This window comes from Perognathus longimembris, chromosome 1 (genome assembly GCF_023159225.1).
Source record: "Perognathus longimembris pacificus isolate PPM17 chromosome 1, ASM2315922v1, whole genome shotgun sequence".
In the NCBI taxonomy this organism is placed as follows: domain Eukaryota; kingdom Metazoa; phylum Chordata; class Mammalia; order Rodentia; family Heteromyidae; genus Perognathus; species Perognathus longimembris.
Window position 1 is genome coordinate 5,649,345 of NC_063161.1, and position 143,153 is coordinate 5,792,497.

The 143,153-nt window shown below is 45.3% G+C and overlaps 3 protein-coding genes across 4 annotated transcripts in view; all 3 read right to left on the reverse strand.

The window, feature by feature from the left end:
- Window positions 1-1,101: 1,101 nt before the first annotated feature.
- Window positions 1,102-76,239, reverse strand: Ep300 (E1A binding protein p300). 2 transcript variants are annotated; one of them, XM_048354821.1, is made up of 31 exons: window positions 75,664-76,238; window positions 62,687-63,321; window positions 56,135-56,311; window positions 54,183-54,444; window positions 51,296-51,409; window positions 49,674-49,919; window positions 44,519-44,612; window positions 43,662-43,799; window positions 42,275-42,392; window positions 41,374-41,545; window positions 38,487-38,564; window positions 37,842-37,951; window positions 35,688-35,825; window positions 34,555-34,992; window positions 33,603-33,782; window positions 33,347-33,488; window positions 30,434-30,552; window positions 28,033-28,272; window positions 26,671-26,759; window positions 22,792-22,872; window positions 19,389-19,445; window positions 16,205-16,282; window positions 15,016-15,083; window positions 13,685-13,835; window positions 13,419-13,565; window positions 13,092-13,205; window positions 11,218-11,383; window positions 9,111-9,275; window positions 7,488-7,649; window positions 4,635-4,916; window positions 1,102-4,455 (listed from the first exon to the last, which is right to left on the reverse strand). In XM_048354821.1, the coding sequence occupies exons 1-31, from the start codon at window positions 75,755-75,757 to the stop codon at window positions 2,254-2,256; spliced, it is 7,257 nt and encodes a 2,418-aa protein (XP_048210778.1). In that variant the 5' UTR covers window positions 75,758-76,238; the 3' UTR covers window positions 1,102-2,253. The 2 variants fall into 2 exon arrangements, with proteins under 2 accessions (XP_048210778.1, XP_048210782.1); XM_048354825.1 differs by lacking the exon at window positions 43,662-43,799 and having other exon boundaries at window positions 75,664-76,239.
- On the reverse strand, window positions 75,860-87,371 carry LOC125347170 (translation initiation factor IF-2-like). Its single transcript, XM_048340265.1, has 3 exons — window positions 87,242-87,371; window positions 76,403-77,001; window positions 75,860-76,174 (listed from the first exon to the last, which is right to left on the reverse strand). Exons 1-3 carry the CDS (start codon window positions 87,369-87,371, stop codon window positions 75,860-75,862), a joined length of 1,044 nt encoding a protein of 347 aa, XP_048196222.1.
- A 49,473-nt stretch (window positions 87,372-136,844) lies between these two features.
- Window positions 136,845-143,153, reverse strand: part of Rbx1 (ring-box 1) — a 13,951-nt gene continuing 7,642 nt past the window's right edge. Inside the window, exons 4-5 of the mRNA XM_048354880.1 lie at window positions 140,313-140,398; window positions 136,845-137,023 (exon numbers count right to left, since the gene is read on the reverse strand). Coding sequence (XP_048210837.1) covers window positions 137,011-137,023; window positions 140,313-140,398 — 99 coding nt within the window. The 3' untranslated portion in view covers window positions 136,845-137,010. The remainder of the gene's footprint in view (window positions 137,024-140,312; window positions 140,399-143,153) is intronic.

A 143,153-nucleotide genomic window follows, 5' to 3' on the forward strand; every position in this document is an offset into this window, starting at 1 on the left:
GCAAGTATAAACAATACATTTTATGGGGTTGGGATTGTATAAATTCACTTCACCTCAAAAACCACCCTTCTGCATTGAGACAAAGAAGTTGGAGCTGTTCAGTGGTAGTACAGAACCATAATCCCAGCAGACGGGGAGGTAAAGGAGGATCTCAGGCTCAAGGCTAGCCGGAGGTAAAAATTCTCAACAACTTTTAAATTAAGAAATCTGACCACCAGGTGCTGGTAGATTACACCTGTCATCCTCCTCAAAAAGCAGGGCCTGAGCACTGTCCCTGGCTTCTTTGCTCAAGGCTAGCACTCCGCCACTTGAGCCACAGTGCCACTTCCGGCTTTTCCTATATACATGGTGCTGAGGAATCGAACCCAGGGCTTCATGTATACGAGGTGAGCACGTTACCCACCAGGCCATATTCCCAGCCCCAGTATCACTTTTTTTTTTTTTTTTTGGCCAGTCCTGGGGCTTGGACTCAGGGCCTGAGCACTTTCCCTGGCTTCTTTTTGCTCAAGGCTAGCACTATGCCACTTGAGCCACAGCGCCACCTCTGGCCGTTTTCTGTATATGTGGTGCTGGGGAATTGAACCCAGGGCCTCCTGTATACGAGGCAAGCGCTCTTACCACTAGGCCATATCCCCAGCCCCCAATATCACTTTTGATAGTACTTGCAATATTATTTTGTTTCCACTTGAACTTTTTTTTTTTTAAATTTTTTTTGGCCAGTCCTGGGCCTTGGACTCAGGGCCTGAGCACTGTCCTTGGCTTCTTTTTGCTCAAGGCTAGCATTCTGCCACTTGAGCCGCAGCGCCACTTCTGGCCATTTTCTGTATATGTGGTGCTGGGGAATCGAACCGAGGGCCTCATGTATACGAGGCAAGCGCTCTTGCCACTAGGCCATATCCCGTCCCTCCACTTGAACTTTTGAACAATCTAAAAATTTGGACGTTCCTTACATATGAAGTTAAAAAGACTGTAGGCTGATATTTTCTATTTTCTTCTGAGTAATCAGGGGTTTTTGTTTCTTATGCTGGGAATTGAACTCAGGGCCTTGCACATAGTAGGCAATAAAGTGGTGGCCTGAAGAAATAACACAAAGTCAGGATGTCTGTCTCACACAGTTTATTTAACAATAGGTAATAAGAAATCAAATTTAACAGTCTATACAGTGATCCAAAGTTCATATTTATAAGTAATCAACTTTAATTCCATGATTTACAACAGTTGAGGGTTTTTGCTTTCTATTTTCAAGTTTTACAGAAAACGTGTGTTGTGTGTGTATGTGTGTGTGTGTGTATATGTGTGTGTGTGTGTGTATGTGTGGAAGGGGAGGGTAAAGAGGAAGAAAGCAAGCAAAGAAGAAACCCCAGGGGCATTTTCCATGTTAAAATCATCCCACCGGAATCGTTTCTTACCCTCTTTTTAATTATTTTTCCTGTTAGATGTAAAAATAACGAAAAAAAATTCTTTAAAGAAACAAAAACCACAATATATATAATACATCAATTTGGCAGCTGCCCCTGTATATTTTGAAAAAGTCATTTTTCTTTCTACATGTACAAATTATTTTAATACTTGAAGTTTTACGCTCAGACTGACGGAATAGAAAAATTTCTGGAGCACAAAAGTTGACTTGAAGGGAGGAAAGGGAGATTTTTTTTTCTTAAAACATTTTTAAAAGAATGAACATCTTTGCACCCAGAGAAAAAATTGGTATTTTAATATATATTTATATATATTTATTTATATATATATATAGATATATATAATGTAATTTTAAAGTAACATTAACCCCTTTTGTCCTCTGGTTTTAGAAATGCTTTTTTTTAAACTCTTCCATAAAGTGAGGAAAATAGGGAAAAATGTCAACCATCTGCACCAGTAAATAATAACTATTAATATTACATATTTTCATTAATTTAAAAAAAATAATAAAACCTATTGGAGGTGCAAGGCAGCAGGAGCATATGGTGGCTTCAGGCCTCAGCCTCCTCCCAGTGCACACTTGAACCACACACACAAGGGGAAAAAAAGACTGGGGGTAACCAGCCATAACAAAAATATATTCTTTGTATTCTAGTATCCCTCAGGTTCATCTTGCATGTTTGCTTCAAACCACAAACACTACTGCACAGTTCTTATGTGTTCCAAGGAAAATTGTCTTTTAGGCTAAGAAAGATTCAAAAAAATTGTTTTCAGTACAAAAAGTCTTGTTAAGAGAAAATAATTTTTTTGCTCCCAAAATACTACAAGGTGTCTCTAGTGTATGTCTAGTGTACTCTGTGAGAGGCTCGAATTCAAGTCTGAGTTATCGGTGCTGAGTCCCAGGTCCGTGGCGCTTGCACCATGGAGGTTTGCCATGCCTGGATTGTTAGCGAGCTGAGATAGCATTGAATTCTGGTCCGGACTGGCAAAATGCCCTTGTTCCATGGGGTTGGCGGCCTGGGCAGCTACCAGTCCTGGATGTGGGGAGCTGGTCTGTGGGGAAACATGGTGTGGAGAAGGCTGAGGCTGCATCCTTGGAGATGGGCTGGAGTGGGGGGGCTGGGATTGCGGCCGTGGGGAAGGGACGGGCTGGGGAGATCGAACTTGATTGGAGAGAGAATTAGGAAGCTGTTGGCCTTGAAGGTGTGGGGACTGGGCTTGACTGGGGAGCATATGCTGCTGGGGGCTCATGGGGTTGGGCTGAGCAGGTGACCCCATCTGTTGCTGAAGGAGTCGCTGCTGGTAGGCCTGCAGACTGGCTCCGGCCTCTGCTCCCAAGCCCTGAGGGAGCTGTCCCATCTGTCCCATATTCCCCTGCTGCATCTGTTGCATGTGATGCTGCATCCGTTGCTGCTGCTGCTGCTGTTGCTGCTGTGGGGCTGGATAGCCAACTCCTTGAGGCTGCTGGAACTGGTTGTGGCCGGCCATTCCCGGGCCGATGCCTGGCCCTGCGCCCTGCTGCTGCATCATTTGCTGCCGTCTCAAGATGTCCCGGAACTGCGGGGGCATGGTGCTGTGGTTCATGTTCATCTGCTGCGCTTGGGGGCTCATGCCTCCCATGGGTGGCTGCAGCTGCGGCTGCGGCTGCGGCGGAGGCAGGCCAGCCCTCTGGACGCCGGCCTGCATGGGGTTCAGATTCTGCAGGGCTGGGTTGGAGTGGACGCCCTGCTGCCCCGGCATGGCAGGTGGCTGCAGCCCCGGCTGGCCCTGGGGCATGCCAGGCTGCCCAGGAAGAGGCTGTGGGTTCGAGTTGGCATACTTGGCAGCCCGTTGTTTGATGAATGCAGCCAACAGCTGGGGGTTGGCGTGCAGGATACTGAGCACCTGTTGCTGCTGGAGGGGAGAGCTGGGAGACCTGAGAGTCCGCAGGAGGTTTTGTAAGGCTTGTTGAGACACAGTGCCGGGTTTCAGTGGGCTCACACCTACTTGGCCCAGTCCTGGTTGCGGAGCCATGTTTAAGGGCTGACCATGTTGGGCCACTGACATCATGGCGGGCCTTGGCATCCCAGACTGAAGTTGCTGGGGCTGAGGCAATCCTCCTTGAACCCAGGGGGGCTGCTGCTGCATGGCTGCAGGCCCCATCCCGGGTTCCATGTGGCCACCAGGACCTCTGGCCATGGGCGGCGGGTTCACGCCCATGGAGGCCATGGGCGTCATCTGGGGCATCTGATGCTGAATTGGCCGTTGAAAGATTTGCACGTGGGCCATCTGGCGCTGCGTCTCGGCTGCCCTCTGGATCTGCATGGCCATTTCGACTGCTGCAGGTGGGGGTCCGGGCAGGGGTGGCTGAGCGGTCTGAGGGGGGGTGGGAGGGGTCACCTGGCCTGCCGCCTTACCCTGGGACACAGGGCCCGCAGCTTGAGTCCTGGGCAAGTAGGGTGGCATGCTGCTGGGAGGGGTGGGCTGGGGCTGCGTGGGCGGCTGGGGCTGGGGCGTCTGTGGGGTAGCTGGCTGCTGGCCAGTGGGGGTGGTGGGAGTGGCAGGGGTTGGAGAGGGCAGGCCTTGCTGCTGCCCCGCCACGCCCGTCCTCTGCATACTGGCCATCCTCCTGCGCAGCATCTGCGCCTGCTGGAGCCGGTGCTGCAGTTGCTGCTGCCGAAGCTTCTGCTTGATGTTGAGGCAGAAGGGCACAGGACACTTGTTCTCCTGGCAGTGCTTGGCGTGGTAGCAGCAGAGGGCGATGAGCTGCTTGCAGATGGGGCAGCCGCCGTTGGTTTTGCGTTTGCAGCCTTTGGTGTGCTGGACCACCCGCTTCATCTTCTGGCAGGAAGGCAGGGAGCAGTTGGCGTTGCGGCACTGGCAGGCGTGCACCAGGGACTGGATGCAGCGCTGAATGCTCAGGCGGCGCGAGTCTCCTGGGCTCTGAGTGGCGGCGGCCTGCTGATTGTTGCTCTCGTCATCTAAGCCAAGGCCTAGTTTCTCCATTTTGTGGTCATGATTTTTAGTGTTATAACAGGTGATGCACAAATCATAATCCTGAGGGAACAAAGCGTAGGAGGTTCAGGTCAGCCAAGATTTAAGCCGTTAAAACCATGTTACTCTGCGCCTGAGCCATTATATAGAACAAAACCAGCTTCGCCAGCAAGCTTCTTTGTCACCCCTCAGGCAGGGAGAGCAGCCCCGTAACCAGCCCTTCCCAAGACCCAGGTGCCTACCTCACAGACAGTGCAGTGCCAGCGCGTCTCCACATGGTGCTTGCATTCATTGCAGGTGTAGACAAAGCGGTCCTGGCTCTGTGTGTGCAGCTCCACCAGCATGCACATGGTAGACCACTGGGCTCTTCTTAACGAAGAGAATTCCAGATGCTTGTCCCTGGCGAGGGTGAGGAATGCATCTCGACCATCCATCAGATCACAGGGAATTAGAGGGTCAGGATCAACAATGGGAGGCAGGGAGTTGGCAGCAGGACCAGCAATGAGGCGAATCACAAAGAAGACCTGTCAAACAGACAAGCTCACTCTGACTCTTGAATTGGGAGTGGCACAGCCTCAGAAAGGAGTCAGGCTATCTCTCTACATCTCAGCAATAAGTGTACCCACGGTTAATATGCAACCCTATTTCCTTCTTCTCCCTGCGTCACTTATCCCTGTTTCCTTTTAGGTTAAGTATAATAGACTTATTACCCTTTTTATTTTATCCAGTGTATTCTTCTAAATAAGAATTGTGTTAGCCAGGTATAGTGTGGTACACATCTGTAACCCCAGCCATGTAGAAGGCCTCTAAAGCTAGCCCTTGGCAATCATGAGACCCAATTGAAAAATAACCACAAGGGGGGAAAAAAAGGTGGTGTGTATAAGTGATAGAGCTCTTGCCCAGCAAGAATGAGGTGCAGAGGTCAAATCCTAGTTGTGACAACAAAAAAGAACATCTTAGTTCATGTCCAGCAAATGTACAGTAGACATTTTGCCGCTCAGGCGGTCTACCACTCAAGCCATAGCACCACTTTCGGGTTTTTCTGTTTACGGGGTACTGAGGTACTGAGGAATCAAACCCTGGGCTTCATGCATGCTAGGCAAGTACTCTACCACTAAGCCACCTTCCCAGCCTGAGAGATGGACTTATATCTACTTTCACAGTATGTATATTTAGTGCGTAACCCTGAAATAGCCCAGGACTATGCCCATAGTTTAAGTCAAACAGATCATAACATACTCTAAGTGACAATAAATATTGCTTGAACGAGCTAAATAAGCTAGATAACAATCATTACAAGTTTGAAATTCCATACCCACAAACAAGCCTTCACCTCCCCTCTCTCCTCCACACAACTGCCATTTCCTATAAGAACCTGATTATATGTGACAACAAGGTTGAACGGTAGGGGAAGAGGTGCTGTGGTTCAACTGAGTTCAAGCCCTACAACCCACAAAAAAACAAAACAAAATTGAGTGGTGTATAAATATAAAGTAATAGACTGGGTGCTGGTGGCTCAGGCCTGGAATCCTAGCTACTCAAGAGGCTGAGTTCTGCGAATCACAATTTGAAGCCAGCCTTGCAGTTTAAGTCCATGAAACTCTTACCTCCAATTACCCACAAGAAAAGTGGAAGTGAGGGTGGGGCTCAACGTGGTAGGGCTCTAACCTTGAGCAAAAGAACTCACAGAAGGCCCAGGCCCTAAGATCAAGCCTTATAATCCACAAAAAAACAAAACAAAACAAAACCAAAAACTTTTCACATATAACAAAGCAAAATCTTTTAAGAGCTATAAAGGATAAGGAACAAATGCCAAAAGCTTTTACATATGGATATATCACATATCAACTTCAATTAAAACTGAATTTTTTCTTGGTTGCTATAACCTTTTCACCATCATAGCTTTTTTTTTTTTTTTTTTTGCCAGTCCTGGGGCTTGGACTCAGGGCCTGAGCACTGTCCCTGGCTTCTTTTTGCTCAAGGCTAGCACTGTGCCACTTGAGCCACAGCGCCACTTCCCCCTTTTTCTATACATGTCGTGCTGAGGAATCGAACCCAGGGCTTCATGTGTGAGAGGCAAGCGCTTCACAACTAGGCCATATTCCCAGCTAGTAATGGGACTTACAGAAAGGGTTTGGGGCCTGTCTATATGAACTTTTGTTGCTCAAGGCTAGCATTCTACCACTTGAACCACAATTCCCCTTTCAGCCGCCCCCCCCCCCCCCCCCCCCCCCGTTGGTGGTTAATTGAAGATAAGAATTTCACAAACTTCTGCCAGGCTGGCCTCAAATTGTGATTCTCATATCTCAGCCTCCTGAGTAGCTAGGATTTCAGGAACCAGCCTCCAGCACTCAGATAACCTTCACCTTCTTAACTCACTGGTGTGTCCGCTTATAGGACTGATAGGCTAACTTTTGGTTGGTAGTCCAAGAGTCCACACATGCATAATTGGCTTATTTCCAACAAGATTACAGGTGTTGAGCCACTGGCTCTGGGATATGAGAAAGCTCTTCCTTTCCCTCTACTTTGTAACCTACTTTTTGGAAAACTGAGTTGTCATTTTTATGGATTTCTTTTTCAGACTTCTAATAAGGAGCTTTTGACCAAAGCCCTTTGCTAAGGATTATAAACAAAGTTAACCAACTATTCTTATACTTTTTAATGTGCTGGTTCTAGGGCTTGAACTTAGGGCTTGATACTCTCCCTGAGTTTCGGGGCTCAAGGCTAGCACTCACTCTACCACTCAAGCCATAGCTCCACTTCTGGCTTTTTGGTAGTTAACTAAAAAGTCTCAGACTTTACTGCCCAGGCTGGCTTTGAACTGTGATCCTTAGGTCAAATATGTGAGTAGGATTTATAGGTATGTATGAGCCACCAGTGTTCACGCTCCTATTTTTGGGTAAGAAACACCCTAACTATTGAGATTTAAATACAGAAACACAGTCCACCCTAAGTACCTTCTGTTCTCTTTCCCATTGCTGTAACTGATTTCCCGTGCCCCCACCCCCATGGCTAGTGTCCTGCCAAAAGGGGGCAAGGGGTGTAGTTGCATAGAGCCCAGCCCAGCTACTTCCATCTTGGCAGCTGCCTCTTACCTCTTTATGTTTCTCCATGGTGGCATACAGTTTCTGAGATAGATCATTAGACACATTGGGCATGCCAGGCTTCTTCTTGTTGCCCCTACTGAGGCTGCTTTTATTTTTGCTGGTTTTCTTATTGTTCTTCTTTTTAGCACTTTTGCTGTCTCCTTTTGTCACCTACAGGACAGGTTAGAGATTGGCATTGAATGAATGGTTGGACTAGAACAGTGGTTTCCTGTGATTTGTGTGGAAGAAGAGGAGGAAGAGAAATGATCAAAAACACTTTTTTGGGGGCTGTACTGGATTTTGAACTCAGGACTTTGTGCTTCCTAGCAGGTACTCTGACCACTCAGCTTTGCCTCCAGCTCTAACTTCTTGTTTTTGTTTTGGCCAGTCCTGGGGCTTGGACTCTGGGCCTGAGCACTATCCCTGGCTTCTTTTTGCTCAAGGCTAGCACTCTGCCACTTGAGCCACAGCGCCACTTCTGGCTGTTTTCTATATATGTGGTGTTGGGGAGTCCAATGCAGGGCATGTTCATGTATACAAGGCAAGCAAGCACCCTTGCCACCAGGCCATATTCCCAGCTCCCTTTACTAACTCTTAAACTGTCTGTTTCTCTGCCAGGCCCGGGGCTTGAAATCAGGGTCTGGGAACTGTCCCTGAGCTTTGTTTTTCCTCCTCAATGGTGGCATTCTACTACTTTAGCCACAGTTCCACTTGCGACTTTTTTTTTTGTACTTTATTGGTGTAAGAGTCTCATGGACTTTTTATAGTATTTAAGTATTTAAATAGTATTTATAGTATTTATAATATTTAACTGTGATTCCCCAGACCTCTCTCTGCCTTGTGAGAAACTAGGATTATAGGAGTGAGCTACCAGTGCCTGGGCTCTACTCTTTTTGAAGTTATTTATATACCCTATCTCCTAAACTCATTCGTAAGTTCAATAACTAACTTTTTTCTTAGAAAGACCAGAGTTTTGCAAACTTTGTTGATGGAATGTAACCAGGATCTGGGAAACAAAGGGTAACAGCACTGTGAACAGTACACGTGAGGGCTGGGAATGTTGTTCAGTGGTAGAGTGAGTGCTTGCCTAGCATGCAAGAAGCTCTGGGTCCGATTCCTCAGGACCACATAAAGAGTAAACAGAATTGGCGCTGTGCTAAAGTGGTAGAATGCCGGCCTTGAGCAAAAGGAGCTCAGGGACAGTGCCCAGGCCTGAGTACAAGCCCCAGGACTGGCAAAAAAAAAAAAAAAGAGTATGTGAGTGACATGCCAACAGACCTTGGTTTCAGCCCTTTTCAACCATATTCTAAAATTTCAGGAGCTTACAATAACAAAGCAAACACCATGAAGTGGTAAAGACTATTTTCAATTGCTGAGGGCCTGAAATGTCCCAGTGAGTGGAGCTACACCCCCAGAACCTAAAGTTTTGTTACTGGAATAGGGGGAACATTGTAAGTCAATGTAGATAATTGTAGACAAATAACTAGCAAACCTAGTACCAGTACTGTTTCACATAGCTAACAATAGTTTTAAACACCAGGCAGAGAGGTGGCTAACGCCTATAATCCTAGCTACTAAGGAGGCTGAGATTTGAGGATGTAAGAATCAAGGCAGAGGAAATAATGACTTTACATCAGTGCTTTCATTGCTGGTGTTCTCTTCCCTCTTTCTTTCTTCCTCTTCCTGTTCCAGTTCCTTAATGCTTTCTTCCAGGACATTGGGCCAGAAATCACCCTCAAAGTACGGCAATTCCTTAGCACTTGTTAATCGATCTTCAGTAGCTTGTTTTAAAATATCCTGTAAAAAGAATCCAAGAACAAAAAATTAACTGAATAAAAAATTGAAGGGATGGATGGGGCTCGGAGATAAGGAGATGTAACATTCATCTGAGCAAGATTCACTGTACTCACAAACGAGTATGTTCAATTGAAATCCCTTTGTATAACTACTAAAAGATAATACTGTAACACTAGATACTTAAAAGTGTCTTCTGAGGAAAGACACTAGAACTTATAGGCACAGGAAGGAACTTCCTGAATAGAGTCCCAGGCGCACAACAAATAGGGGAAAGACTCAACAAATGGGACTACTACAAATTAAAAAGTTTCTGCACAGCTAAGGTCATAGCCACCAAAATAGAAAGACAGCCAACGATATGGGAAAGGATATTTACCAGCACAGCAACAGACAAAGGCCTGATATCTGTCATCTACAGAGAACTCAAAAAACTAAGCCCCTCCAAGCCCAATAAACCTATTAGGAAATGGGCAAAAGAGCTAAAGAGAGACTTCACAAGAGAAGATATAAAAATGGCAAAGAAACACATGAGGAAATGCTCAACATCCCTGCTAGTAAAGGAAATGCAAATAAAAACAACCCTGAGATACCACCTCACCCCAGTTAGAATGGCCTATACTCTGAACTCAGGAAACAACAAATGCTGGAGGGGCTGTGGGGAAAGAGGAACCCTTCTCCATTGTTGGTGGGAGTGCAAATTAGTACAGCCACTTTGGAGAACAGTATGGAGGTTTCTCAAAAAGCTCAATATAGACCTACCCTATGACCCAGCCATACCACTCCTAGGCATCTATCCTAAACAGCAAAACCCAAGATATCAAAAGAACATTTGTACTTCCATGTTTATCGCAGCACAATTCACAATAGCCAAAATTTGGAAACAACCCAGATGCCCCTCCACAGATGAATGGATCCAAAAAATATGGTACTTATACACAATGGAATACTACATAGCGATTAGGAATGGTGAAATATTGTTATTTGCAGGGAAATGGTCAGAACTCGAACAAATAATGTTGAGTGAGACAAGCCTAGAACACAGAAAACAAAGGGGCATGATCTCCCTGATATATGACTGTTAACAAAGGGAGATGGAGAGACAGTAGAGACCAAGTCTGTGAACACTGTATATGTGCTTGATACATTGTATACTGCATATGGGTCTACCTGACCTAGACAAGGGATGGGAAAACAGGTTGTAAGATATCACAAGAAATGTACACAATGCCCTACTATGTAACTGCACCCTCTTTGCACAGCACCTTGTAAAAAAAAAAAATTTATGTTCAATTGATAATTAAAAAAAAAATAAATAAATAAAAAATAAAAAAAAAAAATAAAAAAAAAAAAAAAAAAAAAAGTGTCTTCTGCAAGCAGGCAGAGATTTTGTGTCTATGCCATATGCCAGGGAGGCATTCTTGTTTTTTTTTTCCTGTACTTTGGAGGAGAGGACTATTATCTGCTTCTGTATATCTGAGAGGCAAATTATTCTGCCACGGCAAATGTAGAGGTGAAAGCACAAGCGTTTACTTTTCAGCATTTCCCATTCCTTGTCAGGGTGTCTGGAAATAGGCAGGACCTCCTGTAAACCCCAATTGGCATATCAGAAGCTTTAATTGCTAACTACATGAACTGTAAACATGATCTTTTGTGCTGCTTGGGAAAACATCCAATATTTGCCTGAATACAGTATATCACCTTATGAGATAGTAAATTGGCTGCTTAGCATAAATTTTAGATTGGTGACGGTACACTTCATGACTGACACTAGCTCTCCTAACACCTAGTTTTTACTTTGAAATTCTTTACATATACAAAACTTAAAAATGTTAAATTAGCATAACATCAATTACATGAAAGAGGTTCAGCAAATAAAGACCTACTAAAAATGAAATAATAGGAAAGAGGACAGCAAAAATAGTACGTCCATGTTCTAACTGACCTTGTAGTCGTGGACAATACGCTCTGATACAGCCTTGTCAAGCATCTTTTTGTACCACTCCTGTAGGCGCTTAGGCTTGGGTATCTTCTGGTCAGGGGGATGACAATGGAAGATATAGTCATCGCCCTCACTTGGTGGACAGGCCCAAATATGCCCTGTTGTGTATCTTAACGACACAAGGAAAAGGAACATCAAGAAAAGAAACTGTCCATTCTACACAGTACGTTACATTTTTATCTTTCAAGGGACAAGGTCTCACTGTGCTGCCCAGCATGGTTTCATCTTTTCCTCTACAGGTACATTTCTCTCAAGATAATATATATAGATATGGGCATGGCTCAAGTAGTAAATAAAGTGTATGCCTAGAGGAGGCTGAGTTCAATAAAACAACCATGAAGTCTACAATTCGGTGTGAGATTAAAATTCTTAGAACAGGGCTGGGCACCCCTGGCTCATTCCTGTAATCCTAACAAATCAGGATATCTGAGGATTGAAGTTTGAAGCCACCGCAGGCTGGAAAGTCTGTTTTCAATAAACCACCAAGAAGCTAGAAGTGGGGCTGAGCACAAGCCCTAAATTTATGAAACAGCTCAGCAACAGTGCTCAGGGCACCTAAGTAGTAGTAGTAGTTAGTAAACAAACAAACAAATAAATAAAATAATAATAATAATAATCTTAGACCAGCACTACACATCATCTACAGCATTAATAATTTATCTTACACTGCCCACTTTTTTGTAGTCTAGGAGAACTGTTACAGATTTCATTTATAGATGTGATGACTCAGCTTTGCGTAAAAAATTTGCACTTCTTTTGGGGCTGTAGGGGTGGCTGGTGGCACACAGCAACAAATGGGGAGGGATGTTAGTCCTTGGGCTTAAACATGGGCATTGTCTCTGAGCTTCTTTCTATAATCATTTTTCATTTTGTCAGTCCTGGGGTTTGGACTCAGGGCCTGAGCACTGTCCCTGGCTTCTTTTTGTTCAAGGCTAGCTAGCACTCTACCTCTTGAGCCACAGCACCATTTTCTGTATATGTGGTGCTGAGGAATTGAACCCAGGCCTTTGTATATACGAGGCAAGCACTCTAGCCACTAGGCCATACTCCCAGCCCCCGGCTTCTTTTTGCTCAAGGCTAGTAACACTCTACCACTTGAGCTATATATAGCTCCACTTCTGGCTTTCTGCCTGGGCTGGATTAAAACTGTGACCATAAGATCTCAGGCACCTAAGTACCTAGGATTACAGACATAAGACACTGGTGCTTGGTTTTCAACCTTTATTTTTAATTACTAATTTTTATTAGTCTACATTTGACAAGCAACCTTTGTGTAACTAAATAAAATAAAACTAAACCAAAGGGGGATGGGAAGGTGGCTTAGCAATAAGAGTGCTCGCCTACCTAGCATGCATGAGGGCCTGGGTTTGATGACTCAGCACCACATACACAGAAAGATCTGCAAGTGGCACCTTGGTCCAGTGGCAGAGCAAAAGGAAGCCAGGGACAGTGCTCAGGCCCTGAGTTCAAGCCCGAGGACTGCAAGCAACAAAAAAAGCCCTAAACTAAAATTGGTGGAACCAGTATTTTCCTATAAAATTTAAGAAATTTGAGATTATAGTTTACCAGGGACCAAACATGAAGAAAAGTTATTAATACATAATTTAAGATCCTATCTCACCATAGTATCACTTTGCAAGAATGCAGTCATTATACTCAAAGTATACTATGTAAAAACTGAAGTACATAACTTGAGGGTAGGTATGATGGGGAGAAAATTGGGGAGAACAATGCAAGGTACAACACAAAGAAGTACTATACTCATAACCTGACTTATGGAATTGTAATCAACTACATAACAATAATAACATACTTACCCTAATTTCTTGACATACTCTAAATATCCAATTAAAATTTCATGGTATACCGCAGTCCTCAAGCACTTAGGACGGAAGAAATGAACACTATCGAGGTAAGATATATATACTCTCCTATATCAAACCAGGAGAAAAGAGATCATTACACAGTGATTGTGGGGCTATAGCCACATCTCTGCCTAAGTATGCTTTCACTATACTGTTACCATTTAGCAGTGTCTGCTACACCCCATACCCATCAACACTTTCTTGAGCCTCTATGCCTTCTCATCTGTTATGACTTAATTCCCAATCCTCTCCTGTATCAGAAGCTGTACATAGTTGTACCTCTGGTTGGGTGGAGGACAGTCAGAGCCGTACTCTTGAACATGCATGCCGAAGAAGCACAAGTCAACACCATCAATCTCTTCGAAGGCAAAAAGGGCTTTGGTTCGGTATGGAAAGGATTCGGCCATCTCTCCACTATCTACAAACCTGCACAATTTGGATTGGGGGGAAGACCACAAACACATGTCATTCTTTTGGAATCACCAGTAGGAATTGGAATATGAACAATTATGTACCCATAAGAAAGAAGGGGAATTGCTAGATACCTTGCTTTCATGCCTGGCTTGACTTCCACAGTTTTGTCAGAAGCATGAACAACCCTAACAGTGACCTCTCCTGATTCAGGATGGTTCTGTCGCCTCAGAAAATCATTCACACGATTCTCTAAAAAGGTGCCGAGCCTGGTAGACGGCAACCCTAGGAACATAAAAGCCAAAGTTACCAAGGTTCAAATGTTTACTGTTTTGAGAGGTGATCTCAGCTAAACAAAATGTAGTGTGTGCTTATTTTTTAAAAAAATTGTGAACACGTGTCATAAACGGAGGTATGGCTTCCTGTTCTTTTCTGCATCAGAAACTTGAGCCATATCCCCGACCTTCCATTATTTATTTAGAAAAGGTTTAAATTTCAGAAGTTAATTAACTGTAGAACGATGAACATCCATATACATATTACCTAGGTAATGAGTTAACATAGGAGTCTAGGTTGATAAAATATCACAAAAACATCCACAAACAAAAACTACAGTTAAGATTGTTTTTGGTTTTTTTTTTGTCATTTGTGAGGCTTGAACTCAGAGCTTAGGCATTGTCCCTGAGCCTCTTTTTGCTCAGCTACCACTTGAGCAACAGCGCTACTTGGGGTTTTGACATTGGCACTAAGAGTCTCACAGGGACTTTTCTGCTGCGGCTGGTTTCAAACTGCTGGCTTCAACCTGTAATCTTCAGATCTCAACCTCCTGAGTAGCTAAGCTAGCATTACAGCCACTGTCACCCGGCGCCCTGCCCGTTGTTAGTTAAGTATTTTCCAGGCCGGGATATAGCTCAGCAACAAAGCGACTGCCTATCAAGTGCAACGTCCTGGGCTTGATTCCCAATACAAAATAAAACAAAAGACATGTCCCATATCTGGTCCACATTAGGAAACTTTTCAAAGAAGGTGAGACATGGTTATGTTTTCTGTATTATAGAAAAATACTTTTCTTTAATAACTTGCCTTTTTTTTTGTTTTGGTCAGTCCTGAGGCTTGAAATCAGGGTCTAAGTACTACGCCTAGGCTCAAGGCTAGCACTCTACCACTTGGAGCCACAGCACTACTTCCAGTTTTTTAGTGATTAATTGGAGCTAAGATTCTCACGGACTTTCCTGCCCAAGCAGGCTTTGAACTGCCAGCCTCAGGTCTCAGCCTCCTAAGTAGCAAGGATTTACAAGTGTGAGTCGTGGTACTCAGCTACAACTCAACTGTTACTTAGTAGGCTATAGAATCAACTCTACTCTGGTTAAATAATATTAAATATGGATAACAGTGACTAGATGCCATCTACTAACTAGGATGCAGATGTTTTGTCAAGATTTATACCCATAAGAATTAAACTTACTTTTAGCAGAAAACTTATTCTCTTTTCTAGTTCGTGCAGTTTTCTTTAAACATCCATCACAGACCAGTCTAAAATGCAAATCAACATTTTGCTTGATAAACAATGTAGTCAAATGGATAAAGTAAAATATAACAAAATCTGTCACAAAACTGGTTATGATGCTATAGCAACTCACCCCCCTATAAAAATCTTAATTCCCTACAAAGCCATTTGGTCTATCATTAATACCATGATGTATGATCTCCCCGCCCCCACTGGTCACTGAGCTTTTCTTGCTGAATGAAGGCTAGTGTACTACCACTTAAGCCACAGTTTCATTTCTATCTTTTAGGGAATTAATTGGAGATAAGAGCCTCCTGGACTTTCCTGACTGGGTTAGTTTAACTTTGAACACTTCCTCAGAGCGCAACCTCTTCCGTGGCCTAGATTATAGGCATGAGCTGCTGGTGCCTGGCTTCACAATGTGGAACAGATATATAAGTATAACTTGAAATAGCCAGAATTAAATGTGTATGAATTAAAAGACTACATGCAAAACTGTTATTTGCTAATTGTTTCCCAGTCTAAAGCAAGCTTTGGTTTTGGAAGGACCTTACACGGAACATTACAGTAAATGCTCTTGCTCTTATAACTAAGTAACATTCCAGGGCCCAAAGAAAACATTTTAAAAAACTTTAAGGGCGGGGAATATGGCCTAGTGGTAAAGTGCTCGTCTCGTATACATGAAAACCTGGGTTCAATTCCTCAGCACTACATATATAGAAAAAGCCAGAAGTGGCGCTGTGGCTCAAGTGGTAGAGTGCTAGCCTTGAGCAAAAAGAAGTCAGGTACAGTGCTCATGCTTTGCGTCCAAGCCCTAGGACTGGCAAAACAAAACAAAATGTTTAGAAGAGCCAGGCAGGGGTGGGTTCACGCATATAATTCTAACTACTTAGGAGGTAGAGAACTGAGGATTACAGTTCAAAGTTAGCCTTGGGCATGAAAGTCAATGATACTCTTATCTCCAATAAACTACTCAGGAAAAAGCTGGAAGTGGACTTTGGCATAAGTGGTAGAATGCTTAGCTTTGAGCAAAGAGAGGCCCAGCGACAGAGCTAAGGCTCTGTGTTCAAGCCCTAGGTAGGACCTGCAACCCCTCCTCTTCCTTTCACATGATAACAAGAAGTTCCAGAGAAAATAGAAGACTTACCCAGTCGGCCAGATGATCTCATGATGAAGGACACAGATTTGGTGCATTTTCCTTCCACACTCTGTACATTCAACAAACCTGAAAATAAAGAGCCAATTCCGAGGTTAATGTCAAAATTAGAATCAGCATTAAATTCATAAGATTAGCTAGGTGCCATGGCTCATACGTGGTCTCTGGTACTCAGAAAGTAGACTGACAAGAGAATCTTGGTGGGAGTGGGGAATGCATCAGAGGAGATCCCCATCTCTAAGGTCATGCCTAACTGAAAAGACAGGATAGGGGCATGGCTCAAGTGATAAAGCAAGCCTAAAATACTGAATCTAGAAAGTAATGAAGATTTTTAGAGTGGGGGGTCACATGAATGAAGGAAAGTGAACAAATGTTGCCATTTTGAACTTTGTCACGTGAGGACAGGGATGGAATGAGGAAAGATGGGGAGAATGATGGCAGAAATGACACTGATCAAAATGCATTACACTTATCATACCTGACTTCTCAAATTAAAATTCCTTTCTATAACAAGATAAATATTACAACAGCTTGTAGTTGGGTAGTGATGGCTCATGACTATAATCCTAGCTATTCAGGAGGCTACCCTAAACCGTTCAAGGCCAATCCCAGGAGACCCTCTCTCTAAAAATGTGTGAGAGAGTTCAAACTCCAATATGGCCAAACAAGAATAAAATAAAAACCATGCTCAACATCTCTAACAATAAAAGAAATGCAGGGGCTGGGAATATGGCCTAGTGGCCAGAGTGCTCGCCTCATATATAGGAAGCCCTAGATTCGATTCCCCAGCATCACATATATAGAAAACGGCCAGAAGTGGTGCTGTCAATCAAGAAGTAGAGTGCTGGCCTTGAGCAAAAAGAAGCCAGGTACAGTGCTCAGGCCCTGAATCCAAGGCCCAGGACTGGCAAAAAAATAAAAAAATAAAAGAAATGCAAATCAAGCTACACTGAGATTCCTCACCCCATCCCAGTTAGAACAGCCATCATCAGGAACATAAACATCAATAGATTCAAGGCATGGACGTAGAGGAAAAAAAGATCAGTGCTGGCGGAATATAAACTTGTTCCACCACTCTTGATTTTGGAGAATACTAAAAACTACCCAGTGACCCAGTAATATATAAGAGCACAAATCAGAATATAGTAACGCCACTTGTACCAGCATAGTCACTGTTGCACTATTCACCATAGCCGAGAGGGACCTCAATGGATGAAGAAAATGTGGCATGTGGGCTGGGAATATGGCCTAGTGGCAAAAGTGCTTCCCTGTGTACATGAAGCCTTGGGTTTGAGTCCTCAGCTCCACATATATAGAAAAGGCCAGAATTGGCACTGTGGCTCAAGTGGCAGAGTACTAGCCTTGAGCAAAAAGAAGCAACCCAGTCTAATAATAAAATGTATACTAGGAACTGACGTTTGAATAGTTTGTATATGGGGAGGAAGATAAGTGAATTCTGAAGAGAGGAAGTGGGAGAGAGAATACAGTCATATTCAATGCATATTTTACGTAACTAGGAAATCTGAGGGAGGCGTGTGGAAAGGGAGAATGATCAAAGGTGCATGGTACACTGGTCAGAAGACTGAGATCTGAAAATCTCAGGTTCAAAGCCAGTCCACAAAAAAAATAAAAGTCTGAATTCTTATCTGTAATTAACTGCCCCAAGAAACAAACTTGTGCATCCAGTAGTTACTGCTGATCTTTAACAGGCTCTGGGACAGTGCCCAGGCCTTGACTAGCAACAAAGATGTATTGTTGACTGATCAGCCAAATTAAAAAAAAAATCAGAACTGAACCAAACACAAAACCAAACCACAAAAGCTTATTTTGGGGAAAGAGCAGGGCACTGGTAGCTCACACCTGTTAAAAAGCCAACCTGGGCTAGAGAACCATTCATAAGACTCTTATCACCAATGTACTACTCAGAAAAAGCTGGAAGTGATGCTGTGTCTCAAGTGGTAGAGTGCAAAGAGGTTCAGGGACAGCACCCAGGCCTTGAGTTCACACCCCAGGACTGGCAAAAAGAGTGCTGATAGCTCATGCCTGCCATCCTAGCTGCTCAGGAGGCCAAGATCTGAGAATTACAGTAGTTCACAGCCAGCCCAGGCAGGAAAGACTCTGAGACTCTTATCTCCAATTAACCACCAGAAAACCTGAAATGGTGCTGTGGCTCAAAGTGGCACAGCACTAGCTAATCTTGAACGAAGGAGCTCATGGATAGAGACGAGGCTCTGTGTTCAAGCACCACCACCACCACCACCAAAAAAGGCTCTGTCCAAGCACCACCATCACCATCACCACCACCACAAAAAAAGGCTCTGATCAAGCACCACCATCACCACCACCACCACCACCACCACCACCACCACCAACAACAACAACAACCAAAAAAAAAAAGAGGGAAGGATGGCTCAAGCCTGTAATCCCAACTACTTGGGAGGCAGAGATGGAGGGAAATCAGCTTAAGGCTAGCAGGGACCAAAAAAAACTTGGGGCTCTGTGTCACATGGGGAATAACAATAGCAGAATCAGAGGTAGCCCAGGCATGTCAGGGCATAAAGACAGACCCTACACAAAAGGGAGTTAGAGGTGTGGAAGAATGATTACTTAGCAAGAACAAGACCCCATGTTCAATTGCCAGTGTCTCCAAAAGAGGGAAAAGCAAGGACAAAAACATTTTTAATGCTATATTAAACATACATTAAATGTATATACTGAATGCCATTAAAAATACAAATAAAAAATTTTAATTTGCCTCTACAAGGGGGCAGTAAGCACTGGTGTTAGGACGTCCAGATGCATCCCAAAAACACATTAAGGAATAGCTAGAAGGCTGGTTCAGTGCTCAAGGTACTAAAAAAGCCCTCATTTTGTAATTTTTATGAAAGGATTATACATTGAACAGGCAGTGAAATGGACCTCACAGCCTTAAAGGAGGGAGCTTGACATGTCACAGGAGCCAACACACATACCAACGATAGTTTTAGCCCTTGACTATTAGACATAAATCACAAGCACGTGTGTACGTGTGTGTGGGTGCGCGCGCGTGTGTGCGTGTGTGTGTGTGTGGTGTTAATAGATATGCTGATGGTCACTGAACAGGCCATCTAAACCAAGAGGATGAAAAGACGAAGTCAAGTGTAATGGACTTGACAATTCCTGAGTATCAACTTACAGTTCAGGATCCAGTGTGTCGTTTTTTCTCTTGGAAAATTGTTCCTTATTTATTGTACTGAGGAAAGAAAACGAACACAGTGAGAAAAGCAGTAGAGAAAGGCAGGCATCATACCAACCCTCTAACTAGAACAAAATCTACAATAGAAATGGATAATTTAGATGCTCTAAAAAATACATTCATAGGTTTATGTAAGCAATATTCTGTAGGATTTTTTTACAGTAAGTAGATTTACCCTTATAGGAAACTGAAGACCAAAGACAAACTAGAAAGATGATTACTATGTTTCCTTTTTAGATGCAGTCTACTACTGTACACTCTTATTAAAAAAATTGTCAAGGTGCTGTATAGAGGGATTAATTACATAGGTAAGTTAGTGAGTACATTTCTTGTCATACTTGTTACCCCCTCCCTGTTTTTCTCCCACCTTTCCCCCTATGTGCCCCATTTTATAGTTTAATACCTCTAGACTGAGTTGCAAGATTGTATACATAGTATGAAGTAAATGACTAAGAATGTTCTTTTTTTTTTTAAAGACATGTACTCTTTACCATACTTGCATAATTAATTGTAACTTCTTTGTACATCACCCCCGCCCCCCTTTCTTTAAAGGTATTCTTTGTCAGGTACCAATGGCTCACAACCTTTAATTCTAGCTACTCAGGAGGCCTGAGCTCTGAGGATTCCAGTTCGAAGCCAGCCTGGACAAGAAAGTCTGCTAGACTCGTATCTCCAATTAATGACCAAAAAGTTGGAAATTGATTTGTAGCTCAAGTGGTAGAGTATTAGGCCTTGAGTGCTAACCTCATGGACAGTGCCCAGGTCCCAAGACCAGCAAGCATAAAAAAACAACAAACAAATGACAAAAAAAAAAAAAAAGTTTTTCAAATGGTTTTAAGCATTTCAAGAATACAGTTGAATCCAGGCACTGGTGGCTCATGCCTGTAATCCTAGCTACTCAAGAGGTTGAGATCTGAGAACCGTGGTTCAAAGCCAGCCTGGGCAGGAAAGTCCATGAGAGTCTTATTTCCCACTAACCACTAGAAAACTAGAAGTAGAGTTGTGGCTCAAAGTGGTAGAACCTTGAGCAAAAGAGCTCAGGGACAGTGCTCAGGCTCTGAGTTAAAGCCTCATGACCAACAAAAACGATAAAAACAAAGAAAAGAAAAAAAGTATCTTTGAAAGCCTGGTAATAGTGGCCCATTCTTGTTATTCTTAGCACTCAGCGTGTGGCAGAAGTTTGAGTCTCTTAAGAAATAAAGAAGAAGGGGCTGGGAATATGGCCTAGTGGCAAAAGTGCTTGCCTCGTATACATGAAGCCCTGGGTTCAATTCCCCAGCGCCACATATATGGAAAATGGCCAGAAGTGGCGCTGTGGCTCAAGTGGTAGAGTGCTAGCCTTGAGCAAAAAAAAGGAAGCCAAGGACAGTGCTCAGGCCCTGAGTCCAAGGCCCAGGACTGGCAAAAAAAAACACAAAACAAAACAAGAAATAAAGAAGAGGGCTGGGATGTAGCTCAGTGTCAGCAAGGCGCTGGGCTAGCCAGATCAATGGCTTGGATTCAATCCCCCAAAAAGACAGTTGAAGAAAAAGAAAAGAAAATACAGTTGTTTTTTAGTGTATAAGGGGAACTGGTTCCCAGACCCATGGTGGAAATGCAGTGTAACTACGTATTTCAGCTTTTTATAGTTGCCTAAGGATAATTTTGAAGGAAAAAGCTCTCCATCTTGATGTTTTTATATACCACACTGCTAAGTTTTCCCTTCCTATGGAAGGTAGTAGTTTCATAGTTTTGACCTAATACCTAAAACCAACTTAGTGCACCCAAGTTGGAAACTGGGGATTTTTCTTTCCTATACAAAAACAATACATTTTTAATTTCAAGTGTTCCCTACATAAATTATAGTCTGAAGTTCGTGACGCCCTCTCTGGCTTAGCAGAGAGCTAGAGTATTTCCTCTAGGGCTCGAATGTTCCTAATTGCTCTTAATGACAGAAGGACAAAGTACACATGCACAATCCAAACTGAAAAGATAAACCAACCAGGTTGTCTTAGAGTCCTGGCTTCTCCCCACCCCCATATTTTGTTGGTTCATTTTTTGGTGCAGGTACTGGGGGCTTGAACGCAAGGACTGGGCTCTGTTCCTAAGCCTTTTGTGCTTAAGGCTAACACTTCACAACTTGAGCCACAACATCAATTCTGGTCTTTCTGATTCTCAGATCTGGCCTCCTCAGTAACTAGGATTACAGGTATAAGTACTTGGAAAATCCCATTTTAATGAGTAACCCTACAATTCTTTATTTTTTTCCCCAATCCTGGGACTTGAACTCAGTGTCTGGGCACTGTTCCTGAGCTCAAGGCTAGTACTCTACCACTTGAGCCACAGTGTCAGTTCTGGTACTGTTTTTTTTCCTGTTTATGTGGTACTGAGGAATCAAGCCCAGGACTTCACGCATGCTAGGCAAGCACTCTACCACCGGGCCACATTCCCAACCGAAAACTCTTTATCTTTAAGGGGTGATCTTAATGATTTATTATAGGTGAATAAAACTTAGAAGAATTATGTAATTAACACTAATTCTTAAACTAAAATGAAATATGATGTCTCAGTCCTAACAGATTAAAATTACTACTGTAAGAGTAACTACTTGGGAGGCTTAAGATCTCAGGCTTGGGGTTGAAAGCTAGGAGAGACAGAAAGGTCTAGAAAACTATCTCTAACCACCAAAAAGCTACTAGTGGAAGTGTGGCCTAAGTGGTAAAGCACTAACCTTATATAAAATAAATTAAATAATTAAGACAAAAACCTCAAAGACAGCACTCAGGCTCTGTCAGGCCCACTCACACACAGACACACACACAACTAGTATAGTTGTGTGTATGTATTTGAAAATTTCCTAGGCATTTACCAAACCATAAAAGCTTATAGGACTGCAAAACAGGAAGGGGTTTAACATACTGTTAAATTCTATTCACAGTACAGTGATGTGGATATCAAGAGATAGACACATGGCCATTACTGAATCTGTGCAAATTCAGTTCTGGAAGCAATATTCTTATACCTACCTTTCTATTCTTAGAAGAGAAGCTGTTTCCTCATAGAAAAATAATTTTACTAGCAAGATGACGTTTGCTGACCAATTTCCTAGGCTAGCATTGTCTAGAATGCTAGGATGAGCTGGTGTCAACCATTATGGTAGCCATTAGCCACAGATGGCCATTATGCAAATGAAATATGAGAGTTCAGATGAGAAGCAACTTCAAATTTTATTTGCTTTTAAATTAATTGGTACTTAGGTACCTGTGGCTAAGCTAATGTTGGACAGCACAATTTAAGACCAAATCCCTAGAACTGAAAACAAAAATTTTAAAAAAGTTATTTCTCAAAATAATATGTTACTTACGTCTGAGGCTGGGAAGGGTCATCCCCCAAAGAAACGCTCTCCCCTTGGATTTCATTGAAACACTTCTCACAGAAATGATACCTGTCGGCAAGAAGGCCATACTGGGGTGAACTGTTCCGTTCACACAACACAGCCCAAGCCAAGCAACGAAGCCACCAATCACAGCAGGCCAAGGAGGGGAACGGGAGCAGAGAGCAGGTCATCAACGGCGACAAGGACATTCAATGATGCAGATTTATGGGCCCCACAGTTTGGGTTTTTTTGTTTTGTTTTTTGCAATCAAAGCCAAGTGCAGACAACGACAAGCATGAGGGAGGAAAAAAAAAAACACAACAAACGAAGAAATGAGGGATTGCAGGACAACAAAAAACAAAAGCAAGACAGGACAACACAAAGCAGAAAGCCAAGGCAAAGCACAGATTAGCATTAAATATCTCAATGGAATAACAAGTAGCAAATGACTACAGCAAATAAAAACAAAAGTTTCACTTACATAAACCCACACACTTTTATTTCACTAATACTACTTGGTATAAATAGTCTTGAAGGAAAAATAATATGCCAACAGGAAAGGTCCTATTCTGACCATGACCAAAACATGGCAATCATAATCATACTAATCCTATTTCTAAAGAAAAGACAAAAATGAAAAAAAAAATCCACTATGGGTACCAGAAAACAATTGGGAGATTATGAAGATGGCTGTTTGCCCCATCTCAACTACTAAGCCAAACATAGTAGAGTGTGCCTGATATCCCAGCCATGTATGAGGCTCTTGTATGAGGTTAGTAGACTGAAATCAGAGAAGGGAAAAACACTAGAACATATTGGAAAAACAAACTGAAAGGGCTAGTATGCCACTCCAGTACTACTGATTAATCAATCAAAACTTAGAAATGAAAAACAAAATTTGGTACTAAGTGTAATTTAAAAAGTTTTTTCATGGAGTTTGCATTAAGCAGATAAGTGCTGACTACATCTATGGAATGACTGGATTCAAAAGATAAAATGCACTAGGAGTGGCCAAGTACATGATAAAAATACTATTTAGGCTGCTGTTTAAAATGTGAAAAATGAGCCTTGTGCTGGTAGCTGATGCCTGTAATCTTACTAGCCAGGAGGCTAAAATCTGAGGATTGGAGTTTGAAGCCAGCATAAGTTCCTGTGAGATTCTTATCTCCAATAAACTACTCAAAAATGCCAGAAGTGGTGCTCTGGCTCAAGTGGTAGTGCACTAGCTTTGAGCACAGAGGCTCAGGGATAGTGCCCAGGCCCGGAGTTCAAGCCCTAGGAGCGGCAAAAGAATGAATAAACAAATAATGGAAAAATGCAGTCAGGTGCCTTAAGCACTAGTTAATAGGCAGTCTAGAATCCAAAGGATCCAAGCTTAAAGCCAGGCCAGAGTGAAAGTCCATGAGACTCCAGCTCCAAATAACCAGCAATAAACAAGTCTGGAGGCATGTTTCAAGTGACAGAAACACCAACCAAACAGGCAAGCTGAGTGTAAGACCCAGTGTTCAAACCCTAGTACCTAAAAAAAAAAAAAAAAAAGTATGAGTGAAAAACTCATTTCCATGCCAATTATTACTTGCATTATATATGTATATATACATACACATACATACACACACTATATATATACATATATGAAGGACATTTTAAAGAGCAAAAAAACTATATTCTCATGCCAATAAACCACCAAAAGTGCACTGTTTTTGGTAAATAAAACAAAAAGAAAAGTTTAGATGAAATTTTTCAAGCTAGAAATGCATCTGTAGCACACAAGTTCACAAACATCACCATGGGCTTGGTTTTATTTAACAAGGGCAATTAAATACCCAGCCTTTTTACCATGCCAGTGCCTGCATGGTATAAGCTGACTACTAAAAACAGGAAAGATTCCTGGTTAAGTGATTGGTAAACGCAAGTTATGTTTTTGTAACCCACTGAGAAAGTAAAGCAGAAGTGCCTCATTCCCTAGAACCCTGTCATTCTCTGTACCACTATAGATGGGCATGTTGGAAATTTCCCTTTTAATTTGCTTATGGAAGACAAAACAAATACTAGGGAATCTGTTTTCATTTGTTTAATCAGACGAAATTAGTGATGGGCCATACGCAAAAATCTAGGCATGGGGATGGAATCAAAGCTGATCTCGGGATCTTGTGCTTGCTTACATTTAAAACATAGCATTTAGTACTTTTGCTTTCTGTTATTTTCAGATAGGGTAGGAAGTGTGGAAAATGATCCTCCTACCAATGCATCCCTGCCCAGTAGTTGGGATCACAGGCATATGTTATTGCTGACTGTCTTACTGGTTAAGATAGGGGCTAACTTTAATGCCTAAGCTGGGCTTGAACCTCAAGACTAATAATAAGTTCTACTTAAAAGGGGCTGGGAATATGGCCTAGTGGCAAGAGTGCTTGCCTCGTATACATGAGGCCCTGGGTTCGATTCCTCAGCACCACATATACAGAAAATGGCCAGAAGTGGCGCTGTGGCTCAAGTGGCAGAGTGCTAGCCTTGAGCAAAAAAGAAGCCAGGGACAGTGCTCAGGCCCTGAGTTCATGGCCTAGGACTGGCCAAAAAAACAAACAAACAAACAAACAAACAACAACAACAACAAAAAAACAAAGTTCTACTTAATAGTCAGCGTTTGCAAAGCTCTTATTGTTTTGTTCTGTGCTGCTATTAATAATTTGAATGTAGAGGGCCACTGGCTTGCTCACTTGGCTGGGGCTAAGCCATGCATCTAGGATGCTTTTCACAGATTATTGACATTTTACCACTGGGCTGGCTTTGCAGAATCTCAAGTAGCTAGGATTACAGATAGGACCCGCAATTAGCTGGCAAGAATCTTCAGTTGTGATTTTAATGAAGTCCTGCTGAGAGCCAGTGCTCACACACCTGTAATCACATCTATTCAGGAGGCTGGCATCTGAGGATTATAGTTCAAAGCCAGTATGGGCAGGGAAATCTCTTACTGCCAATAAACTACTCTAAAAAGCCAGAAGTGGAGTGTTGGCTTAAGCGGCAGAATGCTATCCTTGAGAAAAAGAAGTTCAGGGATAGCACCAAGGTTCTGAGGTCAAGCCTCCAAGAGTCCTTGGATTCCTCCTTTATAAAATAAAGATCCAGGGGCTGGGGATATGGCCTAGTGGCAAAGAGCACTTGCCTCATATACTTGAAGCCCTGGGTTCGATTCCCCAGCACCACATATACAGAAAATGGCCAGAAGTGGCGCTGTGACTCAAGTGGCTGAGTGCTAGCCTTGAGCTAAAAAAAAAGAAGCCAGGGACAGTGCTCAGGCCCTGAGTTCACGGCCTAGGACTGGCCAATAAATAAATAAATAAATAAAATAACGATCCAGGGGTGGGAATGTTATTCAGCAGAATGCTTGCCTAGCATGCCATGAAGCCCTGGGTTTGATTTCTCAGCACAACATAAACAGAAAAGGCTGGAAGTAGTACTGTGGCTCAAGTGGTAGAGCACTACAGCCTTGAGCTGAAGAGCTCAAGGGCAGCACCGAAGGCAGAGTTCAAACCCCATGACCAATAATAAAATAAATAAATAAAGATCCAGGGTTGTAACTCAGTGTTAAAGAGCACTTCATAGAATGCTTTGAAGGCCCTAGGTTTGAACTCTAGTACTTAAAAACATAAAAACAAAAATAAGTGCCCACACAACTAAAACAAGGCTACTTTTTATTCGAAAATGTAATGTATTCCTGAAATGTAAAAACAAGAATAGAACTTGTGTGGTACAGGTGTTTTTCAAGCAAGTTACACATGAAGCATGAAACTGTGCTGGTCCAATCCACATGCATTCCTCTAGACACGAGGACACACAGACCAGCATCTTACACATGATCCAACTTACCTGTTCTGGTAACTGTAGTAAGTGGCATCACGAGGGATTGTGCATAACTGTTTGCCATAGCAACATAGTGTCTGTGGAGAGAACTCCAACTGCAAAAGAAAACATTTGTTGAAAGTGTAAAAGGGCCAGGTGAAGTGGCTCATGCCACTAATCCTAGCTACTCAAGAGGCTAAGATCTGAGGATCCAGGTTCAAAACAAGCCCACGCAGAAAAGCCCATGAGACTCTTTATTTCCAATAAACTACTCAGAAAAAGCCAGAAGTGGCAGTGTGGCTCAAGTGACAGAGAGCAAGCCTTGAGCCAAAAGAGCTTCAGGGACAGTGTCCAGGCCCTGAGTTCAAGCCCTAGAACTGGAAAAACAAAAACAAAAAAGAAAGGATCTGAAGAAGAGTCATATATGAAAATGATGAAATACCTCGGTTACTGAAAACCAATCTGAGCCATAATACCAGCCTGGAGCTCAAGCCCTAATAAAGGCACAAAGTAACCTTAAACTGTTTATGTAACAATTTACAAAAACACAAATGAGAGCTAAATCCAAATTATATTTATGGTAAAATGAATTAGATTAAGATAATTACTTTGGGGGACTGGGAATGTGGCTTAGCGGTAGGTACATTGTTTGCCTAGCATGCATGAAGCCCTGGGTTCAATTCCTCAGCACCACATACAGAGAAAAACCTGGAAGTGGCGATGTGGCTCAAGAGGTAGAGTGCTAGCCTTGAGCAAAAAGAAGCCAGGGACAGTGCTCAGGCCAAGTCCAAGCCCCAGGACTGGCAAAAATAAATAAATAAAATAATTATTTTGCTTAAATAACAAAGTTCAATTTCAGGACTTTATTGTCCTACCTTAAGAAACAAGAGAGGAGGTGTAGCTCAAGTGGTAAAGTGCCAGCCCTGAGTGAAAAAGGTGAGAGCTTGAAATCTGGAGTTTATGTCCCAGTACTGCATAAAGAAAGAAATTTTTATAGTTGGGCGCCAGTGGCTCAAGATTTGAGGACTGGAGTTAGAAAGAGCCCTGAAAGAAACTTGATATTTCCAATTAATCACTAGAAAACTAGAAGTGGTGCAATGGCTCAAAGTGGTATAGTGCTAGCCTTGAGCAAAAGAGCCCAGGAACAGCTGAGTTCAAAAGCCCTATAAACAAAAAAATTTTTAAAAATCAAGTATTCTACTAGGTGTGTGCAACTAAGAATAAACTCCATCTGAGGCCCTTGGTTTTATCCCTAGCACTTTAAGACAACAGGGGGAAAAGGGTAAGGGTGAGAAGTGGTGAAAACAGGATCTAAGAAAAGAAGTTGTTGAGAAAGAAGGGGAGAATCTGTCAAATCCAGAAGCAGGACAATCATTGCCATATTTTTACCTTTTTGCCACAACAATATCCAAGGCTTTGCATGACAGGGTCAATTTCTTGATCAAAGACCTCAGATAGCTTGGAGCAGTATTTGTATACTCTTGAAGTTTTCCGGTTATATAACCAGGCATTGTTGAACATGAGCCAAATGTCATCCACATATTGCCAGGGCTCTTGGTACTGGCCAGTATCTAACTTCCTCTTGATAGTAGAAAGATCCATGGGGCTCTTCACAATATCAAAGTAATCCTAGTAAGATAAGCAACACCAAGCAATATTACTCATTTTGTACAGTATATTTAGGGCACAGGGAGTTATCTTCCTTTGACCACCATTAATACTTAATACAGCGTGTCTTTGACTATATTCCCCAAGAATCAATTGACACCCGTCACATTTGTGTGTTTATGTTTGGTGCTGTTACAGGAGCTTGAATTCAGAGTCTTGGTGCTGTTACTAGTGCTTACTTGTACAAGGCCTCAACTAGTACTAACAATTTAGGCCAGCCTTCCAACCATGATCCTCTGGGTCTCACCTAAGTAGCTAAGACTATTGCCCATGACTTTTAAAAATTAAGACTACAAATATACAAAGTGGCTCAGATGGCAAAGAATAAAGCTACGAGAGAACCTGAACAGGTCAACAGACAACTGAACCAAACACGGATGCTCTGTGCCATAGTACACATGAGATCAACTCAAGGCGCAGAGGTCTTCAAGTTGGACCCCTAATTCTGTCATGTATTAAAATCAAATAGTATTTTTAAAAAAAGCCGGTCTGTGAATGTGGCTTAGTAGTAGAGTGCTTGCCCTGGGTAGTAGAGTGAAGCCCTGGGTTTGATTCTCAGTACCACATGAAACAGATAAGGCTGGAAATAGCGTTGTGGCACAAGTGGTAAAACACTAGCAGGACCAGGACTGGCAAAATAAAAAATAAAAATTAAGCTACATATGAGCCAAGTGTTAGAGGCTCATGCCTAAACAACAGTGATCTGAGGATCACTGTTCAAAGCCAGACTGGGAGAGAAAGGCCATGAGACTATTTCTCCACAACAGAACAAACAAAATTAAGGAGGCTGGGAATATGGCCTATTGGCAGAGGGCTTGTCTCATACACATGAAACGCTGGGTTCGATTCTTCAGCACCACATATATAGAAAAAGCCAGAAGTGAAGCTGTTGCTCAGTGGCAGAGTGCTAGCTTTGAGCAAAAAGAAGCCAGGGACAGTGCTCAGGCCCTGAGTTCAAGCCCCAGGACTGGCAAAAAAAAAAAAAAAAAAGCCCACAAGATAATACTTGTATCACTGAGTACACAGCATAGAGGAATATCTACATCCACAAAAAAAAAAAAAAAAAAAAAAAAAAAACCTGGACGTAATCCTGTAATCCTATCTACTCAGGAAGCTGAGATTTGAACGATGAGATTCAGAGCCAGACCAGGCAGAGTATGTGGGACTCAAACTCCAAAATAACCAGAAAACAGCAGGCATGGCTCAATAGGCAGATTGCCAGCTGAATGAGCAAGTCACCCGAGTAAGTTTAAAGCCCAGAAGTGAAATCCTAACATATGCTATCCTCCATAGTCAAAATGTAGACACAACCCAAATAAGAAAGCAACTAATTAATGTATAAATGGACTGTTATTAGATGGAAGGAAAAAAAAAAAGTAAAACACTATACTTGATAGGGGATCCTATCACCCCAGAAGCTGAAGCAGGCTGTTAAATAGTGAAACCTTGTCTCAAAACTAAATAAAAATAAACCATAGATGATGGGCTGGAAATATGGCTTAGCGGGAGGTAGAGAGAGTATTTGAGTACTTGCCTCGAATCCCTGGGATCCATTCTTCAGCACCCATATATATTATTAAAAAAAAAAAAAAAAAAAAAGGCCAGAAGTGGCGCTGTGGCTCAAGTGGTAGAGTGCTAGCCGTGAGCAAAAAGAAGCCAGGGACAGTGCTCAGGCCCTGAGTTCAAGTTCCAGGACTGCCAAAACAAACCAAAAAACCCCAACACAACAACAAAAAAACATAGATGAACTGCAAAAAAAATTAATCCTAGTGTAGAGTCCCTATAATTCCTTAGGACCTAGGTCAGATCCCTCATGCTGCCAAATAAACACAATTTTTTTACTAATGTATTTTATATTCCCATTTTCACATGATTCCAAAGGCAGACTAGTGACATTATACATGGCTGAGGGAAGAGGAAGTTTGAATAGAATGTTTGGGAAGGAAATAGGCAGTGGTTTTAATAGATGTGGCGTTTCTTCTGGGGGCGTATAAAACTGAAAAGTGGTGATTATACAACTGTGTGAATATATAAAATCCCACTGAACTGCATACTTTGGTAGCTGTATAATGTGTGAATTATAGCTCAAATAAAGACATCAACAATACTACCAAGTACTTACAGGAATTCCTAGAAGCTGAGGGTCCACAGGCTGACGAAAGGGAAGAGATTCTGGGTCCTGACGGTAAAGTGCCTCTAATGTTGGCATTAGAGCCTGTCGTAATTCCTCTGGTTTGAAAACTTTCAAGAAAAATATATTTGAAATTAATTTTCATAAGTAAAACAACTTTGGAAATGCCTATGGTAAAGCACTAAATGTATATGAAACAATACATATGAAAAATTAGAAAACCCAAAGTGACTGTATAGTCTTCAGACAAGTAAACCTGGTCTCACTTTCCAACTTCTGTTCTGCTTCACTGAGTACCTCCAAAACTAAATACCTTGTCATCACTGACTAGTACAATTAATTTTCAGTTCACAACTTGAACTAAGACATATTCAGCTGGATTCCAGGGGCTCATGTCTGTAATTATAGTTACTCAGGAGGCTGAGATCTGAGGGTTGTGGTTCAAAGCCAGCCAGGCTAGCAATGACAATGAGATGTTTATCTCCAAATAACTAACAAAATCTAAGAGGAGCTATAGCTCAATCAAGTGGTAGAGGTCCAACCATGAGTGAAAAAGGGGACAGTACTCAGGCTACGAGTTCAAGTACACACACACACACACACACACACACACACACACACACACACACACACACACACACACCCTCTACATGCATGCAGGCACACAAAGTGACTTCCCAAAATAATAGTCCAAAACATAGCACTGGTAAGAGGATGGATGCTGTGAAGCATAACAGTAAACTTCCTCCTTCCTATCAGTATTTAGCAAGTCAAAACTGAGACATAGGGCTGGGGATATGGCCTAGTGGCAAGAGTGCCTGCCTCATATACATGAGGCCCTGGGTTCGATTCCCCAGCACCACATATACAGAAAATGGCCAGAAGTGGTGCTGTAGCTCAAGTGGCAGAGTGCTAGCCTTGAGCAAAAAGAAGCCAGGGATAGTGCTCAGGCCCAGAGTCCAAGCCCCAGGACTGGCAAAAAAAAAAACAAAAAAACTGAGACATAGTGCTGTCTTATCCCTAAAAGAACTAAAAAGATTAGAGTTCCTCAACAAATGTTTTGTTGTTGCTGATGGTAGTGGTCACAGGGCTTGAAGTCAGGGCTGGGTCACTGTCTGAGCTCTTTTGCTCAAGGCTAGTATTCTATCACTATAAGCCACAGCATTTAATGGTTGTCTCATGGACTTTCCAGCCTGGATTGACTTTTGAATGGCAATACTTGGATCTCAGCCTCCTAAACAACTAGGATTACAGGCGCGAGCCAACTGTGCTCAGCTGAGATTTGATGTTTTAGAAGTGAAAAGACGGGCTGGGAATATGGTCTAGTAGTAGAGTGCTTGCCTTGTATACATGAAGCCCTGGGTTGATTCCTCAGAACTACATATATAGAAAGAACCAGAAATGGCACTGTGGCTCGTGGCAGAGTGCTAGCCTTGAGCAAAAAGCAGCCAGGGACAGTGCTCAGGCCCAGAATGGGCAGTAAATACATAAAAAATTTAGAAAAACAGTGAAAATACATATTATTTTAATGGCAAAGGTTAGGCTTTGAACTCTCCAAAAAAAAAAAAACATATATACAGGTTTGCACTCTTAACACCACGAAAGCCTTGGTAGCTCACATTTGTAGTTATTCTGGCTATTTAGAGACTGAGATTGGTGATCATGGTTCAAGACTAGCCCAGGCAAAGTTTTTAAGACTACTTTTAAACCAAGTGCGGGGCTTGGTGGTGACTGGTGCCTAACATATGCTTGAACAGCAGAAGTGCGACTACCTCAAAAATAAATAAAAACAAAAGCAAATTGAAAGAGGAAGGGAACCAAACAAATATGAATATACACATGTGAAAGTGGAACTTATATAAAAAGAAGGACAGAGAGAGGGAGGAAAGAAGGAAAAAAAAAGTTCCTTTATCTTACCTAGAAGCATTACCATCAGGGCATTAAAAATTGGACCAAAAAGAAAAAACTATGGCTCTTAGGCGTGGTTATGTTCAACATAAGCAAAATTTAAACTACAGTAAGATTAGATGTTTAATTCATTCAGATTGTTTTTCAGACAGTGTCTTACTGTATAGCCTGGGCTCACACAAAAATCAAAATCCTGCAAATTGTACCTCCAAAATGCTGGGATTAAATGTGTACACCACCATGCCTCAACAGATAGGATGCTTTATATTTTGTTTTATGGCAGAATTGGGGGTCAAATCCAGGGCCTTGGATATGCTAGGGACCCACTGCACCACTTTAGGCTAGGCTCCTACCCTAAACCACAAGTGTACATGTTTTATGTTTTAGAGACATGCCCTAGTAGTAACAGTTATAGTGTACATTGTGTGTGTGTGTGCGTGTGTGTGTGTGCCAGATCTGGGGCTTGAACTCAGGGCTTTGTTTCTGTCCTGATCTTTATGTGATCAATGTTAGCACTAAATCACCTGAGGTATAGCTTTGATTTTGGGCTTTTATTAGGTAGTTAATTGGAGATTAAAATTTGATTGCACTTTCCTCCAATGGCTGGTTGTGAAACTGCAATTCTCAGATCTGGGGCTCCTGAGGAGCTGGGACTCTAGCTATGCTCGAGCTACTGATGCCCAGTTAAAACAAGGTAAGTGTCTATGGGAGTGAACTACCAAAATGCTCTGCCCCGCCCCCCCCCAAAAAAAACCCACAAGAGGGGGGACATGATAACCAGTGGTTGCTCTTTTCCAACTATATACATACATACATACATGTATCTATGTATGTATGTATGTATGTATGTATGTAATAAAGAGACCAGTCCTAAGGCTCCTAACAACATAATCACATCACATTAATGCCCATTTCTGAGGCCCAAGGGGCTGCTAACCTATTCCATAAGTCTTTATTTTAATATTTCTCAAAGAACAGAATACTCAAAAGACTTACTCTTTTTCTTTGACTGTCCTGGAACTGGAGAGGACTGAGTAGCTGAAGTATTTGGCTGGTCTTCTTCTTTTATTTCACTTTTCATCTCTGTACCTCTCTCTTCTGTTTCTGAAGGTTCCACTTTACAGTCTTCTGGTTTAGTCTAAAACACAAGTAAGGAATTTTCAATATTGTGAGATGCTTTCATTGTATTTACTACAGATACACCTTACACTGAGTACCAAAACAAAATCATAGCAACTAACTTCTGTCTCACCTCTGGGATATCTTCAGACTGAGCATCTGCTGATTGTGGTTGATCTACTTCCATTTTAACCTCTGTTTTTACTTCCTGTGAAGGCTGTTTCTCAGGAATATTCTGAGAATTTACTTCAGCACTACTAGTCGATGGAGGGTTTGAAACCTGTCCTTCGATGCTTACAGCAGGCTGGGAAAGCTGGGCAGAAAAGGGCAAAGCACGTGAGAAGCTTGTCAAATTCCACAACCAGACTTTAAACCACACTGGATTTACCACTTATTTTTGGATAGTCCTATGGTGTTACGCTTACACTGTTTGTGTTAAGAACACTGAGATTAAGGATTTGACTACTCTGTCTGGCAAGTTATATATAAAATAGCCAGCAAGTATCTCTGGTAAGTATCATTCTCTGGCAAGTATGTGAGTGGTGAAAATTCCAAACCAGAGTGCTTCAGGCGAGTACACTTATTAAGACAAGGAAAGGATTATCTTTTGGTTTACACTTCTCAATAAAGAAGTTTTTGATGTTTTATGGGCATGGTACTAGGGATTGAACCAAGGGTCTTTCTACCACTTGAGGCATGCATCCACCTTGGACAAAGTTTAAAAACCAGCCCTGGCAAGAAAGCCTATGAGACTCATCTCCAAATGAATACTGAAAAAGTGGGGCTGTGGTTCAAGTGAAAGAAGACAAAAGGAGCTCACGAATGGTGCCCAGGCCCTAAGTTCAAGCCCCAGCACTGGTATACAACTCTTTCCCTTATGGACCTTTATTGCCTTCAGGCCTCAGAATTCAACATAAAAAAACTCAAAGGCAAGACCTAAACAAAATCTGTGGAAAATCAGGAAAAGAATTAAGATTCATTCTACATATGGAGACAAGAAATAGATTTAAGAAAGAAACGATGTATAAGTCTACCAGACTGGAGTCATTCTTCCTAATGCTCAATCTCTCCCAATCTCTGCTCACCGGGGTTGTGGGCTGTGGCGGCAGCAGAGGCGCTGTTGGGGTAGGAACAGAGGCTGCTACACTCTGCTGTGACCGAGGCTGCTGCTGGGGCTGCTCAGCTGAAGGAGCAGCAGGAAGTGAAGGCTGCACTTGAGGAGGAAGCTGTGTTGTTGGTGGTGTAGGTGTCTGCCTGGAGGGGGGATGTAGAGCTTGGGACTGTGGCCCAGGTGGCAAAGTAGGAGGTGTAGGAACAGGTGCTGGAATTGCCGTTGCTGGTGGCTGTGGAGCCCCTATGCTTGGAGGAGTGTGATGAGGAGTAGGGGTACGACTAGGGACAGGAGAGGGTGAATTCTGATGCAAAGCTTGTTGAGGGAGAGGGGGACAGTGAATGTGGCTTCCTTGAGACCCTGGAGGCATTATAGGAGAGTTCACTGGGCAGGAAGAACTGGACATTTGTGCCTGTTAAAATGAAAAACACAAGTTATTTCGAGAGGCAGGTTATAAGCATTTACAACAAACTGAAGAAACAGAGTAGCAATGCCTCTTTTAAAAGGTGCCCCCCAAATCCTATTATTGGGGGGAGAAGGGAGGGAGTGAGTCCTTATTTTTGGACAACACAACTGATACTGTACTTAACTAAGAGATTGCAAAATATTCAGCAGAATGGCCTCAGCATTGCAGGGTATGGGAGACAGAGCACTCAGTGCCCTGGGACCCTCCTATGCTCTCTTCAGCCAGAGTTCCTCCTCCTACATTGCAGTTTTCACTAAGATTCTATTTTTAAAAGTGTTCACTCCTAAAAAAAAATGTGGAAACCACCAATTTAAATTATTTCCTAGCTTGTAACAACACTACTGCTATGTAACAGAATAATTGCTTCATTTTCAGGAGACATATTCTAAAGTTAAAAACAAAGCAATATATACACAAGCATACATGCACATGCACACACAAGTCATCCCCCCCCTTTTTTTGGTAAGTTTGAGGCCAGCCTAGGATAGGCAAATCCTTTCTCAAAACAAAAGCCAAAAATAAAATGAACAAAGAGAAACTTCTTTCTACCCACTGTTGGTTGCCACCCTTCCCTGTAAAAACTTAGACTGAGAAAATTTCAAGAATAGAAAGTGAGTAAAAAGTCTGTTTATGAGACATACTTGAGAAACCGGTGCTTGACCATTGGAAGGAGCCAAAGGTATATTTGTTACATTCATGCCCTGTGGTGGGAACTGAGTCTGGGAGAGGAACTGGCTCTGGCTGGAAGGCTGCTGCATTCGAGGTCCATAGCCCATCGGCTGTAAAAGAAACAGAGCACCAAACTATTTCATGAGTTATTCTACTACATCTGGAATTGTCAACTGCTCTGGCTCTGCTGTAGAGTTTTTGCAACAGAAAGGGAGACAAGTAAATAGGTAAACAAGAGAGAGAACAGGGGAGAAAAGATGGAAGAATCATTTACTTATGCCAAGACAGCAGAGAATAGCCCCATGGCTTATCAAAGCCTTCTTTCGGGCTGGGAATATGGCCTAGTGGCAAGAGTGCTTGCCTCGTATACAGGAGGCCCTGGGTTCGATTCCTCAGCACCACATATACAGAAAATGGCCAGAAGTGGCGCTGTGGCTCAAGTGGCAGAGTGCTAGCCTTGAACAAAAAAGAAGCCAGGGACAGTGCTCAGGCCCTGAGTTCACGGCCTAGGACTGGCCCAAAAAAAAAAAAGCCTTTCAAGAATGTACATTTAGGGCTGGGGATATGGCCTAGTGGCAAGAGCGCTTGCCTCGTATACATGAAGCCCTGGGTTCGATTCCCCAGCACCACATATACAGAAAATGGCCAGAAGTGGCACTGTGGCTCAAGTGGCAGAGTGCTAGCCTTGAGCAAAAAGAAGCCAGGGACAGTGCTCAGGCCCTGAGTTCAAGCCCCAGGACTGGCAAAAAAAAGAATGTACATTTACTCAAATCTACCTGAAATTCTAACAAGAAAAAGCAATGTATCAACTCTTTACTCTTGTTGGTGCCGCCTACACAATCCTAAGAATCCTTAGGGGATAAAACAAATCCTACAATTGTGGCTGAATATCATATAACATTCATGACTGCAAATGCTGTTGCAATTACAATTATTGTATTACAATTGTGGCTGAATATCATATAACATTCATGACTGCAAATGCTGTTGCACTTACAATTATTGTATTATAATTTTTTGGCTTCTTTTTCAGTTCCAGTTATATGGTTCTGTCCCTAAGCTTTTTTGCTGAACGCTAGCACTCTACCACTTGTGGCTTTTTGGTGGTAAACTGGCAATAAGAACCATAAACCTTCCTACCTCAGCTCCTCAGATCTCAGCCTTCTAAATATCTATTACAGGACCGAGTCACTGACTCAGCTTTTCTCTTTTTCTAATTACTGGTTGTGATAGGGTCTTGCAAAATTGTTGTCAATCTGGCCTTGAACTGTGATACCCTTAATCTCTTACTCCTTAGTGGATAGGATTACAGACCTCAGCCACTGGACCCATGGTGTTAAAAAAAATTTCTAAAAATCCATTACTGGGTAAGAGATGAACACAAAAATTAGTATGTTTCCCATTTGCGTTATAATACTTCTCATTTGGAGATAGTACTGATATTTGAACTCAGGGCCTCATAATTACTAGATAAGTATTCTACTAGTGAGTCAAACATTTTTTTCTGTATTGGTTATATTGACAAAGGGTCTTAGTTTTTGTCTAGGTATGCATTTGATAAGCATCTTCTCATTTTATACTTCTTGCCACAACATTTCCTGATCTCAGTATCCCAAGTAGCCAGGATTATAGAAGTAGGTCACTGTGAATATTTTGTAATTTAGATTTTGGTACTTCACTTCTTTTTAATACTGTATCTCTTCCCACCTCTGAAACTTATACCATTTAACTGTATCTACATTAAAGGGCTACATCATAGGTGCAATGTAAGAACAAGGTCTCCCCAGGCAAAGATGGACGACCACGCTGTAATCCTATCTACTCATGCAGGAGGCTGAGATCTGAGGATTGCAATTTGAAGCAGCAATTCCACTGAACTATGAAAAAAGCAAGAAGTGGAGTTTTGGATCAAATGACAGAGCACTCACCTTGAGCAAAAAGCTCAGGGACAGGGCCCAGGCCTTGAGTTCAGGCCCCAGGACACCCCCGCCCCCGCAACACACACCAAGGTGCCATGTGTAAGCCAAGGTGCTTACACAAGAAAACATATTTATAAATGAGAAAGAGATTTTTTAAAAATACCATGTAAAGTTAAAAAGGAGAATATCCAAATATGCCAAACTAACCGGGTTCAGAGCTCCAGGCTGAGCCATCTGTCCATGGTGCTGAAGAGGAGAGGTTTGTCGGGGTCCAATAGGGGGCTGGGGAATATTCATCTGGCTGAACTGATTCAACCCTGTGAGCACATATGAAATACTGCATTTGCACACATCCATGGAACTGGAGAACTAGTACAAGGTTTCTGAACTAAATGCTACATCCTGACCAACTGTTTTTTTGTTTTTGTTTTAAATGTAAGGATAGACTATTTTTTTAAATCTTTTGAGGACTACAAATTACAAAGTAAAAAAGCAGACAAATCTAGTACATACAAATCTAGTAACTACATTTTGCCTGTGCATGAAAACTTTATCAAAGTTATTCACTTAACAAATTCACCCCAGTCACAATGTTAACAATTAAAATGCTCTTTTAAGATACTGTATCTTTATTCTGACCAACTATTTTTAAACTGGATGCCTGAATATTAATTGTCAGCTAGTCCCTGGACCAGTCAACATGCTTTTAACCCATCCTCCATTTCTCAGTGAGTTTCAAGGCAAAGAACAGATATCTGCTGCTGGCCTACAGATGCATATTGAGAGGCAAGTAAAATTCTAACATACACTAGGGATTCTACAAATTGCCTATGGCTCTCTTTCACCACTTACCAGGTTGTGGCGTTATCCGAGGCATCATCTGATTTGGCACACTACCACGGATCATATTTGGGTCGGGTAGAGGACCATCTGGAGGAAACAAAGTGTTTATCAAAGATCTTTCATCAGCTGCCCATTACCAAAACAACAGAAAGCCAAAAAATATTAATAGTTTCAAGAATCCAGCCTAACCCATAGTTCTCTCACTGCTGAGGCAAGAGCCAAACTGGCAGAGGTACCATTTTCTCTTCCTGTGGCCCCATCTTGGCCTTGCCTTGCTGCTATGATAAGTTCAGAGCACTGGCCTTAGAGATAGGGACACCTACTGTATTTAGGAACAAGCAGGTACCATTGCCTGCTGCAATATGCTTCTCAGATGTTTTTCAGGACTAGGAAAAAGATCATCAGTTATGGATGGGACTTAGAGGTGGCTCCATCCCCCTGCCAGTGGACCACTTGAGGTACTCTAGTGTTTCGAATGACAGTACCTTGGAAAGGTGCGCCACACCATCTCTGTGCCAGGATTCCCACAATACCCTAAATAGTAGCAAACTCCTGCTCTCTGTAATTCCCTTGAGAACAGGAAGACAGCCTATAGGCTTGCAGATAGAAAGGTGGCCCCAGAGGTAACACCATATGATGGATGAAGCCATATGAGGGGCCCATTGGCCCCAGGCTGAGTATGTGGCAATGAAATCCTGGCACTGGAAGAAGTGGTAAGTATACAGATACTGGGTTTGGGTCCTTCCAGCAGTCACTTGGTCAGACATGTCTGATGCTTCTCATCAGGCACCCTTACTCTAATCCACCCTGACTGAGTATGCTCCCAGGGTTGCAACTAGCACAGAAGTTCTGGTGTGTCATCTTAGCACCTCTATGCAGCCAAGAAGGGATGATAACTGTCAGTACCAAAACCCAAGGACCAGCCTTTTGCCACTAAGAAGCTGCAGCTAGCACCTTCTTTTGAACCAATGGTGCTTCTGGAGCACAGCTGCCCAGCCACTGTCCCCTTGAAACTGGAGAATAGATCTAGTGTTTTCACTTCAATGAAGGTTTCAAACTGAAGACATGTATGTTTTTAAAACAGACTGATTGGGCTGGGAATATGGCCTAGTGGTAGAGTCCTTGCTTCATATACATGAAGCCCTGGGTTTGACTCCTCAGCACCACACATATAGAAAAAAGCCGAAGTGGCGCTTTTTTTGCTCCAGACTGACACTCTATCATACTTGAGTAATACCACTACTGGTACTTTGGTGGTTAAAGAGTCTCACAAAATTTCTTGTACACACTGGTCTTGAACCACAACCCTCAGATCAGACTCTTGAGTAACTAGGGATAAACCACTGGCACCAAGCGCCAACACTCATCTTGCCTTTCCCAAGTCTGAAAATCTGCTTTACTTCCGAGGCAAAAAAGACATGTATTTTCTTTACCTTGTGCGGTGTAGATACGGGATTTGAACTTGGTGATCTCACGCTTAGTACTAGTGAGATTTTCCTCCCATTGATGTTTCACCTTCAGCTCCCCCACCCTTTGCTGGTTTTGATAAAACAGGACTCCCTTTTGGGCCCCAGATGTGTGCCTGGAACAATATGTGCCTATTAAGACTTAACAGCCTAGCTGGTATAAAAGGGCACCCAGCTATCAATAGAACAGGAATCTCAAACTTTTCTGCCAGGTTGGCCTTGAACCATGATCTTCCCATTTGCAGGCTTCTAAGTAGCTAGAATTAGAGATGTGAACTGGACTGTACATATATCCACTGTAAAGCTGCTAAGAGCCAGTAGCATAACAACCCACTTATGGTATAGTGTCACTGCTGGCTCAGTTGGCACTCCCTTTAGTCACTTTCCCCTAAACAGTGTTATCCCCTATCTTTTCTTCACCATTTAAGCAGCCTGTACTCTCTGCACAACTGTGCATGACTCCATTATTTCATTGCTTAGAAGCTAGTAGTAATCAAGGAATGAGGGCAAAACATAGTAGTCTTTTTTTGCCAGTCCTGGGGCTTGAAATCAGTGCCTGAGCTTCGTTTCAAGGTTAGCACTCTACAATTTTAGCCCCAGCACCACCACTTCTAGCTTTTTTTGTGTATGTGGTACTGAGGAATCAAATCAAGAGCTTCATGCACACTAGGCAAGCACACTATCATTAAGCCACATTCCCAGCCCTCATAGTGGTCTTAGCGAGTTAAATTTACAAGTTCTGTCATATTAGAAATCCACGAGAAATCACCATCCTTGTATACTACTACTTAGGAAACTGAGAACTGGAAATGAAAGGGTTAAAGCCAGCCCTGGCAGGACACTGTGACTCTTATCTCCAATTAACCAGAAAAAAAAGCCAGAAGTAAAGGTGCTAGAATGCCAACCTTGAGCAAAAAAAGCTCAGGGACAATGCCCAGGGCCCAAGTGCAAGCCCCATGACCAAAAAGAAGGAGAAGACAACGACGACGAAGAAGAGTAGTAGTAGTAGTAGTAGTAAAGTGGTACCCAGCACCAGTGGCTCACCCCTGTAATCCTAAGTACTGAAGAGAATGAGATCTGAGGGCCACAGGTTCAAAGCCAACCAGTACAGGAAAAGTCCATGACACTCTCATCTCCAATTAACCACCAGAAAACTGGAAGTGGCATTGTGGTTCAAAGTGGTAGAGTATAAAAAGCTCAGGGCCAGCACCTAGGCCGTGAGTTCAAGACCCAGAATCAAATGATACACAAATACAAACACACACACAAGCCAGTGAAAACATATGACCTGTAATTTTCTAGTGTCACTAATTGTGAAGGATATCATGGGCGCTAAAGATGATGTCAAATTATCAAGTCACACTAAAATATGCAGAAATCTTTTAATATACTTTTCTATTACTGGTTTTACTAGGACAAAAAGCACTTACTGGAAGTCATTCCTGGTTGTGGCTGTCCCATGTTAGGGCCTGGATTCATAGAAACTGGTACCATACTTGCATTTGGTAGCATATTTTGTTTCTGTAGTCTAGTCCTTCGTTTTTCTTCTAATTCTTTCTGGATTTTATAGATCTTCTCAGCTAGAAGGTGGTAGTATTCAGCCTGTTTTTGGATTTTTGAAGTAAAAGTTGTTTTAAAAACAAACATAACTAAATAACATGAAAAATGCACCAAAGCAAATATTAGCGTCACTTAAAAGAGAAGGAAGAATCTACTTTATCCTTTTGTGATAGTTCAAGCATGTGCTCATGTTACAGTATGTGACCAGAAGTCTTATAGTGTTGCTGTGGATCAAGTGCTAGCCTTGAGCAAAGAAGCCAAGGACAGTGCTCAGGCCCCGAGTTCAAGTTCCAGGACTGGCAAAAAACAAACAAACAAAAAACCAAGCTTATACAATAAAGCACAGCCTCTACAAGTACTTTTGCAGAATGCATACTTGCAAGTTACAATATCCTACATTAAGAAGTAGGACAAATACAGAAAATGAAGTTCAACTGCTGTTTAAAAAATAAACTGCAGATGAAAATATCAAGTAGCTGACTCACCATATTCTAGACAAAAGAGCACAGAGCAGTAATAGCTCACTTTTAAGTTGATGGAAAGACAACCCAGATAAAGTGTCATATGCGAGGAATGTATTAATATATTAAGAGGTAAAATATATGATTCATGATAACATTTCACTTAGGAAATTGCTTTATCTTGCTTGTACTCAGTTAACAGTAAATTGAGGTGACAGCAAAAGTGACTCCCCCTCAGTACACAGTGTTGCGGGGAAGATAAACCAGGAAGGACACCATTCTATAATACAAAGAAAAGCCACATGCTTACTCTATTATTTGCAGATTCATACATGTCCCCTTCTACTTTCCGAGCATATGCAACCAGGTTTTCCATTCTTCTATCTTTTAAAGCAGCAGGATCCGGAGTGGGAAATATGGCTTGAACACTAGGAACAGAAAATTCCAGCACTATAGTAACTTGTCAGATTTCCATTCAAGTCACAGAAATGCACAATACTTTAAATGTTTTCCTAATTTTTCCCATTCCAACATATTGAACATAATGAGTTAAAAAAAAAAATGAAAGGAAGGTAAAGGGAAAAAAAAGGCTGAGTGTGACTAAAGAAGTACAATGCCTGAGTTCAATTCCCAATACCTACAACCACAAAACACAACAAAAACCGAGAATCTTTTCCTTGTTAAAATCTATTTAGAGGACTACCATTTTAGAATTCCTAAATGAATCTCAGAATAATAGGTGAAATGGAAGGGTACTTCCTCATGTTGTTTGAAGGATAAGCCCGTAAGCATCAAGGTCTAAATGAGGTGTTTATTACATTGCGGCACATTTTACCATTCCCCATGGCTGCACATGACAACATTTCCAGATTAATTGGAGTTTGTGAGATCTGGCATATTATCAGCTATATAACCAAGAGTACAGATGATTTTCATTAACTGAAGACCAGAAAGATCTTCTAACCAGATTCAACTTGTCAATACAATATTACAACAAAAACAGACAAACAGAAAAGATGTTCCTGTTATCATATATTAAAGAAGTAACCATTTTTCTTTGGAACTAGGATTTGAACTCAAGGTCTTGTACTTGTGGCTCACGAGGTAGAGTGCTAGCCTTGAACAAAAAGAAGCCAGGGACAGGGACAGTGCTCACTCACGCCCTGAGTCCAACCCCCAGCATTAATTATTGACATTAATTAATTATTGACATTAATCAGAATAATTCAGCGTTACAACTGGACACCTATAAATGTAAGCAAGGGGAAACAGGGAATAAGAAAATAAAAGCAGATGTACTGGTATTAGAACTAGGAAACTGTAAGGGAATACCAAAATCGAGAGACACAGGGTAAAAAAGACAAACTATTACAAAAGCAACACTTGCAAAACTGGTTAGTGTAAATCTACTGAACAACTCATGGGGGGAGAAGGAAAGAGGAAGCGGGGAATGAGGGAGGAGGTAACGAACAGTACAAGAACTGGTATCCAATGCCTAAAGTATGAAACTGTAACTGCTCTGTATATTAGTTTGACAATAAAAAAATAAAATAAAATAAAAAGCTAAAAAAAAGAAAAAAAAACTATCAACATTACCAGGCTATAGAAAAGTCAGTAATGTTCATTTGAGTAAATGCATGGCAGACTGGCACCATGATACAGCAACTCTTATGAATGAGAAAAGCCCATAATCTTACAGTTTATGAACCAGATGGTTCCGAAGATCCTGAGTAATATCTTCATGCCACTGTTTCCGAATTCCAGTACTGGATGGTTGAGCTGCTGTTGGCATAGGACCCAGGGAGGTCACACTAGCATTTTCATTCATCATTGGGCTTTAAAAAGTAGTTATAAGATAAGTTTTAGTGAAGAAGGGTAGAAGAAAGAGAATATCCATTAATTAGAGGTAATAGTAATTACTGCCATGAATCTCTGTGTGAAAGTAGTACTGACTGGATTTTGTGTTTGTACCTGTGTAAAAAAAAAAAAGTGTACAGAGAGGAAGATGTAGTTTTCTGAATGACAAACTTAAGTCCTGGGGCTGGGAATATGGCCTAGTGGCAAGAGTGCTTGCCTCGTATACATGAAGCCTTGGGTTCAATTCCCCAGTACCACATATACAGAAAATGGCCAGAAGTGGCGCTGTGGCTCAAGTGGCAGAGTGCTAGCCTTGAGCAAAAGGAAGCCAGGGATAGTGCTCAGGCACTGAGTTCAAGGCCCAGGACTGGCAAAAACAAAACAAAACAAAACAAAAACCAAAACTTAAGTCCTGCTATCAGAGTTAAGTGGATTAGACCTATCTTAATTTTCAGGGAGCAACTTTTTTAATAGGGCTCTTAAAAGAGAGAGAGAAAACAAATTCCCCTTTCATGGAGCTGAACCATTACAATTTCAAATAAGTATAGGTGACTGCAGAAATAAGTGATATAATTTCAAATAAGATTGTAGAATGTTGATACCCTAATTCTCTTCACGCATGAAAGAGATTTTCGAAGCTGACAAATTCTTCCACATTGGACATCTGAATCAGGACATAAACCACATTAAAACTTACTTTTGAGAATTTATGGCTGAATGCAGCATGGAGTCAGAAAGAAGATTCGGGGTTTGAACTCCTACACCTCCATTTACTCCCATAGGACTAGCACCTAAGTCACAGGAAAATAAAAAACAAATTAATAAAAGCCACAAAAAAAACAGACTTCAAAGACAAATTGAGGAAAAAATAGCACATACAATAAATTATTAGCAATACAAACACTATATATAGTATCCTTTCAAGTCAGTTAGAAAATGGGGAACAATTACAAAGAAAGCAATTCATTATCATCATCATCCCTCCTTTGAAAACAATCCGGGGTTGGGAATGTGGCTTAGTGGTACAGTGCTTGCCTAGCATGCATAAAATTCTGGGTTCGATTCCTCACTACCACATAAACAGAAAGGCCATACGTGGTGCTGTGACTCAAGTGGTAGGGTGCTCAACTTGAGAAGCTAAGGGATGGTGTCCAGGCCCTGAATTCAAGCCCCAAGACTGGCAAAATTAATAAGTAAAAACTCAAGTATGCTCTAATGCACTTGAGTAAAACTTAATCCCGGTGGTAGTGTCTCACACCTAATCCTAGCTGCTTGAGGCTGATATCCAAGGATAGCAGTTTGGAGCCAACCCAGGCAGGAAAGCCAATGAAACCTTTATCTCCAATTAACTACCAGAAAACTGGAGGTTTTAAGCAAAAGAGATCAGCAATAGTGCTCAAGGGAGTTCAAGCCACACGAGCAACTAAAAATTTAAAATTTGAAGAATTATTCTAAACTTGCCCCCCGCCCTTTATTCAGAAGAATGAAATGAACAACAGTTTGGTTAACAACTTGCATACAACTTTAGGGTGGAATGGGCTGAACAGCAAGTAACATATTCTGGTTTCTTTTTTTCCGATATATGGGGGCTTTTGAACTTAAGAGTCTGGGAATTGTCTCCAAGCTTTTTGGCTTAAATCTAGCACCCTACCACTTCTAGTTTTCTGACAGTTAATACGAGATGAGTCTTATGGACTTTCCTCCCTGGGCTAGGTTTGAACTGGGATTCTCAGATCTCAGCCTCTTGAGTAGCTAGGATTACAGGCATGAGCCATGGGCACTAGGCTAAATAACAGGTTCTTATGGTACAATAAATACTTTGTTAAAATCCTTTTCAAGGGTTGAAAAATTAATATATCCTAGATCTGGTCATTCCACATTAACATTCCTTTCTTTTATTAACCATGTTGGCTTTAGGGAACTCCTAAGAAGAAAATGAAGACACAAGGCATGCCCTTTAAACAGCATAAGTATGTTTTTAAAAAGGGTATCTAGAGCCACATGCTAGTAGAGGCCAATTCTGAGAATCAGGGATCAAAGTAAGCTGGGGCAAAGAAATCCGTAAGATGCTGATCTCCAATTAATCACCAAAAAGCCAACCTGTAGCTCAAGTGGTAGAGTATTACCCATGAGCAAAAAAAGCTCAGTACCCAGTCCCTGGGTTAAATCTCAAGGACCAGTACAACAACAACAAAAGCCCCTGCACTGGGACCTGAGGATTACAATGTAAAGCCAGTCTAAGCAAGATAGTGCAGAAAACTCTTGATCCAAATGACTAGCAAAAATTAGGAAGTAGGGTTTTGTGGCTCACATGGGCATCAGCCTTAAGCAAAAGAGCTAATGAAGAGCAGTAGACCATAAAGTTCAAGCTCCAGAATGAGGACAAAAAGGAGACAGGACTTAAAATTAGAAAAAAAAAAAAGGAAATCCCAAGAAACTACTATTCCAACAGTTTTGTGGATACACACACACACACACACACACACACACACACGTAAATAAAGCAACACTGTCTTTAAAAACAACAACAACAACCTTCCAGCTTTAGGAAGAAGCATCTTGAGTTCTCTTCCAATGTGGCCTACATAGCAAGATTTTCAATTGGGGGGGGGGGGGGGGAATGCCCAGAGCCTGTGCTACACACCTGTAATCCTAGTTACTCAGGAGGCCGAGATCTGAGGATCATGGTTCAAAGCCAGCCAAGGTAGGTAGGTCCTGAGACTCTTACCTCCAAAAACCTAGTCAGAAAAAGAAGTGGGGCCGTGCCTCAAGTGGTAGAGTCGTTGAGCACAGAGTATCAGGGACAGTGCCTTAGGCCCTGAGTTCAAGCCTCAGGACCAGAAGGTGAGCTAGGTGCCAGTAATCCTTAGGAGGGAGGCTGAGATCTGAAGGCCACCAAAAAGGTGGAAGAGGAGGTGTGGCTGGTAGAGCACCAGCCTTGAGCAGAAAGCTCAGAGATAGCTCTCTGATCCTAAGTTAAAGCTCCACAACCGGGAGCTGGGGGTTGGGGTGGGGTTAAGAAGGGAACAGAAAACAAAACTTTTCAGCATGTGGCTCAATATGTTCTTGATTTTTAAATCCTGTATTTACAAGTTCCACATCCAAAGATTTAAAATATTCATGTTGCTAGATATGTAATTGAGTGGCAGAGTGCATGAGAAAAGCATGATTTCCTGGGATCAATCCGCACCACTGCATAAACAATGGCATCAATAAGGGGAGATGTATTTGTCTATGCGTGTGTATGTGTGTGTGTTTATTTAACAGGAAGAATATCTCCATATTCAGTTCCTAAACGATTATTTTACATAGCTACTGTATTAAGTATTGTACTGTATTAAGAGAGCAACTTATGGGCTGGGGATAAAGCCTAGTGGCAAGAGTGCCTGCCTCGGACACACGAGGCCCTAGGTTCGATTCCCCAGCACCACATATACAGAAAAAAAAAAAAAAAAAAAACGGCCAGAAGCGGCGCTGTGGCTCAAGTGGCAGAGTGCTAGCCTTGAGCGGGAAGAAGCCAGGGACAGTGCTCAGGCCCTGAGTCCAAGGCCCAGGACTGGCCAAAAAAAAAAAAAGAGAGCAATTTATTATATTATTTTTTGTTTATATGGTACCAAGGAATTAAACCCAGGACATCATGCATGATGGTGAAGCACTCTAGCAGAAAGCCACATTCACAGCCCCTAGAGAGAAATTTATATAGGAGGTATGTGTAGATTACCTTCAAACACAATACCATCTTATAAATGGGATCTGAACATCCTCTAGTTTTGGTATCTATGGATAGCCTTAGCACCAGTCTCCCTTAAATGCAGATGATTATTTTTTAATAGGAAATAAAAAAGGAAAAAAATGCCATGATAGTTAAAAATAAATGAACTAGACGCAACATATAATCAATCAATAAATAGGTAGTTAAAAAGAAATCTTGAAAGGGACACAATTCCTCCTGCCATTTACATGGAAATCCATAGTGACAGTGAGCACACAGTCACTGCTACACAGCTAAGACAAATAACAAATGTGTTGAGCAGTTTAAAACTAAAAAATATTGTCAACCTCAATATCCATTTGTAGAAAATAGTTGCAGACAATACTATATAGCCACTAAAAATGTTTACTGAGGTGGGGAGAACAAAAGTACTTGCTGGATATATAACCAAAACTATACGATGTAAAGGTAGTTATGGACTAATATATGTGATCTCATTTCAGCAACTTACATTAACATAGGATCAAAATGAGGTTTAAAAAGGAAATACAGCTGGTCTGGTGGCTCACACCTATAATCCTAGCTACTCTGGAGGCTGAGATCTGAGGATTGTGGTTCAAAGCCAGCCAGGGTTTCAAGAAAGTCCATGAGACTCTTATCACCAATTAACATCCAGAAAACCGAAGCAGCACTGTGGCTCAAGTGGTAGAGTGCTAGCCTTGAGGAGCTCAGAGACATAGTGCCCAGGCCTAGAGTTCAAGCCCCATGACTGGAGGGGATGGGGAAAATATATATCTGTGTGCTGGTGGCTCAACGCTATACTCCTAGCTACCCAAGAGGCTGCTATCTCTGAAGATTGCAGTTTGAAGTCAATCCCCCCTGGAAATTCAATGACAACTTTACCTTCAAGTAATTACCATAAATGCTAGAAGTGGAGAAGTTGTGGTTCAAATGTCAGAGCAAACCTTTAGGACAAAATCAGTGCCTCAGGCCTGAGTTCAAGCGGAAGGAAGGATGGATGGAAGGAAGGAAGGAACGAAGGAACGAAGGAAGGAAGGAATGAAGGAACGAAGGAAGGAAAGAAGGAAGGGGGAGGGAGGAAAGGAAGGAGGGAAAGAAGGAAAGAAAGGGAGGGAGGCAGGGAAGAAGGAAGGGGAGGGAAGGAAGGGAAAGAAGGAAAGAAGGAAGAAAAGAAAGGAAGGAAGGACGGATGGACAGATAGACAGAGGTCTGGGAATATGACCTAGTGGTAGAGTGCTTGCCTCGTATACATGAAACCCTGAGTTCAATTCCTCAGCACCACATATATAGAAAAGGCCAGGGGGCTGGGAGTATGGCCTAGTGGCAAGAGTGCTTGCCATGTATTCATGAAGCTCTGGGTTCGATTCCCCAGCACCACATATATAGAAAAATGGCCAGAAGTGGCACTGTGGCTCAAGTGGCAGAGTGCTAGCCTTGAGCAAAATGAAGGGACAGTGTTCAGGCCCAGGGCTAGCAAAAAAAGAGAAGAGGGCTGGGGATATAGCCTAGTGGCAAGAGTGCCTGCCTCGGATACACGAGGCCCTAGGTTCGATTCCCCAGCACCACATATACAGAAAACGGCCAGAAGCGGCGCTGTGGCTCAAGTGGCAGAGTGCTAGCCTTGAGCAAAAAGAAGCCAGGGACAGTGCTCAGGCCCTGAGTCCAAGGCCCAGGACTGGCCAAAAAAAAAAAAAAAAAGAGAAGAGAAGAGAAGAGAAGAGAAGAGAAGAGAAGAGAAGAGAAGAGAAGAGAAGAGAAGAGAAGAGAAGAGAAGAGAAGAGAAGAGAGAAGAGAAAAGAGAAGAGAAGAGAAGGAGAAATGGCCTGGGATGTAGCTCCAGCGGCAAAGCGCTTGCCTAGCAAGTGCAATGTCCTGGGTTCAATCCCCAGTACTTTAAAAAAAAAAAAAAAAAAAAAACAGTAGAAGCAATTTCTATGTATATGCACATTACAAAAGGACCTTTAGAATATATATATAAAGCTACCAATTAAATACTTAAAATAGTAATCATTTAGAAAGGAAAAAGCACAAAATCCATCAAGGAGTTAAACCTGAATTTATAGCCAGCATTTATCATTCAACCAATATCACCTCTGTGACGAGGACGATACAAACTTACTCATGTTGCTCATGGCCCGCATGCCTTGGGGAGACTGTCCAGACTGGGGATTCTGCTGGTTCTTCGTTTGCACCTGGGGTTGTGGTGGCATCTGGTTTACTTGGTAAGGTAAGCCGAGAGCTGCATAGGCTCGCTCTATAGAGCTGGGATCAATCTGACTAACAGTGCTTAAACTAGGTGTGGACTGCTGACCCACTCCGAGAGAACTCGGGTTTCCAAGCCCAACAGGTGCTCCAGTCAGAATTGCTAGACAAGACAAAAGAATGGTATTACAATATTAAACTTGGGAATGCTCTAAAATTTGAGCACAACTTGTACATTTGAAAAAAACTGCTTGAATATGTTAAATGGTGAATTTAATTATAGGCAAGAAACATGTCACAATTTTTGTTTGTGGTGCTGTACTGGGGCTTAAACAAAGGCAAATGCACTGTCCATGAGCTTTTTTTCACTCAACATAGGCATTCTACTACTTGAGCCAGAGATCTGGTTTTCTGGTGGTTAACTGGAGATGACTCTTATGGACTTTCCTGCGTGGGCTAGCTTTGAATTGTCCATCTCAGATCTGAGCCTCATGAGTAAATAGGACTGCAGGTACGAGCCACCAGAGCCTGACTTGTATTTGTTTTTAGATAACAATACTTTCTATACTTTAAATTATGCTAATAATGCAATCTTTTTCATTAATATTGTGAAACAACCAAAGCAACTATTATAACCATCTGTTCAATCTATATAAATTCAACAATATATGTTCAACAGAAAGGAAGGGGCTGGGGATATGGCCTAGTGGCAAGAGTGCTTGCCTGGTATACACGAAGCCCTGGGTTCAATTCCCCAGCACTACATATATAGAAAACAGACAGAAGTGGCGCTGTGGCTCAAGTGGCAGAGCGCTAGCCTTGAGCAAAATGAAGCCAGGGACAGGACTCAGGCCCTGAGTTCAAGCCTGACGGACGGACGGATGGACGGATGGACGGACGGATGGATGGATGGATGGATGGATGGATGGATGGATGGAAGGAACTTTCACAACTCACATTTAGCAAAGTATTAGCAATTTTGTTTACAGGATCAAATTCTCTTTAGATCTCAAGACACTAACTTGCTCAATGCTAAAGTAATGATCTTTAAATTTTCTTGCATTTAAAATAGAGTATAGGCTCGATTCCTCAGTACCACCTAAGCAGAAAAGGCTGCAAGTGGCGCTTTGGCTCAAGTGGTAGAGTTCTAGCCTTGAGCAAAGAGGATCAGGGACAGTACTCTGGCCCTCAGTTCAAGCTGCAGGACTGGCAAAAAAAACAAGAGCAAACAGAGTACAAATTCACCTGCTATTTTGGATAATGACAAAAAGCTAAGGAATAACTACGATGAACCAGGGCCACCCCAATACTCTAAAATAAGTCTTTAACCCAAAACTCCAGAGTTCCCAGACTTTAAAGTAAGCAATTTCATTCTATGTATTAATATGTGGATAATGAGAAAGAAGTAAAAAAAAAAAATGTTTTTCAGCGAAGTGTGTGACAGTACCAGCTAGTTAAAAGAGAATTCACAAAAATAAGGACTATGACTCCTATCAAATCACTAGTGAGAGCCTCAGAATAGTTATGGTATGTACTTACACTGCTGATTTCTCTTATCCCCAGCATTTTTTAGTGGAAGACACACAGGACAATCGTGTCTTGTACAATTCTTCCAGTGTGAAATGATTTGTCGAGAAGATGCACAGTGTGCCACTAAAAGAAATAAAAATTTTGACTTCAGATTTCTTACATGAAAAATAGCAAAGTTATTAATCATTTAACCAAGTGACATAAATATATCCAAGTTGTTTCTTCATAACAATATTACTGGACAAATCCTATTAATAATGAAATCTTAAGAGTTGAGAAAACTGGAGGGGAAAAAAAAAAAATCAATTTTCACAAAGCCAGTACAAACTTACTTATACAATCTGGTTATAGAACCCCCACCTTCTCGTACCATACAGTATTTAAGTTAGGTAAAGACATTATAAGCCAATATTATGACACACATAACTATAAAAACTTTTAATGACAGCAGGATGCCAGTGGCTCATGCCAGTAATCCTAGCTACTCAGGAACCTAGACTTGGAGGATCACAATTCATAGCCAGTTTGGAAAGTAAAATCTTTGAGGCTCCATCTTCAATTAACCAGCGAAAATCAAGAGGGATTAGAAGAATGGCTCAAGTGGTAGAGTGGGGAACACTGAATGGAGCCTTCAGTTTATACACTCATACTAGGTGTACATACACATTTCTGTTTTGTGTTATGGGTTAGTCCTAGGACTTGAACTCAGGGCCAGAAGACTGTTCTTGAACTTTTGTGCCCAAAGCTAGCCTCAGCTCTACACTTCTGGCTGCTTGATGGGTAATTTTTTATTTAAAGAGTTTTGGGGGGGCTGGGAATATGGCCTAGTGGCAAGAGCGCTTGCGTCGTATACTTGAAGCCCTGGGTTTGATTCCTCAGCACCACATATATGGGAAACGGCCAGAAGTGGCGCTGTGGCTCAAGTGGCAGAGTGCTCACCTTGAGCAAGAAGCAGCCAGGGACAGTGCTCAGGCCCTGAGTCCAAGCACCAGGACTGGCAAAAAAAAAAGAGTTTTGGGGACTTTTCTGCCCCAATTAGCTTCAAACCTTGATCCTCAGATTTCAGCCTCCTGAGTAACAACAAACAGTGCTTGGTTACAAGTTTTTGTTTTGTTCCTGTTCTACGACTTCTGGGCTGGAAATGTGGCTTAGTGGTAGAGTGCTTGCCTGTTCTAGGACTTCAACTCAGAGCCTGAGCACAGTCCTTGAGCTTGTTCTGCTAAAGGCTAACACTCGATTTCCAGCTTTTGAGTGGTTGATTTCTCTCAAGGGCTTTTCTGCCGAGGCTAGGTTTTCGAAGCTTGGTCCGAAGATCTCAGCAGCCTGAGTAACGAGGATGAGTCATGACCCACTAGTGCCTGGCTACAAAAATTTCAATTTCTCACAGGCTAGAAATATGGCCTAGTGGCAAGAGTGCTTGCCTCATATACATGAAGCCCTGGGTTCAACTCCCCAGCATCACATATGCAGAAAATGGCCAGAAGTGGCGCTGTGGCTGAAGTGGCAGAGTGCTAGCATTGAGCAAAAACAAGCCAGGGACAGTGCTCAGGCCCTGAGTTCAAGCCCCAGGACTGGCAAAAAAAATAATAATAATTCTATTTCTCCATAAATAAGCTATTAAACTGGGTAAAACTGATTAAGTAAAAAAGTATTAAAGTGAGCATTTGTACAACACAAAAGCAAAACCTCAAAAATAATGCCTAAGCACAGGGAATTATTTGCTGAATAAGACTCCACTGCACAGGGAGAGAAGGCATAGACTAGTGGAATTACATAAAAATTAAAAGGTTTCTGAACACTAAGGAAAACAAGCACCAACAAGAGATAATTCACAGAATGGGAGAAAATCTTTGTCACTTAATAATGGACAAATAACTAAGATCCAGAATATACAAAGTTCAAAAAACCAAACAGCATGATAATACAATTAATAAGTGACATTTATTCTGCTAATGAATTAAGCAGAGTTCTCTGGAGTACAAATGGCTAGTAAGTGAACGAAAAAATGTTCAGCTGGCCTCCAGTAGCTTCACAACTGTAATAACCCCACTGAGATCACTGTTGGAAGCCAGCCTGTTCAGGTAAGTGTATGAGAAAACTAACTCCAATTAGCCAACAAAAAGCTAGAAGTGGAGCTGAGAATGTGGCTTAGTGGTAGAGTGCTTGCCTAGCATGCATGAAGCCCTGGGTTCAATTCCTCAGCACCACAAACAGAAAAAGCTGGAAGTGGTACTGTGGCTCAAGTGGTAGAGTGCTAGCATTGAGCAAAAAAGCCCAGGCCCTGAGTTCAAGCCCCATGTTGGGGGGGGGGGGGGAGAGAAGGAGAAGGAGAGGGAGAAAGAGAAGAAAAGAGAGAGGGGGAGAGAGAAGGGAGGGGGGGAGAGGAAGAGAAAGTTCAGGAAAACCATCCAGGCCCTGAGTTCAAGTCCCACCAGGATCAGTTCAGAGAAAAACAATACACACACAAATACACATATATAGAATATATGTAAATATATTTATTTCCCTCTTTATAGAAGATTTCTGTGTGTGCAAGGTGCCAGTTCACTCCCAAGGTGATTGATCCTCAGATTTCTGTGTCCTGAGTTTCTAGGATTACAGGTGAGAGCTATGAATGCTCATCCAGTACATTACTTAACTGCCTAAAACTAAAGGCATCAAAGATGTCCTCTACCAAGTAGATAAACCATAGTATATTCAGACTACGGAATTTTTTTTTAACACTTTAAAAGAATTGAGGGTCCAGCTCCATGGCTGATCACTTTCCTTGGATGCTCAAGACTCAGGGTGTAATTTTTAGTATCAAAATAGCAAAAATAAAATACAAATTAAATATGTTTTGATTAGTTTGAAAATATACATCATAATCAAGGTACTAAATCATCTTCTCACTCACCTTGGCAGGACTTGCCTGACTGGCAGTGTGTCATGTGGTTCAGAACATTCTTCATTGTGCGACAGTGGGGAAGGTTGCACTGCCTCACTTCGCCGTTAGCCTGCTCCCGGCGCTGGCACTTGTGGGCATGTAAAAGGAGTACAAGCTGCTGCTGGATGAGCTTGCGCTTCTCTGGATCAGCCGTATGTGCTCCAGAACCCATCCCCTGGGAAACTGGAGTCACCAGGCCTGGCTGCTGGCCCTGGGGGGCAGGTTGCTGGCCCTAAGAGATATAGTAACAATACATTTTAATTGTGTCAATGTTATCTTTAAGTAAATGACAATCTATTTTCAAGTAAGCCTTGTAATAGCTTTAGGAAGAAATTTAGTTTACTGAAAAAAATGTCCTCTTCGGAGGATAGAGATATGTTTACTTACTAAAATATACGTGACACACAACAAAATTAAGCCAGATGCAGTGGCTCACACCTCAATCCTAGCTACTCGGGAGGCTGAGTCTGAGGATCACAATTCAAAGCCAGCCTGGGCAGGAAAGACTGTAAAAATGTGTTTTTGTTTATTAAAAGGGGGGGGGGGGTCTTGAACTTAGGAACTTGACACTGAGATTTTTTTTAATTTTTTTTTTTTGGCCAGTCCTGGGGCTTTGACTCAGGGCCTGAGCACTGTCCTGGCTTCATTTTGCTCAAGGCTAGCGCTACCTCTAGAGCCACAGCACCACTTCTGGCCTTTTCTGTTTATGTGGTGCTGGGGAATCCAGGGCTTCTGGTATAAGCAAGCACTCTACCACTAAGCCACATTCCCAGCACTCTGAGACTCTTTGTGCTCAAGGCTAGGGCTCTATCACTTGAGTCAAAGCACCACCTCTGCCTTTCTCTGTGACTAAGAGTCTCACAACCTTTCTGCCCAGGCTGGTTTCCAACTGTAATCCTCAGATCTCAGCTTCCTAAGTAGCTTAGGGCCACAGGCGTGGGCCTCCAATGCCCAGCTGAGAGACTCATCTTCACTAAACTACCCAAAAGATAACACTAGACTTTAAGGAAAAAGAAGGCCAGGGACAGAGCCCAGGCACTAAGTTCAAGACCCAGGACCAGCACACACACAGACACAATGACACCACCTAATCATATGGTTGTAGTAATAGATCCAGACAACAGAATTTTAAAAAAAGTTTTACTGAGTAAATGACATTGAGGGTGCAGCTTAACAATTTAAATTACTTCTATTTCTTCCTACAACCATTTAAAAAATAAGTTGCAACTATGTTACAACTTTTCAAAGATGAATTCAGAGTAGAGGACAAATTTGTAACTAGAAATACTATTACTGTATAAAAATGCCAACTTAAATTTTTTTCTGGGCTGGGAAAAATAGCTTAGTGGTAGAGCGCTTGCTAGCATACATGACACCCTAAGTTCAATTCCTCAGTACCACATTAACAGAAATAGCTGGAAGTGGTATTGTGGCTCAAAAAAAAAGCTCAAGGACAGTGCCCCGGCCCTGAGTTCAAGCCCTAGGATTGTCAAAACAACCAAACAACCAACCATAATTTTTTAGAGCAGTTCCATGGGTATAGCTGACAAATTGAAATATGTGGTGGGGAACTAGGATCAAGGCTTATTAAAGTCTTGTTGATCTCCCCTATCCCCAAGAGCAAAAAACTTCAAACTTTTCTGTCAGAAATGCTCACTAACCAAAAAGAGCTAAAGGCAGACCCTAGAATTTCATTGATCCCATCTGTGGCAGTCTTCTTATTGACCAATAGCCATAGGAAATAAAAGACCATGTGAAATACAAAGTAAGCAAAAGCCTCCTCTCTCACAAGTTTCAATCACTGTACATCTTCAAGCTTCTAACATGTACAAGTCCTAGCACATATAGAAGAGAGCATCAAAGTTTTAACACAATTCTTTTGTAAAATGCCAATTGTAAGAAAACTTGTGATGAATACACACCATGCTGGGCATCCCTCCACCAGGAACTGCCTTTTTGTCCATTGCAAATGGAGATAAGCTATTTGGTAGTACAGTCTTTGTCTGAATCTGGAGACCCAGGCCACTGGCTCCAAGCTGCTGTCCAGAATTTTGAGAATATGGCAAACTGTAAGGATTGGTATTGCTCATCATTCCCATCTAGGAGTAAGAAATAGAAGAAATTAAATTTTATCCCCCCTATTATTAGGCCATCATGATTCCTGTCTCACTTTCTTCTTTACATAAACAGAAAAGGCTGGAAGTGACACTGTGGCTCAAGTGGTAGAGTGCTAGCCTTTAGCAAAAGCAGCTCAGGTACAGCCCAGGCCCTGAGTCTAAGCCCCAGGGACTGACAAAAAAATGAATAAAAGTCACACAAGTCATTATGTTTATTTGCTCTCCTTTAATGTACAGATGTGGCTAATCAAGTTTAACTCAACAGGCTAAAGTGATATAAAGGTAAAAAGGGGCTGTGAATGTGGCTTAGCGGTAGAGTACTTGCCTAGCATGCATGAAGCCCTGGGTTCGATGCCTCGGCACCATATAAACAGAAAAAGTTGGAAGTGGTGCTGTGGCTCAAGTGGTAGAGTGCTAGCCTTGAGCAAAAAAGAAGCCAGGGAGTTCAAGCCACAGGACTGGCAAAAAAAAAAAAAAGTTAAAGTGAAGACATGGGGACTTGGAATGTGGCTTAGTGGTAGAGTGCTTGCTTGTCTAGCATGTACAAAGCCCTGGGTTGGATTCCTCAGTACCACATATACAGAAAAGGCCAGAAGTGGTAGAGTGCTAGCCTTGAGCAATGCTCAGGCCCTGCTTTCAGGTATCAGGACTGGCAAAAAGAAAAAGAAAAAAAAAAAAAAGAGTCTTCTTCTGGGTTGGGAATGTGGCCTAGTGGTAGAGTGCTTGCCTAGCATGCATGAAGTTTGATTCCTCAGCACCACTTAAACAGAAAAGGCCAAAAGTGGTGCTGTGGCTCAAGAGGTAGCGTGCTAGCCTTGAGCAAAAAGAAGCCAGGGACAGTGCTCAGGCCCTGAGTACAAGTCCCAGGACTGACAACAAAAACAAAAAACAAAAACCTCAGTCCAAACAAGGACATGCCCTTGTTTTACTTAAGGCCATTAATAGTGTGTGCGCCATGCACAAGGGGGGACATACAGAGAGAGAGAGGGAGAGAAGAGACACTGCCAGAGCTGGGGCTTGCTTGAACTTTTCACAAGTAATTTGGTTCAATTCCTCAGTGCCACATAATGCAGAAAAGGCTGGAAGTGACGCTCTGGCTGAAATGGTCCTAGTGTGAGCCTTGAGCAAGAGGGACAGTGCCCAGGCCCTAAGTTCAAGCCGCAGGACTGACAATAAGTAAATTAAGTAAGTTGGTATTCTATAATTTTGTTTTGTTTTGTTTTGGCCAGTCCTGGGCCTTGGACTCAGGGCCTGAGCACCATCCCTGGCTTCATCCCCCTCAAGGCTAGCACTCTGCCACCTGAGCCACAGCGCCCCTTCTGGCCATTTTCCATATATGTGGTGCTGGGGAATGGAACCGAGAGCTTCATGTGTAGGAGGCAAGCACTCTTGCCACTAGGCCATATTCCCAGCCCGGTATTCTATAATTTGAGCTACATCTGTTGGGGTCAGCTGTACCTTTAAGGGGCCACAGCTGACCTCAGCCTGTCCCTCCCCTTCCTGTTATTAACAGGAAGAGAAGGAAGTCTGACATCACTTGAGGGACAGCCCCTTGGGACCAATCAGGGGCCCCTCTCTTGTGCCTGCCTTTGGGGTATATCTGGGAGGCTCCTCATTTGAATAAACAGAAGCCCTAGAGGTTTTCTCCAGGGGCCCACGGGTCCGTGTCGTTCTTGGCGGTTTTGGGGCACCCTGCGACCACACGCCACCGAGGCTACCCGTGGCCATCGCTCCAGTATGAGCGATAATGGACCACCCAGGAAGGAGCGGACAAGCCCCTTCCCCCCACCAAGCGAGGGGAAGTTGAGAGAGAGAGAGAGAGAGAGAGAGAGAGAGAGAGAGAGAGAGAGAGAGCGAGCGCCCACAACACCTCCAGCTGTGTTTTTGAATTTCGATTCATCTAGAGCACTATATAATGGCTACGTGAATAGTACTAATGATTCACAAACCAAACATTTTATAATGAGACTCAAGTGCAAATAAGTGCATTTTCATTCAACAAATTAATTACCTCAAACCAAGATCAACTCTATCCCTAGATGTAAGGCTGGAATTCAATCTCTGGCCAGGAGCTGGTGGCTCATGTAAGTAATCCTAGCTACTCAGGAGGCTGAGATTTGAAGACTCCAGTTCAAAGCCAAGCCCAGGCAAGAAAGCCTTTAATCTCTCTTCTATAAACTACTATAAGCTCTGGAGCTGCAGCTCATGTAGCAGAGCACCATCCTTTACCAAAAAGCTAAAGCACCCAGGCCTTGAATATAGAAAAGAGAGGAGAGAAGGAGAGATAAGGATGGGAGGTGGAGAAAATAGAAAAAAAGTATATCAGCTCCAATTAGAAAAAGACAGCATGGGGGCTGGGAATATGGCCTAGTGGCAAGAGTGCCTGCCTCATATACATGAAGCCCTGGGTTCGATTCCCCAGCACCACATATATAGAAAATGGCCAGAAGTGGCACTGTGGCTCAAGTGCTAGCCTTGAGCAAAAAGAAGCCAGGGACAGTGCTCAGACCCTGAGTTCAAGGCCCAGGACTGGGGGGAAAAAGAAACAGCATGCAAGATAGCAAGTATACTCAGGATGAAATAGCTACTACTAACCAATTAAAAGGGATATAGCTCAAGTGGTAGCACCAGCCTTGAGCAAAAAACTTCAGGTATGGCACCAAGGCCCTGAGTTCAAGCCCCAAGACTGGCACAAAAAAAAATGGAAGTCACAGCCAAGAGTGGTGCTGCATTGAGTATAATCTCGTGAGGTAAGTATGATACTCAAAAGACTGAGATATGAAGATTGCAGTTCAAAGCTAGCCCAGCCCAGGAAGCTAAGTCTATGAGACTCTTATCTTTGAGCTGTGGCTCAAAGTGGACTGCTAGGCTTGAGCAGAAAAGCTCAGGGATAGTTCAAGCTACACATCCAACAAAAAAGGAAGGAAAAAAAGGCTGGACTGAGAGCACCTGCCTAGCAAGGGTGAGGGCCAGAGTTCAAACTCCTATACCACCACCACCCAAAACAAATCTACTGCTAAACAATAACCAAGTTCTTCACACATACTCAAGTCAATTGTCAATGCCTTCATTTTTCCCAGTCCTAGCTAGGGCTAGGACTGCACTCGAGGCTAGTGCTCTACTTGAGCATTGTTTCACTTCCAGCTTTTTGTAGTTAATTATATAATTAAGAGTCTTCCTGCCTAGGATAGCTTCCAGCCAGGATCCTCAGATCTCAACCACCTGAGTAGCTAGGATTACAGATAATTCACCAGCACCCAGCCTGTCACAATCTTAATTCAAGTGTATCATTACTTGTATAGACTGTATATGAAAGGTCATGCCTCTGCCTTCATTTTTCCCTTTTAATAAGGAAAAAAGAAATACGCTTAGGGTATAAACTAAGGCTTTCCTACTTTCTTACTATTTTCCAATACTCTGAAAACTAGAAGCTTCTTGAACCTCTGGTATTTGGTTTAAGCTTTCCTTTGCAACAGCACATTTATTCAATTTCCTACTTGCAGCAGAAATATTAAGTGAGATCATAAAGCTACAATTTTCACTTCCTTTCACAGTTTAAGCAGTACAACTGCAGTGTAATGATACATATACCTTCTTTACTACATACTTCCTCCTCTTGTACTACAGGCTGGCCTTCAAGATTTGTTGCTTCAAACTTCCAAATGCTGGAATGTACCACCATACCCCTTTCTTTATACTAATGCTTTTTACATGCTACTCTGTAATGCATCTGTCTATTAATTACAGAGCCCATTTTTCTACACATTCACAAGTTACATACTGTTACACAAGTAACTATGTTAAAACATTCGCCTTGGGAGAAAATGAGGGAAGGAGTGACACTGTTCCAAAGAAGTATACTCAATACCTAACTTATGTAACTGTAACCCCTCTGTACATCACCTCTAAGAAACACAACTATGAGCCTCATCACCAGGTGGACATTCACAAAAGGAAAATAACTTCAATTCTTTTGGTTTTGTAGTCCCATCATCTACACATCCTAAAACTATCCATATCATAGCTATTGACTCAGGAATATTTAAGCAATAAAAAACATAAAAATTACACAAACTTCTGTAAGGTTCACTTCTTTAAATCATGTGATATCCAGGGCTGGGGATATGGCCTAGTGGCAAGAGTGCTTGCCTCGTATACATGAGGCCCTGGGTTCAATTCCCCAGCACCACATATATAAAAATGGCCAGAAGTGGCGCTGTGGCTCAAGTGGCAGAGTGCTAGCCTTGAGCAAAAAGGAAGCCAGGGACAGTGCTCAGGCCCTGAGTGCAAAGCCCAGGACTGGCAAAAAAAAAAAAAAAAAAATCATGTGATATCCAGGAATTTTTTGCTGCCAAGGGCTATTCAGTAACATTATCAATACAGGTAGACAGACCATGGCCATTTGATGAGAAGCAAACATGTCTGTGCCGAGACATATCAGATGATTTAATTGGTCTTATATGATCTAACAGGAGTTAAGGAATGAAACTCTTCACCACCTGACCTACACTCTGCAAATCTATATAAGTAAGTCATATTGCCAGGCACTAGTGGCTCACACCAGTAATCCCAATCACACAAGAGGCTGAAATCTGATGAGTACAGTTCACATCCAGCCTGAGCACATAAATCCAAAAAATTCTTTTTTTTGCCAGTCCTGGGCCTTGGACTCAGGGCCTGAGCACTGTCCCTGGCTTCTTTTTGCTCAAGGCTAGCACTCTACCACTTGAGAGTCACTCCTGGCCGTTTTCTGTATATGTGGTGCTGGGGAATTGAACCCAGGGTTTCATGTATATGAGGCAAGCACTCTTGCCACTAGGCCATATTCCCAGCCCCAAATTCAAACAATTCTTACTTGCTCTTCTTTTTGTCATCCGGGCTTGAATTCAATCGGGGCCTGTCCCTGACCTTTTGTACTCAAGGCTAGCTAGCACTACCACTTTGAGCAACGACTCAAAGCTGACTCGAGATAGGAGACTCACTGACTTGACTGTCTGGGCTGGCTTCAAACTGTGTTCCTCAGATCTCAGCTGCCTAAGTAGCTAGGATTATAGGTGTGAGCCACTCGTATCCAGCTCAAAAAAAACAACAAAACAACATTTTTTTTTTAAGTCCTTGGGCTTTAACTCAGGGCCCAGGCACTGTCCTTGGCTTCTTTTTGCTCAAGGCTAGCATTCTACCACTTGAGCCACAGCGCCACTTCTGGCTTTTTCTATATATGTAGTGCTGAGGAATCTAACCCAGGGCTTCATGTATACGAGGCAAGCAGTCTACCACTAGGTCATATTCCCAGCCCCCCCCCCCCCCCAATTCTTATCTCCAATTATACTGCAAAAATCCAAACGCAAAGGTCTGGCTCAAGTGGTAGAGCACCAGCCTTGAGCAAAGAAACCAGGGACGAGTACAAGGCCCCCAGTTCAAGACCAGTACTGCCCCCCCAAAAGGATATCTCTATCAGTACCATAATTTCCCCATGATAGAAAGGCAAATGTAGGGGTGAAAAAAATTAAAGAAAAACTACTGGTAACCCTACCTACTCAGGAGGCTGAGATCTGAGGATCCTAGTTCAAAAGCCAGCCCAGCCCAGCCCACCCCCAAGGCAAGTGTGAGACTTATATCCAATTAATCACCAGAAAACTGGAAGAGGGGCTGGGAATGTGGCTTAGTAGTAAGAGTGCTTGCCTAGCATGCATGAAGCCCAGGGTCCAATTCCTCAGCACTATATAAACAGAAAAAGCCAGAAGTGGCACTGTGGCTCAAGTGGTAGTGCTAGCCTTGAGCAAAAAAAGCACACAGACACTGAGTCCAAGCCCCATAACCAACCAAAAAAGAAAATAAAAAGCTTCAAAACTTGAAATTAACACTCCTCTTGAGGAAGGAAGCTCCTTTGGACAAACAAAGCTGTGAAGATATACAGAATACTAGTCAGTTGTAAAGTAAAAAAAAAAATATATGAGGGCCAGGTGCCAGTGGACGCCAATGGCTCACGCCCATAATCCTAGCTACTCAGGAGGCTGAGATCGGAGGATCTTGGTTCAAACCCAGCCCAGGCAGGAAAGTTGAAAGACTCTTATTTTCAATTAACCACCATAACACCAGAAGTGGTTACGTAGCTCAAGTCATAGAGCCCTAGCTTTGAGCTGAAGAGCACAAGGACAGCACCCAGAGTTGGAGACCCACAACCAACCAAAACAAATAAGCAAAAAAAAAAACAAAAAAATTTTAAGAGGTTCTCAAAACTTGTAGAAGCCCAGCAAAACCTTGTACTATGCGGGAGATGGTATACAATATACAACACTGAAAATCCTCACCAGAACACTCAAGATGGGTACTGAATGTGCACAAACCAACACTTACCTTAAGAGGCTGGGGGCCTCTCAATCCTGCTTGTCCTCCCATCTGGGGAGAGCCTTGCTGCAGTGGCTCAGTCAATAAGCTGCCAGTATTTCCCATGCCTGGGTTTGGGTACTGCATATTCGTTCGTCCCCGGCCTGCTCCAATTGAACCATTCATGACTTGATTAGGCATTATCCCCTGTCCGTTGCCCGCCAACATTCCAGGATTCATGCCAGCATTCATCCCTGTGTTCATTCCCATGGCAGGCTGATTTACTGGACTGTTCATCATACCTGTTGTGGACTGAGTAGGACCCTGATTTGGTCCACTAGTACCCATCCCCATGTTGGGAGAAGTCAAGCCAGGCTGTGCCATTGGGCTTTTGACCATGCTATTTATCAAACCTAATCCAGGACTGTTCTGTTGGGCCTGACTTGCCATGACCTGGCCTGGACCACCAACCCCCATATTGAGGTTAGGGGAACTACCAGATCGTAGTAATTCTGACAACTGTTTATGTTTGGAAGCTGCATCTTGTACTATGCCAAGACTTGTCTGAAGCTGACTAATATCACCACCATTGGTTAGTCCCAATTCTGTAGAGTTGATTAATTCATCCGGTAAGTCGTGCTCCAGGTCAAATAGAGAGCCAAAATCTAAACAAAAATACAAAAGATAAAAGGTTAAAGTTTAACACAAGAATCAAACTGTTATTAAAAAATTTTTATAAGAAACTTTTACATTTTGGTTCTTACAAGTAACATTTCCAAACATGACCCCCCGCCTCGGGAATAACATTTATTATTATGCTGTTATATTTGCTGAACTATGTTGTATTTAAAAATTGCTATGTAATCAAAATGAGGGAATTTTTGGTTATAAAACCACCTTTAAATACTTGAGAACTACGCCTACAATTAATTAAATGTGTGACACCCATTACATGAGTAATTGTAAGTTATACTGATAACCATCAAAAAGAATATTCAGGTGGGTGCGGGTGGCTCACACCTGTAATCCTAGCTACTCAGGAGGCTGAGATCAGAAGATCTGAGTGCAGTCCAAAGCCAGCACTGAGCAAGAAAGACCTTAAGACTATCTCCAATTAACCAGCAAAACGCTTGAAGTTGAGGTGAGGGTCATCAGGAGGCTGAGATCAGAAGATCTGAGTGCAGTCCAAAGCCAGCACTGAGCAAGAAAGACCTTAAGACTATCTCCAATTAACCAGCAAAACGCTTGAAGTGGAGGTGAGGGTCATGTAGTAGAGTGCTAGCCTTGAGCTCATGTGTCCTGAGTTAAAATCCCAGGGCCAGCACAAAAAAATAAAAAAGAAAGGATATTCAAACTGGGTGCTAGTGGCTAGTATAATCCTAAACTACACTGCTCAGGAGGCAGAGTTCTGAGATCTGTAGTTTAAAGCCACCCCAAGCAGAAGCAGAAAATGCCGAGATTCCTATCCTACTAGCCAGCAAAAAGAAGCTGGACTAGAGATGTGGCAGAATTGGTAGAGTGCCAGCCTTGAGCAGAAAAAGCCAAATGAGAGCTCAAGCTTGAGTTCAAACCCCAGGATATAAACAGATATGCAATTAAACTGGACTAATTTCAGAACTACTCACAAAACACAAACTAATTAAAAATAAAAATGAAATATTTAAAATATAACCCACAAAGACATGCAATACAAAAGACTTTCTTTGTATAACAAAACCTGTAAATTCAGGGGCTGGGAATATGGCCTAGTGGCAAGGCTGCTTGCCTTGTACACACAAAGCCCTGAGTTCAATTCCCCAGCACCACACATATAGAAAATGGCCAGAAGTGGCACTGTGGCTCAAGAGGTAGAGTGTTAGCCTTGAGCAAAAAGAAGCCAGGGACAGTGCTAAGGCCCTGAGTCCAAGGCCCAGGACTGGCAAAAAAGAAAAAAGAAAAAAAAAGGAACCTGTAAATTCAGTGTGAGCTCTAGAAAGACTCTTTACAAAAGGTCTGAGTAAATAAATTAGTTTTAACATGATTTGTAAAACCAGACACTGGTGACTCATGCCTGTAATCATGGCTATTCACAAGGCTGAGGATGCAGGTTCAAAGCCAGCCCAAGGCAGAAAGTCCATGAGATTTTTGCTAGTCCTGGGGCCTAAATTCAGGGCCTGAGCACTGTGGTGCTGAGGAATCAAACCCAGGGCTCCATGTATAAACTAGGCAAGCACTCCACCACTACTAGGCCATATTCCCAGCCCTAATCTTATCTTCTATTACCATCAAAAAGCAGAAAGTGGCTCAAGTGATAAGAATGCTAGTCGAGGGGCTGGGAATATGGTTTAGTGGTAGAGTGCTTGCCTAGCATGCATGAAGAAGCCCTAGGTTCCTTTCAGTACCACATAACTAGAAAAAGCCAGAGGTGGTGCTGTGGCTCAAGTGGTAGAGTACTAGCCTTGAGCACAGGGAGGCTTAGGGACAGAGCCCTAGGATTGGCATTAAAAAAAAAAAAAAAAAAGTGAAAGAGTGGGGTGCTGGTGACTCACGCCTGTAATCCTATCTACTCAGGAGCCTGAGATCTGAGGATCCCAGTTTGAAGCCAGCCCAGGCAGAAAACTCCGTAAGACTGTTACCTCTAAGAAACTACTCAAAACCACCAGAAGTGGTGCTGTGGCTCAAGGGGTAGAGTGTTCACCTTGAGCAAACCAAGCTTAAGGACAGTGCCCTGGCCCAGAGTTCAAGCCCCAGGGCAAGCAAAACAACAAACAAAAAAACAAACTAAAAGGATTCTCAGATCTCAGTCTTCTGGGTAGCTAGGATTACAGGCATGAACTATCATCACCCAGTCTAGCTTCAATTTTTAAAGCAAGTAATTTTTTAGTGGTGATAAAGGGAGGGGGGACCTCAGGGCCTTGTGCTTGGTAGGAAGTGCTGTTAGCACTAAGCCTTGAACAATTCTTGATTCTGAGTAAGCCTCAGGATGTGCTCCTGGTGGATGGAGACTATTATGCCATGTTTTTAAACACCTGATCTACAGAAAACAAAGGTGAAAGTGAATGGTTTCTGAATTGACATCTGCTATGGTTTCCACATTTGTAACTAACAGTGTTTGTTACAACTTGGAGTTTTTTGTTTGTTTTGAGATGGCTGGCCCCAAACTCTTTGACTTTCGTACTTCAGCCTACTGAGATTATAGTCAGGCAGCTGTGCCTAGAAAAATATACATCTTAAACAATTCACTTCGGTAATTACAACTTGAAAAACTTCCATGACAAATGATGAGCTCATTTCAAAAGAGCTGGGTGCTAGTGGTTCATGCTGTGAATCCTAGCTACTAAGGAGGCAGAGAGCTGAAGATCATGATTAGAAGCCAGCCAGAGCACAGAAGTCCCCACGAGATTCTTATCTCAATTAACCACTCAAAACGCGAAGTTGAGCTGTGATTCAAAGTGGTAGAGTGCTAGCCTTGAGCAAAAGAGCTCAGAGACAGTGCCCAGGCCCTGAGTTCAAGCCCCCCAAAAAGGAAAGGGAGGTAAATAATAAACTTCTGGTCTTCTAGCCATTAGGTCCTCTCCCCCTGCTGATTCTGGGCAATGCCATGAGAACTAGCATTTTACCGTGTTGCTCTATTCCTACAATTTTTATCCTGATGACAAAATAAATGCCAAATTCCTTAGTATATTTGTCTTTCCACAATATGACTCCAATATTCTCTTCCATCTGTCTGTCACACAACACTATCATACCCTATGTACATCCTAGCAATAATACAACCATTTGTATTTGAAATACTGTTTGACTTTTCCTATTTCTAGGAAAAGGTAAGTACTTTCTTACTTTCTGCTCTAGCCATCCTGTTCGAATACAAATTTTTCTTCATTATCAAGCTTTCTTTCCAAAAACATCCAAAATCTACCCTGTATGCTTCCTTGGAGACTTAACTTCTCTGCCAGGTACCAGTGGTTCATGCCAGTAATCCTAGCTACACCGGAGACTGAGAACTGAGGACTGCAGTTCCAAGTCAGCCCTAGAAGGAAAGTTTGTGTTAACCACCCAAACACCAGAAGTGGAGCTGTGGCTCAAGTGGTAGTGTACCATACGTGAACAGAAAAAAAACCAAGGACAGCATCCAGGCCCAAGTTCAAGCCCCAGGACACATGGACACACACAGGTGCACGTACGCGGGCACACACACAGTGTGTGCATGTATAACTTACAGGCAAACTGTATGTTCAAATGTACTAATCCTCACCAAATCCCTACAGGCTTTGATAAAACAAACTACTTATTCTTTGTATCCCAAATGCTTAACATTTGGTAGGTACTCAACATCTGCTAGCTGAGAAAGAGGTGTATCAAATGAAAACAGACACGACTTTAAAATAATCTATATTTTAACTCATCACCTCACCCCCACACATACATACATTCTTCCTATATTAGTAAATTATCATCTAGCAATCCAAACTTGAAATCTGGAAACTATCCCAGATTCTTCCATGTGACTAAATGGTCAATCAACACCAAGTAATGTTGACCACTCATCTTCCCTAAAATTTTTTTTTTTGGGGGGGGGTTAGTTGTGGGACTTGAACTCTGGGCCTGGGCGCTGTTCCTGAGCTCTTCAGCTCAAGGCTAGCGCTCTACCACTTGAGCCAGTGTCACTCCCTAAAATCTTTCTACTTCCCATCTTCTGTAGGAAAAAAAAAAAAAGCCTATGTTTAACAACTAAATCCTAAAACAACCATCTCTACTCTCCCTACTTGCTCTAGCTCCTTCCCAAACCTATACTCATTTTAATTACCTAAGGTGTGCTTCTGCTCCATCCATTTAAAAGAGCTAAAATGGGAGGTATAAATAGATCCCTTGATCATAGCTAGTCATAATTCTTTTTCCTCAGTTTGGTAGGATTTACAGACTCACACAATAAGCCATGCTCTCTAGTCTCATATATACAGTCCTGTTCCAGCCCAGTCTATCTATCCCAAATCCAATATCAATGCCTCAAAGAAAGCTACAGAGTTTTAACTACTGGGTTAAGTCTCCCTATGCCTCCCATTGTATACTATACTTTCCAAATACAATACCAGTGACATCAGACATTTTGTTTTCTTCTTTCTCCCCTCAGCTATAAACTCTAGGAAGGAAAGAAGGCACTATGTGTATGAATTACCAGCATATTCTCTCTACCCAGCAGGGAATAAATGCCTGGCATATAGAAAATGTTAAGTCTAATATAGGGCAACTATATCTCATCAACTCTTCTAAACCAGTATTCCTCAAATTGTGATTCACAAATAATGCGTCATAAAACCAATCTAACAGATTGTAACTCCTGCTTTAAAGAAAAAATTATAATCAGTGCATTGCAAGCAGTAAGGATGAATATTGTTTGTTCACTGTTGAGACAAGGGCTATGGTTCTACACATAAAATGTATTTCTTACTAAGGTATGGTCAATTTATTTTGAAAAGCACTGGATACCTTTATAAGAAAGTCAATAAGGGGACTGGGAATATGGCCTAGTGGTAAAGTGATCACCTAGTATACATGAAGCCCTGGGTTCAATTCCTCAGCACCACGTATATAGAAAAAAAAAAAAGCCAGAAGTGGTGCTGTGGCTCAAGTGGTAGAGTGGTACTAGCCTTGAGCAAAAAGAAGCCAGGGACAGTGCTCAGGCTCTGAGTTCAAGCCCCAGGACTGGCAAAAAAAAAAAAAAAGTGATTAAGACTCAGATAAGCAAATGAAAAATAGACTAGCACTCAGTCACACTTTTTTTCTTTTTTTTGCCAGTCCTGGAGATTCAACTCAGCGCCTGGGCACTGTTTATGTGGTACTGAGGAATTGAACCCAAGGCATAATTCTTTAGCAAAAAAACCATTCTTATTCCCAAGCATGATAAACAATAATTTGCACTTAAGTTTTTCAAGGTCATTTAAATGCTTGTTCATTTTCATTTAGAAAACAGACATCAGTGATATAATTTAATACTCTTATTTTAATCTCTGCTATTACATTTTTTGTTTTTGGTACTTGGGAGTAGAACTCTGGGCCTCTCCTTTGCTAGGCAAATGCTCTATGGTTTTGAAGTATATCTTAACTTTTTTGTTCTGTTTTTGATCTAGGGACATTCTTGCTTTTTCAGCAGATTTATACTGTGATTCTCCTTACATTCCCCACCTATATATGTACCACCACATCCAACTGATTCTGTTGAGATGAGGGCAGAGGGTCAGAGTTTTTTGCCTGTGTTGGCCTAGAGCTTCAATGACAGGTATGAACCACTATGTCCAGCTATTGCCTGAAATGGGGAAGGGGAGTCCTAACTTCTTTTCTGACCTAGTTGGGAACCATAATCTTCCTAATTCTGACCCCTAAGTCAGTAGCTGACCATGTTTCCATATCCTTGTACTCAAAAAACAAAATTAAACAACAAAAAAAACACTTCAATCTTTAGGCAGATTATATTAAAACTAAACCAGTGGCTCGCACCTGCAATCCTAGGCAGGAAAGTCAGTGAAACTCTATCTCCCACTAATCAGCTAGAAATGGAGGAATGGCTCAAGTAGAAGAGCATCAGATTTAAACTTCATGCAAGTAGTAGAGCATCAGATTTGAACTTCATGTACTTGCCTTTCTCTTTATCCAATACAGAGATTTTTAAAAACAGCCTACCATTACTTGCTTTGTGGTAAATTCAGCACCAAAATTTCAGTCAATATTTTATTTATTTATTTATTTATTTTGGCCAGTCCTAGGCCGTGAACTCAGGGCCTGAGCACTGTCCCTGGCTTCTTTTTTGCTCAAGGCTAGCACTCTGCCACTTGAGCCACAGCGCCACTTCTGGCCATTTTCTGTATATGTGGTGCTGAGGAATCAAACCCAGGGCCTCATGTATACGAGGCAAGCACTCTTGCCACTAAGCCATATTCCCAGCCCCTCAGTCAACATTTTAAATAAGTGCATAGTATGCAGAATATTTATTTGATCATGAAGCTTGAATTCAAGGCCTAGACATTGTCCCTGAGCTCTTTTGCTCAAAGCTAGTGCTCTATCAGTTTGAGCCACTGTACCACTTCTGGTTTACCAGTGGTTATTTGGAGATAACAATCTCAGATTTTCCTGCAGGCTGGCTTTTAATGGTGATCCTCAAATCTCAGCATCCTGAGTTTAGTTAGAATTACAGGCTTGAGCCACAAGTACCCAGATATGTGTTTTGTTTTTGTTTTTTTTTGGGGGGGGGGCCAGTCCTGGGGCTTGAACTCAGGGCCTGAGCACTGTCCCTGACTTCTTTTTGCTCAAGGCTAGCATTCTACCACTTAAGCCACAGTGCCACTTCTGGCCTTTTCTATATACGATGCTGAGGAATTGAATGTATACAAGGCAAGCACTCTTGCCACTAGGCCATATTCCCAGCCAGCAACTGTATTTTTTTTTTCCCTTTGGCCAGTCTTGGGCCTTGGACTCAGGGCCTGAGCACTGTCCCTGGCTTCCTTTTTGCTCAAGGCTAGCACTCTGCCACTTGAGCCACAGCGCCACTTCTGGCCGTTTCCTGTATATGCGGTGCTGGGGAATCGAACCCAGGGCCGGATGTATACGAGGCAAGCTCTCTTGCCACTAGGCCATATCCCCAGCCCCAGCAACTGTATTTTTTAAAGAGAATTTTCATTTATGTCTCAACTCTGTAAGGTGGATACTACATATAAGAAAGATGAGACATGGGTTAGCTAATTGGCCCAACATCCATATATGCCTGTACATAAATGTAAGTATGGGATCTGACTTTGAAAATCTCTTCTCTTGGGGCTGGTTAATCAGAGCTGGGGGATCATGAGATACTAGCTTGGGCTGAGATTATGGCCTAGTGGCAAGAGTGCTTGCCTCGTATACATGAAGCCCTGGGTTCGATTCCCCAGCACCACAAATATGGAAAACAGCCAGAAGTGGCGCTGTGGCTCAAGTGGCAGAGTGCTAGCCTTGAGCAAAAAGAAGCCAGGGGCAGTGCTCCGGCCCTGAGTCCAAGCCCCAGGACTGGCAAAATAAAATTAAATAGAAGTAAAGAAAAAAAAAATCTCTTCTCTTAGTCACTATTTTTTCCAATAGTCTTGATCTTACTATCTATATCTCCTAACAAAATTACTCCTAATTGCCCTTTTGAGCATTTATTAAAAGGGTTTACATCTAAAAACAAATTATATCCAAATTGCTTAGAAGCTTAGTACATCAATTAAATTTCATTTTCCTAACCTTTCCGTGATAATTGAATGATAAAATATTCTTTATTAAAATTTTTCAAATAAGCTGGCCTCTGGTGGCTCATGCCTGTAATCCTAGCCACTGGGGAAGCTGAGATCTGAGGATGGTGGTTCAAAGCCAGACTGGAACAGGAAAGTATGTAAGGCTTTATCTCCAATAAACTACACCCAAAAAAGTCTAAAGTAGAGTTCTGGCTCAAATGACAGAGCAATAGCCTGGAGCAAAAAAGCTCAGGGAACTGCACCCAGCCTCTGGGTTTTGGCCCCAGGACCAGCACAAAACCAAAATAAAATTTTAGAAGGAAACTACCATCCATTATGCCGGGGGGGGGGGGGGGGGGGGGCGGGGGGCGGGAAGCAGGGAGAAGGCATCTAAGACAGGCACCAGTGACCACAATCTGTAACCTTCCCTACTACTAAGATGGCTGAGATCTGAGAATCATGGTTTGGAGGCTGCCCACCTAAGACACAGGGCTATTTACCTTCAAATAAACATCAAAAGACAGGAAGTGTGGGGCTGGAAATGTGGTTTAGTGGAAGAGTAAGTACATGAAGCCCTGGCATCACATAAACAGAAAAAGCCAGAAGTGGCGCTGTGGCTCAAATGGTAGAGTGCTAGCCTTGAGCAAAAAGAAGCCTGGGACAGTGCTCAGGCCTTGAGTTCAAGCCCTAGGCCAGGGAAGGAAAGAACGGGAAGGGGAAGGGCAAAGGAGGCAGGCAGGCAGTCAATTTATACCTAGTATAATGTGTTTCACTTGCTCGTTAACCTCAGGCCAGGTATGGCATTGTCCTAGCTATTGGGAAGGCTAAACTGGAGAGGATCAATAGAATCCTAGAATCTGAGAGACTGTTGTGGGCAACATGGATAGAACCTCTCTTAATAAAATAACAATTCAACCTCCAAAAGGAGGAAACTCAATTGGGCTTGGTGGCACATGTTTATGATTCCAGTATTCAGGAGGCTGGGACACCATGAGTTTGAGGACAGCCTGAACTATACAGGAGAGACCCTGTCTCAAACAAAAATAAAAAGGATTAACTAAAACCTGAACATGCAAAAGAAACATGTCTTATTTTCCATTATTTGTTAGGTGTCTGCATTGACAGAATAAAACCTAAATTGTTTTTGTAAATATACCAGGAAGTATTTTTACACTCCCACTTGTGTTTGCAACATTCTTCCTACACTTTCCCCCACTCCTATTTAACCATTTCATGTCTCTACAAACACCACTGTGCATTTTCAGCTGTCTGAATTCTTTCTTCCAAGGTGGAGAAGGTAGAAAAATTTAACAAAAATGTACCAAACTCTTTTCTCCTTCCCTTTCTTTCATTCATTGGACTAATCAATACATTCCCTACCACTGCAACAGAACAAAACTCTTGCCTGAAACGGCACACATACTGTAACACACACAACTTACAACTTAACAAAAGGTCACTTTATGTTATTGTCAGCTATACAACCTTCTTGAATTGAAGTCCTATCAATGAACACAAGACCTTAAGAGTAAATAATTGCCAGAGAAAGTTTAAGGTACTTGATAGTAAAAATGTTCTGCTATAATGTGCCTTAATAGTTCAAGGGATTGTGTCAGAAAGACTCGGCGGAAGCAGAACACTTAACGTAATTAACATTCATGCCTACAAAACAAAAAATTAAAAATAACGTAGGTCTAAGAGACAAAAAAAAAAAAAAGGAATGGCCTCTATTAAAGTGGCAGGTCACTAGTATACAATGTTATTTTGAGAAAAGAAAACCAACATATTACCAGTCAGACTCTGGGAGCTAACCCCTATAATTCTAACTACTCACAAGGCTGAGATCTGATGTTCTAGGTTCTAAGCCAGCCCAGGCAGGAAAAGTCAGGGAGATTCTTACCTCCAATTAACCACCAAAAAAAGGGAAGTGGAGCTGTACTTCAAAGTGGTAGAGCACTAACTAGCCTTGAGCAGAAAAGTTCAGGCCCTAAGTTCAAGCCCCCAATACCACTATCACAACAACAAAAAGTTCTTACCACTTGTTTAATGTAAATTAATCCTGTGGACAAAATAACTGGCATTATTTTATACACTATCTGTTCTGTTGCTTTGAAATAGGGAAGGGTTTGGCTTGGGAGAAAAAACCCAAGTCAATCTGGATACATCCAGTAGGGCCACAGAAATACCATTACCTACTTAATTATGTTAGATCCTAAAGCTGGGTCTTTACCAAGTGTGTGCTTTCAGTGCATACAACAATGCTTACAAATGTTCACTGAGCAATGGAAAGCAATATATCATCCTCACCAATTTCACTCAGACTTTAAGAAAAGAGATTCAAGCCACCTCACACTTATAATCCTATTAGGAGACAAAATATGAGGATCACAGTTCAAAGGCAGTCTGTGCAGTAAAGTCTGTGAGATTCTTATCTCCAACTAACCACCAAAAAGCCAAAAGTAGAGCTGTGGCTGAAATAATGAAAAACCTAAAAGACAATGCACAGGCCATAAGTTAGAGCCCCATGACTGGCACAAAAAGAAGAAAAAAAGGATGAGGCTCAAGAACACACACAAGTAAGTAGTATGTAATGGCATACAGTGTGAATTGAGTTCAATGAGGTGGTTATTTTCTTTATATACTCACTTCTTCCCCTAAAAATCTCAGTTCCAACAACAAAAAAATTGTACACCAAAGAATTCCTAAAGTAGAAACATGTAAAGGGAAAAAAATAACCCTATCCACAAATTTTAGAGAAAAATAATACTAAGACTCTTAGTATGAAGAGTGAATTAATCTCAATGTTAAAGACTGTTTTTACATTTAGGGCTTTAGTAATTATTCAAAGGTATTTCTAGGAGCAAAACAGTTTTTGTTTTTATTTGTCATGTGAGACTCTACAAAAGTAAGTTAGCCTAAGTTTTACAAGTTAGCCAAGTACATATCAAGTTGTTATGTAGAATGCAGTAGTGCAACTGAACGTATAGTTGAACAGAACTTCAAAACAAACCTGCTCTGATCAATCAGAACTAATCAAAATGCAGTATATAAAGTTTCCTCACAATATTCAAAGTCTACTGGCTAGTTCAAATGTAAAATCCATTACACAGAAACACAAAAATATACAGGAATGCGTATCCAATAATGATCTTAGTGCTGGAGGTGTAGCTCACTAGGTCCTAGTCAAGAGGCTTTGAGTTCAAAACCATAATAATGCAAATAAAGACATGAGTGTGAATGCAGTAAAGTGCAAATGAACACAATAAGGTATGTAGGGATATATGAACTTTGAATAAAGACAACTAAAAACAAAAACCCCTGAAGACTACAGAAGCTTCAGAGCATTGTCACAGATCAAAGTTCATATGAAGCCAATGCTAGATCCTTAGGTAAAGAAGTACTGAGGAGTCCTACTTCTCAACTTGTGTGTAAACTCCTGACTTAGGATACATTTATTTTACCAAGAAAACAATTCAATGCATCCTATTTTCATCCTTTAAAATGAAGCTCACTTGGAAACATGCTCTGTAAGTTCTTTACAAACTTAAAGGGTACATTAAACTACACTGCATTCTCACTGGCAGATGGAGGGATGACGTTGAGCCTGTTCTCAGGGAGTTAAAGATGTTTGTAGTAAGGAGGAACATCTTGTAAGACTGTCAGATGGCCAGCCATTCTTCCTCTTCATTATCCTGGCATCTCAAACAACTCAACAGCAAAAAAGGAGGTTCATAGCCATCAAATTTATAACCTGATGCTAACAGTAAGAAGGAAAAGAAGGGGATATGAGTTATCCCTGTTTTTCCCCTAACAAAGAGACTGTCTACATACAACTGAGTAAACAACCCTTTTTTAAAGAATCCATAAGCCTTTTAAACTCAAATTTCAATCTGGAAATATGTTTTAAGAGCAAAACAAAAACCACATGCAAACACCAAAACCTAACTTAGCACATTTTAAACTTTTGTATCATCAGTTCATGTTGGAAGTTCATGACTGGAACTCTTTGAACTTCTCATCTTGGATTCCTAGGTCCGCAATTCCAGAAAATCGTCTTTCCCCTACATCAGAAAATGCCTCTGCTTGCTCCATCTGAAAACCCAGAGTTTCAGACATTTTGGTCTCTCACCAAAAAACGGGGAGATATAAACTGAACTGCGCTCTGTATTGATCCTTAAAGCAAACAAGGTGGGGGGGGGGGAATAGTACGTAAAATAATTTTAACTTCACGTCAAACTTGATTATCAGGCACTACACATACACACATTTTTAACACCCCATTCCTCAACAGAAAATGTTGTTACTACACGGGGCAAAAACCTTGAAAGGGGGGGAAAAGGTAGTAAAGTAGACAAAATAGAATTTAATTTGAAGGAGGTAAAAGGATTTGAAACCTTCCTTTACCACCACCAGCAGAAAAAAGCTAACACTAAAATCGCACAAAAAATCCCTTACACACAAATGCACTGGCATTTCCTAAATTAAACTGCACGGAGCCAACAATAAAGGGCATTTCCATGCAGCCTTCACGAGCTCCAATTCCAGAACACACATCGATATGACATGACATAGCGCTGCAACGAAATGTTATCAGGAGGCAAAGAAAATGGTTGTGCTACCGGACCTTTTCGGCCAACCCATTCAAACACCTTTCAAATTAATGACGGGGCAGGGAACTAAGAGGAGACTCGGGGGTGGGGGTGGGGGGGCGAGATACTGAAGAATAAAGGTGCACGCAGCAGAAACGATTAAAGGGAACGTGGAAGGCCCTGGACTCCCGAGACTAACCTGTGCCGTCGCTGGCGGACGCCGAGAGGGCCGGAGAGGAGAGTTTAGGCCGCTTGGCTGAAGGCGGCCCCGGTTCCACCACATTCTCGGCCATTTTTAATTCTTTCGCAGATCGAGGCAGGGAAAACGCGAATCCTCAGGAAATCTCTTCTTCGGCCCGGGATCCCCGCCCCGCTCCGGAGGGGGGGAGTGGGCTTTAAGGGGTCTCCGTCGACACAGACAGGGGTGGGGGAAGTTCCTTTTTCTCTTCGCCGGGCGGCGGTGGCCGAGAGAGGGATGCGATCTCGGTAGAAAAGGTAGGGGCAAAAGGCGAGGGGACGGGCCCTGGCCAGGCCCGGAGCAGAGGGCTCGGCAGCACCGACCGCGAGCGCGTCCGCTGCGGAGAATCCCCGGGAACTCGCGGCTCTAGAGGCGCAGTCCCCAGCCCGCCGCGGCCGGCCCCTGCCCAGCCGAGGTCTGCCGGAGCTCCGCCGCCGCCATCAGCTTCTTCCTCCTCGGCGCTGTCCTCCTCCTTCTCATCGCCACAAGGAGGCGGGGGCGAAACGGGGGGAGAAGAGGAGGCGACGAGAGACACTCACCTCCTCCCGGTGCCCCCTCCCGGGCCTGCGCCCCCACCCTCGCCGCACTCCTCCTGCCGCCGCCGCCGCCGCCGCCGCGCTCCGCGCCGCCGCACCGGCCCCTAATGGCCGCACCGAGCTCACCCGAGCCGAGAGCCAGGCTGGCGCCGCCGCCGTCTCACATCGCGCGGCGGCCGGCCGGCGGGGACGCGGAGCTGGGGCACACCGGGGCGCGGAGCTCGCCGCCTCCGAGGGCCGAGGGGGGCCGGGCCGGGCCGGGCCGCCCGCCCCGCGCTGACGCCGAGCCCACCGAGGAGGCCCCGCTCGGGCGGCCGTGCAAGGCGGGCCTCCCCGCGCGCCGCGCTCGCCGCCGCCGCCGCCGCCGCCCTCTTCACCCGGGGAGGAGAAACCACTGCGGCCGCCGCTGCGGACCCCCACCCCGACGGCCGGGTGCCCGGAGCGCCCGCCCCCCCGGGGCTCGGCTCGGGGCCGCCCTCAGCGGCGGGCGACGGCGCCGCGGGGCGCGGGCTTATGTAATGGTCCCCCCTAGGCGTCGACGCCGGCCGGGCTCCGGGCCGCGGTGGGGGTGTGTGCGGGCGGGAGGGGGCTGGGGGGTCGCCGGGCCCGTGCGCCCCGGGCCCCCTGGCACTGTGTCGGCCCCGGCCGCCGCTCTCCGGCTGGGCTTCCTCCCGCGCTCCCGGCTCCCGCAGTTCGCACTCAAGCCCGGCGTCCCGCTTGCCCACTCTCGCCCGCTCCCTATCGCCCTCTCTCCCCCCCAGCCCTAGCACACAAACAAGATGGCGGCTGTTGTTTCTTCCCTCTGCCGAATCCTCCTTACAGGCTAGCGGTAGCGGCGGCGGCCGGAAATGAGCCAAGGGGGGTGCGGAGGGGGCGGGGCCGGGCTCCGGAGGGCGGGGCGGGGGCGGGGCCTCCGCCGCGCCGCGCACACAATGGGGGAAGCGGCGCCGGGGGCGGGGCCGCCTCCCGTCACGGGATCCGCCCCAGGCCCCAACGCGGTAGGCGCTTCCGCAAACTCCCCCGGCGACACCCGGTGGCTCCCTTTAAAGGGGAGGATTTATTTTAAGGGGGGGGGGGCCGAGGGGCGGACTCGGGACCTATTTTCGGTCGGTGGATAGTTACGGGAGGAAGGTGTCAGGGCCGGGTCCCGGCGCCGAGGACCGGGCTGGAACCCCGGGTCGGACGGAGCCCAGGGAGCTTGCTCGGGCCGGGCGCGACCCGGGCCGCAGGTGGCGGCGGTGGGGCGCCGGTTGCCCTGCGGCCCGCGATCCCCCCCCCACCCCGTGCGGGGCGTGCGAGCCCCGCCGAGGCCGCCGGGCTGAGGCCACTCGCTCTGCGCTCGCCTTTTCAGAAATGGGACCCAGTGTCTCCTCGCTCCCCGGCCTCCGTCCCCTTCCCGAAGGGGGCCGTTCGTACCCCCAGAGCCACTCCGGTTACCTATAAAGAAATGAGAACGAGGATACGTGCTGCTCCAGTGAGAAAAATTGTGTGCTGGGGGGGGGGGGGGCAGGAATCTCAGCCATCGCAGCAGGAGAAGGGCGGGACCCTGAGAGACTTTTTTTTTTTTTACCTACCACGTGTGGGCTTTTTGCCCATCCCTAACCAGGTAACATTCTCACCAGAGGAGCTTTAAAACACTTTTGGAGTCCACCCAAGACCTGAAGACATTTTAGGCTATCTCTTTATGAGGCTAGTCTCCTCTGGGCCCCAGTTTAGTTAGGACCAAGTTAAGAGACCAGGTTCGTTCCTGCCTTAAATGTAAAATAACTACAAGGGGAAAGAAAAGTGCAAAAGATCATGTAACGAGCCTGGGAAGTACTCAAATAGGAAGTCAGGTGAGTGGAACAGCAGCAGTTCGGCTGTGCAGGGCAGAGACGTAAAACTTTCCTATTCCTGGAATGAAGAGAATAACTTCAGAAAGCTGAGGTTGCAACTGCCCACGTGGATGAAGGAGTTCTGTCCTGTTCAAGCTCAGTTCCCCCACCCCCAAGGGTAGGGTAAAAGCAGGCAAATGGACAGGACAGTTGGCCACTCAGCCCCACTGAAGAAAGGGTCAGCAGTGCCATTAACATTTTTTACACCACCATCGAAAACCCTACTTGTAATTTTTTTTTTTTTGCGGGGGGGTGGGGTGGTCGTGGGGCTTGAACTCTTAGTCCTGGGCGCTGTCCCTGAGTTCTTCAGCTCAAGGCTAGCGCTCTACCACTTGAGCTACAGCTCCACTTCTAGTTTTCTGGTGGTTCATTGAAGATAAGGGTGTCTGGGACTTTCCTACCTGGACTGGCTTTGAACCATGATCCTCAAATCTCAGCCTTCTGAGTAGCTAGGATTACAAGTGTGAGCCACCACCTGGCTTTGTTAAAAAAAAAAAAATGAGATGGGGGGTTCTCACTAAATTGCTTGTGCTGGCCACATCAACTTGAGTTCCTTCTCTCTTGACCTCCTAAATTCTGCGATCATAGGCATTTGTCACTCTGTCAAGCTCAGGACAGTGCCTCTTTATCTTAAAGCTGTTACAAAATGAATACATGTGTAGGGGGTAAGAACAAGATGGGCTTTCAGGGATGATTTAGTTGTTTTTAATAATAGGCCCACATTTATCATAAAGACAAAGGAAAGAAATGTGGACAACACCTGGAAACTTGGTCTCCTTATGGGAGGTTGCTTGCACAGTTTTTTGAAGACTTTAGTTTTGCAGAAGATTCAGCTTGTATCTTTAGCAGGATTCAGACATACTTGCCCGTGTAGGGGGGAAAAAAAATACCTTGACACATGCTGGGCCCCAGTGGCTCACATCTATAATCCTAGCTACTCAGAGGCTGAGATGTAAAGATGGCCAATTAAAGTCAGCCCAGGCAGAAAAGCCCTTGAGACTCTTATCTCCAAGTAACCAGCAAAAAGCTGTAAGTGGAGAATGCTAGGTTTGAGAAAAAAAAGCTGAGTTCAAACTCCAGTACTGGTCACACATGCACACACAGACTCACATACAGTGTTTGCACTTACTATTACTCTATAAACCAAACAAAATACCCTTTAAAAGCCCCACGAGTTAAAAGGACTGAGCTCATGAGATTAGATTTAAGCAGTGGATAGAAAGTAACCTGGGGACTATCCTATGAGCAGAGAGAGTCACAGGCAGACGGGCCTGCTCTGGAAGGAAAGCTCTGCTGCAATGGGAGCCCACTTACTTGGCCCTTCTTCCCAGATTTGAACCTCTGCCTTTTTTGGGGAGGAGGAGGAGCAGAGGTAGGGGGACTCCAGGTCTGCCTGGGGCTTCAACTCAGGGCCTGGGCATTGTCCCTGACCTTTTTATGATCCAGGTTAGCATTCTACCACTTGAGCCACAGCTCCACTTCTGGCCTTTTTGGTGGTTAATTGGAGACAAGAGTCTCAAGGACTTTTCTTCCTGGGCTGGCTTTGAACGGAGGTACTCAGATCTCAGCCTCCCGAGTAGCTAGGATTACAAGCATAAACTGCTGATACCCTGCTGAATATGATTTCTTTCACATTGAGAGCCTGGTATAGGTAGCGTGGGTGGGCAATCCCAGCACTTAAAAGGTGAAGTTCAAGGCTGGGGACCTAGGAAACAGCAGAGCCTGGCAGGTAAGAGTAAGGACTCGGCAGAAGATTTAAATTCTGACTCTCTCACTTGGTAGCCATGTGGCTTGGCCAGGGTCATCATCTATTATGTAGGTGTTATGATTAGATCTACTTTGTTATACAGCTGTTGTGTTTGTAGCACATCTAGCTTGTGTGAGCATACACAAGGCCCTTGGGCTTGATCCCCAGCACCACAAGGAGAAAAATGATTAAAGATGAGCCAGGTGCCATAATGCCTGTAATCCCACCTACTCAAGAGAGAGAGACAGGAGAGAAAGAAGATCACACATTTAAGGGCAGCCTAGGCAAAATTAGGGTGACCCTATCTCAAGCCGAAATAAAAAGGCTAGGGATATACCTCTACTAGTAGAGTGCTTGCTGCAAGGTACTGAGCTCAATCCTCAATGCTGCAAAATAAATAAATAAATTAGGGCTGGGATATGGCCTAGTGGCAAGAGTGCTTGCCCTCATATACATGAGGCCCTGGGTTCGATTCCCCAGCACCACATATACATAAAATGGCCAGAAGTGGCGGTGTGGCTCAAGTGGCAGAGTGCTAGCCTTGAGCAAGAAGAAGCCAGGGACAGTGCTCAGGCCCTGAGTCCAAGCCCCAGGTCTGGCCAAAAAAATAAAAAATAAAAATAAATAAATAAATTAGTGATAATAACAATGTGGGGGCTGGGAATGTGGCTTAGTGGTAGAGTGCTTGCCTAGCACGCATGAAGCCCTGGGTTTCCTTCCTTGGTACCACAGAAACAGAAAAGGCTAGAAATGGTGCTGTGGCTCAAGTGGTAGAGTGCTAACCTTGAGGGAAAGAAGCTCAGGGACAGTGCCCAGGCCCTGAGTTCAAGCCCCAGGACTGGCCAAGAAAGAAAAAAAAAAAGAAGTTGAGGTAACCTTCAAGTGGCAGAGTTCCAGCCTTGAGCCCAAAAGGCTAGCAAGAGCTAGAGGCCCAGAGTTCAAGCCCTAGTACTAGCACAAAAGAAAGGGAGGGAGGGAGGGGACAGGCAAGAAAAATGGCCTAAAATTGCTCCGTTGTATTCAAGCAAGAAGGCTGCTCAAAGGAATAGTAAAAGATTGATATGCAAATAAGTAATTTAATCTTAGCCTTATGATCCTGGGCCGAGGCTACAATTGGTAACTACTGTCTTGCTGTCTGGACCATAGAACTGGGAATTTACCTAACATATCTCAAAATAGCTGCTCTGCTCCCTGCTGCCAGCAAGCATGTCTCTATAAGGCACTAATGCAGGCTACTATTGTTGCTATGTGACAAGCTACAGTTTTTATCCTGGACTACCTGGAGAGGAAGGCTGGGCAGGAGGGCTGTGGGAGTTTCTTTTTGTTGGTGGTGGTGGTTATGGAGTTTGAACTCAGGGCCTGGGTGCTTTCTGTGACCTCTTTTGCTCAAGGCTAACACTCTACCACTTAGAGCCACAGTTCCACTTCCAGTTTTTGATTGGTTAATTGGAGATAAGCGTCTCGTGGGGATTTTTCTGCTGCTTTCAAACTGTGATCCTCAGATCTCAGCCTCCTGAGCAACTAGGATTACTGTACAAGGGCGAGCCACTGGTTCCCAGCATGGAGAGTTGCTTTCCTACAACCTATGTAAAAAGTCAGCTGCAGTATGTTTTCCATACCCCCACAGTTCTTGGCCTTGAAGATAAAAATATCCAGTGCAGCTGGGTGCCGGTGGCTCATGACTGTAATCCTAGCTACTCCAGTGGCTGAGATTTGAGGATCAAGGTTTCAATCCAAGCTGTACAGGAAAGTCCGTGAGACTCAACTCCAGTTAACCGGAGAAAAATCACAAATGGTACTATCCCTCAAGTTGGAGAGTTGTCAGCCTTGATTGAAAAAGCCAAGCGAGAGCAATAGGCCCTACAGTACCACCTCCCATTCCCCCAAAAGAAATAGCAAGCTCAAATGTCAGGTAGGGGAAGCCATAAGAAGTTTGGAGCTGGGGCTGGGGATATGGCATAGTGGCAAGAGTGCCTGCCTCATATACATGAGGCCCTGGGTTCGATTCCCCAGCACCACATATACAAAAAATGGCCAGAAGTGGCGCTGTGGCTCAAGTGGCAGAGTGCTAGCCTTGAGCAAAAGGAAGCCAGGGACAGTGCTCAGGCCCTGAGTCCAAGGCCCGGGACTGGCCAAGAAAAAAAAAAAAAAGTTTGGAGCTGGGGGCTGGGAATGTGGCTTAGAGGTAGAGTGCTTGCCTAACATACGTGAAGCCCTGGGTTGGATTCCTCGGCACCACATAGATAGAAAAAGCCGGAAGTGACAAAAACAAAACAATAATGTTTGAGTACCCTTGGCATGGCTGCTTCCGGTGGGTTCAGCTTTGAGTGTGGCATGGTGATTCTCCACTGAAGGCTGATTTCCCAGGCAGAGATACATGGGGAAAACCCATGAAGTTTGTATTGCCATATGGGTGCACACGCAACAAATCAACCACAACATTCTGGGTGGTAATGGAGCAACTCTCCTGAAAGAGATGTAGGGGCTACCCTGGAGTTAGTTTGGTGCCGGTCCCGGGGCTTGAGCTCAGGGCCTGGATGCTGTCCCTGACCTTTTTTGCTCAAGGCTAGCTCTCAACCACTTGAGACACAGTCCCCCTTCTGGCTTTTTGGTACTTCATTGGCTCTAGTCTCACGGACTTTTCTATTCAGGCTGGCTTCAAACTATGATCCTCAGATCTCAGCCTTTTGAATAACTAGGATTACAGGCATGAGCCACCCTGCCAGGCTTGAAGGGCAGTTTTTTTGTGGGTTTGGGGGGGGGGGTTGTTTTGTTTTGTTTTTGGCCAGTCCTGGGGCTTGAGCTCAGGGCCTGAGCACTGTCCCTGGCTTCTTTTTGCTCAAGGCTAGCACTCTGCCACTTGAGCCACAGCACCACTTCTGGCTTTTTCTGTATATATGGTGCTGAGGAATGGAACCCAGGGCTTCATGCATGCTAGGCAAGTGCTCTACCACTAAGCCACATTCCCAGCACCCTGAAGAGCAGTTTTTATAATACATATTTTCTTCTTTGGGTTTTGCACTGAGTGCTTGATGGCTCGTGCATGAACTGCCCTGGATCTTTTCATTGATTGAGTGGACACTTAGGGCATTATGGGAAGAAATGTTTGATCAAGAGCCTGTGGGGACTATGAAACAAGAAGCACCAAGATGGACCATGTGTTATCTGCCACTTTATGTGACGTTTGCCACTATGTGTGTGCACAGGCACGCGTGCGCGTTCACACACAGGCATCCTGAGGCTTGAACACAGAGCTAGGCACCTCCTGTTCTAGAGCTTTTTTTTAAATTTTTTTTATTCCAGGCTAGCACTCTATCACTTGACCCACAGCTCTACCTTTGGCTTTCTGGTGGTCATGGAAATAAGAATCTCAAGAGTTTCCTGCCCAGGCTGGCTTTGAACCACTATCTTTAGATCTCAATCTCCTGAATAGTTAGGATTGCAGGCGTGAGCAACCAGCCCCGGCTGTCTACCTACCTAACAGTCCCCTTTCTTCCCTCATTCCCACTCACGGACCAGGGATGGTGGTCACTCAACCTGGCCTGGAGACTCTGGCATTTCTCAAGATGCCAGCAAAGGAGTTGAGTCTGGAATAATTTAGACTGATTTTCTTGACAGAAAAGGAGAAGTCTGCCAGGCACTAATGGCAGGTACCATTTAACCACCAGAAAAACAGAAGTTGAGCTGCAACTCAAAGTGCTAGTGTTAGGCTTGAGCAACAAAGCTCAGGGACAGCACCCAGGCCCTGAGTTCAAGCCCCATGACTGAGAAAAAAAAAACATTTTTTTAAAAGAGAAATTGTAAGGATTATATTTGAAAGCCAGCTCAGGCAGGAAAGTCTGTAAAATTCTAATGTCCAATGAACTGCCAAAATCCCCCCAAAGAGAGGTGTGTCTCAAGTGGCAGAGCACCAGCCTTGAGCTAAAAAGTCAAGCAAGCACAGGAGGCCTTGAGATCAAGACCCAGTGCAGGCACACACCTGACAAGAGGGAGAAATCTTCATGAAATAATCAGACAACTCCTTGTCTCTACGGTCCAGACACAGGTAAAGGACGCAGGTCCAATGCTGCCACGGTGAATCACACAAAGCCCAGAGCACTGACAGTAGGCACCAGCAACATGGTTTACTGGCAAACTGAACGTATGGCATAATGGTGGCATAAGAGGACGGGGGTATCCGGGTGCTGGCGGCTCATACCTGTCATCCTAGCTGATCAGGGGGCTGAGGATCTCCTTTTACGCCAGCCTGGGCAGGAAAGTCCATGAAACTCCTATCTCCAATTCATCAACAAAATGGGGCTGGGAATATGGCCTAGTGGCAAGAGTGCTTGCCTCATATATATGAAGCCCTGGGTTCGATTCCTCAGCACCATACATATAGAAAAAAGCCGGAAGTGGCGCTGTGGCTCAAGAGGTAGAGTGCTAGCCTTGAGCAAAAAGAAGCCAGGGACAGTGCTCAGGCCCTGAGTCCATACCCCAGGACTGGCAACAAAAACAAAACAAACAAAATCCAATTAATCAACAAAAAGCCAGAAGTAGAGCTGTGGGCCTGTGAATGTGGCTTAGTAGTAGAGTGCTTGCCTAGCATGAATGAAGCCACTCGATTCTTTAGTCCCACATAAAAAGAAAATGCCAGAAGTGTGCTGTGCTCAAGTAGTAGAGTGCTAGCATTGAGCAAAAGAAGCCAGGGACAGTGCTCAGGCCCTGAGTTCAAGCCCCAGCACTGGCAAAAAAAAAGAAGAAGAAGAAGTAAAGCTGGGGCTCAAGTAGTACAGTGAAAAAGCTAAGGGTGGGCTGGGGATATGGCCTAGTGTCAAGAGTGCTTGCCTCGTATACATGAAGTCCTGGGTTCAATTCCCTGGCACCACATATTAAAAAAAAAAAGTGATCTGGGTGCTGGATGCTCACCCTTAAAACCCTAGCTACTCAGGAATCTGAGAGCTGAGGATCTCGGTAAAAAGTGTAGATGTCAAGTGATAGGAACTGGCAAAAAAGAAAAGAAAAAGCTAAGGGATAGTACTTAGCTCCTGAGTTTAAGTCCATTGCTGTGTGTGTGTGTGTGTGTGTGTGTGTGTATTGGTACTTGGGCTTGAACTCAGGGCCTAAGTACTGTCCCTTAGCATTGTCACGCAAGACTAGCATTCTACTTGAACTACTGCTCCATTTCTGGCTTTTTGGTGAATAATTGGAGATAAGAGTCTCAGGGACTTTCCTGTCATGGCAGGCTTTGAACCTCAGAGCTCAGCCCCCTTGAGTGGCTAGTATTACATAGTATTACAGGCATTACAGGCATCAATAGAATCTTTTTGTTGTTGTTGTTTTTTAGCCAGTCCTGGGGCTTGGACTCAGGGCCTGAGCACTGCCCCTGGCTTCTTTTTATTTTTATTTTTTTGGCCAGTCCTGGGCCTTGGACTCAGGGCCTGAGCACTGTCCCTGGCTTCTTTTTGCTCAAGGCTAGCACTCTGCCACTTGAGCCACAGCGCCACTTCTGGCCGTTTTCTGTATATGTGGTGCTGGGGAATTGAACCTAGGGCCTCGTGTATCCGAGGCAGGCACTCTTGCCACTAGGCTATATCCCCAGCCCTCAATTTCTTTTGGTCTGGGGCCTGCATCAGACCACAATACTCCTAGTTATTCCTCCTAGTAGCTGAGATTCAAAGCATGAACCATGCTGTCTAGCTTGTTTGTTGAAATCCTGAACCTCAATCTTCCTAATCTCTGCCTCTCCAGTAACTGGGATACAGCAGGGGCCCATTAGTCCTAGTTTGATTTTCCTTTCATTTTTGTTTGTTGTATTAGAAACAACTTCAGGGCTGGGAATATGGCCTAGTGGCAAGAGTGCTTGCCTCGTATACATGAAGCCCTGGGTTCGATTCCCCAACACCACAAACATAGAAAACGACCAGAAGTGGCGCTGTGGCTCAGGAGGTAGAGTGCTAGCCTTGAGCAAAAAGAAGCCAGGGACAGTGCTCAGGCCCTGAGTCCAAGGCCCAGGACTGGCAAAAAAAAAAAAAAAAAAGAAAGAAAGAAAAAAGAAAAAGGAAACAACTTCAAACACGAAATTATATAGTTGCTAGGGTACATGGACAAGAGTTCCTCAGAATATGGAAAGTATACAAGTCCACTTGATTCTTATCTCCAATTAACCAGCAAAAAGCCAAAAGTGGAGAAGTGGTTCCAGTGGTAGAGCGCACATCTTGAGTAAATAAGCCAAGGGACAGCACCTAGGCCCTGAGTTCAGCCAGCACCAAAAATAAAAAATTATCCTATGGATATACGTGTGTGTGTGTGTGTGTGTGTGTGTGTGTGTGTGTGTGTAACATAGCTATTTGTTGCTATATTAAAGTACCTTGGGAAAAACACTAAAGGAAGAAAGATCCATTTGGGTTCATTTTCAGTGTGTGGCTCCCGGTTCCATGTCTCCGGGTCTGTCCTAAGGAAAGCATCCTGATGGGAAAAGTGCAGTGGAGCAGAGTAGTTAGTTACCTCATAGTGGCCCGGAAGCAGGGGGAGGGACAATTCTCATCCCTTGTTTAAGTATGATTGGTTTTCAGGAACTTAGCCACATGTCCAGACTTGTTTATTTTGTGCTTCTCCCCACAAGTACTCATTGCTGGGTGCCGAACCCTTTCTACTCTCACTGAATGTTGTTTTCACCTTTCTTTATACCAAACTCTCAGTAATCCCTTAATGTTCTGTGCTTAACTCATCAGATCTTCCCACTTGTTCTCTGTCTACTAAGGAATCAGCACCGCACGTCAGGTGAGATCTGATGTCTGTGCTTACACTGCACTCAGTGTCGCTCGTGCCTTTTTTCTTTTTTTTAAAATACTTATCCTGAGGCTTGAACTCAGGGTCCTGTGTTCTTGGTTTCTTTCCACTCTTATATGGTGCTTTGCCACTTTGAGACATAGTTCCACTTCTCTTTTTTTTTTTTTTTCAATTGGTCAAGGGACTTGAACTCAGGGCCTGGACACTATCCCTGAGCTCTTTTGCTCAAGGCTAGTGCTCTACCGCTTTGAGCCACAAAGCTACTTCCAGGTTTTGGTGGTTAATCGGAGGGAAATAAGAGTCTCATGGACTTTCCTGCCTGGGCATGCTTCCAACTTTGATCCTCAGAACCTCAGCCTCCTGAGTGGCTACGATCACAGGTGTGAGCCACCAGTGCCTAGCTGCATCTCACAGTCTTGGAGGCGGAGAGGCAGCCTGAGGCGTATTTGGGGAGCAGAAACAAAGAGGAACTTATGCCTACCTAGTATGCAGGAAGCTTTTAGTTCATACCCAGTACTGGCAGAAGGAAAGGAAAGTAAGGGAATGGGTGGGGAGGGGAGGGAAAGAATGAGAGAGAGGAGGACAAGGAAGCAGGGCTGGGAGTGGCTTACCGATCAGAGCCTCTGACAGAGGAAGCAGCCTAGGTGGAGGGGTACGGAGCTCTGTCTCTTTGAGGAACTGAAAGAAGTTCAGCTCAGCCAGAAGCTGACATGAGTCAAGCTGCTTTCCAGAAGAAGACATGATCGAAATGTGGAGAAAAGACCAAAGGGACAAAACGGAAGCCACAACTATGGGATAGCAGACTGGGGACTTGGCTCAACTGGTAGAGAGCAAGCATGAGGCTCAGAGTTCAATCCCTAATAACACTGTCACCATCATAATTTGCCAGGGATTGGTCGCTAATGCCTCTAATCCTAGCTAATCAGGAAGCTGAGAGCTGAGGCTTATAGTTCAGAGTCCACCTGAGCAGAAAAGTCTATGAGAATCTTACGGCCAATTAATCATCAAAAACCAGAAGTGGTAGAGTACCATATTTGAGCAGAAAAAGCCAATCAAGAGCTTGAGGTCCAGCATTGTGAAGGTGGCTAGTGGTAGAGTGCTTACCTAGCATGTTTGAGGCCCTGGGACCGATTCCCTGGTGCCACATAATAAATCAAATTAAAAGGAAAAAATAACTATAAGAATAAAGATCTTGGGCTGGGGATATAGCCTAGTGGCAAGAGTGCCTGCCTCGGATACACGAGGCCCTAGGTTCGATTCCCCAGCACCACATATACAGAAAACGGCCAGAAGCGGCGCTGTGGCTCAAGTGGCAGAGTGCTAGCCTTGAGCGGGAAGAAGCCATGGACAGTGCTCAGGCCCTGAGTCCAAGGCCCAGGACTGGCCAAAAAAAAAAAAAAAAGAATAAAGATCTTGGGGCTGGGAATATGGCCTAGTGGTAAAGTGCTTGCCTCGTACACATGAGCCCTGGGTTCAATTCTTCAGGACCACATATATAGAAAAAGCTGGAAGTAGTACTGTGGCTCAAGTGGCAGAGTGTTAGCCTTGAGCAAAATGAAGCCAGGGACAGTGCTCAGGCCCTGAGTTCAAGCCCCAGGACTGGCAACAAAACCAAACAAAACAAAGAATAAAGATCTTGGAACCCAGAGTTCAAGCCTCAGAACAAATACTTACAAAAAGAAAAGAAAAAAAGCTGGATGTCAGTAGCTCATACTTGAAATCTTAGCTACTCAGGAGGCTGAGATCTGAGGATCACAGCGCAAAGCCAGCCCAGGCAGGAAAGTCTATGAGACTCTAATCTCTAATTAACTCCAGAAAACCAGAAGTAGCGCTGTGGCTCAAAGTGGTAGAATGCTAACCTTGAGCAAAAGAGCTCAGGGAGGACTGGGAATATGGCCTAGTGGAAGAATGCTCGTCTCCTATACATGAAGCCCTGGGTTCGATTCCTCAGTACCACATATATAGAAAAAAGCCAGAAGTGGTGAAGTGCCAGACTTTGAAGTCAGGCCCCACTTTACCACGTGAACCCCACTTTACCACGTGAACCTGAAAATAAGCAGGCCCTGTGAGCAAACCCAGGACAAGCTTATTAGGGCCCAGCCGGTCGAGAACTCTAACGACTGGGAATGCTTAACTCTAACCACCCCCAGAATGCCTCGAGCCCTGAGCCAATCAGATTTGTACCCGTAATCTTGCTTGCTTAAACACCTGATTGCTGTAACTTTGTCTTTTGCCTTTATAAGCTCTGTATAATCGCAGCTGGAGGCTGCCTCCTAACCTCCGCTGTGTCGGTGGGTAGGACGAGGCCCGAGTTGCAGCTCGCTTAAATAAAGCCTTGCCTTGCTTTTGCATTTCGGAATGCCTGAATCTCGGTGGTCTTCTTGGTGGTGGTCTCGCGACTTGGCACAACAGTGGCGCTGTGGCTCAAGTGGCAGAGTGCTAGCCTTGAGCAAAAAGAAGCCAGGGACAGTGCTCAGGGCCTGAGTTCAAGCCCCAGGACTGGCAAAAAAAAAAAAAAAAGAGCTCAGGGACAGAGAGTACAGGACCTGAATTCAGGCTTCCTGAATGACAAAAAGGGGTGGCAGGGCGGAAGTAGGCTAAACACAGGGGGAGCACAGAGAAGAGGTGGCATCCAATATGGGGTGCAGATTCCTTAGTAGATGGAGAACAGGGGGAGCTCAGCACAGGACACTGGGGGAGTCCCAGAGGGCTTGAGTAAGATCCAGAAAACTAAGCATGCTTATTCAATGAATTTGCATTTTCTCCTGAAAATAGTCATAAGATTTTGGCTTTAACCAGCAAAAGAACAGGATTAGATTTGCCCTTGGCAAAGATCCGCATGCCTAGCTAGAGGGTAGGCCAGGGAGAGCCAGTGAGGATGAGCTTATAGCAGCCAGGAGGAAGGAATGAGGACCTGTGTGCCTGGCTCAGCTTCCTTTACCTTCTGGGATGGGGCAAATGCCTGACAGTTCTCATGGCGTGGGGCGCCGAAGACTGATGCTTTCTTTGCTCAGGGTACCGCTCTGCTGACTCAGCACACAGCCTCTTTCTCATTCTGAAACCCAAGCTGAAGTGTAGCTACACCGAAGAGACGTCCATGCGGTAGAAAGTTCTGGAGGCTGGGAGTCCAGGATGAAGGGGGTGATTCTCAACTGTTAAATATTTCTCTCTCCCTCTCCTTTTCCTTCCTTCTTTCTTTCTTTCTTTTTTTTTCTTTTTTGGCCAGTCCTGGGGCTTGAACTCAGGCCCTGAGCACTGCCCCTGGCTTCCTTTTGCTCAAGGAGCCACAGTGCCATTTCCAGCTTTTTTTCTGTGTATGTGGTGCTGAGGAATCGAACCCCGGGCTTCATGTATGCAAGGCAAGCACTCTACCGCTAAGCCACATTCCCAGCCCTGTCCCTGAGTCTACCACTTGAGCCACAGCACTACTTCTTTTTGGTGGTTATTTGGAGATAAAAGTCTCACACATTTTCCTGCCCAGGCTGGCTTTGAACTGTGATACGCACATCTCAGCCTCCTGAATAGCTAAGACTACAGGTATGAGCCACCCACACCTGACTTTTTTTTTTTCCAGACAAGGTCCAGAGCTTTTTTTTTTTCTGAATAATTACTTATTTATTGTCAAAGTGATGTACAGAGGGGTTACAGTTTCATACGTAAGGCAATGGGTACGTTTCTTGTACAATTTGTTACCTCCTCCCTCATTTCCCCCTGGATCTTGAGCTTTTGTCTGGGCTAACCTTAGACCATGATCTTTCTACCTCTGCCTCCTGAGAAGCCAGTATTTTTTTTTTTTTGGCCAGTCCTGGGCCTTGAACTCAGGGCCTGAGCACTGTCCCTGGCTTCCTTTTGCTCAAGGCTAGCACTCTGCCACTTGAGCCACAGCGCCACTTCTGGCCGTTTTCTGTATATGTGGTGCTGGGAATTGAACCCAGGGCCTCATGTATACAAGGCAAGCTCTCTTGCCACTAGGCCCTATCCCCAGCCCTTGAGAAGCCAGTATTAAAGCTGGTACTAGGCCTGGGTAAAACTTCTTCCACGCCTTACACAAAAGGTGGAACAGAATGACTTAGAATGTGGCTTAGTGGTAAAGTGCTTGCCCAGCGTGCATAAAACCCTGAGTTTGATTCCTCAGTACCAACACGTAAGCAGAAAAGGCTGGAAGTGGCGCTGTGGCTCAAATGGTAGAGTGCTACCCTTGAGGGAAAGCAGCTCAGGGACAGTGCCCAGGGCCTGAGTTCAAGCCCCAGGGAAAGAAAGAAAGAGAGAAAGAAAGAGAGAAAGAAAGAAAGAAAGAAAGAAAGAAAGAAGGAAAGAAAGAAAGAAAGAAAGAAAGAAAGAAAGAAAGAGAAAGGAAGGAAGGAAGAAAGAAAGGAAGGAAGAAAGAAAGAAGGAAAGAAAGAAAAAAAAAAGATAAGTAGAACAGAAGATATACATATAAATCAATAAGAATGTCCATACATCTTTTTACTTATATGTATATGTATACAGGCACCTATATACAAGCAGAGTTTGAAATACTATGTATGACAGTATGAGGTATTTCCCTTGAAATTTCCACTGTGAGAAAACATCCAATGTGGTAGCTGTACTTATATTTGTGCATATTATATGTACATTATACACCTATGATGAGATATATGAAATACATATAGTCATGCTCAGATAGGCCTCAATCTCTTGGTCCTCCTGCCTCTACTTATCTATTAATACTAGGTCTATAGGCATGCACTACCAGGTCAACCCACTCTATGCTCCTTTGTTTTGTTTTGTTTGGCCAGTTCTGGGGCTTGAACTCAGAGCCTATGAGCTCTCCTTGAGCTTTTTTGGTCAAAATTAGCACATGACCACTTGAGCCACAGCTCTACTTCTAACTTCTGGGTGATTAATGGGAGATAAGAGTATCCTGGGGGCTGGGGATATGGCGTAGTAGCAAAAGTGCTTGTCTTGTATACATGAAGCCCTGGGTTCGATTCCTCAGCACCACATATATAGAAAACAGCCAGAAGTGGCGGTGTGGCTCAGGTGGTAGAGTGCTTGCCTTGAGCAAAAAGAAGCCAGGGACAGTGCTCAGGCCCTGAGTTCAAGGCCCAGGACAAGCCAAAAAAGAAAGAAAGAAAGAGTATCCTGGACTTTCCTGCCCAGGCCAGCGGAGCTCCTCCTATGAGTAGCTAGGATAACAGGCGTGGGCCACCCATACCCACACACGTGTCTATACTCTTGAACACACGCTTCCTCTAAGCTAGTGCTCAGGACATATCCGCCCACTCACAACCCATGGGGTTCCAATTCAGAGATTGTTAACGTGCTGGCTTGAATGAGAAACACTGTGGATGTGGCCGGAGGTGGCTCAAGCAGGGCTCAGGAAGGTGAGGATGGAGTTCGCAGTGGCCAGTGGGAAGGGGGAGGCCGGTTCCCACGACAGCTCCGGCACTGTGACCCAGCCTTTGGAGGAGCAGTCACCCGACACGGAAATTCAGAGCACCAGGAAGGACAAGGAAGAAGGAAAGGAGTAGTTTCAAGGTGAGAATAGTCCACGCCAGAGGTGGGGAGAGTGAAATAATAAAGTAGCCGTAGAAATGGATAGAACTGCCAAAGGAGGGGCTGGGAACGTGGCTTAGTGGTAGAGTGCTCGCCTCGCACGCATGAAGCCCTGGGTTCGATTCTTCAGTACCACAGACACAGAAAAAGCCAGAAATGGCACTGTGGCTCAAGTGGTACAGTGCTAGCCTTGAGCAAAAGAAGCTCAGGGAGGGGCTGGGAATATGGCCTAGTGGCAAGAGTGCTCACCTCCTATACAGGAAGCCCTGGGTTCGATTCCCCAGCACCACATATATAGGAAATGGCCAGAAATGGCGCTGTGACACACGCACATCTTAATGCAACCCCTTCATCTTGAACTCCCAGACTCTAGAGAAGTACAAAAAAATCTGTTTGGTTTTTTTTTAATGTACCTTCATAACATGGTATTTTGTTATAGCAACACAAAGATAGCCACCCTTCCCTGGTAACGCAGAGGGAAACAATTAATTGTGGGTTTTTTTTTTTTTTTGTTTTTTTTTTTTTTGGTTTTTTTTGGCCAGTCCTGGGGCTTTGGACTCAGGGCCTGAGCACTGTCCCTGGCTTCTTTTTGCTCAAGGCTAGCACTCTGCCACTTGAGCCACAGCGCCACTTCTGGCCATTTTCTATATATGTGGTACTGGGGAATCGAACCCAGGGCTTCATGTATACAAGTCAAGCACTCTTGCCACTAGGCCATATTCCCAGCCCTCACAATTAATTGTTTTGTGTGGTTTTTTTTGCCAGTCACAGGGCTTGAACTCAGGGCCTGAGCACTCAAGGGTAGTACTTTACCACTTGAGCCACAGCACCACTTCTGGCTTTTTCTAAATATGTGGTGCTGAGGAATCGAACTCAGGGCTTCATGTATGCAAGGCAAGCACTCTACCACTAGGCCATATTCCCAGACCCATTTAATTGCTTTTACAAAGAAAAATTAAAATAACCAGTAAGAAAGCAAATATCTTGCTGAGACCAAAAGTCCAGGTAATCTTTCTCATTTCTTAGGGAACAGAGAAAATTCCTATCAGTGAAAGGAAATTGTATATATATTTTTATGACTGTAAAGTTGCAGGAAAATGAAATTCTTTGGTGATAAGGCGAGTTTGCCCTTTGGTAACTCAGAAGTGATACAGCTACGACTTGTGCTGATAGATAGGCTTGAGCTATGTCTAGGGTCACAGCAGCTAGATTACTCCAGAATGTGTGATTCAAGAGAAAGTGGGAGGGCGCGTCCCCAAGACCAAAGACCAAAGCCATCATCATTTACAACCTACTCTTTTTTTTTTTTTTGGTGCTACTTAGAGGGCTTGAACTCAGGCCCTGGGCACTGTCTATCCTGAGCTTTTCTGCTCAAAGCTAGGGCACTACCACTTGAGCCACAGATCCATTTCCAGCGTTTGGTGGATAAGGAGACTTAAGAATCTCACAGATGTTCCTGCTCAGGCTGGTTTTGAATCATGATCCTCAGATCTCAGCTTCCTGAGTTCCTAGGATTACAGGCATGGTCACCTGGCCGCAACCTACTTGGAGGTAACATCCTATGTCCTGCTTTTTGTTCCTGGAAAGTGAATTCATAATTTCAGCCAGGCTAAGGGCTGGACAAGGATGTTAATACAGAGAGGCAGAATCTCTGGGCGCCATTACAAAGTTGTTTAAGCCTAGTGCCACAGACTCACGCCTGTAATCCTAGCTACTCAAGAGGCTGAGATCTGAGGATCAAAGTTCAAAGCCAGCCCAGGCAGGAAAGCCCACAAGACTCTTGTCTCCAAGTAACCAGCAAAAAGCTGGAAGTGGAACTGTGGCTCAAGTAGTAGAGAGATAGCCTCGAGCAAAAAACCTCAAGGGTTAGTGTCCAGACCCTAGAGTTCAAGCCCCAAGAACAGCAAAGAGAGAGAAAGAAAGAGAGGGGGAAGAAGGAAGAAAGGAGGGAGGGAGAGAGGGAGAGGGAGAGAGAGAGAGCGAGAGAGAGAGAGAGAGAGAGAGAGAGAGAGAGAGAAAGAGCGCACAAGCTGGGTGCCTATGGCTCATACCTGTAATCCTAGCGACTCAGAGGTTGAGATCTGAGGATGGTGGTTCAAAGTCAGCTCAAGGAAAGTCTGTGAGACTTATCTCCAGTTAACCACCAGAAAACTGGAAGTTGGACTGTGGTTCAAACTGGTAGTGTGATAGCCTAGCCTTGAGCAAAAAGAGCTCAGGGACAGGGCCTAGTCCCTAAGGTCAAGCCTCATGGCTGGAAAAAAAAAAATTAAGAAGTTGGCCTGGAGGCATAGCTAAAGTGGTAGACCACCAGATGAACAAGCTTAAGGAACTGAAGTCAAAGGAAAGGAAAGAAGGAAGAAAAGCAAGGGGGCAAAAAGGAAGGAAGGAAGGAAGATGCAGGCTGGGGGCATTGCTCAAGTGATCTAGCACTAGCTACCCATGTGTCAGGCATAAGCCCCTAGGTTCAATACCCAGAACCCAGAAAACAAACAAATAACAGTTTAAGGAGGTGTGTTTTCCTCTTTAAACATTACACAATAGAAACACGTATCACAGTATTGCATGGTAAGCTATTAATATGAACTGCTTCTATGTATCCTGTAAGAAAATAAATTGAATTCAAAAGAATAACAAATTACCTAGTCTCAAGAATTTTGCTATAGTTACAGGAAATGGACTAAGAAACAAAGAGAAATTTAAAGGAGTGTACAAAAAATAAAAAGTGAATACTATAACTATATTGTTATTTAGATGAAATAGATGAATTCTAGAAAGACATTACTAAAACTGACAAAAATACTGAAAATCTAAACAGGCTGATTACTCATTTGAAATCTTCCCACAGTGTCCAGACCCAGCCTGACTGTCAAATTTAACCAGTCATCCAAAGAATCAATACCAGCTGTGGTATGTTGTCATAACTCCCTAAAGCCATCCTTGTCTTAGCCTGGTACCAGTGACTCATGACTGTAATCCTGGCTACTCAAGAGGCTGAGATCTGAGGATCAAGGTTTGAAGCCAGCCAGGGCAGGATAGTCCTTGAGATTCTTATCTCCATTAAAAACTACCAAAATAAAAAAAAACCACAGAAGTGGAGCTGCAGCTTAAGTGCTAGAGCCCTAACCTTGAGCACAAAAACTCAGGAACAGTATCCAGGCCCAGAGTTCAAGTCCCAGGAATGGCACCAAAAAAAAAAAAAAATGTGTGTGTGTGTGTGTGTGTTTCTCTGTGTGTGTGTTTGTATGTGTGTGTGTCTCCTCCAGGCACTGGTGGCTCACACCTGTAATCCTAGCTACTAAGGAGGCTGAGATCTGAGGATATAGTTTCAAAGCCTGTGTGAGCAGCAAAGTCTGTGACTCTTATCTCCAGTTAATCACCAAAAAATCGGAAGTGGAGCCTAGTCTTTTTTTTATTTGGCCAGTCCTGGGCCTTGAACTCAGGGCCTGAGCACTGTCCCTGGCTTCTTTATGCTCAAGGCTAGCACTCTACCACTTGAGCCACAGCGCCACTTCCAGCCGTTTCTATATATGGGGTGCTGGGGAATTGAACCCAGGGCTTCATGTATACGAGGTGAGCACTCTTGTCACTAGGCCATATTCCCAGCCCAAGAGCTCTAGTCTTGAGTGGAAAACTCAGGGATGGCACCCAGGCCCTGAGTTCAAGCCACACCATCCCCCCCCTCCAAAAAAAAAAATCCTTGTCTTGGTGGGAATAGTAATGCATGCCTATAATCCAAATACTCAAAAGGCTGAAGCAGAAGTTGTACAGATATTCTATATTGGCTTGAGCTACCATGTCTCAAAAACAACAACCAGGGGGACACAGAAACGGAGGGAGGAAGGATGAACCAATGCTGTAATTCCGTAATGGTACTTAATATAGAAAATGTAAAAAATGAACTGGGCAGCTTGTGGGCGTGATGGGAGTAGGGAACATGAAGGGGTGGGGGGGACATTGTTCAAGACTTATGGAAGTATCACCTCTTCCTACAACTCCTTAATAATTTAAAACCCAAACTACAAACCAAAAAGGATCCATATCCTAATCTACAAACCTGATGAGTGTTCATTTACACTGGCAAAGGGATTTTGCAAATGTGATTAAGTTAAGAACATCAAGATGGGAAGATTATCCTGGATTATGTGGGTGGGTCTGCTGTAATTAGAGGTCCTTCTAAGAGGGCGGGAAGACCTGGCCTTAGGCCAGAGGAAGAAGGAAATGGAAAACTTGAGAAGCTAGCTGGCTTTGAAAATGGAGAAAAGGAACTGGGCACTAGGGCTCACGCCTGTCATCCTAGCTAATCAGGAGGCTGAGACTTGAGGACTGATGTTCAAAGCCAGCCTAGGTAGGAAAGTCCACGAGACTAATCTCCAGTTAACCACCAAAATGCCAGACGTGAAGCTGTTGCTCAGCCTAGAGCAGAAAAAGCTCAGGGAGAGTACCCAGGCCCGGAGTTCAAGCCCTAGTACTAGCACAAAAAAACACAATTATCCGTTTTGGCGGGGGACACAAAAATGGAGGGACAAAGGGTGAATGAATGCAGCAATGATAGTCACTAGCACTATGTGGAAAATGAACTATACTTGTGGGTGAGGACAGGAAGGAAAAACTAGGAGAGTTCAAGGGGAAGGGTGAACATCCAAAAAGAAATGTCCTTATTGTCTGACGTACATAACTGTAACCCCACAAAAACGACAACAAAACCAGTTCGAGGTTAACCTAGGGTATATGGTGAGATCTAAAGTAATCAAATTTGTGATGCATGGACTGAAAACATGGCTCAGGCTCAAGTGGTTGAACACTGGCCAAGCAAGCCGGCCAAATAAGCACAAGGACCTGAATTTCAATTCTGGTGCTTAGCTGGGGGTGCTGGGGGCTCACACCTGTAATCCGAACAATCCACGAGGCTCAGATCTGAGGGATAGCAGTTTGAAGCCAGCTGGAGCAAGAAAGTTTGAGACTCTTCAGTGAACCACGGGAAAACTGGAAGTGTAACTCTGGCTCAAAGGGTAGAGTGCTAGCCCTGAGCGAAAGAGTTCAGGGACAACAGCCAGGCGCTGAGTTCAAGCCTGAAGACTGGCAAGCATGAACCCACATACAAAATCCTGATGCTGGTACCAAAAACAAAAATAAAAGAGCCAGGCGCTGGTGGCTCATGCCTATAATCCTAGCTACTGAGAATTGAGGATCCTGGTTTAAAGCCAGCCTGGGGGCTGGGAATATGGCCTAGTGGTAAAGTGCTCATCTCATATACATGAAGCCCTGGGTTCAATTCCTCAGCACCACATATATAGAAAAAGCCAGAAGTGGTGCTGTGGCTCAAGTGGCAGAGTGCTAGCCTTGAGCAAAAAGAAGCCAGGGACAGTGCTCAGGCCCTGAGTTCAAGCCCCAGAACTGGCAAAAAAGAAAAAAGAAAGAAAGAAAAAAAAAAAGCCAGCCGCCAGCCTGGGTAAGAAAGTCTGTGAGACTCATCTCCAATCACTCAAAAAACTGGAAGTGGCACTAATGGCTCAAGTGGTAGAGTGCTAGTCTTGAGCACAAATAGGCTCAGGGACAGTGCCCAGGCCCTGCCCTGAGTTCAAGCTCTAGGACTGGCAAAAATAAAAATAAAAAAGAGGGCTGGGAATGTGGCTTAGCGGTAGAGTGCTTGCCTCGCAAGCAGGAAGCCCTGGGTTCGATTCCTCAGCACCACATATACAGAAAACGGCCAGAAGTTGCACTGTGGCTCAAGTGGCAGAGTGCTAGCCTTGAGCAAAAAGAAGCCAGGGACAGTGCTCAGGCCCTGAGTCCAAGCCCCAGGACTGGCAAAATAAAAAAAAAAGAAATAAACAAAAAGGAAAAAGAACAGAATGAAGTACTGAAGCAGTGATGTGTGTAAGGACAGGGCTCACCTTGGAAACATGTTGCCAAGTTTAAAAGCAGCTGGGCAGCACCAGCCAGGCGCCCAGAGGCTCCGTTTGATAGCGGAGGACAGCTGTCCCTGTGCCCCTGGGCTGGGCTCACCCCTACTTCCTCTTTAGCTTGTGTTGGCTTTGGGACTGGCAAGAGGGTCACCCCCTTGACCCTAAGGAACAAGGGCACTGGGCCACCCCAGACAAGACCCTCATGTTGGGGTTAGGTCTGTTTACCCTGGAGCAGCTGCCCTCCACTCCAAGAGTGGGGGGGGAGGGGGGCAGGGCAGCTCATCCCTGGTGACAACCAGGTCTTTGAGGGGGCGGAGGGATGGGGGGGCACAGGAACTGTAGGTCCCACCCAGTACTTTCACACTTGGGGTGGCTTTGTGTTTGATTGTGAATCCTTGCTGAACATTTTTATTTTTATTTTCATTGGTTGTGGGGCTTGAACTCAGGGCCTGGGCACCGTCCATGAGCTTCTTCTGCTCAAGGCTAGCGCTCTACCGCGTGAGCCACAGCACCATCTCCAGCCTTTTCTATTTATGTGGTACCCATGAATAGAACCCAGAGCTTCATGCATGCTAGGCAAACATACATTCCCAGCCCAGAGCACATTTCTTTTTGGACAATGTCAACCCTTTACTTTTTTACTTTTTTTTTTTTCTGCCAGTCCTGGGGCTTGAACTCAGAGCCTGAGCACTGTCCCTGGCTTCTTTTTGCTCAAGGCTAGCACTCTGCCACTTGAGCCACAGCGCCACTTCTGGCTTTTTCTATGTATGTGGTGCTGAGGAATTGAACCCAGGGCTTCATGTATACGAGGCAAGCACTGTTGCCACTAGGCCATATTCCCAGCCTCAACCCTTTACTTTTTTTTTTTTTTTTTTGCTGGTTCATTGGAGATAAGTGTGTCACAGACTTTTCTGTACTGGGCTGGCTTCAAACCTGATCTCCTGAGTAGCTAGAATTATAGGCAAGAGCCACCCACCAGTATCAGGCTATTTTGTCTCTGTCTTTGTCTCTGTCTCTCTCTGTCTCTCTGTCTCTGTTTCTCTCTCTCTCTTTCTCTCTCTCTCTCATCAGTTGTGGGGCTTGAACGTGAAGCCTGAGCACTGTCCCTCAGCTCTTCTGCTCAAGGCTACAGTGGTCTACCACGTTGAGCCACAGCTCCACTTCTGGTTTTCTGGTGGTTAATTGGAGATGAGAGTCTCATGGACTTTTCAGCCCTCGCTGGCTTTGAACCTGAATCCTTAAATCTCAGCCTCCTGAGTAGCTAGGATTACAAGTGTGAGGCAGCAGCACGCAGCTGTTGATCATTCCTTATCTAACAGGTAGACTGTCGACACCAGCAGTGAGGACTCACCAGGGTAGGCTGAGTGCAGAGGCCACGCTGGAAACCAGGGGTGAGGGATGGTTTGAAATAAAACTCCTGGCTTATTGGGGGAACCAGCAGGCCCGGGGCTCTCAGTGTCTCCCACATTCGTCTCATCCTCACTGGGGGAAACAGAGTGAACCAGCCCGGACTAATCCAGATTCCACTAATGCTCAGGGCGCATGCTCCCAGCCCAGGCCCGCCCCCTGGCCAGCCACATCCAGCCGTCTTCAGCCACTAGGCCAAAGCCGGGGAAATCTGAGCCAAGAAGAATAGGAAACACTGCCAGAGGATACGTTCCCTACAGGACTGCAGAGAAAAATACTGGAATTCTCTTTTGTCTGACGAGAGGGGATTCCAGGCTGTTCATCCATGTGTTTACTTTGCTCCCATGTGATTCACCCAGAAAATGTCTTTAATAGCATTTTAACCTTTAATATAATCTGTATCAGAAACCAGAAGAGTAGTCACTACTATTTTGCCATTAGAGTCATAAACAACAAGTACAAGTCAGCAAACTACTGGGCACAAAAATGGCTCACGCATACAATCCTAGCTACTCAGGAGACTGAGATCTGAGGATGATGGTTCAAAGCCAGCCAGGGCAGTAAAGTAAAGGAGACTCTTAGGTCCAATTAACCAAAAACAAAACAAAGCCAGAAGCTGTGGCTCCAGTGGTAGAGACTAGCCTTCAAGCACCTCTCCCCCCCATAAACATGTTTGCAGGAACTGGAGATCATCTTGAGAAACAACTCAGATTTAGAAGGACAAACATAGAAAGCTTTCTCTCACATGCACTATCTAAATCTAAAGATAAATAAATACATAAAAAGATAAGATATGAAAGTAGAATGAGGAAGAGAAGGGAAGGAGGAGACCAGCAAGAAGGGGAGAGAGGACAAGAGAAGGTATTGGGGGGGTTATATATTCAAAATTCATACATGAGAAGCACCACCCCCCCGGGGGGTGGGGGGGCTTAAACTCAGGGCCTGGGTGCTGTCCCTGAGCCTCTTTGTGTTCAAGGCTAGCGCTCTACCACTTTGAGCACAGCACCGCTTTCAGTTTTTTAGTGGTTCATTGGAGATAAGAGTCTCAAGGTGGGCTGAGAATATGGTCTAGCGGTAGAGTGCTTGCCTAGCATGCATGAAGCCCTGGGTTCGATTCCTCAGCACCACACAAACAGAAAAAGCCGGAAGTGGCGCTGTGGTTCAAGAGGTAGAGTGCTAGCCTTGAGCAAAAAAAAGAAGCCAGGGACAGTGCTCAGGCCCTGAGTTCAAGCCCCAGGACTGGCCAAAAAAAAAAAAAGAGTCTCAAGGTGACTTTTCTGCCTCAGCTTGCTTTGAACCAGAATCCTCACATCTCTGCCTCTTGTGTAGCTAGGATTACAGGCGTGAGCCACTAGTGCCCAGCCACTTCTGTAATCCTAACTTCCGGAGGCTGAGATCTGAGGCTCAAGGTTCAAAGCCAGCCCAGGCAGGAAATTCTATGAGACTCTTATCTTCAATTAAGTACCAAACAAACCTGAAGTGAGCTGGGCACTGGTGGCTCACACCTGTAATCCCAGTTACTCTAGAGGCTGAGATTTGAGAATAGCAGTTCAGAGTTAACCCAGGGGGCTGGGAATATGGCCTAGTGGTAAAGTCCTTGCCTCATATACATGAAGCCCTGGGTTCGATTCCCCAAGCACTACATATATAGAAAAAGCCAGAAGTGGCGCTGTGGCTTAAGAGGCAGAGTGCTAGCCTTGAGCAAAAAGAAGCCAAGGATAGTGCTCAGGCCCTGAGTTCAAGCCCCAGGACTGGCAACAAAAACAAAAAACAAAAACAGAGTTAACCCAGGTAGAAAAAGTTCTAGAGACTCTTATCTTCAATTAATTACCAGGAAACCGGAAGTGGAGCTGTGGCTCAAAGTGGTAGAGGGTTAGACTTAAGCAAAAGAGCTCAGAGACTGTGTGAGTTCCAGCTCCACAACCAACAAAAATAAATAATAATAGCAATAACAATTTTTTAAAAACTTACAATGTAAATGTTTAATATTTCAAAAGATAATTTGTAGAGTACTCTGTGTAATTAATCATAAAAAATACATACCACTTACGGAGCATCTCCTGGGTACCAGGCATCACGTGAAATAATCACAGGGCTCTAGTTCTACTCTCACACAGGGTCATGGTGGGGTTTCATGTTGGGCTATAGTCTTAGTGATTCCCTGTTCCCACTGGCTGCTCAGTATTCTGAGAAGATAGCATATATGCCATCATGTAATTAGCTGTTTTCTAATCATTAGCTTTCAGTTGTTTCGATTGCTTTATAATTTCTTCCCTGTTGTTGTTGTTGCTGTTGTTGCTTTTTTTGGTGATATTTGGGTTTGAACTCAGGGCTTTGGGCTAGCTAGGGATACACTCGGTCACTTGAGTTGTGCCTCCAGCCCTTTCTGCTGGAGTTATTTCTCCCATAGGGTCTTCTTCCACTCTTGCCCTGGCTGGCTTTGGATCTCAATCCTTCTACTTCAACTTCCCAAGAAACTGAGATTACAGAGGTGATCCGCAGGGCCTGGCTGTTGCTTTATAGTCTCTGGTTACAACAGAAATCAATTTTAGAACTTAAATCTTTATATTGACATTATAAACTATATCTTCCTTTAAAGTCAAATGAATATCTTTCAAGAGTTGGAGGTGCGGGCTTAGCCGGTAGAGAACTAGCCAAGGAGCAAAAGTGTTACATTCTGAGTTTGAGTCCAGTCTCAGGCCAAAATAAACAAATACCCTGAAAATATTGATAATTAGTAGGTCATTGTAGTTAAAATCTCTACTTTATTGGGTGCTGTTGGCTCACAACACTAATCCTAGCTACTCAGGAGGCTGAGATCTGAGGATTGATGTTCAAAGTCAACAGGGGCAGGAAACTGTATGAGGCTCTTATCTCCAATTAACCACCCTAAATCTGGAAGTCAAGCGATAGAGTGCTAGACTTAAGCAGTTCAAGGACAACACTCAGGCCCTGAGTTCATGCAACAGAATGGGCACAAACAAATATCTTTATCTTATGACCTGAGGAGCAAAAGTGAGGAGTGGCTAGGGCAGGGCGGGAGACATTCAATACCATACCCACGCTGTGTTACCCAGGCTTCCCTCCCATTCCAACAGTTGGCCAACTGTATTTAAAATTATGGATGGAGCCAGGCACAGGTGGCTCACCTAACTACTCAGGAGGCTGAGATTTGAAGACAGAGGTTCAAAGCCAGTCTGGGCAAGAAAAATCCATGAGATTCTTCAATGAACCACCAAAATGCTGGAGGTGGAGCTGCGGCTCAAGTGGTGGAATGCCAACCTTGAGCACAAAAGCGAAGCAAGCAAAAAGCACGAAGCCTTGAGTTTAAGCCACAGTGCTTGTACATATGACAAAAAGACGAAAAGGGGCTGGGATGTAGCTCGGTGGCAAAGTGCTTGCCTAGCAAGTGCAACATGCTGGGTTCCATCCCAGGAACAGAAAAGTTAAAAACAAGTAAAATGAGCCAGACATAGTGGGACACATCTGGAATCTCAGCATTCGGGTTGAAATGAGACAACCGAAAAACCAAAAGCTAGAGCCTGCCAAACGCTGGTGGATCACACTTATAATCCTAGCTACTCAGGAGGCTGAGATCTGAGGATCCAGGTTCAAAGCCGGCCTGAGCAGGAAAGTCTGAGACTCTTATCTTCAATTAACAACCAGAAAACTGGAAGTGGTGCTGTGGCTCAACAGCTAGAGCACTAGCCTTGAGCTGAAGAGCTCAGAGACAGGGCCTAGGCTCAGAGTTCAAACCCCACAACTGACACAAACAAAAAAGTTAGAGCTCAAGCTAGGTGCCAGTGGCTCGTGCCTGTAATCCTAACTACTCTAAGGGTCATTTTTTTTTTTTTTTGGCCAATCCTGGGGCGTGGACTCAGGGCCTGAGCACTGTCCCTGGCTTCTCTTTGCTCAAGGCTAGCACTCTGCCACTTGAATCACAGCGCCACTTCTGGCCATTTTCTGTATATGTGGTGCTGGGGAATTGAACCCAGGGCCTCATGTATACGAGGCAAGCACTGTTGCCACTAGGTCATATCCCCAGCCCCAAGGGTCATATTTTGAAGCCAGCTTGGGCAGGAAAATCCATGAGACTCTTATAGCCATTTAATCACAAAAAACTGGAAGTGGAGCTGTAGCTCAAGTGGTAGAGAACTGGCCTTAAGCCAAAAAGCTCAGGGACAGTACCTAGGCCAGTCTGGGCTACAGAAACTCTATTTCAAAACAAACAAACAAACAAAAAAAACCCAGAAATAAACAAGCATTAAGGTACTAATAGTTATGCTACCAAATTCTCTAAATTGTAATAGTAGTTTACAGTGAAAACAAAAATTAATAAATTAAATCATAGTTTTATTTTGTTCTACTCTTTGCTTTGTTCTGTTGCCAGCTCTGGGTCCCGTGTCCTGAACTTGGAGCCTGGGTGCTGTCCCTGAGCTTTTTTGTTCAAGGCCAGTGCTCTATCACTTGATTCACAGCTCCAGCTTTACTTCTGGCTTTCAGGTCCTTAATTGGAGATAACAGTCTTATGGAGTTTACTGCTCGGCTGGCTTTCCTTGATCCTGAGATCTCAGCTTCCCGAGAAACAGAATTACAGGCACGAACAGTCAGTGCTCAGCTAAATCATAGTGTTTTTTTTTGGTTTGTTTGTTTTTTTGTCCAGTCCTGAGCCTTGGACTCAGGGCCTGAGCACTGTCCCTGGCTTCTTCCTGCTCAAGGCTAGCACTCTGCCACCTGAGCCACAGCGCCCCCTCTGGCCGTTTTCTATATATGTGGTGCTGGGGAATTGAACCGAGAGCTTCATGTGTAGGAGGCAAGTGCTCTTGCCACTAGGCCATATTCCCAGCCCCTAAATCATAGTTTTTTTTTTTAGGAAATAAACGGGATATCTTGAGCATGACATTCTGATTTGGGCTGGAATGTTCTGAGAAGAATTTCTGGGATCTGATATCTACACATACCACATGTACATATACTACACAGACATATATACATTCACATATTCATAATACCTGCTTCTAAACTTCATCACATTAGGAATATTCAACAGTTGATCAACGTCACCCATGAACAGCCAACATCAGAACTCAGTCCAGGCTGGGAATGTGACTTAGTAGTAGAGTGCTTGTCTAGCATGTATGAAGCCCTGGGTTCGATTCCCCAGAACCACATATATAGAAAATGGCCAGAAGTGGCGCTGTGGCTCAAGTGGCAGAGTGCTAGCCTTGAGCAAAAGAAGCTCAGGACAGCACCCAGGCCCTGAGTTCAAGCCCCAGGACTGGCAAAGAAAGAAAGGAAGAAAGAAAGAAAGGAAGGAAGGAAGGAAGGAAGGAAGGAAGGAAGGAAGAAAGAAAGAAAGAAAGAAAGAAAGAAAGAAAGAAAGAAAGAAAGAAAGAAAGAAAGAAAGAGGGCTGGGAATATGGCCTAGAGGCAAGAGTGCTTGTCTCGTATACGTGAGGCCCTGGGTTCGATTCCCCAGCACCACATATACAGAAAATGGCCAGAAGTGGCGCTGTGGCTCAAGTGGTAGAGTGCTAGCCTTGAGCAAAAAGAAGCCAGGGACAGTGCTCAGGCCCTGAGTTCAAGGACCAGGACTGGGAAAAAAAAAACAAAAAAACAAAAAAAAACGAAGCGGAGCTGTGGCTCAAAACTGTGCTAGCCCTGGGTGAAAGAAGTCAGGGCAGTGCCCAAGCCCAGGAGCGACAAAAGGAAGGAAGGAAGGAAGGAAGGAAGGAAGGAAGGAAGGAAGGAAGGAAGGAAGGAAGGAAGGGAAAGAGAAAGAAAGATCTTAGTAGGTCAGAGAGATGAGGTCTCATTCGACCCATGGGCTGGTCTCAACATGATACTTATGTGCTCACCATCGACCAGCCCCACAGGATGTCATGTAGGTGGGTTACGATTATGGGTCCTTCTGTCTTCTTGTGATATAGCCTTTCATAGAGTAAGCAGATGAGGAGAGCTGTGGAAGAGGGAAAAAAAAATAGCCCAGGGTACGAAACAGAAAGAAAGAATTCTGAGTACAAAAGGAGGAAAAGTAGAAACAAGCCACCAAACAGAGGTGGTTCTTCTGCTCATTATGACATAGCAATCTCCCGGGGCAGGCTGGACTGGGTTGTCGGGAAGGAGACCCCAAGCTCCTTTCTGCAGGTTTGCAGGAGTCCAGCCAAGGGCGGGCAAAACCCTGCAGGTCAGGACAGAGCTGACCTGCGCCAGTCACAGGGGGTCCGCCTTTGCCGAAGCAACGCTCGGGACCTCAAGGCCCCTGGATTAAAGGGAGCTACCTAGCTTCCTCCCCAGAATCCTTCCTCAAATACCCAGGGCTTTGCTTAATAGATAAACCCGGGAATAGATTGTAGGGTTCAGTTCTCTCTCTCTCTCTCTCTCTCTCTCTCTCTCTCTCTCTCTCTCTCTCTCTCTCTCTCTCTCCCCCCCCCAAGGTCTGATCACTAGCAAATTTTAGTTGCCATAGCAACCCAGCAACACTTTAGGCTCCTAACTCCCGTTCAATGGCAGGAGTTTGGGGTTGTATTTGGTGTTTTTGTAAATTCTGTGCCATTGAATTCCCTTTCCTCAAAAAAAAAAAAAAGGACCTCACATAGCTTAGTGATAAAGCAGATGCCTAGGGTGTTCAAGGTCCTAGGACACATACACACACACACACACACACACACACACACACACACACAGATCCTGGTGCATGCATGTAACCTTAATTACTCAGGAGGCTGAGATCACACGATCACGGTTCAAAGCCAGCCCATGCAGGAAAATCTTCTCTCCAATTAACCACCAAAAAGCTAGAAATGGAGTTGTGGATTAAGTAGGGGTTAAGTGGTAGAGGGCTAGCTACCCTTGAGCAAACCAAGCTAAGAGAGGATGCCCAGGGCTTGAGTTCAAGCCCCCATGACCACCACCACCAACAACAAATAGTCAGACACGGGGAGCATTGCCTGGAGGCCCAGATGTCACCCAGGACACTTGGCGCAGTCTCTCATTTTGGTGGTGGTCAGCTCACTTGCTCTTGCAATACCTACAGAATAGCAAGTTCATTCCCTTCCTCCCGGTCATAAGACTGCCTGGGCGCGTATGTGTGTGTGTGTGTGTGTGTGTGTGTGTGTGTGTGTGTGCGCACGCGCGCGCACGCCAGCCCTGGACCTTGAACTCAGGGATTGGACACTGTTCCTAAGCTTTTTTGCTCAAGGCTAGTGCTCTATCACTTGAACCACAGCTCTACTGTTGGCTTTTTGGGGGAGAGTTTATTGGAGTCGCACAGATTTTACTGCCCAGGCTGGCTTCGAACCCTGATTCTTCAGATCTCTGACTCCTGACGAGCCAGGATTACAAGCATGAGCCACTGATGCCCAGCATTCATGAGCATTTGGGGCTGAGAATACGGCTTAGTGGTAGAGTGCTTGCCTCGTATACATGAAGCCCTGGGTTTGATGCCTCAGCACCACATATATAGAAAAGGCCAGAAGTGGCGCTGTGGCTCAAGTGGCAAAGTGCTAGCCTTGAGCAAAAAGAAGCCAGGGACAGTGCTCAGGCCCTGAGTTCAAGCTCCAGTACTGGCAAAAAAAAAAAAAAAAAAAGAATTTACTTCCCAGGCCTGTGTGCCCCAGAGGCCTCCCTGGGAATATTTATGTTTCATGGGTCAAATAGAAACAGACTGGATTTAGAGTTATCTGCAGACCTGTTAAGACAGCATTTCTTGTTGGTAAGGGGTCTTCAGATGCCTAAGGTGGACTGAGTGGGCCAGAATCCCCTCCGCCCGCTCATCAGGGGAAGAAGCATGGCAGAGGTGGGCGAGTGCCCTCTTTTCAGCCACACACAGTGGTGGACACCTGGAATTGTAGCACTCAAGCGGCTGAGGCAGTAGGACCACAAGCCTGAGGACAGCCTTTTCCGCATAGTCAGACCTCATCTTGAAAACGAACAACACGATCCCCTTTTACTGTCTCCTCCAGCAGGAGCGCGCTGACCTTCCAGCCTCAGACGCGAACAGGAAAGGCTTTCTGCCCTTAGGACTCTGGGACTTGCAGCAATGGCCCCTGGGGGCTTAGGACTTCAGCTTCAGAAAGAATTACACCACCGGCTTCCCAGGTTCTACCAGAGCCTTGGGACTTGCACTAAATCACCCAAAGTCTTTACCTTTTGGTGTTGTTTTTGTCTTGGTCCCGGGGATTGAACTTGTGGCTTGGCTGTCATCCTTGACCTCTTTTGCTCAAGTCTAGCATTCTGTCCTTGGAGATCCACTGAAGTTGTTTTGTTTTGTTTTTACCCCTGTCCAGGAGTTGGAGCTCAGAGCCTGGGCACTGTCCTTGGGTTTTTTGCTCAAGACTAGAGCTCTATCACTTTGAGCCACAGCTCCACGTGCAGCTTTTAGGTATTTATTCGAGGTTAAGAGCTTCGAGGACTTTCCTGCCTAGGCTGGCTTCAAACCTTGATCCTCCATCTCCCCTCCTGTACCCCGGGAGAACAGGCCTAAACCACCAGCACCAGGCCACTTCACACAGGTTTTGTTATGTTAATTAGAGGCAAGAGTCTCTGGAAACCTAAGTGCTAGAGGTTCACATCTGTAATCCTAGCTACCCAGGAGGCTGAGATTTGAGGATTGTGGTTGGAAGCCAGCCTGGGCAGAAAAGTCAGTGGAACTCTTATCTCCAATCAACTGCTCAGAAAAAGCCAGAAGTGGAGCTGTGGCTCAAAGTGGTAGAGCACTAGCTTTGAGTAAAAGAAGGTCAGGGACAGTGCCCAGGCACTGGGCCTGGGGACTGTCAAAAGGGAACAAGAAAAAAAAAAAAAAGGAGTCTCAGGGACGTTTCCTGCCCTGGCTGGCTTTGAACCATGATCCTCAGATCTCAGCCTCCTGAGTAGCTGGGATTATGAGTAAGAGCTGCCTGTGTCCACCTTTTTTTCCGGAGGACAATTTTCCAGTGGCACCTGGCCCAAATCTCCATCTTGCAGGTAGCATTTCATGGGACTTTTCAGCCTCTACAATTGTCAGTTCCCCTAGGCAGTCTCCTTTGAGATATCTTTACATTTCCAATCAGTTCTGTATCCTGGGGGAAGCCTAAGACTTTCTCCAAGAAGCTCACAGACCGGAGAGGGAGTCCAGCAGCAGATATGGATGGAGAAACAAATGAATGATGGAAGCCCTGAGCCAGGGCAGCCCTGCGAGGCGAGTGTACACACCGTGTGTGTACGCAGCGGAAGCTGAGAGGAGAGGAGTCTTCCTCCAAAGGCTGTGTGCCAGGAAGCGCTGCGTGGTGCTTGGAAGAGATCCAAGACACAGGGCATTGTTTCTTACAAGAAGTAGCAGCAAGCAGGAGGCCCGTGGCTCAGGCTTATAATCCTAGCTACTTAGGAGGTTGAGATCTGAAGATCTCAGTCTGTGGGACTCTCATCTCCAAGTAAGCACCAAAAACAGCTGGAAATTGAGCTGTGGCTCAAGTGATAGAGTTCAAGCCCCACAACCAGCACAGGTTAAAAAAAAATTATATATATATGACCAAAGCAGAACACTTTTAGCTTTGTAAAAAAAAACTCCAATTAACCACCAAAAAGCTCGAATTGGCACTGTGGCTCAAGGCCACCAGCCTGGACGGCAAGGATGGTACCAAAGCCCTAAGTTCAAACCCTGCAGTACTAGAACAAACAAACAAACAAAAATGGAATTTCACACGAAAGCCTAGACTTTTGTTCTTTCCTGGACTAGAAGAGGAAGATCTTGCAGCTGGCCATCAGTGGCTCACGCCTCGGTTCAAAGCTCAGCCCAGGCAGGAAAGTCCCTGAGATTCATCTCCAATTAACCACCAGAAAACCGGAAGTGGCCTTCTGGCTCAAGTGGTAGAGTGCTAGCCTGGAGCTGAAGAGCTCAGGGACAGTGCCCAGGCCCAGAGTTCAAGCCCCATGACTAGGGGGGGAAAAACGATCTTGCAATACTCAGCCGACAGCCTTTCCAGGTGATCTTTTGTGTGTGTGTGTGTGTGTGTGTGTGTGTGTGTGTGTGTGTGTGTGTGTGTTGAATAACAGCAGTTCCCTAAAACTATGAGCTACATTCTCCTCCAGTCAGCACCTCTCAGCCCTGAGGCTCAAACACAGGCAATCACTGTCTCGGGCTTCTTCACTTATGGTGGGCATTTTACCACTTGAGCCATAGCTCTACTTCTGGCTTTTGCTGTTGAATTATAAAAAAGAGTCTCACTATTTTTTATTTATTTTTTTTTGTCTAGACTGGCTTTGAACTGTAATCCACAAATACCAACCTCTTGAACAGCTAAGACAACAGGTGCTCAGCTCTAAGTAGACTGCAACCATGAGCCTGCCTCTTCAGAATTCTCATGGCTGTTATTTAGAAAGTTTCTGTTGGGCGCTGGTGGCTCACGCCTGTAATTCTAGGTACTCAAGAGGCTGAGGTCTGAAGATTGCCGTTTGAAGCCAGCCTGGACAGAAAAGTCCGTGAGATTAATAATTATTTCCGATTAGAAAGCTTCTAATTCAGTCATTCTCTACTTGAAGGAATGAAATATTCTCCTAGGGATTTTGCAAAATCACTCCTGTAAACTGGAAGGATTCTTTTTTTTTTTTTTGGCCAGTCCTGGGCCTTGAACTCAGGGCCTGAGCACTGTCCCTGGCTTCTTTTTGCTCAAGGCTAGCACTCTGCCACTTGAGCCACAGCGCCGCTTCTGGCCGTTTTCTGTATATGTGGTGCTGGGGAATCGAACCTAGGGCCTCGTGTATCCGAGGCAGGCACTCTTGCCACTAGGCTATATCCCCAGCCCCTGGAAGGATTCTAACACAGCAACGGCCTTACAGTCCTTCCTCTGCCTTGCCCTCCTCCCCCGTCCCCCCAAGCTGCATCCCCCATTCTGAAGTGTGGGATTTCAACCCAATCCAGAATGAAAATGTGTAGACACTTTCCTCTCACCTACCTCCTCCTCTCAAAGCATCACTAGAGTTTGTAACCTAGCAACCCCTCACCATTCCATTCAGCCTCCACCAGACATTGACTGAGCTCTCCCACGCCTCAAGTAGGCAGGATGCACTCCCAAGGCTTGTTGACTAAGTGGATGAATGAATGGCGAGAACAGGGATGAATGAGGCCTCAAAAGAAGGCAAGGGGGGCTGGGGATATGGCCTAGTGGCAAGAGAGCTTGCCTCGTATACATGAGGCCCTGGGTTCGATTCCCCAGCACCACATATACAGAAAATGGCCAGAAGTGGCGCTGTGGCTCAAGTGGCAGAGTGCTAGCCTTGAGCAAAAGGAAGCCAGGGACAGTGCTCAGGCCCTGAGTCCAAGGCCCAGGACTGGCCAAAAAAACAAAACAAACAAATGAAAATTGGGGCTGGGGATATAGCCTAGTGGCAAGAGTGCCTGCCTCGGATACACGAGGCCCTAGGTTCGATTCCCCAGCACCACATATACAGAAAACGGCCAGAAGCGGCGCTGTGGCTCAAGTGGCAGAGTGCTAGCCTTGAGCGGGAAGAAGCCAGGGACGGTGCTCGGGCCCTGAGTCCAAGGCCCAGGACTGGCCAAAAAAAAAAAAAAAAAAAAAAAAAAAAGAAGGCAAGGAAGGCCAACTCTGGTGGCTCACGCCTGTGATCCTAGCTACTCAGGAGGCTGAGATCTGAGGATCAAGTTTTGGGGGGGTAGGGTGGGGTGGGGGTGCTGTTCCTTGGCCTTGAACTTGAGGCCTGAGTGATTTCCCTGAGCTTTTGTACTCAAGGCTCGCGCTTCACCATTTGAATAAAGGTCTCATGGACGTTCCTGCCGGGGCTGGCTTGGAACCACGATCTTCACATCTCATCCTCCTGACTACCTAGGATTCCAGGCGTGAGTCACTGGTGCCAAAGTGAGGCCGCTTTCTAAATAAGCTACCTGGTCTCACGTCTTTGCCTAAGGAGCTGCTCCTGATGCTTCCTACACTAGGGTGCTGCTAGAAATGTTTCTGGGGAGGAGGTTCTCGGGATGGGGTTTTGGAATTGAATCCTTCGGCAGCCAGATGGCAGGGTGTCATTAGAGAGGATGCCGTTATGGGGGTCAGGTACCAGCACAACCCCTGAGGCGCTCCCTTGGGGGACGCTGGGAGGAAACACTCAGGCCCCAGATGCTGTGGTGCAGGCAGACTCTCTTCTCACACGAGATTCACCCTGCGACTGGTAACGGTCATCAAAGTTCAGGGACTATGGCGCTGGGGGCTCATGCCTGGAATCTTACTCGCTGTTCAGGAGGCTGAGATCTGAGGATCAGTTATGGTTTGAAGACAGCCTAGGGAAGAAAAGTCTAAGAGACTCTTTTTTTTTTTTTTGCCAGTCCTGGGCCTTGAACTCAGGGCCTGAGCACTGTCCCTGGCTTCTTTTTGCTCAAGGCTAGCACTCTACCACTTGAGCCACAGTGCCACTTGTGGCCATTTTCTATATATGTGGTGCTGGGGAATCGAACCCAGGGCTTCATGTATACGAGGCAAGCACTGTTGCCACTAGGCCATATCCCCAGTCCCTCTAAGAGACTCTTATCTCACATGAGCCAGCAAAAAGCTGGACTCCAGGCATTGATCAAGTGGTGGAGTGCTAGACTTAAGCAGAAAGGACAAGCGGGAGTGGGAGCCCCTGAGGTTAGTCCCCAGGAATGGCATGCATGTATGCATGGGTGCACCTGCACACACACACACACACACACACACACACACACACACAGAGTGTAAAAAGTTCAAGGGCATGGGTGTAGCTTAATGGTACTTGCATAGAATGCACAAAACCTAGGGTTCGATCCCCATTAACACACACACACACATACATACACACACACAGAGCATGCAGAAAATAACAAGCTCAAACCAGTAATCAACTCAGAGCCTGCTAGGAAGTCTTTGTGAATGAGATCTCTTCTCTTTCTCTCTCTCTCGGTGAGTCCTGGAGCTTGAACTCAGAGCCTAGGCACTGTCCCTTAGCTTTTTCACTCAAAGCTAATACTCTACCACTTGAGCCACAGATCCACTTTCAGTTTTTTTATGGCAGTTAAAAGGCTTAGCGGAAGAGTGCTTGCCTAGCATGCATGAAGCCCTGGGTTTGATTCCTCAGCACCACTTAACCAGAAAAATCCACAAGTGGCGCTGTGGCTCAAGTGGCAGAGTGCTAGCCTTGAGCAAAAAGAAGCCAGGGACAGTGCTCAGGCCCTGAGTCCAAGGCCCAGGACTGGCAACACACACACAAGCAGCATTACCTTCCATTACCTGGAGAGAGACAAGGTCCTCATGAGAATCAGATATCTCCTCCCCACTAGAGGCCTGCCTCTTCCCTTACTCAAGGCTTCTAGGTCAAAGAGCTAGCAAAAGAGCTTCGGAATGTACTAGTATGTTCCAGGGGGAAGAAGACATATATGGGTGGTTCACATCTGTAACCCTAGCTACTCAGGAGGCTGAACTCTGAGGATCACAGTTTGAAGCCAGCCTGGGCAAGAAAGTCCAGGAGACTCTTATGTCCAGTGACCACCAAAAAGCTTGAAGTAAGCTGTGGCGCAAGTGGTAGAAAGCTGGCTTTGAGAGAAAAAACAAAAAAAACAACCACAACAAAAAACTCAGGGACCAGTGCTCAGATCTTGAGTTCATACTCTGGGACTGGCAAAACAAACCTGGTCCTAGGACAGAAAATGATGGAATGAAGAGTTGATTCATCTGGGATTCATCTGGAAGGACCTCGGGAGTTCCTTCTAATGGCTTCTTCAGGCCTAGAAATAATGATACCCTACAGTAATATAAAATGTGGTACTTGGGCCGGGAACGTGGCTTAGTGGTAGAGTGCTTGCCTCATATACATGAAACCCTGGGTTCAATTCCTCAGCACCACATATACAGAAAATGGCCAGAAGTGGCGCTGTGGCTGAAGTGGTAGAGTGCTAGCCTTGAGCAAAAAGAAGCCAGGGACAGTGCTCAGGCCCTGAGTTCAAGCCCCAGGAATGGCAAAACAAACAAACAAAACATGTAGTACTTGCCTTGACAGTGAAGAAGAAGGGATCTGAAGAAGTCATGATCTGCCAGGCACTGGTGGCTCACGCCTGGAATCCTAGCTACTCAGGAGGCCGAGATCCGAAGATTGTGGTTCAAAGCCAGCCCAGACAGGAAAATCTGTGAGACTATTATTTCCAATAAACTACTCAGAAAATAAAACAAAACAAGTGGCGCTGTGGCTCAAGTGGTAGAGCACCAGCCTTGAGCAAAAGAAGCTTGGGGACAGTAACTGGCCCAGAGTCCAAGCCCCAGGACCAGCACACACAGTCAGAATCCTTTCTTTCCAGCTGGGGAATGTGGCTTAGTGGTAGAGTGCTTGTCTGGCATGCATGAAGCCCTGGGTTCGATTCCTCAGCACCACATAAACAGAAAAAGCCGGAAGTGGCGCTGTGGCTCAGGTGGTAGAGTGCTAGCCTTGAGCAAAAAGAAGCCAAGGACAGTGCTCAGGCCCTGAGTTCAAGCCCCAGGACTGGCAAAAAAAAAAAAAAAAAAAAAAAAAAAAAAAAAACACCTCAAAAAGTCCTTTCTTTTCAAGGTAGTTGCTCAACATACATACCACCATTTTAAGAGTAGCCACCATTTTGCAAGAAACTAGTTTATTGAAGCCATACCCTTTGTTTTCCTTATAAGTGCCTGCTTTGGCCAGGTGTCCTACTTTTGGTTGACTTAGCCCCTTCCAAGCTCCCCAATCAGGTTAAGACCGTGAGCCTAAATCCTACCCACTCAGAACAAAGGGCAGTGACATACCAGGGACAGAACCCGAGCACACAGCCCACTCCACACACTTGCTCAGCTGGCTGCCTGTCCGTAGCACGCCCTTGTGCAGAAGAACTTTACCTTGCCAAATCCCTCCCAAGCCTGTGCCCTCGTTTCTCCATAGGACCCCCATCACCCCAGACACACCGAACCGAGCAAAACGCTGAGAGGAGCTGGCGATGGTGGTGCATGCCGGTAACTCCCAGCGCTCAGGACGCAAGGCCAAGCCTGGCCTGCACAGTGAGACTCGGCGTCCCAAACACAAGGGCTCGTGGCACATCCGGTGGTAGCGCACTTGCCTATCAAGCTTGAGGCCCGAGGTTAAATGCTCAAGACGAACAATACTCACTTCTCAATATATTTCTAAAAAAAAATGTTTACCAGCCAAGTACCGATGACTCACTCCTGTAATCCCAGCTACTCCGGAGGCTGAGATCTGAGGATATTGGTTCAAAGCCAACCTGGCCAAAAAAAAAAAGTCCCCATGAGAGACTCTTATCCCCAATTAACCACCAGAAAACCAACCGGAAGTGGCGCTGCGGCTGAAAGTGGTAGAGTGCCAACCATGAGCAAAAAAAAAATGAAGGGACGGGCTGGGAATGTGGCTTAGCGGTACAGTGTTTGCCTAAGCATGCACAAAGCCCTGAGTTCGAGCCCTAGGACTGGCAAAAAAAAAAAAATTAAGGTATAACCTCCAGGCCCTGAGTTCAATCCGCAGTACCCTCAAAGGTGGAGCTACCGTGATTTTCTGCATCTACTGCGCATACAGCTTTAATTAGTATTTATAAATGTCTTTCCCCATCCTTCTCTGTGTTTCCTTTTTCCTTGTGGCATTATTGAGTGCAAGGTGTTTTGTTTTATTTTGTTTTTTTCTAGTCCTGGGTCTTGAACTCAGAGCCTGGGCACTGCCCCTGAGTTTTTGTGCTTAAGGCTAGTGCTCTACCCCTTTGAGCCACAATGCCATTTCCAGCTTTTTAGTAGTTAATTGGAGACGAGTCTAATGGACTTTCCCGTGCAAGGTGGATTTGAACTGTGATCCTCAGGTCTCAGCCTCCTGCGTAGTTAGGATTACAGGTGTGAGCCCCAGATCCCTGGGTCAAACTTCATTTCTAAAGTCTCTGAATTCTCAGAGGTCTTGCTTTGTTAGGGCTGGCTTTACCTTCCCATTTACCTTCCCCTCCCCACCCCCATTAATCTTTTCTAGCCAACACAGCAGTTCTAAGAGGAGCCACAGAGGATCCTCTGGGTTGCAAAGTGTTGTGGTTCTTGTAGAGCAGCACTTCAAGTCAGTAATTGGGGTGAATCACCCCAGCCATTAGACCAACCTCTTTCTTTACCACTGAATATATATGTTCAAGCTGGGCATCAGTAGCTCACACCTGACTACTCAGTAGGCTGAGATCTGAGGATCTGAGGATTCTAGCTTTTTCTGTTTATGTTGTACTTAGGAACTGAACCCAGGGCTTCATGCCTGCTAGGCAAGCACTCTACCCTTAAGCCACATTCCCAGCCCCCAGGTTGTTCTATTGAGGTCTTGTGAATGTTTTTTCTGAGGCTGGCCTGGAACTATAAAACATGCCTACCTTGGTTGCAATGGGGGTTTCTCAAACCTTTTGCCCCAAATGGTCTTGAGTTGTGTTCTTACCAATCCCTATCCTCTGAGTAGCTAGGATTGTATGTGTGTGTGCGCGCCAGTCCTGGAGCTTAGACTCAGGGCCTGAGCACCGGCCCTAGCTTCTTTTTGCTCAAGACTAGCACTCTACCACTTAAGCCATAGTGCCACTTCTGGCTTTTTCTATGTATTTGATGCTGAGGAATTGCACCCAGGGCTTCATGTATAGGAAGCAAGGATTCTACCATAAAGCCATATTCCCAGCCCAAATCTAATCTCTTAGAAATACTTTCTGTTGCCATGCAGGTTAGCTTATGCCTTTAATCCTGACTACTCAGGAGGCTGAGACCTGAGGATTACAGTTTGAAGCCAGCTGGGTTAGGAAAATCCCAGAGTTTCTTATCTCCAATTAGCCACCAGAAAACCAGAAATGGTGCTGTGGCTCCAAGTGGTAGAATGCTAGTCTCGAGCAAAAGAGCTCAAGGACAGTGCCCAGGCCCAGGCCTAGTCCAAAAACAACCACCCACCCTTCTTCCCCTCCCCCCAAAAGTGTAAATTCCTCAAGGCTCTTATCTTCAATTAACCAGCAAAAACCTGAAGTGGAGGTGTGGATCAAATGGTGGTATGGTAGCCTTGTACTGGAAAAGCTAAGGGGATACACCCATGCCCTAAGTTCAAGACCCAGTACCTGCACAAAAGAAAATATATATATATTCCTTCAAACTTCAGGGTATGGATGGGGACTGGGAAAGATGCGGAAGGTCAATGGGAAGGGTGACCTTGATCAAGAGGCTTTATATTCATAATGTGATTTGTTAAGTTAAAACTTATTTGTAGGGGGGCTGGGAATGTGGCCTAGTGGCAAGAATGCTTGCCTTGTATACATGAGGCCCTGGGTTCTATTCCTCAGCGCCACATATATAGAAAAGGCCAGAAGAAGCGCTGTGGCTCAAGTGGCAGAGTGCTAGCCTTGAGCAAAAAGAAGCCAGGGACAGTGCTCAGGCCCTGAGTCCAAGCCTCAGGACTGGCTAAAAACAAACAAACAAAAACCATTTTTAGGACGAGTGCTATTGGCTCACACCTGTAATCCTAGCAACTCAGAAGGCTGAGATCTGGGAATTGAGGTTCAAAGTCATGAGCAGAAAAATCTGTGAGACTCTTGTCTCCAATTAACTACTAAAAAGCTGGAAGTGAAACTCCAGTTCAAGTGGTAGGGCACTAGCCTAGAATGAAAAGAACTCTGGGACAGTGTTCAGATCCTGAGTTCAAGCCCCCAAATCACAAACATACCCATTTGTACAACTAGTTAAAGGTAATTTTTTGTTTGTTTGTTTGTTTTTTTTGGCCAGTCCTGGGCCTTGGACTCAGGGCCTAAGCACTGTCCCTGGCTTCTTCCCGCTCAAGGCTAGCACTCTGCCACTTGAGCCACAGCGCCGCTTCTGGCCGTTTTCTGTATATGTGGTGCTGGGGAATCGAACCTAGGGCCTCGTGTATCCGAGGCAGGCACTCTTGCCACTAGGCTATATCCCCAGCCCTTAAAGGTAATTTTTTAAGTAAAGTGATATTTTCAAATTTTTCTTTCAAAAATCGACCACTCCCTTACTGAGTTCTACTTTGGCTGTTAGCTGTCAACCCTTTGAAACTGTTCTTTCCAAAGTCATATCATGTCTGTTAATCCAGTGGTCACTTTTTTTTTTTTTTGTCCTCTTCCTTGGTCTTGTGGAGACATTTCTTACGGTTGGTACTATTTCTTTCTCGGAACATTTTCTTCCCTGGCCTTCTGAGAAACTATTCTCCTAGCTTCCCTCTGGTCCCATTGGCTACCATGTCTAGTCCCATAAATTTAGATGCACTAAGCGTTCTCCAGGCCTGCTATCTTCACTGAGTACTAAGTGAAAGATCAAAGAAGCAAAAGAAAGAAGCTCTTGTCTACACCCGCTGAGGTCTGAGAACTTAAACTGAATTATGAAATCTGCCTTCGAACAACCAAGGAGAAGAAAACACACACACAACGAAATAGAAGAAAATCATCACACAGGAGGAGAAAGGTGAGCAGAGATGGCCCGGTGTTGGAGCTGGCTGGCGGGTGTGGCTCCTGATTTTCCCCAGTTGCCTGCCTTCCAGGCTTGTGACATCTTCACTGGGATATTTAAAAAGCAGCTCAGATGTAACCCGGCCAAGGCCAAATGCTCTTCGGATAGGCCCCATTCTCTCTACTCCTTTCTGGTTTTCCTATCCAGGTGTACAACACAAGGCACCTGCAGCTTCTCAGGCCTTCAAGATGTCTTTCTCCCCAGGTCCAGGACACCAGGCAATCTGGTCACTTCTGCCTGGAGTGCCTTGAACTCGGCCTCTCCTCTCCACCTCCTGAGCCCCTCATTCCGGTGGCGGCACTCAGCCTGGCGGTCTGTGTCCCAGAAGGCCTTGCACGGTGTGCAGAGATCACCCAAGCCCTGCACGGTGCGCAGAGATCACCCAAGGCCTGCACGGTGCGCAGAGATCACCCAAGCCTTGCACGGTGTGACGAGATCACCCAAGCCCTGCACGGTGTGACGAGATCACCCAAGCCTTGCACGGTGCGCAGAGATCACCCAAGCCTTGCACGGTGCGCAGAGATCACCCAAGCCCTGCACGGTGCGCAGAGATCACCCAAGCCCTGCACGGTGCGCAGAGATCACCCAAGCCCTGCACGGTGCGCAGAGATCACCCAAGCCTTGCACGGTGCGCAGAGATCACCCAAGCCCTGCACGGTGCGCAGAGATCACCCAAGGCCTGCACGGTGTGCAGAGATCACCCAAGCCCTGCTCGGTGTGCAGAGATCACCCAAGCCCTGCACAGTGTGCAGAGATCACCCAAGCCTTGCACGGTGTGCAGAGATCACCCAAGCCCTGCACGGTGTGCAGAGATCACCCAAGCCTTGCACGGTGTGCAGAGATCACCCAAGGCTTGCTGAGGCTTTTATTTTATTTTATTTATTTATTTTTTACTGCTTTTTGGGTGCTTCTTCTCCAGCTCTACAGCGATCCAATCCTTATCTCTACTCCAGAACATTTTTATCTCCCCTAGTTCATAAACAAACAAAAAAGCCTCTCATCAAAACACGGGGGCCTAGGCAGAAAGACGACGTGAAGTCGGAGACTTCTTTCGCAATCACGGGGAGGGGCCGGGGCGGAGGACAGAACCGGACGGTCGGTGGGGGGGGGGGTGATGGGGGAGGGCTGATCATTTGATCAGGGTGACGCGGACCTGGGGGCTCACGGGGCACTACGGCGACTTTGCATCGCGTTTGAAGTTCACGATCAAGTCCGAGAGGGCTGGGGGCAGGGCTCGGGGCGCGCAGCGCCTGCGTAGCAAGGGCAAAGCCCTGAGTTCAAACCCCGAGTCCTGCCGGGGGGTGGGGGCGGGGAGGGGGAGAGACGCTCCGGATTAGCCACCCCCCCCTCCCCGCTGTAACTGGCTTCCTGGACAGGAACTCTTTGTTTTGGGATCGTAAGGTCAGACCTGGTTTCTTCGGTCTGCCACAGCGACCATTCGGTAAGAACTCACTGTTCCTGACTGCGATGTAGCTAAAACATTCCTAAGCCCGGCCCGGGGCCGGGTGTTTCCCCATCGCACTGTGCGCAGACGCGCAGCACTGCAGCCCGGGCTCGGGCCTGCGGGAGGCCACCTTTGTGGAAGTCAGGGGCGGGGGCGGGGCGAGCGGGAGGGGCGGGGCGAGCGGGAGGGGCGGGGCCGGGCCGACGCAGCCCCCGGCCGCCCAGGCCCCGCCCTCGCCCCGCGGCTCGGGCCCCGCCCCCTGCCCCGCCCCGGCACGTGCAGCCCGGGGGCGCCGCCGCGCGTCCGCCTCCCTGCCCCCACCGCGGGACGTGACTCGACTCGCTGCCCCGCGGGCCTGGGCGCCCGCTCCGGCCGGGTTCGCGGCGGGATTCGCGGGGTGGGCGGTGGGGGGTGCGGGATCTCGAGTGTTCGCGCCCACCACAAAGGTGTAGCCCCGCACGGCGGAGGCGGAGGGCCCGGGGCCCTCCCTGCCCGCGGGGAGGGCGGGTCTCGCCCTCCCCTCCGCCCCCACTCCCCGTCCCCCGGAAGGAGTGGGGGCGCGCGCCCAGGTGTCTGGGTGTGGCCGGCCCCAGCCAGCCCCGGCCGCCGGGTTTCCCGGTTCCGCGGAAGTAGCCCGCGCTGCCCCGGCGCCCCGCGTCCCCCCCTCCCGCCCCCCCCAGTCACCCCCACCCCCGTCCCCTCCCCCCTCCCCGCGTTCCCCCCCCCCCCGCCCGTCTTCCTTTGTGTCTGCCGCTCTCGGCGCACCGGGCCGCCCGAGTTTTGTTTTACCTTTCCTATCTCATGGCTGGACCACCCCCCCCCCCCGCCGGCCTCCCGCCCCTCCCCGGCCTCTCGGGCCTCCTGGGTGCCCGTTCCTCCCCTCCCCCACCCCCCCGGCCGCTGGGTGAGGACGATGCCCTGGGAGCCCCCCAGAAGGGACTTGGGGCGCCCCGGGCCGTCCTCGTTATTACGCACTGTCTCCAGACATGGCGCCGGAGTCCCGTCTGCGGGCCGGGCTCGATCTGGAGGCAGGTGTGACAGTCCCGGGGGGGGGGGGGGAGGCGTGGGTGCGGGAGCCCCAGGCCCCACGCCACCCGCGGGGAGAAGGCGGCCTGGCCGGGCTGGGCCGCGGACGGCGGGAGGGGGCGGCGGGGGGGGGCTGGGGATTGAGTTACCGCCCGGCCCCTCCCCGGCCCGCGGGCCTCTTCCGGCGCCCCCCTCCCGCACGCCCGGATCGGGACGGGGTGACCCGGACCCCAGCACTTCCCGGTCCCTGTGAGTCGCCGCGGAGCCCGGTTCCGCGGGTGTCTAATGGGAGTGGCAGGTTTCAATAAAGCCACCGGCCGTGCCCAGCAGGAAGGAAAACCCCCACTTTCCTGGGCTGTTTGCGCCGTGTGTCGCCGCGGGCCCCTACCCGACCGGCCCGGTCACTCCGCTGTGCGCTGGACGGTGCCCGGGAACTCACCCGAGCCTCCCTGCCTCAGCCTCAGATTGCAGGGCCTGCACCCCGATGTCGGTCGTGGGGCTTGAACTCGGTGCCTGGGTGCTGTCCCTGAGCTTCCCCTCCCCCCCTCTCCTAGAGCCCTATCCACCACTTTGAGCCACCGTGGCCACTGCTGGTTTTCTGGTGGTTCGTTGTACATAAAGAGTCTCAGGGAGACTTTTCTGCCCAGGCTGGCTTAGAACCCCATTCTTCGGATCTCAGTCTCCTGAGTAGTTAGGATTGTAGGTTAGGATTGAGCCACCAGCGGCCCGACTGTCAACTTAGGTAGATCATTGTTTTGTTTGTTTTTTGTGCCTGTGTTTAGGCTTGAACTCAGGCCCTGTGCTCTGTCCATTAGCTTTTCTCCTTAAGGCTAGTGCTCTTATCACCTGAACCATAGTTTTATTTCTGGCTTTTTGGTGGTTAATTGGAGATAAGTGTTACAGACTTTCCCTGTCCTGGTTGGCTTTGAACTGTGATCCTCAGATCTCAGCTTCCTGAATAGCTGGGATTGTAGGCGTGAGCCACCGGTTGGGAGAGTCACTCAACTTTCTATTCCTTACAAATACCTCATGTTTTGGGGCTGGGAAAATGGCCTAGTGGTAAAGTGTTTGCCTCCTATACATGAAGCCCTGGGTTCGATTGCTTAGCACCACATATGTAGAAAAAGCCAGAAGGGGCACTGTGGCTCAAGTGGTAGAGTAGTAGCCTTGAGCAAAATGAAGCCAGAGACAGTGCTCAGGCCCTGAGTTCAAGCCCCAGGACTGGCAAAAAACAAAACAAATATCTCATGTTTTTGGCACCAGGCACTGTGCTGGGTGGTGGCTCTGGAGATGAAGGCAGCAGGCTTGGCTCCAGATGCCAATAAAAGAGATGACTTGAGCTGGGAATGTGGTTTAGTGGTAGAGCGCTTGCCTAGCATGCATGAATCCCTGGGTTCAGTTCCTTGGTAGCACATAAACAGAAAAAGCCAGAAGTGGTGCTGTGGCTCAAGTGGTAGAGCCTTGAGCAAAAGACGCTCAGGGACAGTGCCCTGGCCCTGAGTTCAAGCCCCAGGACTGGGGGGAAAAATGAGAGATTGACTCCTCCAAGGTAGGTGTCACCACACACATGAGCCTTGACTACCCTGAGCCTTCGGTTGAGTCAGAGCCCAGGAGATCTGGGCACTGTCCTTTATTTGTATATTTGTTCCCTAACTTTGTATGTGTGTGTTCTGGGACTCAAGCTCAGAGCTTCAAGCTTGGTAAGCAAATAATTCTGCTATGGAGGTCGGCCTACTGCCTTCTAATATGTTTTTATTGTTTGTTTGTTTTTTTGCCAGTCCTGGGGCTTGAACTCAGGGCCTGAGTACTGTCCTTGGCTTCTTTTTGCTCAAGGCTAACACTCTACCTCTTGAGCCACAGCGCCACTTCCAGCTTTTTCTTTTTCTTTTTTTTTTTTTTTTTTTTTGCCAGTCTTGGGCCTTGGAATCAGGGCCTGAGCACTGTCCCTGGCTTCTTCCCGCTCAAGGCTAGCACTCTGCCACTTGAGCCACAGCGCCGCTTCTGGCCGTTTTCTATATATGTGGTGCTGGGGAATCGAACCTAGGGCCTCGTGTATCCGAGGCAGGCACTCTTGCCACTAGGCTATATCCCCAGCCCCCAGCTTTTTCTATGTATGTGGTACAGAGGAATCGAACCCAGGGCTTCACGTATATGAGGCGAACACTTTTCCATTAGGCCATATTCCCAGTCCCCTAACATGTTTTTAACAGGCCCCATGTAGCAGAGTGTAGTAGTCCACCCCGTCATCCTATCATTTGAGTGGCTGAGACAGAGGATTTTGATTTCAATGCCAGTCTGGCGACATAAGTTAACTGTCACAAAAAGTAAACAGGGGTAATGCATGGCTCCAGTTCAAACCCCAGTTCTGCCAAATAGATTGATAATGTAGTTTGGGCCGGGGTGTTGAACTAGTTTGTGTGTGTGGACCAGTACTGGAACTTGAACTCAAGATCTGGATGCTGTCCTTTAGCTTTTTCACTCAAGGCTGAGGCGCTACTACAAGAGACACACTCTGGCTTTTTGGTGGTTAATTGGAGATAAGCTCAGGTTCATGTGCCAAGGCTGGCTTTCAACCTGGATTCTCAGATCTCAGCATCCTAAGTAGCTAGGATGACAAGCATGGGCCATGACCACCTGCACAGGCCTTTTTTTTTTTTTTTTTCTTTTGCCAGTCCTGGGGCTTGAGCTCAGGGCCTGGGCATTGTTCTTAAGCTTCTTTTGCTCAAACTAACAATTGGCCACTTGAGCCACAGCGCCACTTCCAGCTTTTTCTGTTTCTGAGATACTGAAGAATTGAACCCAGGGCTTCATGCGTGCCTGGCAAGCACTCTACCCCTAAGCCACATTCCCAGCCTGCACATTCCTGTTTTGTAGCTGAGGGAATCCAGGCAATCCAGAAGTTCCAGCGGACTTTTTGGAACTTCTGAGAACTAGGATTTGAACTGAGTCAGGCTGTCTCCCTGCAGCCATGACTTGAATGAAAGATCAACAAAGCCAGGATTTTTCAGGGTGTACTGGCTTGCAGGGGCCCAGGGTACCTAATAACACTTGGATCTTCCCTTGGAGCATAGCTTCCAAGAAGCCAAGGAGACCTGTCAGTCAGTGGTCTTTGTTACCATAGCAACAGAGACATTGCACACCTCACAATCATGGGCCTGAGAGGCTACAGCATCTTGAAGTGACATCACCTATGGGGATTCCAGGGAGCTGAGGTGGGCTTAGTAAACAGGCCTTGTCCTGTGGGGTTCCCCAGACTCATTTCTATGCAGTCAGACCTTGAGGTTCAGATTCCATCAAAATACAAAGTGAGCAGAGTTACCCCATCACAGAGAAACCTCTCTCGTTCTCATATGCTTTCAGTGGCTCCAGTAATCTGCCCTGTAATACAACTTGCTTTTTTTTTTTCTGTTAACCATCTGTGGGGCTAGGAATGTGGCTCAGTGGTAGAGTGCTTGCCTAGCAGGCATGAAGCCCTGGGTTCAGTTCCTCAGTACTACATACACAGAAAAAGCCGCAAGTTGCGCTATAGTTCAAATGGTAGAGTGCTAGCCTTGAGCAAAAGAAGCTCAGGGACAGTAGTGCCCAGGCCCTGAGTTCAAGCCCCAGGACTGGCAAAACAAAAAAATCTATGCCGGGCACTGGTGGCTCGTGCTTGTAATCCTACTCAGGAGGCTGAAATCTAAGGATCAGGGTTTGAAGCTAGTCCAGTAGGAAAGTCTCAAAGATTCTTATCTCCAGTTAACAACCAAGAAAGTGGTAGTGGAGCTGTGGCTCAAAGGGCAGAGTCCTAGCCTTGAGTACAAAAATGCAAGCTAGGGGCTGGGAATCTGGCCTAGTGGTAAAATGCTTGTCTTGTATATATGAAGCCCTGGGTTTGATTTCTCAGCACCACATATATATAGAAAAAGCTGGAAGTGGCACTGTGGCTCAAGTGGCAGAGTGCTAGCCTTGAGCAAAAAGAAACCAGAACAGTGCTCAGGCCCTGAGTTCAAGTCCCAGGACTGGCAACAAAAACAAAACCAAACAAACAAAAATGCAAACTAGACCGGGCGCTGGTGGCCCACGCCTTAAATCCTAGCTACTCCGGAGGCTGAGATCTGAGGATGGTGGTTCATAGCCAGGAGGGGCAGGAAAGCTCATGAGGCCCTTAGCTCCAGTTTACCAGCAAAAAGCTGGAAAAGGAATTGTGGTTGAAGTGGTACGAGAGCCAGCCTTGAGCAAAGAAGCTAGACAGCGTGAGGGTGAGGCCTCCAGTTTGAAAGGATCGGTCCCCGCCATCTGGGGGACCAGGCAAAGATAGTCACGGACGGGAGAAGAAGGAGGTTTATTAATGGGGCCATATCTCCCACGGGAGAGGGAACACCATGGCCCCGGCTTCTGCACCTTGTCCAGGTGGCAGCTTCTCTGGGGCTAAAGGGGAAGTAGGTAGGTGTTCATGGTGAGTGGGAGGGGCCGTTATAGTTCTAGGGCAGGGAGTTTAGGTATGGGTGGATCTGGGGGCTCATGGGAGGAGCTGAGGACCTGAGGCAGGGGAAATGCTAACACAGTGCAAGCCCCAGTAGCTAGTGTGTATACACCACACATACACACACACACACACACACACACACACACACACACACTTTGTAAACAAGGAAAACTCCAAGAAGGTACAAGGATAAGTTATGACAAATGCCAAGAATAAAAATGAGCTTTATGGGGCTGGTAATTTGGCCTAGTGGTAGAGTGCTTGCCTAGCATGCATGAAGCCCTGGGTTCGATTCCTCAGCACCACATGAATAGAAAAAGCCGGAAGTGGCGCTGTGGCTCAAGTGGTAGAGTGCTAGCCTTGAACAAAAAGAAGCAAAGAGCTGTAAGAATGGATGAGGGAGGAAGTCAACCTGCAAAGATTTTTTTTTTTTAATTTTTAATTTTGCCAGTCCTGGGCCTTAGACTCAGGGTCTGAGCACTGTCCCTTGGCTTCTTTTTGTTCAAGGCTAGCACTCTGCCACTTGAGCCACAGCGCCACTTCTGGCCGTTTTCTATATATGTGGTGCTGGGGAATCGAACCCAGGGCTTCATGTATACGAGGCAAGCACTCTACCACTAGGCCATATTCCCAGCTAAAGACTGGGTTTTGAGTTTTGGGGGAGGAGTGAGGGGCCTCCAACTAAGCCAAGGTCAACCAGTAATCAGGAAGCTGGAGCCAGAAGATGATTAAAACTAACTGGGTGGAGACTTAACCAGGTGAGGTGTATCTGCATGGAGCCCTCTCAGGATGGACCTTACATTCCAGCCTTTTAATAGTTATGAAAAAGGACGGAGACTCTGGCTGCTTCCCGCTGGCCAGGGCATTGATATTAGGGGTAAAAGGGAGAAATGTGGCCCCTCTGGAGAAGGTGGGCAGCAGGGTCCCCTGGTGGTAGATGCCGGTCCTTGAATGAAGCCTGGAAGAAGTCTCATGAGGCAGGGGCCTAACAAAAACATATTAAGGCAAAAGGAAGGGTTTAAGGCACAAAATTAAAAATTGCATGACTTGGCTAGTTCTTATACTTAGGTCCGGACATTAGATGGACAAGCTACTATCTCTCTCTCGTTTTTTTTTTTTTTTTAATAATTTTATTTTTTATTTTTTGCCAGTCCCGGGGCTTGGACTCAGGGCCTGAGCACTGTCCCTGGCTTCTTTTTGCTCAAGGCTAGCACTCTGCCACTTGAGCCACAGCGCCACTTCTGGCCTTTTCTATATATGTGGTGCTGAGGAATTGAACCCAGGGCTTCACGTATACGAAGCAAGTACTCTTGCCACTAGGCCATAATCTCAGCCCAAGCTAGTATTTCTTGATCCCCCAGCTCTGATTAATTTTGAAAGGATACAGGCCAGCAGTTCCGTAATAAACTTTCTCTCCTGCCTGAATACCAGTGACAGTCTCCTTTATTGGCTACCTACTTTTAAAAAAACCTAACAAGGGCTGAGGATATGGCCTAGTGGCAAGAGTGCTTGCCTTGTATACATGAAGCCCTGGGTTCGATTCCCCAGCATCACATATACAGAAAATGGCCAGAAGTGGCACTGTGGCTCAAGTGGCAGAGTGCTAGCCTTGAGCAAAAGGAAGCCAGGGACAGTGCTCAGCCCCTGAGTCCAAGGCCCAGGACTGGCCAAAAACAAACAACCTAACAATTGGTAAGTGAAAGCTAGAGAAGAGACAGTATTTGCATAGCCTAGAAATTTCTTCTCCAAAGTATTAACTATTAAAGGGGGACACATCGGATGTTGATGTCTTTGATGTGTAACCTAGCTACTCAGGAGGGTGAGATCTGAGAATCATGGTTCAAAGTCAGCCTGAGCAGCAAAGTCTGTGAGACTTTTATCTTCAATTAACCACCAGAAAACTGGAAGTGGAGCTGTGGTTGAAAGTGGTTGAGTGCTAGCCTTGAGGAAAGAGCTCAAAGACAGTGCCAAGCCTCACTTCAAGCCCTGAAGCAAGGAGGCTGAATCTAAGTAATTTCTTACAGCCACCCTGGTGCCCCTGGATGGCTGGAAGGCATTCTACACCCAAAGAAACATGGAGTCTATGGTCTCCCTTATAGGGAATAATTAGCACAGGTTTAGGCTAGTCACAGCAGAGGATCACAAGAGCCCAATAGCTATACCTTTATGAACACATAAGATGATGCTGAGTGAAATGAACTCCATGTTATGGAAACCATTGTTATATCACTGTTGTAACTACTTTCAACATGCTATGTGTAACTGTAGCTTCTATTAGGAAAGCTTTGCATGGAGAAAGCTCTCATTCTTGGGGAGATTGGTGCCATCTTGGCCCCGTGGTGGATGGTAGATGGTAGGGTCTGGCAACTTGTCTTCATGGTGGGGGAAGGTGAAGTCGCCTGCTTCCCCAGTAACAGCTGTGCCTGAATTCCTGGCTGATAGGTTATTAAGCCTGTCAGTCCAGTGCCTGGGGCGGGAGTTTCCTGTGACCCTGCCCCCTGCCCCCTGCCCTGACCCTGTTTAGGCCCAGACCAACTCTGGTGCCATGATGCCATGCCAAGAGTCTGTGTTTCCTGTCTCCTATCTCGTGTCTCTTCTCCAGTCACCTTGGTGTTCCACTTCAACTCTCTGTTGGAGCTGAATTGGTTTGTTGGTATTGTTTTTGTTCTTTCTTTCCTCTCTGGCCTTCATGGCTCAGTTTCCTAAGGGTGTTAAGTGTATTTGCTGGCTGCTGGTCTTTGAGATAGGAGTCCACCATGTGGTCACCAGCCTTTTAATCAAGACTCCTGATTCCACCTTCTCTGTATCTCGCCAATGAATTCACCTTATAACTGTAATATGGAGGTCAGATCTGGCCAGCGCCATTATTGGCTGTTGAGGGGTGTCAGATTGACTCCATCTCAGATTAGTTAAAGAGAGCAGAAGCCGACTCCATCTTCACTAAGATTCCCCTCCCCCCCCCCCCCCCCCCCCCAGCAATCCAGGGAAGTTCCCCTTCGCTGTGAGAAGATTGGGTAAACTGCTTGACCACCTGAGTAGTGGAACGTTCAAGGTTAAACCTTTGCCCTCCCATGAGTAGGCATATCTGCCTGCAGCATGGGAGCCCCCCCAAATCCATGCAACAATTCTAACTAGAATGATAGGTTGGTTCAAACAGTTGCCATGAGGCAGACTGTAACTCCATTGGCCACCTGCGTGTGACCTGGCGTGCGCTGTAAGTGTGGTAACCTCACTGGCCACCTGCGTGTGGCAGGCTCGACCATGGGGTGGACTCTTGGAGTGATGGGATCCCCTCCCTCGGACCCCATTATAATAATAGCCCCACAAGTGACCAAAACAACAACAACAAACAACACAAAAAAAGGAAACTGGTGTATTGGAAACAGTATGGGGATCTGTTAACATTATTATATTAATGTGAATTCTTGGTTTGATAGGTGTAGAAGAGTCATGCAAGACATTGATATTAGAAGTAGGATATGAACATATGCAGGAAATCTATATTATTTCTTCAACTCTTCTGTAAGTGGAAAGTTATTTCAAAGTAATTAAAAGTGAAAAGAAAAAAAAAACAAGTCAGGCTCAGTGACTCATGCCTATAATCCCAGCTACTGTAGAGACTGAGATACAGTGGACTGAGTTTAATGAGTTTAATTTATTAACCTGGGCAAAAAGTTCCTGAGGCTCACCCTACCTCACAAGTCAACAATATACTAAGTATGGTGGCCCAGGCCTGCTGCCCCAGATACACAGAGCAGAGCGTGAAACCAGGAGGGCCAAGGACCAGGCTGGCTGAGCTACACCCGCGAGACCCTAACCTCCAAAGGGGGAAAGCAAAAAGGGCTAGAGATGGGGTTCAAATAGTAGAGCATCTGCCTGGCAGGTGCAAAGCCCCACCAAAAGGAATGGGGACTTTTGGAGAAAAGTTGATTCCAGATTTGGGCAAAACATAAGCCTGACATGTCTAGAAAAATAAGCCGGCAAAGAAACTATCCAAGAAAGTGGGGTCTAAGGTCTGTGAAACCAAAAACTGCTTGTCAAATGGTATTTCCCACAGGATTGGGTCAGCGACCCAACATTATTTAACTAAAACCAAACAACTACTCAACATATAAAGGTCAAAAATTGACCTCTCAGGGCTGGGAATATGGCCTAGTGGAAAGAGAGCTTGCCTCGTATACATGAAGCCCTGGGTTCAATTCCCCAGCACCACATATATGGAAAACAGCCAGAAGTGGCGCTGTGGCTCAAGTGGCAGAGTGCTAGCCTTGAGCAAAAGGAAGCCAGGGACAGTGCTCAGGCCCTGAGTTCAAGGCCCAGGACTGGCCAAAAAAAAAATTGACCTCTCAGTGGATCACAGTAGCCCAAAAGCTATGTATGTGCGTTCATATGAGACTACTGTCGACATATTGTCTAATGTTGACATTACATTTAAAGCCCTAGGCGAATTTTCTTGGGCGTAGGCCACGTGGCTACTGTATATGTTCTTGGTACATTGTGTATTGTATATATGTCTACCTGACCTAGGGAAGGGAAAGAAAAATAGGGGGTAAGATATCACAAGAAATGTACACACTGCCCCACTATGTAACTGTACTCTTTTTGCACAACACTTTGTCAAAAAAAAATTTGTTTAATAAATTACAAAAAAAAAAAGGAAGTATTCTCATGCAGGGGCCAGTGGTTCACACCTACAAGCTCCCTAGCTCCTTAGGAGGCTGAGATCTGAAGATTCTGGTTTTAAGCCAGCCTGGACAGCAAGGTCTGTGAGACCACAAAAAGCTAGACCTGGAGTTGTGACTCAAGTAATAAAGCACTAGCCTTAAGCACACAATTCTATTTATTTATTTATTTATTTTGGCCAGTCCTAGGCCGTGAACTCAGGGCCTGAGCACTGTCCCTGGCTTCTTTTTTGCTCAAGGCTAGCACTGTGCTACTTGAGCCACAGCGCCACTTGTGGCCGTTTTCTGTATATGTGGTGCTGAGGAATAGAACCCAGGGCCTCATGTATATGAGGCAAGCACTCTTGCCACTAGGCCAAATATGGCCAGCATGTAAAAAAATGAACTATGTAACTGGGAGGGTAGGGGTGGGAGGGGGGAAATGGGTGAGGAAAGGAAAGAGTGACATTGGCCAAGAACTATTTTACTCTTAACCTGACTTATGGAATTGCAACCCCTTTGAACAACTAATCAATAAAAACAATAAAAAAATGCAAAAAAAAAAAAAAAAGTGGGGTCTAGAGGACCCAGGGGCCTCTACAAGAGTTTTGCTCAAACCAAAGTGGGATAATATGAACATTAATAAGAACAGCTAAGGCCAGGCACCGGTGACTCCCGCCTGTCATCCTAGTTATTCTGGAGACTGAGATCTGAGGATCATGGTTCAAAGCCAGGCTGGGCAGGAAACTCTATGACACTCTTATCTCCAGTTAACCACCAGAAAGCCATAAGTGGAAGAGTGGTTCAAAGTGATAGAGCACTAGCCTTGAGCAAAAGAGCTCAAGGATAGTACCCAGGGCATGAGTTCAAACCCCATGAACACCCCTCCCCCCCGGAAAAAAAAGCCACAAAGCCACTATAATAGGCTCAAATCAGACCTCAAATGTCTAAATCCATGAATTTACAATGATACCAAAAATGATAACTAGAAAAAGTTGGTTAGTATTGGTGGATGTTGGGAGGCAAATTGGTTATTTGATAAAGGGTAAAAATGAAATATTTAGCTAAGCTCCAATTGCTCACACCTATAATTCTAAATACTCATTAGGCTGAGATCTGAGGATCACAGTAAAAACCAGCCTGGCTATTCAATCAAGAAGACTCTTATCTCCAATTAACCAACAGCAATGCCAGATATGGAGATATGGCAGAAGGCCAGCCTTGAGGAAGAAAGGCAAGCAAGAGCAGGGGGGCCTGAGTTCACGCTCCAGCCGGAAAAAAAGAAAAGCAGGAAGTTACTGCATTTATCCAGCCCTTCTTTTGCAATTGACAAGTCAAACAGGTAGTGATGAGAATTTTCTCATTACTATGTATATTTTCCAGTGAATCAAAAAACACAGAATAGCAGATTTATTTAATCTTCATATTGCAACCCCCTAATGGACTCAGAGATTTAAGCGATGAGCATCAATGGCTGTTGACAGCACACAAAGAAACATAACCAAGCTATGAGATTCAAGTCAGGGAGGGCTTGCCTAGCAGATACCACCAACGTGCCTGGTGCTGGTGGTTTAAGCCCCAAGTCCTAGCTACTCAGGAGGCTGAAAATCCTGACTCAAAAACAGCCTGGGGAAGAAAAGTCTCCTCGAGACTCTAATCTCCAATTAACCACTCAAAAAAATGGAAGTGGCTCTGTGGCTCAAAGTAGTAGAGCACTAGCCTTGAACAAAAGAGCTTAAGGACAGCACCCAGGCCCTGAGTTCAAGACCCATGACTGACCAAAAAGCAAAAAACCCACAAAACCCACAAAAAAACAAATACCATCAAAATAACCAACTAAGAAATCATATACCACCACCTACGAATTAGTCTTGCCAAAGAAAGCTTTAATCTGAATTTTGATCCAGATTTACACTAAACCACCAATTTCCGGAAAATATAAAGAACAGAGAGCTTGCCAGGGGCACTGATGGCTTTTGCCTGTAATTCTAGCTGCTCAGGAGATTGAGATCTGAGGGTCACAGGCTCAGATCACAGTCTAGGCAGGAAAGTCCATAAGTCTCTTATCTTCAATTACACACACACACACACACACACACACACACACACACACACACACACACACAGAAGTACAGTACCAGCCTTAAGTGAAAAAGCCCAGGGAGAGTGCCCAAGCCCTGAGTTCAAGCCCCAGGACTGGCATTAAAAAAAAAAAGACTGGATTCAATCCCTAGCAGGGAAAAGAAGAAAGAGGGTATCAGGGGAGAGAGAAAAGGAAGGACAGAAGATAGCAAGAAAGAAAAGAGGGAAAGAAGGTAAGTTGGTCATGGTAGTTTATGTTTCATACAGCAAGAGTTTCAGGAAGCCTTAGCTATAACCTAAGTGTCAACACCAGCCTACAGGGAGTGAGAGAAGGAAAGGGGGTGGAGGGGAGAGAGAGAGAGAGAGAGAGAGAGAGAGAGAGAGAGAGAGAGAGAGAGAGAGAGAGAGAGAGAGAGAGAGAGATATGGATATGAAAGGGGAAAAAAGCAAACCCTCTCTGAAGAACCCAATGTGGGCTCCTAGGGGCCAGGCCCAGACCTGTCAACTCCTGCTGCTGGTGTATTTGAACCTGTCACTGCCAGACAGGACCAATGTTTCCAGGTTCCTCAGCCGCGGGAGCAGATGAGCCCAGGGAAGTGAAGGGACTGATCCTCTGCTAGGTCAGTCGAGGGCAACTCTGGATTCCCAAACTCCAAACCAGGAAATCTGGTCTGGCAAGGGTGGGGGTTCATAGCTGACACCAGCCCTGCCCAGGACAATCTGTCTGTGTGTGTGTGTGTGGGGGGGTGCCCTAAGAGAACCTGTGTTCCAGGTGTGTTCTGGGTAGGAAGGAAAGAGCCTCAGCTTCCACAGTTAACCCTTCAGGGTCCGAGGCCTCCAGATCTGCAAGGGGCTTTTTTGGTTGTTAGCTGAACTCAGGGCTCAAGCTTTCTCACCTGGCTTTTTCTGCTCAAGGCTGGTGCTCTACCATGTAAGCCCCGCCTCTACTTCTGACTTTTTGCTGGTTCATTAGAAATAAGAGTCTCAAGGACTTTCTTGCCTGAGTTGGCTTCAAAGCATGATCCTTGGATCTCAGCCTCCTGAGTAGCTAGGATTACAGGCCTGAGCCACTGGCACCTGGGCTAGTTTTTTTGTTTTTGAGACAGTCTCTCTAACTCTTCCTAGGGTGGCCTCCAACTCTCTAGCCTCACCCTCCAGAAGAGAGTACAACTATAATGCTATATATATATATGTATATATATATATAATATGCTAATATATATATGTAATGGTGCGATAGTGAGGTAGGTTCTGACTGCTTTCTGATGTCCCCTTCTCCCACCTCGCCAGCCCCCTGCAGCCCTGGCCTCCAGGCTCTTCTCCAACTCCAGCCCCCTCGTCCACCTGCTCTGCTGGTTTCTTCTCTTTTGCAGGAGTGGGGGCGGGGGGACAGTACTGGAAGGAACTTGGGGCCTCCAGCTCCCTTGCTGTGTTTTTGTTCACATACATCCACAGCACCCGACACGGACACGCAAGTTTCCTTGTCCATTTCAGGGCGTGCCTCCTTCCTTCCGCTGGAGCATGTCTGAGGACCCAGAAGTGCCACCTTTTCCCAGCTTCAGCCCCACCCTTCAAACTGCTTCCAGCTCATGAGGGGGGGACATGGGATGCATATTAGTCTAAGAAACAGATCTACTGCAGAAGGCTGTTTTATCTTATACGAGCCTCCAGAGCACATTCTGGAAATCCAAAGCACAATGAAGACATCCCTGCAATTCTAACCGTCCCCAAGGCAATGAATCCTGCTATTAGGTTGCAGGGAGCAGCTGCAAGCAAGAGCCAGCCCATCAGTCAAGTTTTTGTTTGCTGATACCAAGTCTTGTTTCTCAGCTAATGACAGATGTGGATGTCAGGGGCCCGTTCTGCTTCCCGCCACGGCCTCTCTTGTCCCGGCCCAGGGGAATGAAGCAGGCCTGGGCAGCCACCTGCCCTTCACTCACCATTGTGGTGTCCGGAGGCTGGGTGTGTATCACGATTCGTTTGTTCCTTTGGCCGAACACTGCAGTCAGTGGAGGATGTTTCTGAATTTGAGCTGGAAGAAGGGCCACAGAGGATAAGAAAAGATACCTTACGGAAGTGGGCTTTCAAGAGAACACTCAAGCTAGGTGCTGGTGGCTCACACTTGTAATTCTAGCTACTCAGGAGGCTGACATCAGAGGATAATGGTGCAAAGGCAGCCTGAGCAGGAAAGTCTTTTTTTGCTGTTATTGGTGGTGGTGGGGCTTGAACTCAGGGCCTGAGCTCAAGGCAAGCGCTCGACCACATTGAGCCACAGAGCTGTTTTCTGTTTTCTGGTAGTTAATTGGAGGTAAGAGTCTCAAGGACCTTCTCACCCAGGCTGGCTTCAAACCATGATCCTCAGACCTCAGTCTCCTGAGTAGCTAGGATTACTGGCAGAGCCTGGACGGAGCACCCAGCCTGAGAGACTTTTATCTCTAATTAACCACCAAAAAAGCTGGAAGTGGAGTTGTGGCTCAAGTGGTAGAATGCTAGCTGTAACTACTGATGGCACCCAGATTCTGAGTTCAAGCTCCAGGATTGGCACAAAAGAAATCAAGCAAGCAAGAAAGAGAGGGGGTGGGGAGGGAAGGAAGAAGGAAGGAAGGAAGGAAGGAAGGAAGGAAGGAAGGAAGGAAGGAAGGTAGGAAGGAAGGAAGGAAGGAAAGAAGGAAGGAAAGAAGGGACTGTGAATGTAGTTCAATGGTAAAGCATTTTCCTGGCATATTTGAATCCCAGGGTTCACTCCCCCAGCACTGTAAAAACAAACCAAAACAAACTCAGAGCCACTAACAAAATAAAAGGAAAGTGGATTAAAAAATTGATTTCTAAAAAACATTTGGAGAGTAAGTGATCATAAAAGTAAAATTTTTTATTAGCAGGGTAGCTAAATGCCATTCCTGAGACTAAGTTTAAGCCTTAGCACCAAATTAAAAAAAAAAATCAATCAGGGCTGGGAATGTGGCTTAGTCGTAGAGTGCCCACCTAGCATGCATGAAGCCCTGGGTTCCATTCCTCTGCACCACATATACAGAAAAAGCGGGAAGTGGCGCTGTGGCTCAAGTGGCAGAGTGCTAGCCTTGAGCAAAAAGAAGCCAGGGACAGTGCTCAGGCCCTGAGTTCAGGGCCCAGGACTGGCAAACCAACCAACCAACCAACAAAAAAAACAAACCAACACCCCCCACAAACAAACAAACAAACACACACCCTCACATTTAAAAAAGTTCCGGGCAGAATAGAAGGGGTAGCAAAACAGGAGCAAAGCTATTGGCAAGTGTGAGGTGGAGAGGGAAGGAGGAAGGGAGGGGAAAGCAGGGAGGTGACAAGGCTGGAGGGGAAGATGGAGGGAAACGCACGGGATGGACCTCACACCAGTGCAGCTTGGCAAAAGTCAAATAGCAGGAAGAGGACAAACACCAAGGAGAGCTACCGTTTTTGCTTGAGCACACAGATGGATACGGTACCATTTGTAGGAAGGAGAAGGCTGCAAGGGAGGCGGCTGGGATGGATGGAAGGACTCAAGTGAAGACCTGACAGTTCAGTATTAGACAAGGCAAGGCAGTGGGGTTCAGTGGCACTTTCCCTCCCTCCCTCCTTTTTCTTTTCTCCTCTCTTCCCTTCCCCTCCTTTTCCCTTGGGAACCCCAGGTCTTGTGAATGCTAAATACATACTACCTCTGAACTATACTCCAAACCCCAAAACTCTAGCAATTGCAATGTTTAGTTTTTTTTGCCAGTCTTGGGGCTTGAACTCAGGGCCTGGGTGCTGTCCCCAAGCTTCTTTTGCTCAAGGCTAGTGCTCTACCACTTTGAACCCTCTCATCTTGGCTTCCCGAGTAGCTAAGATTACAGGTGTGAGCCAATGGCACCCGGCTACTTTATATTTTTCCTTAAGGAAAAGCTCTCTCTAGGGCTAGGAATGCGGTTTAGTGGTAGAGTTCTTGCCTAGTACGCATGAAGCCCTGAGTTCCCTAGTACTGCATACACAGAAGCCGGAAGTGGCACTGTGGCTCACGTGACAGAGGACTACCTGTGAGCGCAAGAGGACTAGCCGTGAGCGCAAAGAGGTTCAAGGACAGTGCCCAGGCCCTGACTTCAAGCCCCAGGACCGACAAAAAAAAAAAAGAAAAAAAAAAAGTTCCCTCCAAATGTAAAAGGTCTAGTATCCATAAATTTGAACCTGAGTGCATACCTGTAATCTTTGCTACTCAGGAGGAAAATAGCAAGAGGGCTGTGGTTCTTGGACAGCCTGGGGCAAAAAGTTCACAGGATTCCATCTCAACTCCAAACAAGCAGGGTGTGATAGTGCATGCTTGTTGCCTACCTGCTAGGGGGACGTAAATAGGAGGCTCCTGGTCCACTGCCATGAGAATGAACTACGGAGCCAGGACTGTGCTGTGCTGGATGATGGAGTTCCACGCCCTTCCTTATCCAGCTGTGCACTGCTTCAGATTGGCACAAAACTGACTAGTGTCCTGGTGCCTGTGCTATGCTGTACATTTATGATTCCCTTAGTTCGTCACTTAAGGATGGTGCTCTCCCACTTTAGTCACAGCTCCACATCTGGGTTTTTGCTGGTTATTAGAGATAAAAGAGTCTTAGGAAGCTGGGTGCCAGTGGCTTATATCTCTAATCCTACTCAGGAGGCTGAGATATGATGATCGCGGTTCAAAGCCAGCCTGGACAGGGAAGTTCCTGAGACTCTTTATCTACAGGTAACCCCCAGAAAATCACAAGTGGAACTGTGGCTCAAAGAGGAAGAGTGCAGGTCTTGAGTGGAAAAAGTTCAGAGACATTCCCAGGCTGAGTTCAAGTCTCAGGGACTTTCCTGCCTTGAACAACTTTGAACCACATCCTCAGATCTCAGCCTCCTGTGGAGGTAGGATTACAAGGTATGGGCCACTGGTACCTGGCTACAATTTTACTTTCATTTGTTTTGTTTTTTGCCAGTCCTGGGGCTTGAATTCGGGGCCTGAGTACTGTCACTGGCTTCTTTTTGCTCAAGGCTAGCACTCTGCCACTTGAGCCATAGCACCACTTCCGGCTTTTGCTATATATGTAGTGCTGAGGAAACCCAGGGCTTCATGTATACAAGGCAAGCACTTTACCACTAGGCCATATTCCCAGCCCCTCAAGCTCAAAACAAGCTTTCTAACCTGGAAAGAGAGATCGCTTCACTTACACTCCTTTTTCCCATACACAAGAGACAGCATCCACTCTAGAATCCAACTGGACTTTATTTGACACAGAATACAGTATCACTGCAGGAACAGCAAAATGAAAAGACAAAGGAGAAAAGACACAGTTCTAGCTAACGTATAATTAAGAGGGGCTGGTCACTAAATGAATAACAAAACAGTTAGGCTTGATGGAAGAATTCTTGTTCTAGTGGCCATACCTGAAAGACAAAGTAAATGACTTTATTAATCCCATGGTAACTTCCTACTTCAGACTATAAACACATACTTAAACATAGAGACAACTTGAATTAGAACTTTGGAAAGATGTAAACAATCACAAGTGTGCATGTGTGTTCCAGGAAGGGTGAGTGCTGATTTCTCCTCCTCCAAAACCCCAAACTTCATGGTTCTCTCTGTGCCCAACCAAACCACTCCACCTTGACCACCTGACACGCTGGCAGGTGAGAAGGAAAGTTGTTCCTAGGGGCTGGAAAAGGAGCTTTGTTCTATTGGCTCCAGCTAGTGACCTAGATGCTGTGAGCAGCCTTTAAACTCCTTCACTTCACCTCAGCTATCAGGTTGGTTTGGGGTAAGGCAAATCCTGAGGATAGCAAGGAAACAGGTTTCGGTTTCAAAATCTATCAATCTGTCATCAGATCAGATCCAGTATCCCAGAGAGAGCTGTGGCAAAACCAGGCACGCCTTTCAGGGGGTTCTGATTGCTTCAGAGCTAAAAGTTGGCCCTAACAAGATTATACAAGCTGCTCGGAAGCTGGGCACTCACACCTGTTATCCTAGCCACTAAGGAGGCTGAGGTCTGGGCCTGAGGATTGTGGCTGGAAGGCAACCGCAGTAGGAAAGTCTGTGAGACTCATCTTCAACTAAGCAGCAAAAGCGCAAGTGGAGCTGCCAGCAGAGGTGGAGCAGTAGCCTGGGGCAGAAGAGCTCAGCAACAACACTCAGGCAGAGTCCCAGCCCCGAAGAAACCAAATGAAAAAGGAAAACAGACAAAAAAACCAAGGAGCTGGGTGCCAGTGGCTCAAGCCTGCAATGCTTAGGAGGCTGAGAGCTGAGTATGGCAGTTTGAAGCCAGCCCAGGCGGGAAAGTCTGTGATACTTTTAACTTGAAGCAGGGATAGGAGGGGTAAAATGAAGGAGAATGATGGTAGAGGTGATACTGATCAAGAAGCATTGTACTCATAACCTGACTTATGGAACTGTAACCTCATTGTATAAATAACAAAAAAGAAAAAGAAAAAGAAAAACCCAGGTGCCAGTGGTTCCTGCCTACAATCCTCGTAGCTGAGATGGGAGGATTACAGTTTGAAGTCAGCCTGGGCAGTAAAGGCTGTGTGAGACTCTGGGAGACAGTAATCTCCAATTAATGACAGAAAATGAGTTGGAAGCGGAGCTTTGGCTCCAACAGGAGAGCCACATCCCCGCTGTCTTTTGCTGGCCTTGAGCAAAAGTACAAGGCCAGCACCTGAAGCCTGAGGTCCAGGGCCAGCACACGTACAACAAAGCAGTTTGGGGGCTGGGAATATGGCCTAGTGGCAAGAGTGCTTGCCTCCCACACATGAAGCTCTCAGTTCGATTCCCCAGCACCACATATATGGAAAACGGCCAGAAGGGGCGCTGTGGCTCAGGTGGCAGAGTGCTAGCCTTGAGCGGGAAGAAGCCAGGGACAGTGCTCAGGCCCTGAGTCCAAGGCCCAGGACTGGCCAAAAAAAAAACAAAAACAAAAAACAAAGCAGTTTGTTACTATGAATGTGAAACGTAGGAACTGAAAAATAAGGAAGGTGAAGTGCTATATTGGATTCATTTTAGGAAAAAAAATATGCCCAGTGCCAGGTAACAGTGGTCAACCCTATAATCCTAGCTACTTAGGAGGCTAAGATCTGAGGATCTCAGTTCAGACCTAGCTGCGCAAATTCATGAGACACTCATCTCTAAATAACCAACAAAAAGCAGGAAGCAGAAGAGTGTCTCAAGTGGTATAAAGCCAGTCATGTGTAACAAAAGTTAAGGGGCGGGGCTGGGGATATGGCCTAGTGGCAAGAGTGCTTGCCTCATATACATGAGGCCCTGGGTTCAATTCCCCAGCACCACATATACAGAAAATGTCCAGAAGTGGCGCTGTGGCTCAAGTGGCAGAGTGCTAGCCTTGAGCAAAAAGAAGCCAGGGACAGTGCTCAGGCCCTGAGTCCAAGCCCCAGGACTGGCAAAAAAAAAAAAAAAAGTTAAGGGGCAGTGTGAGGTTCTGAGATCAGTCAAGCCCCAGCACAAAGACAAAACACTCATATCCATTAAGGTGAGGTGCTAACTCTTGTAATGTCCAGATGGTGGACGGACATCGGGAGCTTCATGGTTGTATCCAGTAGGGGCAAAAAGTTAGACTCCATTTCAACCAATAGCTCCTGTGGTTGTCTACACCTATTATTCTAGCTACAAAGAAATGTAACTAGGAGGACTGTAGTTCAGGCTGGTCTAGGTGTAAAAAGTAGATTCTATTCAGAAAATAAAGCCCGAAACAGCAGGGCTGCAGCTCAAGTAGTAGTAGAGTGTATATGCCTAGAGTGCAGGGTCCTGAGTTCAAACACAAAAACAAAACAATAAAATACTCATATTGGGCTTGCCTAGCATGCATGAAGCCCTGGGTTCCTTAGTAACACAGAAACAAAAAAGCCAGAAGTGGCGTTGAGGCTCAAGTGGTAGAGTGCTAGCCTTGAGCTCAGGGACAGTGCCCAGGCCGAGTTCAAGCCCCAGGACTGGCAAAACAAACAAAATATTTATACTATGCAAGTACATATAAGGAGATAGAAAAGCTACTAAGAAGTTGGTGCTGGGCTAGAGGCCTAGCTCAAGTGGTAGTGCACCTGGCTAGCAAGCATTATGTTCAAACCCCAGTTCCACAAAACCAAACCCAAACCATCTAGTATGAGGCTTACTTTCAAAGTCTCAAGTGGGATATCTTTGTAGTATATCCTTTCAGCCATTTAAATTGTTAAAAATTTACTGTAACATCTTTTATTAATAATAAACATTTAGGGCTGGGGCTGGGAATATGGCCTAATAGTAAGGTGCTTGCCTTGCATACATGAAGCCCTTGGTTCGATTCCTCAGCACCACAATATAGAAAAAGCCAGAAGTGGCACTGTGGTTCAAGTGGCAGAGGGCTAGCCTTGAGCAAAAAGAAGCCAGGGACAGTGCTCAGGCCCTGAATTCAAGCCCCAGGTCTGGCAAAAAAAAAAAAAATTAGGGCTGGGGATGTGGCCTAGTGGTAGAATGCTCATCTTGCATGCATGAAGCCCTGGGTTCGATTCCTATTTTCATAAATCCTAGAAGGCTGGTAACTTTGAGGGCTGATCCTGTGTACATTCACCAGAACTCATCTAAAGCAGCAAGGCACATTCTACAAGTGCACCTTCTCTTCAGCTGGAGGCAGGTCAGAAGATGGTGCAGACCCCAAAGCCCAGACTTACGACACACAGACAGGCAGACACGTACTTTTGGAATTCCCACTCTCTGTTGTCCAAAGGGCACACCTGCCGCGTTTTGAGCCAGCGAGAAATGCAATGGAAATGAAAGGCATGCTGAAAGAAAAGACATATTTGTTAAGAGTAAGCTTGTGGAAGACCTGTCACCTAGATACCACCTCTCACAGCCAGGGCAGTGGACATGAGGTGCTGAGAAAATGGCAGCAGGTAAGGGGCAGACCCCCCCGCCTCTTCGTGGATTTACCTGGGACCCCTCCCCTGGAGACAAGAATACTGCCAAAAAAATGTGATAGAAATGTTTTTCTACTAAGGATAAAGATGGTTTGGGGAGCAGAGAAGAATATTCTAGAATGAGTTCCTTCCTTTCCTTAAGGGAGAAAGGAATGTGACTTCCATTCTCATTTACCTAGTAAGAGGATGCTTCTATTTTATCCTCTTGAGAAAGGAGGCCCTGGGCTAGGAAGGGGGCTTACTGGTAGAGTGCTTGCCTGGCATGTGTGAAGCCCTGGGTTTGATTCCTCAGTAATATAAACAGAAACAGCTGGAAGTGGGACTGTGGCTCAAGTGGCAGTGCTAGCCTTGAGCCAAAAGAAGCCAGGGACAGAGCCCAGGCCCTGAGTTCCAAGGCCCCCAAAAACAGAAAAGGAAGGAGGCCCTGATCACATGCAGATTTCAAGCTTTCCCACTCCTGATTAGCAGCCTCTTCCCCACCGCGTCCTGTCCTTGAAGAATGGGGACTCCCAGAATAGGGCCTCTCACCCCCCACCCAGGGCTGAAATGGGGACCCCCAGCCTCTCTTTACACTCAGCTCAACTCTGACCAAAGGGCTTTACTTTCTACTTTATAGATACATTTAGCCCAGGACTTAAAAATCCTGTAATGGTTGAGAGATTTTTATAAAGTGTTTTTCTTTCTTTTTTTAAAAAAAGGAGTAAAAGGAAGTATACCGAGGGACATCAAAATTATTTGTGATCAATAAGAAATTAAAAAGATCAGGGGGCCAAGAACACTACCAGCCAAGGGACTTAGGTTTAAGGAAGGGCACGTATTTGCTGTATTTTGGGGTGCACTAATGACATGTGGACATTACTGCCAGGTAGAATGGATACTTACTCTCCTCTACTGCCCCCTGCCTGGCCCTGCTCACTGGAGGAGAGAAGCAATGGGGGTCCTCCTCCACATAATCTGTGATTGGTGGCTACAGTTGGGCAAGGGAGGGATGGATACTTCAATGCTTGGTTTAATAAAAGCTTTGAAATCTGGTCAGCGGTTTCAAAATAGACATGGAATCTAGCAATCATACTGTATGGATTTTTATCTTGTGATAAATTTTCTCATCATTATTATTATTTTTTGCATTAGCCTACATGAATAATACAAGAGGGTTGCACTGATGAACTGTCTGCTGACAATTAACTCAGTATTAAGAATGGAATCCTGGGCTGTGAATATGGCTTAGTGGTAGAGTGCTTGCCTCCTATACAGGAAGCCCTGGGTTCGATTCCTTAACACCACATATGTATAGAAGAAGCCAGAAGTGGCGCTGTGGCTCAAGTGGTAGAGTGCTAGCCTTGAGCAAAAAGAAGCCAGGGACAGTGCTCAGGCCTTGAGTTCAAGCTCCAGGACTGGCAAAAAAAAAAAAAAAAAGAATGGAATCCAAGGCAAGTACATTATGGATTCTGATGGGGATGACCGTGCCCCAGAGTGTAGCTTTTGGTAAGATCCCATTTCCTGCAGCAGTGCTGCTCACTAGACGCTATGTTGAAAATGAATTTAACAATTTGTGGGTGGGGACCGGAGGGAAAAACTGGGAAAATGTGAGGGAAGGGGTGGCACTGTCCAAAAGCTATCTTTTTTTTTTGGATGGTCAAGGTTGTGGGGCTTGAACTCTGGGCCTGGGGCTGTCCCTGAGCTCTTTTGCTCAAGGGTATGTAGGGCTCTACAATTTAAGCCACAGAGTCACTTTCAGTGTTCTGGTGATTAACTGCAGATAAGAGACTGCCTGGGCTGGCTTTGAACTGGGACCCTCAGATCTCATCCTCCTGAGTAGCTAGATTACAGGTGTGAGCCACTGGTGCCAGGTGCCAGCATTTCTGATCCCAGCTATGCCACTGTGTATTACAGAGTGTCCCATGTACAGGGGATGCATTCACAGGAGTCCACGGTTTTCAGACCATGTTCAAATGTTCGACCTCATCTGAGCCTCCTGACAACACTGGCAAGCAGGCTAGATAGATACTATTATCTGCACTTTACAGACAGGAAACTGAAACCCAGACAAATGACTTGCCTAACTCACAGAGAGGCAGAATTAGCACTCAGGTCTAGGCCAGGGCTGCTGACACACGCTGCCTGCTTTCCTTCAGGGTAGGCTCATCCGAGCGAGGTGCTCCTTAACCACACTTCCAAGTGGAGCTCACCCTTTCCCCCTTCTCAGAAAGGAATGTGGCTCTTAGCATGTACCTCAATGTCAGGGACAGCAAAATACCCAGTCTGACTACCTCATCCTCATGGATGCCCCAAGCCATCCTATGTCCACACGGGCTTGCCCCTGTGACCTTGGCCAAGAGGAAGTGACAGAATGAAGAAGGTGCTCTGCACTGGAGGCCGGTGTGCACCGCGGTAACCCTGGCTATTCAGGGGGCTGAGAACTGAGGATCAAGGTTCAAAGCCAACCTGGGCAATAAAGTAAATCTGGAAGTGACGCTGTGGCTCCAGTGGTAGAGCGCTAGCTTTGGGCACAAAGAGGCTCAGGGACAGCACCCAGGCCCTGAGTTCAAGCCCCACAACCGACCCCCCCCCCCAAAAAAAAAAACAAGAGGCAAGTGGTTGCCCTCTATTATTATGACTG

Bases quoted from the DNA above. Each gene is read 5' to 3' on its own strand.
- Ep300 (XM_048354821.1), bottom strand. From the start codon at position 75,757: ATGGCCGAGAATGTGGTGGAACCGGGGCCGCCTTCAGCCAAGCGGCCT. The intron at 28,273-30,433 runs GTAAGTACTTGG...TTATCTTACTAG, and splicing joins CTCAGCTTCTAGGAATTCCT to GATTACTTTGATATTGTGAA. The intron at 9,276-11,217 runs GTCAGTTAGAAC...TTCTTTTTACAG, and splicing joins GTATTGTCCACGACTACAAG to GATATTTTAAAACAAGCTAC.
- LOC125347170 (XM_048340265.1), bottom strand. From the start codon at position 87,371: ATGTCTTCTTCTGGAAAGCAGCTTGACTCATGTCAGCTTCTGGCTGAG. The intron at 77,002-87,241 runs GTAAGCCACTCC...TTTGTGTGCTAG, and splicing joins TCTGTCAGAGGCTCTGATCG to GGCTGGGGGGGAGAGAGGGC. The intron at 76,175-76,402 runs GTGAGACGGCGG...GGCGATGAGAAG, and splicing joins CCGGCCGGCCGCCGCGCGAT to GAGGAGGACAGCGCCGAGGA.